Raw genomic sequence first — 129028 nt, forward strand, 5'->3', positions numbered from 1 at the left:
ATGCGGGTCTTATTAGTTTGGCTACTCTTTCTTGGTTGAACCCACTTCTTTCGGTAGGCGCAAAGAGACCACTTGAACTGAAAGACATTCCGCTTCTTGCACAACGAGATCGTTCTAAGACAAATTATAAGATACTAAATGCAAATTGGGAGAAGTTGAAGGCTGAAGATCCTTCAAAGCAGCCTTCTTTAGCTTGGGCAATTCTCAAATCATTCTGGAAGGAGGCTGCTTGTAATGCAGTTTTTGCAGGGGTGAATACTTGTGTTTCTTATGTGGGTCCGTTCATGATTAGCTACTTTGTAGACTACCTAGCAGGAGTGGAGACGTTCCCTCATGAGGGATACATTTTGGCTGGAATATTCTTCACAGCAAAGTTGGTTGAGACCTTAACGACCCGCCAGTGGTATCTTGGGGTCGACATTTTGGGCATGCATGTGAGATCAGCTCTCACTGCAATGGTATATCGCAAGGGACTGAGGCTATCAAGTTCAGCAAGGCAAAGCCACACTAGTGGAGAGATTGTTAATTACATGGCAGTGGATGTTCAGAGAGTAGGAGACTACTCGTGGTATCTTCATGATATATGGATGCTGCCTCTTCAGATCATTCTAGCTCTTGCTATTTTGTATAAAAATGTTGGTATTGCATCTGTGGGAACTTTAGTTGCCACCATTATTTCTATTGTTGCAACCGTCCCATTAGCTAGGGTTCAGGAAGATTATCAAGATAAACTAATGGGTGCCAAGGACGATAGGATGAGAAAGACTTCTGAGTGCCTCAGGAACATGAGGATTCTCAAATTGCAAGCATGGGAGGATAGGTATAGATTAATGCTAGAGGAAATGCGGAATGTGGAATTCAAGTATCTTCGAAAGGCTCTGTACTCTCAAGCTTTCATCACCTTCATTTTCTGGAGCTCCCCTATATTTGTTTCAGCTGTTACTTTTGGCACTTGCATACTATTGGGTGGTCAGCTTACGGCCGGAAGTGTTCTTTCTGCTTTGGCGACTTTTAGGATCCTCCAAGAACCACTTAGGAATTTTCCTGACTTGGTGTCAATGATGGCTCAGACAAAAGTATCCCTTGATCGGATTACTGGATTTCTGCAAGAGGAAGAGTTGCAGGAAGATGCAACCATTGTGCTGCCACGGGACATCACAAATGTGGCAATAGAAATTAAAGATAGTGAATTTTGCTGGGATCCGTCTTCTTCAAGTCCAACATTGGTAGGCATAAAATTAAGGGTAGAAAAGGGCATGCGTGTTGCTGTCTGTGGCGTTGTTGGCTCAGGAAAATCAAGCTTCCTTTCTTGCATCCTTGGTGAGATTCCCAAAATCTCTGGTGAAGTAAGTCAAATTAAAGACGTTTCTCACTGTTTTTTTCTTGGATTTTCAAAATATCCAATTTTGGGTATATGGGGGAAGCTCTAATCAGCATTTTTTGTCATGGTTTTACCTTTTCTATTTGTGTTAGGTTAGAATATGTGGAAACGCTGCTTATGTCTCACAGTCAGCTTGGATTCAATCTGGCACTATAGAAGATAATATCCTTTTCGGTAGCCCAATGGATAAGGCAAAATATAAGGCCGTGATTCATGCTTGTTCTTTGAAAAAGGACTTGGAGCTTTTCTCACATGGAGATCTGACTATTATTGGTGATAGAGGCATCAATCTTAGTGGTGGTCAAAAGCAACGTGTGCAACTTGCCAGGGCACTTTATCAGGACGCTGATATATATTTACTTGATGATCCTTTTAGTGCTGTTGATGCACACACTGGGTCAGAATTATTTAAGGTTATGGTTAGCTGTTGCTTAATCATTTCTACTACTCAATTAGAAGGAAATTGGCTGAATGTGCAATTATTTTACTGCAGGAGTACATACTAACAGCACTAGCAACAAAAACAGTGGTTTTTGTTACTCACCAAGTTGAATTTTTGCCAGCTGCTGACATGATATTGGTAGGTGGTATATTTATTCATGATTATCTAATGCCACTTCTTGTCCTGTCTGATTGTGTGCAAAATGTCCTAGCATTGTTTTGTCAAGTGTATCCTCATTTCGTCGTCCCATCATGGTTTTTTGTACTATGTATCAGTGAAAAAATGAGATGAAAGTTGAGGCTAACAGGTCAGAAAAGGTGATCTTTTATTTATCTGTGCTTGTACTAAAAGCATGGTATATAGTTCTTTCAGCTTCTAAGTCTTAATTGTACTAAAAGCATGGTATATATTCTTTTCTGCTTTGAAAATAACACTGAACTAAATCTCGTGTGTTATAGCTTACAACTGTGTCTGCTAAGTGGTAGTGTGCAAGAAATATCGACAATAATATGTCTTGTCTTACATTTTTAGCCATTTTCTTTCCTGGAGATCATATAGTCAAAGTGTACTTGGCATCTGTAGCCAATGTTACTCATTTTTACTCAAGATGCACACTTCTAATGTATACTACAGTCTAAAGAGACTTACACTTGGGCCTTCCCTTTTACATTCTAAAATGATGAAGAGAAGAAAACTGTCAAACTTGATGGTAAACGTCTTTTTTGGTCAATATTAGGGCACCATCAATTCCCAAATGACTTTTTAGCTTCCTTTCACAGGTCCTGAAGGAAGGTCGTATCTGTCAATGTGGAAAGTATGATGAACTTCTGCAAGCAGGGACTGACTTCAATGCTTTGGTTTCAGCTCATCATGAAGCAATTGAAGCTATGGATTTTCCTTACCAATTTTCTGAAGAGTTGGATAAAGATCCTTCGGCTGCTGGTTCTGCTTTAGTGACTAAAGAATGTGATTCAGTCAAAAAGAGTATTGACAGTCTTGCAAAGGAAGTACAAGAAGGTATCTCAGCTCTTGATAAGAAGGCAATCAAAGAGAAAAAGAAAGCTAAAAGATTGAGAAAAAAGCAGCTAGTTCAGGAAGAGGAACGGGAGAGGGGAAAAGTTAGCATGAAAGTTTATCTGTCATATATGGCGGCTGCTTATAAGGGCTTGTTGATTCCACTTATCATTCTTGCACAGACATTATTTCAGGTGCTTCAAATAGCTAGTAGCTGGTGGATGGCTTGGGCAAATCCACAAACTCCAGGGGACAGTCCTAGGGTGACAAGTGTGGTGCTTATTGTTGTTTATATGGCCCTTGCTTTTGGAAGCTCGTGGTTTATCTTTGTTAGGGCACTCCTGGTTGCTACATTTGGTCTAGAGGCTGCACAGAAATTATTTTTGAAAATGCTGAGAACAGTCTTTAGGTCGCCAATGTCTTTCTTTGACTCCACACCAGCAGGGAGGATATTGAATCGCGTATGTCCAAGTATTGTTATTGCTTAATATTCGTTTTAATGCAATCTTCTGTTTAGTTGGTTTTCCATGATTCTCCTTCCTTGCCTTCTTAATTCCCTATTTTTTGGGTAGAGCAATTTTTCTAAGGGATTCTTATGATTTACCAGGTGTCGATTGATCAAAGTGTGGTTGATCTTGATATTCCTTTCAGACTTGGGGGCTTTGCTTCAACTACAATTCAGCTTATTGGTATTGTTGGTGTCATGACAAAAGTTACCTGGCAAGTTTTACTACTTGTTGTCCCGATGGCGATTGCTTGCCTATGGATGCAGGTAACTGAAGGGACAGACAATTTTTAACCTTTAAACATAAGTTCAGCAAATCATTTGCTTTGGTTATACATCTAAGAACTCTACGATTATCTAGTGATACAATCTCTTGCTCCTATCTCTCTCTCTCATGCACACACACACACACACACACACACACACACACGCGCGCGCGACATATTTTCTTTCTGTCAATGTGCTAGTTCATCCTAAAAGTTTTCTCCCATTAACTAATACAACGTAAAAGTAGAACATCTTTGGCTAAATCTTGGAGGTTCTTTGTCAAGAGGGTTTTTGGTGAGATATTTTTATACTTCTAATATTCATTGTGTAAACTTACATCAATAACATCTTATCCTTGGTTATCAAAACAGGAACATCTAATCCTTCATGTGGAGTGTTTTCTTGAAGAATTCTTGTTTTTGGGTTTGTCATTTTTTGAGTGCTGAACATATTTCATTGAAAAAATATATTTGACCCCGAATAGGAAGCAATATATGTTTGTAAAGGGTGCTAGTTTGCAGGAATTCTACCAACTCCATCTCCGTATACTTTCTCCACTAGCAAGTGAATTTTACTTTCTAGGTTGCCCTTTTAAATTTTATTTCGTTCTCTAAGGATGACTTTGCTGCTTATGAAATTGATCTTGCAACTATCTGTAATATAAGAATATTTTCCTAGTGCCACTATCTAGTTGGGCAGGCGAGGTAAATGAGGATATTTGGTGTGTAATTAGAGTTTTAAGGACTGCTTTTCTAGTTTTACCGCTACTCGAACCATCTGCTAGAGTATTACTGTCAAAAAATATATGTTTGTTCTATTTATTTTCCACTATCAGCCACCAATCCCTTGCAGTAGTTGAAATAATTCATACATGCAAGTTTTGGGCTCACAGTTCTGCGTCATCTAGTTCTCAACTTATTACATTTAAAGATTTTGAGTGTGCTCTATTTTATTCTAGCATAAAAAAGGGGAAGGGTAATATTTATTGTGATAAAATATGTGCAGAAATACTATATGGCTTCATCAAGGGAACTAGTTCGGATTGTTAGCATCCAAAAATCTCCAATCATCCATCTTTTTGCTGAGTCGATTGCTGGAGCTGCAACGATCAGAGGTTTTGGCCAAGAAAAGAGATTTATGAAGAGGAACCTTTATCTCTTGGATTGTTTTGCTCGACCATTCTTCTGCAGTCTTGCAGCAATTGAATGGCTTTGCCTACGCATGGAGTTGCTTTCTACATTTGTCTTTGCTTTCTGCATGGTTTTACTTGTGAGCTTTCCTCAGGGAAGCATAGATCCTAGTAAGTACATTATAGTTATTCCATGTAACGTCCTTGCAAGTACTTTACTATGTAATGAGAATCCTGCTTCAAGTCTTGATCGTTTAATGAACCTTCAAGTTGATAATAGTTTTGATTTTATTGTGCATTAGAACCCCGTAATTATCTACAAGCAATTCATAAACATTGAAAAGAATGTAACTGAGGTCAATCTATTTCAAAATGTGAAAAGAAGAATTTGGGTGGTGTCGCCTTATTCCGACATTAATAATGATTCATGTCATAAGAAGATGTTGGAACTACTTATCAAAAAAGTCGGAACTATTTTGTGAAAAAATATTGCAAGAGGGGCAACTATTTTTGACTTACAGATTAGTAGAATTGACATCATCGTTTTAATCATGTATCTACTCCCATAGGTATGGCAGGCCTTGCTGTGACATATGGCCTAAACTTGAATGCACGCCTGTCACGATGGATACTCAGTTTCTGCAAGCTTGAAAACAAGATTATTTCAATAGAAAGGATTCATCAATACTGCCATATTCCTAGTGAGGCCCCACCAATTATTGAACCTCGTCCCCCATTGTCATGGCCAGAAGAAGGAACCATTGAACTGATTGATTTAAAGGTATGCACGATTTGTATTTCCGTTGTGTTGCATATAGTTTTCTTGATTTTAGGACATCACACTGGCGTTGAAATTCAATAATATAAAACTAACTTATGATATTACTGTGGTCCGAGTTTTTCCTTTTTTTTGGTTGAAATTTTTATCATTAAGCCTTTAATATTATGTAGTTGTATGAACGTATGAGGTTTTGGTAATGACACGCAAACTTCCTTGTTTTAGCGGGAAAGTGAAAATTATATCTCTGTAAGAGCTTTTGTTAGCTCCCTAACCCTGACTTAGCAGTGGTCTTGGTGGCACATTTTGACTGTTTCTACAGGTTTTTGCTCAGTTTCCGCTTCATGTAGTTATGTCCTGAAGCTAACTGTTAGATGTTTTGTAACTCTGCATCTTCTTGATGCTTTTCTAATGCAATTTATTTACTTCATCAAAAAAAGAATATCTTTGTAAGAGCTAAAGCACATAGAATCAGATGATAAGGGGGAGGAATACTGTTGATAGTACTAAGAGAAACAGTCAACGGGAGATAGTGACAGGAAAGGATGTCTTCAAGCTTACATTGAACTGCAAATGTTTCATGTCTTTGCTTTTTCATACTCATTCACCATCTTCAACCTCAGTAAACTGCAACTGTTTCAAATCTGTGTTTTCATATCCATTCACCGTCTTAGCATGCATTTTAGGTAAATAACGGCGGGATGCAGTCAAATGTCATGCCTAGTTCATGAAAGTTTTTAAAAGCTAATACCACTAATGAAATAATGATGCAAAAGTTTGTCAAACACTGTTGGACTCTGGGAATGGACATCGGTGGAGCTCTTGGAAACAACTTGTAATACGCTTACCTTCCACCCTAATATCAGGGAAGGAGAAAGCTAATGACTATTTTGTTCCTCTTAGGTTCGTTATAAGGAGAGTCTTCCAGTTGTGCTTCACGGTGTATCCTGCAAATTTCCTGGAGGAAAGAAAATTGGAATTGTGGGGCGCACGGGTAGTGGCAAATCTACTCTGATTCAGGCCTTATTCAGATTGCTCGAACCAGAAGGTGGCAAAATAATTATAGACAACATTGATATTTCAACTGTTGGCCTTCATGACCTTCGTAGTCGCTTGAGTATAATTCCCCAAGATCCAACATTATTTGAAGGGACAATTCGGGACAACCTTGACCCACTTGATGAACATTCAGATCTAGAAATATGGCAGGTAATATTTGATTTTCTTTTCTCCCTGTTACCTACACATTATTTTAGAGGCTGAGATTTTTTTAATTAGACTGATGTGACGTTTTGAAACAAAGAAATAAAGAGGTTTTAACATTCCAATTTACGAGGAGATTCTCAATCTAATGATTCGCTCGTCATAGACACCGGATCAGCTAGCAGAATTAATGCTCCTACATTATTTTAGCTCTCAAATATTTTACTTCTTAAGCTTTTAGTTGTAGGTTCACAGATTGTTTCGAGTAATATTACCTACTTCTTCCTAATCTTGATGTTTCTCCTGAACTTGACTTTCCGAAACTGGTTCTCTTTTTTTTTGTCTGTATGTAGAAGCTGAAGCCATTAGTGGATCATGTCTACTTTATGACACTGACAGCATTTTGGTATTCTTTTTTCCCTTTAGGCACTAGAGAAATCCCAGCTTGGAGAGATTGTGAGGCAAAAAGATCAAAAGCTTGACACACCAGGTATGTGTTCTGTTAGATTGGACTGAAACATGCAATACTGACAGTGATGGAGCCTCTTACATGATCTTTTTCGGTTTTCTGTTGAGTTCCGATGAAATATTTTGTCAAACTGTTGCCTGGCAGTCTTGGAGAACGGAGAAAATTGGAGTGTGGGCCAGCGACAACTTGTATCTCTTGGGCGGGCTTTACTTAAACAAGCCAGAATTTTGGTGCTTGATGAAGCGACTGCCTCGGTTGACTCAGCAACAGATAACCTCATCCAGAAGATTATTAGGACAGAGTTTAAGAACTGCACTGTTTGTACCATTGCACATCGTATCCCTACAGTTATTGACAGTGATCTTGTTCTGGTCCTCAGTGATGGTGCGTTTTCTATACTTCATTTGTTTTTGGTAGAAATGGGTCATGGGTGTCAAGAAGACTATATAAGAGGAAATTTTGTAGTAGTATTCGTCTTGGTTTGCCTCATCATTAATTATGTTTTTTGTTTATTATGTTGAATTCTCAAATCATCATTACCATATCGTGCCCCCCTCTCTAAAAAGATCTTTCCTGCACTTCCCCCACCCCTCCTCCCTCCAAAAAACAAAAAAAAGAAACCCACAAAAAAGAGGTTTTACAGAGGATGAGTAGTATACCAGAGCCGGGATTTTTTAGCTTATAGGTTCTGGATTATAATTATTTTGTTTATTGGGTTCTTGATAGATTATTTGTACAAATTAAATGAATTTCTTAACACAAATATAGGGTTTGAGCCAAAACTAGTGGGTTCTGCCGAACCCATGCCACCATTGTAGCCCCGCCTCTGAGTAGTATGTGTGCGAGATTGTGCGTATGTTTCTTTTCTTGTTGACCAATTGTCATGAGGTAGTTATATAGTTTTGCCATATCTGGTGTTTTCCCCTTCCCACAGCTGAATACCAAATTTAAAAAGATTGTCAGTTATGTTGAAAGTGTAGTATTCTCTTATCTAGGACCAGGTTTCTGATAAGTAACATGATCTGAATGCCTGTCACGTTGAAATAGCTTGAGCTTGATAAAATTCATTGCCTATGCAGGTCGAGTGGCTGAATTTGATACTCCAGCACGACTCTTAGAGGACAAATCTTCTATGTTTCTCAAGTTAGTGTCAGAGTACTCATCAAGATCAAATGGCATGCCCGATTTTTAGTTTTGGGTAGCAAGCCTGAAGATTTTGATGGGAAAGCGAGAACAGCAGAGCGCCAGAGGAAATGCGAACTGGCTCCCCAACTGCTGCTTCATTGGGCTAGAGAACGATAAATGGGTGAAGGGGTATCTGCAGTACAAACAGCACACGGGAACTACATGTTGAAATTAGTTTCCGAGGTAGAGGCCATGCTCAATTCTTCTGTAGGTATGATGGGAATTCATGCATTGCCTGGCATACTCTGTGTAACATAAAATAAGCTGGGCAGTAGAGGTTGGTAATAAGTAGGAAGAGAAAAATTGTGACGGCAATTTGTATCTGACATGAACCGGATTTCACGAGAAGCAAATTTTGATCTGTTTCTAATCTTGTAGAGGGACTTTTTTTTTTTTTCCCCTCCCATCTTGTAGAGGGACTAACTCAACTTTAGTGCCTACTTTCCTGAAATTGGTCACCTTTCCATATTTATTTGTTTTGCAGTACAGTAAGTGGTTTACCTCTGCACTTTAGGCAGGGACAAATTAGTATATTTTCCTCTCTTTCCTTATTCTAAATCAGTCCATGTAAATTATTTCTATAGACGAGCTTCTATTTTTTAAGGGACTCTTGTTAATTTTGAGCAACCAATCTGGAAGTATCGTTAATCTCTTCACAACATTTATTTGTCTTGCGTTTCATGAAGCATGTCTTAGGCGAGACAACTTGAGGAGAAGGAGATCACACTGTATAAAAAGTTTTAGTTTGAGAAAAGGAGGTAAAAAATGTCCAACATCTGATTCATACACTCAATGGGGTTATGGAGTATGTTTATGAACTTTTAAAGTTGGTGAGCTCAAGACCTCATAATACTCTTCTTTTGTGGGTGATTTCAAGGATACTAAGAAACTTGGCATGCCGTTCCCTGTGCATTACTTGAGTGTAGTGCTTAAAAGAAATGGTCACTCGCCGTAGCTAACTCATGATATGAGGATGTTCAGAGATTACTCTCAAACAATGTGGAAAAAGAGCACAATAGATATTTTAAGGCTTAATATCCATATGGACCCTTAAACTTGACATGTTTTGTAAGATAGGCATATAAACTTATAAGGTGACCAGATAGACACTTAAACTTACTCAAAGTGTATTTTTCAAGTTTTTCAGTTGTTTTGAAAACAAAAACTATATTTTTCAAACACTCACAATTTTCATGGCCAAACAAGCCCTAAATATATCACAAAATATTTTTTTTAAAATGCAAAAATAAGGCAAACGCATATACATGAGACTATAAATGTGCACTTAAACCAATAAATACTCGCTAATCGCAATTTTGCAGCTTTCAATTAACTCGGATTTTTTTTTACACTTGAATAATTAAAAAACAATAACTTTAACCAATAAAAATCCTTAAAAAAAGAACTTTCTTTTTTTTTAAGGATTTTCTTCTCGGCTTTACAGTTTTCTTAATTTGAAATTTCTTTTACACTTGAAATACTGAACTTAGAAATTTCTTAATTTGAAATTTCTTTTTTTAAGGATTTTTATTGGTTAAAGTTATTGTTTTTTAATTATTCAAGTGTAAAAAAAAATCTGAGTTAATTGAAAGTTGCAAAATTGCGATTAGCGAGTATTTATTGGTTTAAGTGCACATTTATAGTCTCATGTATATGCGTTTGCCTTATTTTTGCATTTTAAAAAAAATATTTTGTGATATATTTAGGGCTTGTTTGACCATGAAAATTGTGAGTGTTTGAAAAATATAGTTTTTGTTTTCAAAACAACTGAAAAACTTGAAAAATACACTTTAAGTAAGTTTAAGTGTCTATCTGGTCACCTTATAAGTTTATATGCCTATCTTACAAAACATGCCAAATTTAAGGGTCCATCTAGGTATTAAGCCATATTTTAATTAAACAAACGATTCCTGTATTAGAGCCCGTTTGGATTGGCTTATAGCTTAAAGCTGTTTGCAGCTTATAAGCTGAAAAAAATAAGTTGGGGTAATCCAACTTATTTTTTTTGGCTTATAAGCTGTTTTCAGCTTATAAGCTGCTTTAGATAAACTAAGTTAAATGGGTCCAATTATTTTTTTGAGCTTATTTTAAGCATAAAATGACTTTAAGCTGGCCAGCCAAACACTCAAAAAAGCTGAAAACAGCTTATAAGCCAACTTATAAGCCAATCCAAACGGGCTCTTACTTTCTTTTCTTTGGTATTCAATCTATAGATGCTACGGGACATAAACTTTGCGGGCATATATTCGGCACTGTATTATGCAGGTCTTGCAAATGGAGTACACACTTTCATATTACTTGCAATTCGAAATAGAACCTTCAACAAAAGCATCCTTTTCTAAAGTAATTGCTAAATCGTTTACCATTACTCAGTAATTTCTGTTAATAGCTACATTAGTGGAGTAGTAATATTTTATGAGCGAAGGAACCATAACATCTGTAGATGAATTTCTTCAATTTCACCTAGTGTTTATAGCAAAGGGTAAGTTGCCGATTATTAAGTATGGAGTCTAATAGAAGCAAATCGTAAATGGTCAATCTACATTCGACAAACAATACATACTTCTCCGTCCCAATTGGGCACGAAGTTTAAGTTCAATTCTGTTTTATATGAATTCTTTTTCTTTAATGCTTTTCTAAGAGCTCTGACGGTTCTTCTGGAGATTAGTTGATATGAGAGCAGCTTGGAGAGGTTGTACCTGCAGCTTTGAAGGGAATCCAATGGGTAGTTAGCTAGTTAAATAGGAAGAATGGGAAATACTGTTAAGTCCCACTTTAGTTATAGAATAACTTTCAGGAATTGCACTTTACACCCTGAATTTAAATGCCTATTAGCTATTTCAGTCCAGGTAAGTTAGTTATATTGGGCAGAGCATTAGGCCATCTGTCTTGTCCTTTTCTCCTTTATATTGTACTGTTCCCTTCCATTTTGAGTATGAAAGATATACACTCTTAATTTTGCCCTAGTTTATCTTCTCCTTTTTAGCTGTAGCCTTAGTTATTTGTTCTTAAATTTCTGCCCTTCTATCAGTGGTATCAGAGCACTTCTCTGGCCCTGTGAGTTTCGATGAAAACTGAAACAAATGAGGTGTTAAATATGCTGCAAAAGATGGCACAAGATATGGCCAAATTCAGCAGCAAGCAAGATCCTATGGAAGCTAACCAAGAAATGGCCATTAAAAACCAGGAAAGAGCTCTCAAGGAGCTTGGTGATGTTGTTCAAGGTGGGAGGAGGCCTGAAAGAGATAAACAACTGCCTGTTGTAGAGGAGCTATACTCACCTTCTGATTCTCCACTAAATATGAGTAGTTCTTCAGCTCAAAGGGTAAGATCTTCAACACCTAATCTTAGTACTATTTCTTAGAGTTTAGCTTCACTACCTCAGATTTTTCCCAATCAACCTGTTTCCCACTCCCATGTTTTACATAGCCAAGCTCAAACCAGTCACTATAACACCAATACACAACCCTTATTTCACCAAAACTCTCAACCCTAAACAACACCCCTATCCATACCCATGTCCTAGTTTTCTTCTATGATAAATCTTCTACTTCACAATTTTCACCCTCAATCCCCTTTACACCAAGCAGGAATACAATACCCAACTTCTTCAAACTATCAAAACTATCCTTATCCCACTTACTATAACCAAAATACACAGATCCCTCAACCTATATACCACCATATGCCTTATGTAGCCAATACATCACCCATGCCTCAACAGAATTTACCTCCTTAATACAACCAATACCCCTCTTACCAGCGTAACCACCACACCATCTTACCCTCTCCCACTTTCACCAAATACACCAAGATTGAATTTCCAAAATTTTCTGGCAAGGATCTTAGGACTTGGTTATACAAGGTGGAACAATTTTTCTCTGTTGAAGACATTCCTATACATCAGAGTTTGAGGTTAGTAGCATACACTTTGATGGGGATGCTTTGCAATGGCACCAAGTTTTTATGAGGAACAGGTCACACCTGCCTATTCCATCATCGGAAGAGTATGTATATGCCCTAGCAGACAGATTTGGGGCTGACTATTCAGACCCCATGACTGAACTCATGAATGTTAAGCATACTAGTTCTGTCAAAGAGTACCAAAGAGCTTTTGATAGTGTGATGGCCAGGATTAACTTATCAGTAGACTATGCTATCAACATATTTTTGAACAATTTGAAGCCTTATATTAGTAATGCTGTTAAAACAGGAAATCCTAGTACACTGCCCCAAGCTTATCAATTAGCTAGATTACATGAGTCGAGTTTTGCTACTCAAAGTAAAGCTATGAAAAACAATTTTACAACCCACAACTACTCATCTCCAAAGGCTCATTTTCAGGGGTATAGTAGTGGAACCTCCGGAAACAATACATTCTCCAAAAACACCATATTCAACAAACCAGTGACTGCTAATTTTGATACCTATAAAAGGAGGAGGTTAACTCCAACTGAAATGGATGAGAAAAGAGCTCAAGGGCTATGTTTTACTTGTGATGAAAAGTTTGTACCTGGACACAAATGCAAGGCCAAGAGACACTTGTACTCTATAGAGATTGAAGGAGAGGCACTGTTACTTGAAGAAGAGGATCTGGAAGAAGTGGTAGAAGAGGAGCAAAAACAGGAAGAAAAATCTGTAGCAGCATGTGAAATATCCTTACAAGCTCTTAATGGGGTTAGGGGATATAAGACCTTGAGGATTCAAGGATTTTCTGAGAAAAAGCCTATAACTGTTCTCATTGACTGTGGTTCCACTCACAACTTTATTAATGAACAAGCTGCTCAGAGGATAGGATGTCAATTTCACTCAATTAACCCTCGAGATGTTTCTGTACCTGATGGGAGGGTTATTCAATCTATAAGGGGCAGTAAACAGTTCAAGTGGCTCATGCATGGTACCATGTTCCAGGGTGATTTTTCTAGTGTTGCCAATAAGAAGTTGTGATGTGGTGTTGGGTATCCAATGGCTATGCAAGCTAGGGGATATTCACATGAACTTTGAGAAGCCATTTATGCAGTTCATGTATCAAGGGAAGTCTGTCTCATTACATGGCAGTTATCCTTCCTTCAAAACTGTGGATGCTAAGGCTCTAAACAAGATCTCCATTGACACTGCTCAAATTTTTATGATCAAGGTTTGTACTAAAGAACCTGATGAAACTGAAGGTCAACAGGAGATGGAGGAGAGGCCTATGGAAATACAGATGTTGTTGAGTGACTATCAAGGAGTTTTTCAGGAGCCTAAGCAACTGCCTCCCTCAAGGGGAGTGTTTGATCATTATATTCCCTTGATAGAGGGCAGTTAACCTGTTAACACAAGACCATGCAGGTATTCACCAATTTAGAAAGATGTTATTGAAGAATGCTTCAAGAACTCTTGGATCAAGGGGTGATACAATATAGTTCCAGTTCTTATGCTTCCCCTGTTGTTTTAGTGGGAAAGAAGGTTGGTTCCTGGAGATTATGTGTAGATTACATGGCCCTAAATAAAGTGACTATCAAAGACAAGTTCCCAATCCCTATTATTGAAGAGTTGCTGGAAGAGTTGGGGGGGGGGGGCTCTCAAGTTTACTTCAAAAATAGACCTAAGAGCTGGATATCACCAAATCAGGATGGCACCTTCTGATGTTAAGAAAACAACTTTTAAAACACACTCAGGGCACTATGAGTACTTGGTCATGCCTTTTGGGTTGACTAATGCTCCTTCCAGTTTTCAGGGCCTAATGAACCACATTTTCCAAAAACATTTAAGGAAGTTTATTCTAGTTTTTTTTATGACATATTGGTATTAAGTAAGAGTATTGAGGAGCATGTGCAGCACCTCAATATTACCTTTGACTTGTTAGTTCAGCACCAGCTCTTTGCTAAATAAAGTAAATGTGTGTTTGCAGCAAGGAGGGTAGAATACTTGGGTCACTATATCTCTGTTGAAGGGGTATCTACTGACCCAAAGAAAGTGGAAGCTATCCAGTCATTACCTAAACCAGTTAACCTCAAATAGTTAAGGGGTTTCTTAGGATTGGCTGGATACTATAGGAGATTTATAAGAGGGTATGGTGTTATTAGCAAGCCCCTAACTGACCTACTCAGGAAGGATAGTTTCAAGTGGTCTGATCAAGCTACCATGACCTTTGATGAGCTTAAGAAGTTTTAACTACAACACCAGTGCTTGTACTTCCTGATTTTTCTATTTCATTCATGGTGGAAACGGATGCTTGTAGCATGGGCATTGGGGCAGTATTAATGCAGAAAGGGCGACCTACTGCTTATTTAAGCAAAGGACTATCTCCTAGACATCAAACATTATTAGCATATGACAAAGATCTGCTAGCACTTGTGATGGCTGTTAACAAGTGGAGTCAATATCTGACTTGCAGACCTTTTACAGTGAAAACTGATCAAAAGGCACTCAAGTTTCCTTTGGAGCAGAAGTTACACACTGGTTCCCAACTCAAATGGATAACCAAGCTCATGCAATATGACTTTGTCATTGAGTACAAGAAAGGGAAGGAAAATAAAGTAGCAGATGCACTTTCAAAGCTGCCTTTGGCAGAATTTGCTGCTTTAACCTTATCAACTGTTAAGACTGATCTTTTGAAACTGATAATGCAAATCTGGGCACTATATGAAGAGCTCACTAATATCATCCATGCTCTAAAAGAAGGAGAGGAGATTCAAGGATAATCTTTTGTGCATGACCAGTTGAGAAAAAATGGGAAACTAGTCATAGGTCCTGACAAACAACTCAGAGAGGACATTGTTCAACTTTGGCATGGTTCACCAGTTGGAGGGCATTCTGGTATTGAACCTACATATAGGAGGGTGGCTGCACTATTTTATTGGAAAGGCATGAGAGAGGATGGCAGGATCTTTTTGGTATGATGGGGGTCACTCTTAGTACTTCTACTGCCTACCACCCCCAAAGTGATGGACAAACTGAGGTAGTCAACATGTGTCTTGAAACATACCTCAGATGCTTCTGTTCTGATTCTCAGGCAGATTGGTTCTCATATCTAGCATCAGCTGAGTGGTGGCACAATACCACTTTCCACTCTTCTATCCAAACTACACCTTATGAAGCTCTGTATGGGCAACCTCTACCACTGCATTTGCCTTATGCAGCAGGGGATTCTGGACTTGAGGAGGTGGATAGGAGTCTTTTGACTAGAAAATTTAAGTATCAGTTGCAGAAATATCATTTGCAAAGAGCTCAACAAAGGATGGTTAGACAGGCTAATAAACACAGGTTGGATAGACAATTTCAGGAGGGGGATTGGGTATACCTTAAAATTCAACCCTATAGACAATTGTCCATGTCAGGATCCCATTTTACCAAATTATCTACCTAATACTATGGCCCCTATCAAATTCTTGAAAAGATAGGAGTTGTAGCCTACAAACTTTCTCTTCACCCCAGCTTCTTCTACACCCCACATTTCACGTTTCCTAGCTCAAACCTTGCCATAAAATACCTGAGAACATCAACCACCCACCAGTCCTTGATATTTCAAGCCCCTATTGTCCTCAACCTAAAAAAATCCTAGAAAGGCGCATGATTTAGAAAGGAAATAAGGCAGTACCTCAGATTCTAATTCAATGGGATCAACTATCTGTCGAGCAAGCCACCTGGGAAGATTACAGTGCTATTAAAGTGAGGTTTCCTTCATTTCTTCCTTGAGGTCAAGGAAGGTTTTAACAAGGGGGATCTGATACGAGAGCAGCTTGGAGAGGTTGTACCTGCAGCTTTGAAGGGAATCCAATGGGTAGTTAGTTAGTTAAATCAGAAGCATGGGAAACACTGTTAACTCCCACTTTAGTTTTAGAATAACTTTCAGGAATTGCACTTTACACCCTGAATTTAAATGTCTGTTAGCTATTTCAATCCGGGTAAGTTAGTTATATTGGGCAGAGCATTAGGCCAGCTGTCTTGTCCTTTTCTCCTTTATATTGTACTGTTCCCTTCTATTTTGAGTATGAAAGATAGACACTCTTAATTTTGCCCTAGTTTATCTTCTCCTTTTTAGCTGTAGCCTTAGTTATTTGTTCTTAAATTTCTGGTTTCTTGAGAATTTCCAGGGGTGAATCTTCATCAGAGATCTCCTTCTTGTTCTTGCACAGTGGGATAGTTTTTTCAATACGACAAAATTTGGAATATATTTGTATATGTTGCCACAGTAAACTCTAAGAAACACAAAAAGAAGGTCTAAAAATTTAAGTCTGCTTGTTTTTCTTCATCTAACATATCATGTATATAGGCCACTAAAGTTCAATGAGGCTCTCAACATAGCATTTCCGCCCGTCATCAGAACGGAAGCAACTTTTGAACATATTATTGGTTGGATTATAAGACACCATATCATCCTCATGAACGAGTAGAAGTTCACCATTCTCGAACAACCATTAAGGTGGTGTGGTAGATCGTTCCCTGAACAAGAAAAGTGGGCCTGTAAGTACATTATGCGGACATATACAAACTTATACGAGGATTCTTTCACGCCATACTTATCCATGATCCACACATCCACCCGAGTATAAAAGTAGTTGAAAGAAGCACAAAGGCAGTCCCTTAATTATTACCCATATTCTTGTTTGCATGCTGTGTTTAGGCTCTTCATGTTCAGGCAAATCCAAATCTCCATATGTCTCTCTTGACAGGTTTATATAAAATATATTGCTACAAAATGACTTCTACCCATGTGCTTAGTAGGATGTCCAGTGAAGAGCTCCATTCACCAAAAACGAAGAGTGATTAAGTGCTTTTGGACAATCCATTAATCTTTTCCAATTTCCTAAAACTATAAATGCTTATCATGCATGTATCATTTGGATCAATTATTTCTATCACTTTGTAATCATTTTTAGATTCATCATAGCTGAGTCCATAGAAAATTTTGGGCTGATCTAACATCCTTGGAAACTTTCTGGATTGATCATGAATCTCAATTTAGGTGCCTGAACTTCGAAATGCCTTGACTTTCCTTGTTGATGGATTCCACAAAACTGGTTTTTTATGAGATTGTTTTGAGAAGCAAATACATCTGTTATAGCAACCCCAATTTATAAAGTTACAGTCAAGGGGTGTTATTTTCTGAGCCTGTTCATCATCGGGAGAACATTGATAGGGAAAACCGGGAAGTATCACACACAAGTCCATAATTGAAAACAATTTTGTTCTTTATTGAACCTTTGACATGACCTTCCAGGGCTCGAGACCTCCAAAAACCTCAATTTCGATAAACACTTGAATCGTAAGAGAGTTTTCACAGGGGACCTAATGAGTTTATCAGTGATGATTTCTTGTGGAAGAACTATATGAGAGCTGCTTTTCTTGTCAAGTTGTTCCATGGAATTCGTCAGCTTTTTTTTTTCCCCTCTTAGTTGCAGGGTCTTGTACTTTTTTAGTTGTCATCCAATAATGTCATCGATGAAAAACAAAAAATCCAGTAGTGTCATCGTCCATCCATATATATAGGTGTGAAGACACGAGGAGTCCCAACCTTACTTGAACATGGAAACCCAATGCAATGAGGATTAGAATTTATTTATTACGTAGCTTCTTTTTGGTGTATAGGTGTGTATAACATATTTATTACTCATTTAATAAGCGTTTGGCCATAAAAACCAATTTTTTTACTTTATTTGGAATTTTTGAAGTTGGAGTTGAAGATGGAATTGTGTTTGGTTATATTTTTTGCAAAATAATAGTTGATTGTTTGAATGTACTGAAACTGAAAAAAGTAAAAACACGGTTTTAGGTCAAGTTGTATCTGAAATTGATTGGCTTCGAAGGATTCTCTCTCATGGATTTGACTTTTATTTAAGACTTTTCAGAATACTAGTGATAGCATCCACGATGGCATACCTCCATTAAAAGTTGACTGGCTTCAAGGGAAAGTAGAAGATATTTATCGTGAAAGAAGAGCCCAAAAATGGCCCGAGAATTATGACAAAGAGTAGGCTAAGTACTATATATACTTTATGATCCAAGTCCATGTCCAAAAGAAGAAAGATTGGAATCACATGAAGCCCAAAGGGGGGCCTCACATGGAGCAGCCACATGGGCCCAAGAAAGGTGGCTGAAATCAAGCCTACGATTAGGCCACATAAGGCCCAAAGATGAGCTGAAGATTCATGCCCACAATGGGCAGAAAACTCACGCCTAAGGTGCTAGAAAAGCACACCCAAACTGGGTGTAATTTTGGATCAAGAATTATCACATTCTTTCCTTATTTGTCTTAATTAGTTTTGGAAATTATTTACATGCTTTCCTAGTTTAATCCTAGTTTATTGTTTATTATGTCCATAAAAGTAGAATTCGAATCCCATTCTATTTGGGATAGGTAACCCTTTATATAGGGTGGATTTTGTTATTTTCATTGGACAAATATTATTATTATTATTATTGAGAGTTTCTCTACTTTACACCTTTGTGTGTGGCTACTTTGGATTTATCTTGCAACCTTATAAGAACGATTGTTTTAAGGGATAAGATTAATTCGTACTTGATATCTTTGGTTCTTATTCGTAAATTAAAGAAGGTAATTAGTCTTATACTAGTTATTGTCTCTATTTTCTTCGAAATAGGGGTCTAGATCACCTTTTGATATAAGTTCTCGAATTGACTCTATTAGTATCTTAGTTAGTCTTAATCTGCTAATTTTGAATACTATGACCAATTAGGGTTCTTATCACTTAATCTTGAAATTTGGAGATTTTATTCTTGAATTTCGCCTATCTTTACATTCTTGTCTTTAATCTTCGTATTTTCGTTTCCGCATTATAATTTTGTTTAGTCAAGTAACCCCATTCTTATCAAGTGGTATTAGAGCGGTTCTATCAAGGTTCTGTTCTTGATAATCTTGGGAGTTTCTTAGCAACCAAAAAAAATGATTTTTTTTTAAAATTGTAGTAGCTTAAAGGTAAGCTACATAGCAAAAGAGGGGGGGGGGGGGGGGGGGGGGGGAGAGGAAGCTAAAAAAAATCAATTGCTAGAGAATTAAGTTATTACCAAGAAACTTTGGTTTTGTTGTATCTCTTGGTTTCCAATGTTAAGAAGGAAAACCAAGAATAGGGGAAATATGGAGTTCTTTTTTTTTACACAAATTGGTGTTTTTTCTTGTTTCATCAATCCCAATTCGTCTGGGAGTCGGTAAATTATTTTTCTTTCTAAATCTTACTTCTAAAAGGTTGTTACTAATAAGATTTATATATAAATCTTAAAGGATCCAACCAAAGGTAGTAATTTGAGTGGAAAAGAGCAAGAGAGGGTGAGATCAATAGAGAGAGAAAAAAAAGAGCCAAATTGAGAGATACTTGTTTCTTTGATATTTTCTTGAGATGTCTCAAGCAGGTAAGGAAATTGAAGCTGGAACTCAAAACAACACCAACTTAGCTAAAGTGTCCTATATGATGACCACACGATTGGAGGATATGAATGTCAATGTAGCTGATCTAAGGAGGGAAAATATTTTTCATACAAGGTGTGGGATAAATGGTAGACTTTGCTCTATGATTATTGATAATGCAAGTGGTGCTAATGTCACACCCCAATCTTGATAGGGCATGATGGGCACCTGACCCTTACTTAGAGCCGAGCGAACTCGCTGGTTCTCGTTATACTCATAGTCTCACTGGACTCTTAAATCATAAGATGAAATGCATGATGAAAGCTTCTCAAAAAAATTCTTTATGTCTTTCTCAGATCAAGTAAAATCTGTAATCAGATGAAATCTGTAAAGTAATGCATAATAATACATCGGCTTACATAGCTGCTTACAAGGCTGACGTACTGTATACAGGACTCTGTCTGCAAAAGTCTCTAACGTAGGATATGATATCAAAACCTAAGTTGGGACAGGACCCCAACATACCCATAATGTATATGACTCATCTCATAAGAAAATACTCCGACGCGGCATCACTCCGAACCGAATGGAGTTTACCAATCCAGCAGATAGCCTGGAGCATCCTATAGTCAAACTCCTGGATAACTTTCCTGCAAAGCAATATGGGGCTGTGTGGCATAAGACACAGCGCCCCCAGGCAAAGGGACGTCAGTACGAAGAATGTACCGAGTATGTAAGGCATAATCAATAACATAATGGAAACATGAGAAATAACATAAGATAGAGAAGTCATGGGATGAAAGAGTCATTTATACCTGTAACGACGTTCATCACGTTTACTTACCCTCTTTCTAATGGGAAACTTCCATTTCATACATTTATACATATAGTAGTATCATACCCGATGATAACGTCCAAATCCACTCCTCAAAGAAAAAGTGTACACGGTCGTATGCAATATAATTTACCCAACTATGAGTCGGGGTCAATCCCACAGGGAACAATATACTAGGCGATTAAGAAAGTAAGGAACTTTCACCAACTAAGCTAAAGCCAAACGATAGATAATATTTTGGGTTTTTGGAGAAAATTATAACTAATGCGGAAATGTAAACTAACCTAGAAAGCGAGTAAAATGATCAATGGCCACAAGTTTGGATACAAAGGAAATTACACTCAAGTAATGATCCAATGTATTTCACGATTTTACAACTAAGAACGGGTTTATGTTAATAGATAATGATTTCTAAAATCTCATTGAAAGTCTTCCAACCAAATCAATGAATTTCACTCTAAGCTTTTCCAAGCCTTAGAGTGTGATATTAGGCACAATCAATTTAACCTCAAGTAACTATCCTCTTCCGAGCTCAAGTTATTAGATGGGTTTAATGACCCAAATTCTTGTTAATCAATCTTTCCCAACTTAGATTTCCTCTTCCGAGCTCAATCAAAGTAAATAGGCGAGTCCTAGGGTTAGCTAATCCCTTTGGAAACATTCAAGAACAAAATTAATTAAAGAAACAATAACCCACTTCATTAGGAATAAAAATCATTGAATACATAAGCATAACAAGAGTTTCAATCCAACTTTAACAATGTATACTTCCATAAACAAGGTTCAAGCATAGAAATGAAATACTACATACTTAAATATTCAATACAAAACAAGGAATTGAAGAAAGGTTTAAGAATTATCTCATTAAAGTGCTCCAATCTTCTCCTCCAATGGTGTAGGTGAAACCTTAGCCTCCAAACTTGTATGAAAACTGCCAAAGATGATAAATAATTTTACCAAGTCTTGTTGTTATAGTTGCCTAATTTTTCCAAGTTCAAAAAAATGACAAAATATGCCCCAGATTTCAGTTTTTTGCAGTTCTGCCCGTTTTTGCAAATCTGTCCAATTTGACCTCTTTTTGACTTTATTTTCACTTGGTTTCTTCCGATCACTTCTAAATCACATAAAACCTGTAAAATAGATGTAAATGATATTAAATGCGCTATTTTCTCAATCAAACATAACAAAAATATAAGATTAAAGAAGAGATAAGTTGGTAAAATACCAACTTATCACCCGACCATAGAGGTTTGGTGTCTTGTGTACCCAACCATAATAAGGTTCGGTGTTATACATACCTGGCCCTACCAAGGCTCAGTGTCATCCGTACCCAACTGCAGTGGTGTGCACGCGATAGATATCGTACCTGGCCATATAAGCTCGGTGTTATATAATAGCCATACATACTTTATATATATATATATATATACATAGGTGTGCTTAAGTCACGTCAACATCATCATCATCCTTTTCATTACTAATTATCATCATCGGTATTATCATCATCACTTTGAAGAACTTTCACTGGAGGTATCTCAAAATATCGAAAGTCATGAACATTCTAGCATTTCTAGGAATAGGGCGTTTCGAATATCTTAGATGGCATCCCTAGAAATTATCTTGTCATTGTTGACACCTAATTTTGTCCCGCCTCTCCTCCAAATTACCTATTTACGCTTCTAATATTTGTGAAAAAATTAAAAAATATATTTATATATATATTTTTTTACTATAATTATCAGTTTTTATTAATACCGGCATTGCATTATCCAGCCATCATCTTATTACTGTTTCTACTACCACTATTATTATTATTATTATTATTATTATTATTATTATTATTATTATTATCATTATTATTATTATTATTATTATTATTATTGTTATTATTATTATTATTATTATTATTATTATTATTATTATTATTATTATTATTATTATTATTATTATTCCCAATTTTTATCATTTCGGCATTTTACCGGCTTATGCACACGCATCGCATTTATCTTCGTGTAATTTAATAATAGCATTTATTTATTGTTAAATTTCAAATATATTATCGCCCGACTATTACGGCGTCATTTTATTTTCAGCTAAATATTAATAAACACATACCTTTATTAGGGGGTATTTTTAGCACACTCGGTATATGATTAATTTAAAATGGGTCTCTTATGTAAATTTAGAACACATACCATTTTCAGATCAATTCATAAAATTCAGCCCAAATAATTATCCAACTAGCCCATTATTTTAACCCAATACCCAGCCCAACCTAAACACTATCCGAATTCGCCCGACCCGGCCCAATTCTCGTCCAAAATAAGGGGTTCCCTTCTCATTTTCCCTCTTGGATCCGCCTCCCTTCCTCCCTTTCTCTCTTCTCTCCCTTGCTCTCTCCTTCGTCTCTCATCTCCCCCATGTTGCCTCTGCCACTCCCATTTCCCCTTGTCCCCCCACGCCTCTACCACCTCCACTTCCCTCTGTCCCCGCTCCTCTCAAACGAAAACCCTAGTTCACCCTATAAATAATCGTTTCTAGGTTCGTTTAAAGAAAAGCTTCCAGCCGCACAGATCACCTCTTCCATTTTTCTTTCCTCTTTCAAGAAAGGTCCATGCCTCCATAACAATGGCAGAATCTAACAGGTCCCTATTAGTGCAACGCGTTCTGCTTTCCTTCTATTTTTAAAACGAGAGCTCAGCTTCTTTCTCTCCAACTCAGACTTTGTTACCCCAGTTTCGGATTAAGCCTAATTCACAGCAGCCACGCCTCTCTACTTTGAGCAAAAGGCCGAGCTCTTCTCAGCCATGGCAGATTTGGACATGCCGTTTTTGTGCAACATCTTCCTCTCTCTCATTTCCATTGAGCTGGTCAACACAAATAGCCAAAGTACCTTTCTGAATTTTTCTGAAACGAATCAACTTTAGAAATTCGAATCTGGAATTCAAACGACTATTTCAACTTTGATTTGGAGCCAAAAATCGGGGATTCAAAAACCAAAACCCTAGTCGTTTTGTTACCTATAAAAAGGCCTTAAACCTTCAGCCAAGAAGGAAGGAGATTATCATCAAAAGATAGCCTCACTCTAAAAGAACAGCCAACATATTACTCTATTTTGACTTTTCGGTTTGAAACTTTAGTTACTTTGATCGGGTTCGGGTTTGTTCGAGTTCGAGCATAAATCCGAGACCTCGACGTCCCATTTCACTGCACCCGAAAGGGGTAATTTTCTTTCTTTAAACTTCCTCAACATCTGTTTTGCTTTAATAGTTAGTTTGATAGAAACAATGTGATTTGTTTATGTCTTAAATGATTCTAGTTGATTACTTGCTTATCATAAGTAATAAGTATTTGCTAACAATGTTTAATACAGTGTATGTTGTATTTGTTGATTAAATTCGTTTATTAGTCAATCTTGTTAGTTTGAGTTAGGTTGATATGTGCTAATCGACAATCGTGTTTTAGTTTATTCTTAGGCGTGAGTCTAATTATGTTTATCAACACTCAATCTCTGCGGGTATATGATGCGTTTCCTTGTGTGAGTTAGGATCAGCGTTGGGATGAATGGTCAGCATCATGCTTAGTTTAGCGCCTGTTGGGCCTGTTGATAATCTTAGATCCAGTGCCGATATATTTCTGCTGCGAGTCTAATGAATCAAACCTCTATCATGTTGTTAAATAAGATTAAAACATCATTCCATGTCTAGACTATATTTAGATGTTCCTTTAGATGTTCGATGAGTTCGGGAACTGCTGGTGTATTTTAGCCATTTTGCTGTTGTGTTTTGGGGACGAAACTGCTGCCGCATTTTAGTCATTCTGCTTCTTTATGTCGGTCTATAAAGTGTTGCATTTTAGCCATTTTTCTGCTTCACTTATGGTCATGAACTACTGTAATTACAGCCACTTCAAGAAGATTATCTTTCGGGTCTTATAGTTTGTTAAAATTCAATCCCCGAACATATTTAAACACGAACGAGAGTCGAAACTTTTTAAGAAAAAATATATGGTGTTGGTATGTAAATCATGCTGCTGGACTGTTGGCTGTAACATGAATGTTAATGTATCTCATCGGTTGTTATGATCTTCATGGTTGCTTATTATTTCTTTCTTGACACCGACAAGGATAGTTAATACCCTATACTAATTCTGCCGCTACTGTGTGTATATTTGTGTATGTAGAAGAATGATGCCTGCCCATTATCATTTACCAGGATAGCTACTGAAACTGTTAAGTCATACCAGAATACTTAAAACTATTTACCAGAATAGTTTCTAAAGTCTTCAAGTCTTTAAGGACACAGACATGATATGTCCACTCTTATATGTCTTTGCAACAACTCATTATATGTTTGCCATAGAAAACTGAATAGAAACTATATGCGTATCCATATTCTTATATTTATATCATGTGTTTGTGTTTGTCCACTCTTTAAATTATGTTGAGAATTTGAGTTGACGTGCCTACCTATTTGCTAATCTGATCAATGAGTTGTTGCAAAATGAAGTTTTCTCTTATTTTCTTCTTGACTAGAGATGTTTTATTAATAACAGTTGATTAGATTCAATCTTCACATATTTCTTTCTTTCTAAAAATTCTTAAGTATGGATTTAAGTCAGTTTGTTGGTCCTTTTTAGTTCCAGATGTGAGTTACTCCATTTGTAAGCTTGAACCTTAATTTAATTATGTTTCGGGGTTTTCTAACCTTAAATCACGAGCAATCCTTGTTTATTGGTATGTGTTTCAACGTTTGCTTGCATGTCTCTAGAAATTAGATTTTCTCGCCTCAATTATTGTAATAAGTGATTGTTGAATATTCCTTTCGACATTATAGTTTTGTTGATTAGAATACTAATCCTCCTTTTTTTTTTTTTTTTTTTTTTTTTTATGCATGACCATCGCATACGAGTCCGAGGACTCGCCTTCTTCCGCATTCGGTGTTGGGCTAAAAGCCCAACGATATCTCTTTCGAGTCACTGCCATCAGCCGAATAAAAGATTCCTGGGCCGAAGCCCAACGGCAAGCAAACCGCAGCAGCCTCAAAATGGGCTGAGCCCATCAATTACATTCACCCATCTACTTTATTTCATGCATTTAATTTACAATTACATGACTAACATTTTACTTGTCTTATTTGCTTAGATTAGGTGAACCTTAGCGGAATTAGTCGGGTTGGTTTTAATAAATGGGTAGGAAGGATCAATACTTAATTCCATAGTCCATGTTCTTCTTTTATATTAAATTATCTATAGTGCCTATAATATTTATCTATATTAAAGCAATTGATTTTCAAGGGCGTGCAGCCATGAATTCATATTTTTGAATCATATTTCATTCTTACTATCTTAAAATTTGAAACTTCATTAACACGCAAATATAAACTTAGGTGTATTTTATAAATAACTCTTCAAATTTGAATCAATCACGCCTATTTTTTAGTTGAGTATGGTTAGTAAAAAATAACGAAAGGATAAAGAAAAATTCATTTGCTATTTTTTATATTTTGTTTATACTCCCAAACTGCAAAATCAATTAATATCTCATCATTTGGGTTTGTTTCAAATATTTATTAAAACACTGCACAAATTCGTATTTTTCTTCTACTTATATGCAAATTATCATATTTTTACAATTTTGTTTTTTTTTTAATAGCATCATTATACTTCCATTTAAGGCATTGGCAGCATTTATAAGCTTTATTTTTAAAATAGCATTTTAAAATCTCCATTATGCAAATTATTAGTCTTATTTTAAAATAGCATTAGCATATTTTCATTTAAGGTCTCAACAGCATTTATAAGTCTTGTTTTAAGGGCATTTGAAGTTTTCCTTTATGCAAATCACTGTATTTCTTCAAATTAGTTCAAATAGCATTATCATGTTTTCCTTCAAAATCTTCATAACATTTACAACCTATTTTCTTAAGATTTAAGCATTATATTTAATCTAAATTAATTAACCTAAGTTTGGCCGGACAACCGTAGTTAACGGATTCTAAAGGATGCCTAACCCCTTCCCTTTAGGATAATATAGAGCCCTTACCTGGAATCACATTGGTTAAGCAGACTATCAACGGAGGTTTAGTTTTAACTTTACCTTAGTTAACATCTAGGTGTCCTAATTCACCGTTAAATTAATTAGGTGGCGACTCCTTAAATAAAACAAATAAGAATCACCAATATGTTGTACTCCTAAATTAACCCGGTTAAAAAGGGGTGTAACAGTCATCACAATCGTTATCATTATCCTCACAAGAAGCATTGTCAACAATATCACGAGAATCTCGAGGGTCATGGGCTTACAGCATTTATAGGAATAGGAATAGCGTGAATATCTCGTATAGACGCAAAATGAGGAAAACATGCCTTTAGAAAGAAGGGCTAGCCTTACATACCTCTTTGTCTTCTTAATTACTTAACGTTCACCGTCGAAGCTCGAAAAATATACATTTAGAAGGATTCATACCATGGTTAAGCCTTAAAGATACTATTAAATCCAAACTAGAATAATTCATTTCATCGACTTCCACCATATTACCAAACAACTCTCAAACAACCATAATAACATCCACAATATCATAATCAAGTAATCACATTCCATTAAGCCTTCAAAATTTATCCTTATATTCAACTTATACTAACAACTACACATCAACCCTTTGCACATTTTCATACAACACTTCCTGATCATCGTGATTGCCTTCCATAACAAAATTATACCCATATTATACTAAGAATCATAACTCACGTTAGCTTACTACTCAAAAACATCATAACAGCTACATTTAGATCTCACTTTCTACTTTCTTCTTCTACCCAAGTTGTTCAACGACCAATAATTCCTGATAACATGAAATAAGCATGAAAAATAACCTTAAATTTCATAAGAATGGGATTTGGAGCAAGATATCACCTTGGGTGAAAACCCTAGCTTCAATACTCAAGTTGTTCTTGAAGTCTATTAACCCTAGTAAGACTTCTAACATATGGGTACCTTGATTCTCGCCTCTTGATCTTTGTAATCTCTTGGGTTGGAGTGGAATGTGCTTGGAGAAAGTTTTGGAGCTCTCAAGACTTGTGGAAATGTGAGAAATGAAATAAAAGAATAAAGGCCATCTATTTATACAAAAATAAAAAAAATCTGCCCGATGGACTTATACGGTCCGTATAAGTGGACCGTTTAACACCACCATGAAAATACCCCTTTCTGTAAGGGTCATGTTATACGGGCCCCCCTTATACGGATCGTATAAAGTTATACGGACCGTATAAGTGGTCCGTATAACTCACAGTTATCCGAAACTTTCTCTCGTTGATTCGTTTGACTTTCAATCCTCGTGGAAACTTCTTGGCACTTATTTAACACTTCATTAACCATACAATAGGCCCTATATCAGCCCCTCAAGACATTACCAAATAATATTAGCTCAATCATAGTGAAAACCTTTCCGAATACGACTTACATTTCACTTCCTTTAACGAACTAAATTTCGCATATCCATATGAATTCAAAGTCTTATAGTAGGCGATTTAAGCTATCTAATACTTCCCTTAGTCTTGTAAGGATTTTATAATCACCTTAAGCTCACATTCGCCTACTCACAAGGCAACAAATCCAAAAATTCCGAGGTCTAACAGCTAATGTGGTGAGTTCATACGTGGTGGAGAAGTTAGAACTTACATGCATCAAGCACACTACTCTTTATAAGCGGAAATGGTTGAATGTTTTTGGTGAACTTAAGGTGACAAAGCAATGTATAATTTCTTTCTCCATTGGAAAGTATTCTGATAATGTTCTTTGTGATGTAATTCCAATACAAGATTGTCATATCATGCTTGGACGACCATGGTTGTTTAATAGGAATGCAATTCATGATAGGGGGAATAATATAGTTTTTCTTGAGCTAAATAGAAGAAAACATATACTTGCACCTTTACCTCCAACAGAAGTTTATGAAGATCAGAAACACGTGTTAGCGAAGCAATGAAATTTTTTGAGAAAGAAACGAATGAGAGAAGTAAAGGAGTGCATGTTGACATCTCAAGAGAGGAAAAAGAAGAGGTTGTGTTTAGTGAAGAGAATGAGATGTCAAGTGAGAAAAAAGTGAGAATGAGAGGAAAGAAAAGAGAGATGACCGTGAAATAAAAGTAGGGATGGTCGTGAGAGTGAGAAAGAAAAAGAAAGGAGTTTGAGTGAGATTATTTCTTATTCTAACTCTAATATTCTTACTTCTACTTCTAGTTGTTCTAACTCTCTTGTAGGTACTCATGGAAAATTTTACATTAAAGAATCATCATTGAATGAATTTAATTCTAAGGTGGTCGAAACTACATGTCCCATGGAGCATGTCCAAGGTAAGATTCATGACAAGAATTTCAACAACACAGCTGTGAATCTAACACCAATTCAAAAGAAAAAACGAGGTGATATTATTCCTTTGCTACATAAAACCAAGTACGGTATGTATAATTGGTTTATTCACATTCTTGGTATTTCTAGATCACCTAAGGTCGTTCTGCAGGTAATGAACTACACTCTTATTTCTTATGTTGGTGACTTTATTAATTTTGAGGATGATGCTATTTTGCTATATAATAAGTCATCAACTATGCCCTCTAAGTTCAAGCATAAGAGTTATTTGTTCCCTTTTATAATTGAGCATTACGTTGTTGATTGTGGATTCCCACTTGTTGAAAAGAGGCGTGATGTTTGTGGGAGGAGGCTTGCAAATGAGTTAGACGATTCTTCTTCTCTTATTCTAGTGTTGAATGAATTTTCATGTGATAACTTGTTGAAATATGATTCTTTCTGTGTGATGAGACATAATTCTTCAAGTCTTGGTAATTGTGAGGTTAAAAAGGTTTTTGCTACTAATGATAAGGATATACATGATCATAATGATACTAGTGATCAAATACTCTGTGTTGGACCTGTTCATGACTCCTTGTTTGAGAATTTGAGCAATTACCTAAAATTTAATGCGCTTGAGAATATTATTTGTGAAGACTCCAATAGTGAGCTCGAATTTAATGAAAATTATATTTTGGAATTTAAGGGTTCTTTGATCTTTCTTGAGCTCTTCGGTGCTTATGTGAATAACATGTATGTAGAAGAATATGTGGCAAGTGTAATTGAGGATGCTTGGTTATATCATAAAAGTGTTCACTTTGATGTATGCTTTAGGGATCTTATGTCATCTTTGTCATACCCATTGAGACACTTTATTGATAGAAATAAATCGGAGAGGGGCATATCATTCCCTGTGGCATCTAGACGAGAATTTTGTTTTGCTTATATAAGTCAAAAAGTTTTCTATTGGGATGATGATGTTCACATAGTCTATAAGGGTGTATTTATACATGCTAGGCTTAATTGGGTAAAGTGGACACATGGTCACTATCTTGTTTTGTGCTTACCATTGTTGCTTTTGATTAATGGATATTGTTTACTACTTCATGTCTTCATGATTTTGCAAGATTCAAATTCAAGGACAAATTGTTTTCAAGAAGAGGGGAATGATAGCATCCACGATGGCATACCTCCATTAAAAGTTGACGGGCTTCAAGGGAAAGTCAAGAAAATGTTTATTGCGAAAGAAGAGCCCAAAAATGGCCCGAGAATTATGACAAAGAGTGGCTAAGTACTACATATACTTTATGATCCAAGTCCATGTCCAAAAGAAGGAAGATTGGGATCACATGAAGTCCAAAGAGGGGCCTCACATGGAGCCAAAATGAGCCACATGGGCCCAAGAAAGGTGGCTGAAATCAAGCCTACGATAAGGCCACATAAAGCCCAAAGATGAGCTGAAGATTCATGCCCACAATGGGCAGAAAACTCACGCCCAAGGTGCTGGAAAAGCACACCCAAACTGGGTGTAATTTTGGATCAAGAATTATCATATTCTTTCCTTATTTGTCTTAATTAGTTTTGGAAATTATTTAAATGCTTTCCTAGTTTAATCCTAGTTAGGGTTTATTTGGGATAGGTAACCCTTTATATAAGCTGGATTTTGTTATTTTCATTGGACGAATATTATTATTATTATTGAGAGTTTCTCTACTTTACACCTTTGTGTGTGGCTACTTTGGATTTATCTTGCAACCTTATAAGAACGATTCTTTTAAGAGATAAGATTAATTCGTACTTGGTATCTTTGGTTCTTATTCGTAAATTAAATAAGGTAATTAGTCTTATACTAGTTATTGTCTCTAGTTTCTTCGAAATAGGGGTCTAGATCACCTTTGATATAAGTTCTTGAATTGACTCTATTAGTATCTTAATTAGTCTTAATCCGCTAATTTTGAATACTAAGACCAATTAGGGTTCTTATCACTTAATCTTGAAATTTGGGGATTTTATTCTTGAATTTCGCCTATCTTTACATTCTTATCTTTAATCTTCGTATTTTCGCTTCCGCATTATAATTTTGTTTAGTCAAGTAACCCGATTCTTATCAACTAGTCTCTATAAACGTGTAGTTACACGTTACTCCCACACAATCTCAATCATAGTAAAACAAATATTTGATAACATTATTTGTAATTATACGAATTTATTTTATGAGTTACAAAAATGTTACTATAGTATAAGATTGTATCTACTTTTTACTTCTTCAATATTGATGTTCTCAGTATTTATTTTCTTCTTCGTTTTCCCCATATAGAAAACATGTCATGACTAAAATAATCTAATATTAGAGATTAAGTGACCATATATTTATTTATTGTCATTTACAAATACAAAAGTGCTAAAAATCGTTACTAAACAAATTACATTATAAGTATATCAATCAATTTTAAATATATTTAGTTATTATTTAAAAAATTAAGTTGATCAAAAAAATAAAATATAATAATATTTCTATTAAAAAATCTAGTAATATATAAAAAAAACATACAATCATAAATAAATATATATCAATTCATGAATGCACCCCATGAAAAATAAGTTAACGTAATTAATAAATCACAAGAAATAGATATAGGAAAAAGAAACTCATACCTTATCCTACAAAATGCAGATTATCAAATTTGTAAAATAACTAAACAAACAAAAATTGATTTGTTAGCCAATCGTTAATTTGTAAGTTTCTTATTAGTAGAGAAAAGAAAAGAGTGGTTTTTGTAGTATAAAATCCTATAGTTAGAAAATTGAAGAATTAATTAGCATAAAATATGACTCATAGACGCAGATTCCAAGATATTCACCTCTAACTTGGAGTCTTGAGGTAGATCTTCAAGTTGAATACTCCTATTCACGTATTGAAACTTCAAGCACAACTTCGGATCGGATGTCCAATATCTACTCCAACTCAAATACATTGTCCTTAACAATTGTAAAAATTATCATTTAGGAATATTGATTTAATATTGGGGCTTTTATAAATTAATAATACGCTTTGCACGTTATTTCCTGCCAACTCCAATCATTGCAAAAACTATTCGGTTATTATTTATAATTTCAAACATTTATTTATGAAGTACAAAAATATTATTATAGTATAATATTATATCCACTTAATATTTCTTTGAAAATGATGTTATTGATATATATATTTTTCTTCTTTTCTCCACACAAGAAATATGTTACGACTAAGATAATTCAATATTAGGGATTAAGTGATTGTATATCTATTGATTATCATTTATAAATATAAAAGTGTTGAAATTCGTTACTAAACAAAATTAAAGTATAAGAATATATTTCAATTTTAAGAATATTTAATTATTTATTTAAACAAATTTAAGTTGATCACAAAAGTAAGATACACTATTTAACCTAAAAAAAATAAATTCAAATCCTCTTGTCGCCATGGTAGTTTTCATGAGGAAATATTTATACGAAGAAATAATTTCAACTATTTATTTTTCTTTCAACATAAAATTTTATTATTTTTAATTTAATGATATTTTATTATTAGTTAATAAGGAATTCAAAGTCCTAGATATTGCATATCTTTAAGATTATAATTTTATTCCGTTACTTTAGCTATTGTCTTGAAATTAATACTTTACTTTAGTTTAATGACTCTTATTCTATCTTTTGAGACCAAACATATAAAGTAATCTAAAAATATCTAAGCCTATTAAATTACGGTCTAATATTACCTCATCATTTTCTTTGTTAGACTTAAAATTTCAACGTGCACCTCCGAGGAAAATAAGGACATTCGTTTGATGCTTGCTAATCTGAATGTGATAGCAACTCTTTAACTAATTTGATTCGAAACTGAAGAATTAGTAGTATTTGCTAAACACTATTTTTAACTGTGACATTTTTTATATTTACAAAAATAGTCATAGAAATCTAGTAGAATTAGACTAAAAGGTTATAAAAGTCCATTTTCTTGAAATTAATACTTTAGTTTAATGACTCTTATTCTATCTTTTAAGACCAAACATATAAAGTAATCTAGAAATACCTAAGCCTATCAAATTATGGTCTAATAATTACCTAATCATTTTCTTTGTTAGACTAAACATTTCAACGTGCACCTCCCATGAAATAAGGACATTGGTTTGATGCTTCCTGATCTGAATATGATAGCAACTCTTTAACTAATTTGATTCGAAATCGAAAATTAGAAGTTGTATTTGCTTTAAACTCTATTTTTAACTGTGACATTTTTTATATTTACCGAAATAGTCACAGAAATTTAGTAGAATTAGACTAAAAGAGTATAAAAGTCGTTCAATATTTAAAGAATATTTTGGTCAACCAATAATTTTTTTTTTATAGAAAAAGCGAATAATTCTCATGGCCAAAGTATTCTTAAAATACAATTTGAATTTTGATGAATTAAACATGTACGTCATTGGTACATTAAAGATAAAAGGGAAGGTTGAATAAAAACTCACTAAATATTAAAAAATTTGAACAAATTAAAAACGAGAGTATGAGATAAATCTAAAGGAGGAAGTATTAGAAATGAACTTCACCCAGTTACCGGGATTTTATTATTATGTTCGTCGTACAACTGACATTTAGTTGTGTAATTTTTTTTTTTTTTTTTGTTAAAGTGAACCTAGATTTTTACATTGGGGTCTATAAATTTTGAGTCCACTTATTTGTGAGACAAATAAACAGCTCATACACTAGTATTAGAAATGAGCTTCACCCCGTTACCGAAATTTTATTATTATGTTCTCGTACAACTGACATTTAGTTGTGTAAATTTTTTATTTTTTTTTGTTAAAGTGAACCTAGATTTTTACATTTGGGTCTAAAAATTTTGAATCCACTTATTTGTGAGACAAATAAGCAGCTCATACACTAATATATTGTGTGTTTACGGTTTGGTGAAAAATTGAACCAAACAGACAACCGAACCAAATAGATTAAAAAAATCGATATTTGATTTGGTTTAGTTTTAAATTAAAAAAAAATGATAATATTTGATTTGGTTTTGGTTCTACTAAAAATAACCAAAAAGAAAACTGAACTAAACTGATAAATTATATACACAAATTCTATAAATATTCATTTATATGATAATAGTAGTTTTTCATTAATAATTATAAATATTTTAGACCTTTTAATCATTAATTTGGTTTTAGTCTACTTATTTCACGTGTAACCATTAAGTATAACTTTTTTTAATGAACAAAATTGTTTGTACTTTGAAAGCTTTTTCACTTATTCTTTTGAATCTAAACTGTGTTGCAAGCAGTCCACCTGGTACAATTTTGGAGAAGAATTTGTCGACTATATTCATTATAGTGCTTCCTCCAGATTATGATATTTGACGCTTAGTGATTTTAAATATAGAAGCATATATAAGTTCAAACTAGTGGAATTGGTTTATGACTGTTGTTCTATAGTTGACATACTTGGAACTGTTTGCATGCACATTAGATTCCTTACTGTCCATGGGGATTTTTATTTCCTAAAATTTTGTGGTAGTTTAAGTTTGTCATCTCATTATTATAAATTAGGAGAAGAATTTAACCAAAAAAAAAAAAGTTAGGAGAAGAAATTAACTCTGTGATGTTGGTAAATATGATCTTTTAATCCAACTATAATAGAAGATTCATATACATTCATCTTGTGATTCACTAAAATACTTAAAAACTATAGTCAAAAGATTAAAAAGATGAAAAAAGAAATTAACTCTGTGGTGTTGCTCGCCGTGTTTATATTTACTTTTTATTTTAAGTACTAATATGCTTGTTATTGTTCTCCGCTGGTATCGAGAATTTGTTGTTCTTAATGCTCATTTGGAGTAGTTGTCACATGTCTATGTTGTTTTACTATTATTAATTTACCATTAACTAGTCATAAACCGAAAAATCAAATCAAACTCATAATTTTTATTTTATTTTGTTTCGTTTGATTTTAGAAATTTAAAAACCGATAAAAGTCTGTGATTAAATTTATACCCTGTTTGATTGACGATATAAATTTTAGGAAAAATTACACTATACATATTCGGAGAAAATATATACATGCTTTAGCCCGTATTTTGAGTGTGTTATCCGATTTGCCCATATTTCTGTTTAAACACCTTTTACACGCTATTATACACTTTTATATAAAGATTGATACATTGTATTTAATGCTTTCTTCAGATATAATACTCTATAATATTGTATAAACTGAAAATATGACTACATAACATGTCAGACTTAATATCTATCTTACCAAATGACCTTCTAAGGGTGAATAATTTTAAAAAAGGCTTAATGCATATGCTAACCTCCTAAATTTGTTTTATTTTTATTTTTTATTTTTTATTTTGACGCATCAAGTAAGTTCATTTCCAATGAGGTTCACCGAATTACTGCGATAGAGGTGTACGGTATTTACCGCTACCGTAATTCAGCAAGTAGTGTATAATTTCTCAATAGCTTCTCAGTACACCTTCTTTTCCCCAATTCCCAAACAGCGCCGATAACCATTCCCCTCTTTCTGTGTGAGCTCGAACGAAAGATGCAGGCCATTACCAGAAAATTAGGGCACAAATCATTGAAACCTTCCCCTGTAATTTCATCTTTCAAGTCCCTCTATCCCCTTTCCGATGATCACTGTATGTAATTCTATTGTATTATCTCCACTCTCATTACGCATTTCTAGGGCAACTGATTTTTTTTTTCATTATTTTATTGATTTGTTTGCCGTTTCTGTTATTATTTCAGATTATGGTTATGTTAATCCCCGATTCGCATCTAACATTGCTACTGGAGGTACGGGACCTCTAGTTCGCAAGGGAACTGGTGGAAGATCATCCGTTAGGTAAATTCCACATTTCATTTTTTTTTTTTTTGGTTTTTAATCTTATTTAGTAGCAGTGTATAGATGACCAACCAGAGGCGAATCTAGGATTTCCAGAACATGGGTGCCCACTTAAAAAAAAATGAAATGTAGAGAGTGGGAATTGGTCCCTAATTCAACCAAGAGTACTATTCAGCCTTTTTGGAGTATGGGTGCCAGTAGTTAATATTATATTAATTCTAGAAAATATGTACATAAAATATCTAGTTTTACTGGGAGACCATGGGTTCATGTGACGTGTAATTTACATGTAAATTCGCCCCTGGTACCAGCTAGTTGAGATAATGGTTTGGTCAAATTGGTACATTTACATTAAGGCCGGGTGTTTGCGAGTGTAGGGATAAGATTAAGATTTGATCTCCAGATTTAGAGAACTACTTGTCTGAGAGTTCATATTATTGAGAATTGGAATAAAAATGGGTGCGAATAGAGCAAAATGGAATAGAGAATTTATATAGCTGCCCTAACTAGTTTGGGATTTGAGGGTAGGGTAGTAGTTATTTTAATCTTATTTCATATTAGTGAATAGATGATACCATCTCGTTGAGATAATGGTTTGGTCGAATCAGTACATTTACGTTAAGGTCGGGTATTTGTCAATGTAGAGATAAGTTTAAGATTTGATCTCTAGATTTAGAGAACTCCTTAACCCTCAAGGGTTGGCCTGGTGGTAATTGGCTTGAGCCTTGGGGCGCTCCCTTTCAAGGTCTCAAGTTCGAAACCCACTGGGTGCAAACAATTTCTGAGGGCCATCGGACTGGGGTAAAACCCTGAATTACCCGTGGTGCACTTGCGGGAAACTCCTTGCCGAGGGCCTGTGCACCCCCGGGATTAGTCGGGGCTCAAAGAGACCCGGACACCCGGTGCTTAATAAAAAAAAAAAAGATTTAGAGAACTCCTTGTCTTAGAAGTCAAATCAACTTATTGAGTTTCGGAATAAAATGGGCCTAAATAGAGAAAAATTCAAATAGAGAATGTAGTTGCCCTAACTAGTTTGGGATTAAGGGTAGGGTATTAGTTGTTTTTATCTTCGACTGTTCCACTAAATTTGATATATAGTTTTCGTTTCTTAATACTGTGAGATTCCATTGAACTTTTGTCATTGTTTTGCTCACTGTGTATGATTCAGGATTTCATGTTCTTTTTTCTTATTGGTTGTTCGGGAGCTTCTGGTGCTTTTTTTTGTGAAAGCCTACATGATGAGTTGTAGCTTTTCTTGTTTTTTTTTTTTTTTTTTTGGTGTGCTGTTTCTTTGTTTCTTTTTGATTTGTGCAATTAGAAGTATGTATTGTTGATTTCATATATTTTTGGATCCATTGTTTGTCAGTGGAATCGTTGCTACAGTCTTTGGAGCTACTGGATTTCTTGGGCGTTATCTTGTGCAACAGCTTGGTAACTTTCTATCACCTTTTTCTTTACTTACAATACAGAAACGTTAAACTAAACTGTTAAAGAGTTCTTAAGGTAATGGTGTGTGTTTTCCCTTTTTTGGCTCTCAGCTAAAATGGGCAGTCAAGTATTGGTTCCTTTCCGTGGATCTGAGGATTCTCCTCGTCATCTCAAGTTAATGGGTGACTTAGGACAGGTATGTGAGCAGCTGTGCTCTCCTGATCGAACTTTTTTTTTTTTTTTTTTGTGATCTGTTTAATTATTACTTTCTGATGTCTTTGAGCTTTGTTTTAAGCAAAAGACATGAGTTATGAAAGCGTTTCTCATTTTTATGGGGTTACTGCCTCTCTTTGTTTATCTTGTCTAGATTGTTCCTATGAAATACAACCCCAGGGATGAAAATTCCGTTAAGGCAGTGATGGCAAAAGCTAATGTTGTGATCAATCTCATTGGTATGCCTTCTAGAATTTTTGATCAGTGGTTGACAAAGATATCTTTGCAACTATTTCAATAAAACTTTATGGTTTCCAGGAAGGGAATATGAGACAAGAAATTACAGTTTTGACGAAGTCAACCACCATATGGCTGAACAGCTTGCAATGGTACGGTCTGCTGTTATATTGCGTTTTGCTGTACTTACATTAGTTGAATATACACTGAAGTAAGCTTTGTCTCAATCCTGAAAATGTCAGCCGGTGCATTGTTTGGGTTAATCTGTTTCATTTTTTTTGATAAGTAAAATATAGTCCAACTTGTCATTTTTTTTTCTTACCCCTCCCCCCAAGAACTCCCCTTTTTGCTCCTTTGGTGACTCGAACCCACAACCTTTGGGTTGGAGGTGGAGGGTGCTTATCCTCTGAGCAACCCCTTGTGTCACGTGTCAACTTGTGATTTATAATACTTGAAGACAATCTAAAATTAACACATAAAGTTATTACAATTTATTCCGTGGTTTTCCGAGGGTGGTATCATGTGTTTCTCTTTATAGAACATGTGGTTCTCAGTGCTGTTTGTCTTACCTTGAACTTCGGTTTTACTCGGAGAGCCCTCTTTTCTTCTGTTTGTTGACAATGTTTCTCTCCCCCAACTCTTTTTTGAAATTGTGCATCTAACAGACTCAAAAAGACTAACTTCCTTGTGAATGCGTGTGCAGACTGACAATGTGTTTACCTATCTGCTTTTCTGACTCTAGTTTGTGCACTTTGTGGAAAATGAGCTTTCAACCTAGCCAAGAACATGAATTTTCATTAAGTTACATTAAATTGTGGGGGTGTGGGGGGGGGGGGGGGGAGGGGTGTGATTACATAATCATAGAAGTACTCTGGGGATGATAAGATTAATTGTGATTTGGCCATGAGGATGAAATAACTGATTTTGCTTTCCTCCTTTATGGATGTGCATATTTTAGGCGGTCCACTTTGTGTCTAAGACCAAACCAATGTCCACTTTGTGCCTAAGACTAAGACCAAGACCAGACCAATTATAATAGTTTTGGATTTTAATACCAAAACCAGACCAAGAGTGTTAAAACATGTGGTCTTGGTAAGGTTGATTCGGTTTATAAGTTTTTAGAAAATATATTTCTCTAATAATATTACATCTTATTTGGAAGTGATTTTCGAGCCAAAAAATTAGGGACCAAGAAAACTAAAAGAAATATGTTAACCAAATTACTAAGAACATAATTTTGAATATAAAGATGATTTACTTTATAATGGAAGACGCTTTATAAGTACAACCAAAATATGACAATTAAAAACTGTGTAAGAAACGCACCCAAGGGTGTGACCTAGTGGTCAATGAAGTGGGTTGAGAACTATGAGGTCTCAGGTTCGAATCCTAGCGGAGACAAAAAACACTAGGTGATTTCTTCCCATCTCTCTAAGTCTTGGTGGATAGAGTTACCCAATACATGTGCTGGTGAGAGCTAGCGGGTACCCCGTGGAATTAGCTGAGGTGCGCAGAAGTTGGCTCTGACACGGACACGACGGTTACCATAAAAAAGAGTAAAACAAATTCCTCCAACTATGGAAACATTCAGAACCTAAAGTAAAAATCAGGATGTACTGTCTTAGTGTTTTTTTTTTTTTTTTTGTTCAATTAGATAAACATATTTTCATTCATAAACATGGCCAAAAAACTGGCCGTATATAAGGGGTATACCAAAAGGTAAAGAATCTAAAACTGATTTTCTACAAGCTCCACCCAATCTCTATACAATTGGGAACTCTATGGGTGCACTAAAAGAAAATAAGGGATCGAAGGCAACTCGTTAATTGAGAAAAGCTCGACTCCTTAATTAGCGTTTTCTTTTTTTTGGTGTAAACAGAACTTATGGGGAAAAGTTGGGAATTTGGCAGAGTTAATTGGCAATGTTTATGTTTTTGTTTAGAACAGAATCCCTCTATACTTTTGTTTGTAAAGTTCACAGGTCAGTAGGTTTTTGGTTTTGAGCTTTACTATTTATATAAAATATTACCTTTCTCAAAAAAAAAAAAAAAAAAGGTAATGCCAAAATTTTAAAATTGTGAAGAATAATATTTTTTCAACCAGTACAAGCGTGCCTAGTGGTCAATGAAGTGGGTTGTGTACCATGGCGTCTCAAGTTCAAATCTTGGTGAAAGCAAAACCACTAGGTGTTTTCTTCCGATTTGTCCAAGCATTGGTGGACAGAGTTACTTAGCACCTGGAAGGAGGTAGCAGGTACCCTGTGGAATTAGTCGAGGTGCGTGCAAGCTGGCTTTGACGCCACGATTATTAGAAAAAACATAAATGCTCCATAATTATATCATCTCATGAAGATAATTGTTTGGTATTATCCTTTCATAATTATTTATTATATAACAATGAAACTAAGGACAATTTGTAAGAAATTTATACAAAAAATTTGTTTATCATTTCATTTTCAAGACCAGACCAACTAATTTTAAAAAAATTCCAGTTCAATGGGATTTGGTTGGTTTTTGAAAATGATTTGCCACCCTTTATAATTTTATAAACAGAGCACAAAGATTGTGTCAAAAGGCGCATACACACCTCAGTTCCTTTACAAGTTGTCACCCTTTTACCTGCAATATTTTTGGTTAGAGTAGAGGAGGCGTGAGTAATATCCTATGTACGATGAGGAAGTAAACAAAGGAAAAGAAGAAAATGTAAGGGTTGCATATGCCTTTCAGCCCCTTCAACTTCTAACCCCTTTAAAATAAATCACATTTACTTTGCTTCTGGTTGTACCAAACAACACAAGTATGAAAGATTAAGAGCCTGTTTGGATTGGCTTATTTTAGGTGCTTTTAATCACTTATTTTTAAGCCAAAATAACAAAAATAAGCCAAAATGCGCTCTAAATGCTTTACCTGTAAGTAAACTAACCAGTCCCTTGCCTCACCCCCTTCTTTACCAAGTACCAACCATAGAATAATTTTAATGTACCATTTTAAAAAAATGTTGAATATCATCATCATTTGCAAATCCCAGCATATGTTGTAATCTTACACACCTTAGGGTACAAATTAAAAGGTGTGCTAGTTTTTTCATGGCACCGTAAATGGGCTGGAGAGTGGAGAGTATGGGCTTCTCTTAGAATTATATGTCTGCATCATTCTCTTGCCACCGTTGTGACCAACCAGTGGTAGTGGTGAAATATTTTAGCTTCCATTTTCACATCAAATGGTGTAGGTATTCTATTTGTCTGTCAGCTTTGTTTCTATAGTATGTTGCTTTGAAGTTTGGATCAAAGAAGAATGGTTAAGACATAACATATAGTATGGTTTAAAGTACTGGCAGTGATAAAACAAGAAAATTACTTGAGTATGATTCTGATTGCATTCAATGATCTGCAACATTGACCTTCATCTGCTCTGTCTTTTGAAGTAGTTTGTGACGATTATTTTGTCTACAGGAATATGTACTTTGTATGTCTGCAATGTTTCTTGTTGCATATAATGATCTGCGATACTCATTGAAGTCGTTAAGAACGGTATTTTGTCTGTACTAATATGTAATTCCTATGTTGGCAGATTGCCAAAGAGCACGGTGGTATCATGAGATTTATTCAAGTTTCTTGCTTGGGGGCATCTCCTGCATCCTCATCTAGAATGCTCAGAGCCAAAGCTGCAGGGGAAGAAGCTATTACACGCGAACTTCCTGAGGTGAAACATATTATATTAATCTATTACCCGCACTTTCCATGCTGAAATTATGTTCTTAGACCCCCCCCCCCCCCCCCCCCCCCCCCCCACCACCACCCACACACAGAAAAAAAAAAAGGAAGGAAAAAAGAGAAGCATGTATTTTCCTGGCAGTGTTGTTATAGAGGCTCGGTTGAGGCGCATTTAATTCAGTTAAAGCCTGTCTTTAGGAAGGCAGTCCTAGACAACAGACATAGTTAATAGACTGACACATTAATTGTTGAAAGAACATAGACTTTTTAGTTCTAAGGAATTAAATAATGAAAATAGTATATTAGAACACTAGTTCCAAAAATCACAAACTACATCTTTTCATCTAATAAGAAATTTTAAATGGGATTTTTCTTGAGAGTGGCAAGAGTAGAAATTTAGTTATTATTTCGGCCCAATAGTTATTGTCTCTGTTTGTAGTTATCTTTCTTTGTTCTGTGTCTGTATGTGTGTATACACGTCTTAATTTTTCTTCTCTACAAACTTTTTTCGCCTATGATACTCTGCTCCAAGGGCAAACTTATCATTAATATATGTATATTTTTTTTTTTGAGAACTGGTACAGCAAACTTATCATTAATATTACTTCCTACTTCCCATTTCGACACCATGAGGCGCAGGGGAAAGAAAGGACTCAGAATTGCAGTAAATGATATGAAATAATAGAATGAAATCAGAACTGCAAGGCAATTTCTGTAAAGAAAAAGAATTCCATGAGCAGCATAACTAAGATCACAACAATTACAACAGAAAAAGATTTCAGAAAAAAATTCTAATTGAATTATGGAAAGGATAAGAAATTGTAGATCTCAGAGCAGGAAGGGAAATGGAGAATGAGGAGGAAAATTATTTGGAAGAAGCTCCAGTTGTATACTGGGAAATCTTCCCACCACATATATAAAAGTATCACTGTATCAGAAAAGGAGTTGGAAGATTTTTTTTTTCTTCTGATTATATATGTGCAGGTAAAAAACATTTCCCCTTTTGCTTATCAGACAAAAAAGGAAAATGTCTACTTACCGTTTCTCAAAAAAAAAAAAAAAAAAAAGGGAAAGAAAGAAGGGAAAATGTCATATCCCTTGTTTAGCGGGTGGCAAACTGGCAATGCAATATCCTATGATCCTGCTAAGTTTTATTTATCCTTCTCCTTTCCTGATCTCTTAAGAACCAATTTGATATGAAGTGTAACAAGGTCATACCAAATAAATTCTAGTCTGGCCTAATCTGAAGTATTATCGATTAGCAAAGTAATGTATTACAACAACAACAACAACCCAGTGAAATCCCACACCGTGGGATCTGGGGAGGGTAGAATGTACGCAGACCTGACTCCTACCAAGGTAGGACGGCTGTTTCCGAAAGACTCTCGGCTCAATAGAAAGCATAAAAGAGGTCAGATAAGGCCAAGAAAATTCAAAGCGATATGGAAATGAAAATAACGAAAGCGACTAAGCCACGATGAAGCAGTTTGCAAAGGGGCAGTGGCTATCACAGATAAAATAAGATAACCAAAGTACAGAATAACAGATAGTAGCAGAAATCAAAGCATAAGAACTTATATCGCGATAATGTGACTACTAATATGAAAGGATAAACGATACTATCTACTAGCCTTCTACCTTAATCTGAGTCCTCCATATCCTCCTATCTAAGGTCATGTCCTCGGTAAGCTTTAACTGCGTTGTCCTATCTAATCACCTCTCCCCAATACTTCTTCGGCCTACCCCTACCTCTTCTGAAATCATCCATGGCCAACCTCTCACACCTCCGCATTGGGGCATCTGTGTCTCTCATCTTCACATGTCCAAACCATCTCAGTCTCGCTTCCTGCATCTTGTCTTCCACCAAGGCCACTCCCACCTTGTCCGGGTAGCCTCATTCCTTATCCTGTCACTCCTGGTGTGCCCACACATCCATCTCAACATTCTCATCTCGGCAACTTTCATCTTTTGAACGTGGGAGATCTTAATTAGCGAACACTCCACCCCATACAACATAGTCGGTTTAACCACCACTTTGTAGAACTTGCCCTTAAGTTGTGGTGGCACCTTCTTATCACATAGCACTCCGGAAGCGAGCCTCCATTTCATCTACCCTGCCCCAATACGATGTGTGACATCATCGTTAATCTCCCCACTGCCTTGCATAATAGACCCAAGATACTTGAAATTACTTTTCTTCTGGATGACCTGGGTACCAAGCCTCACTTCCACGCCAGCCTCTTGAGGTGCTTCACTGAACTTGCACTCCAAGTACTCTGTCTTGGTCCTACTCAGCTTGAACCCTTTGGACTCCAGAGTCTGTCGCCAATCCTCCAGCTTAGCGTTAACTCCGCTACGAGTCTCGTCGATTAGGATTATGTCATCCGCGAAAAGCATACACCATGGCATCTCACCTTGAATATGCCGCGTCAATTCATCCATCACCAAGGCAAATAAAAACAGACTAAGAGCTGATCCTTGATGCAACCCCATCACAATTGGGAAGTGCTCTGAGTCTCCTCCTACTGTCCTTACCCTGATCTTGGCTCCCTCATACATGTCCTTGATCACCCTAATGTACGCCACAGGTACACCTTTAGCCTCCAAGCATCTCCATAGGATCTCCCTTGAGACTTTGTCGTAAGCCTTTTCTAGGTCGATGAATACCATGTGTAAGTCCCTCATCCTCTCCCTATACTGCTCCATCAGTCTCCTTACAAGATGGATGGCTTCTGTAGTTGAGCGTTCCGGCATGAATCCAAACTGGTTCTCTGAAATAGATATGCCCCTCCTCACCCTCATCTCCACCACCCTTTCCCACACTTTCATAGTATGGCTTAGCAGCTTGATACCTTTATAGTTGTTGCAACTCTGGATATCGCCCTTGTTCTTGTATAGAGGGATCATTACACTCGACCTCCATTCTTCGTGCATCATTGCCGTCTTAAAGATGACATTAAACATCCTAGTCAGCCACTCCAAACCTGCCGAGCCCGCAATCTTCCAAAACTCTCCAGGAATCTCGTCAGGTCCGGTCGCTCTTCCCTTGCGCATCTTACGAACAACACCCTTAACCTCCTCAACCTTAATACTTCTGCAATACCCAAAATTGTGACGCCTCCCTGTATGTTCTAAATCTCCCAACACAATGTCCCTGTCCCCTTCTTCATTCAAGAGTTTGTGGAAATATGACTGCCATCTCCGTCTAATGTGAGCCTCTTCCACCAATACTTTGCCATGCTCGTCCTTAATGCACTTCACTTGATCCACATCACGTGCCTTCCTCTCCCTCGCCTTGGCTAGCCTGAACAATTTCTTATCCCCGCTTTTTTCCTATAGTTCAGCATAAAGGCGTTCAAAGCTGTCGTTTTTGCCATCGAAACCGCCAACTTCGCCTCCTTCCTCGCCATCTTATAAAGTTCCCTATTCGTCCACTTCTCTACCTCATCCTTGCTTTCTATCAACTTCTCATACGCCACCTTCTTAGCTTCCACCTTCCTTTGCACTTCTCCATTCCACCACCAATTCCCTCGATCGACTACCTGTCGAGACCCCCAGCACTTCCCTAGCTACTACCCTAATGCAACTAGCCGTTCTATCCCACATACTGGTCGCATCCCCACTACTATCCCAAGCCCCCACAGCCTGCAATTTCTCTCCCATCTCCAAGGCACTAGTCATGGTCAAACTCCCCCATCTGATCCTAGGCCGATCACCCACTACCCTCTTCTTTCTCGTCATCTTGATCCCTAAATCCATCACCAAGAGTTTATGTCGGGTTGTAAGGTTGTCGCTCGGGATGACCTTACAGTCTTTGCACAGACCTTTATCATCCTTCCTAAGGAGTAAAAAGTCTATCTGAGTCTTAGCCACCGAACTACGGAAGGTTACCAAGTGCTCCTCCTTCTTTGGGAAACTCGAATTGGCTATCACCAACCCAAAAGCTCTTGCGAAATCCAAAAGTGCGACTTCTCCTCCAATCCTGTCCCCGAAATAGGCCCGATGTGCCCATTGAAATCACCTCCCAAGAATAGCTTCTCAGAAGGCGGTATGCCTCCCACTAACTCGTCCAAATCCTCCCAAAAGCGCCTCTTCTCCTCCTCGCCTAAGCCCGCTTGCGGCGCATACACACTAATGATGTTCAAAGTGAGCCCTTCAACGACCATCTTAATCGACATCATCCTATCAGTGATCCTCCTAACCTCTACCACCTGATCCCTTAATTCACTATCTACTAAAATGCCTACCCCATTCCTATAGTTCGACCTACCAGAGAACCAAAGCTTATACCCGTCTACCTCCTTAGCTTTAGGACCTACCCATTTGGTCTCTTGGACACAAGCTATATTAATCTTCCTTTTCTTAAGAATCTTAACTAACTCTATGGATTTCTCCGTTAACGTCCCAATGTTCCAAGAACCTACTCTCAGCCTAGACGCTCCTCTAACCCACTTACCACTCCTAACCCTCGCCCCCCTCTCCGGACGAGAACATGACCCTAGTCTACCATCAATAACCAAAGCCACGAAAGCTAGTATGAACTCATAAATTATTGAAAGGACTTCAATTAGCAAAATATAACTACAGGTGTATGGGCAAAGAATGGATACAAGCAACCGGAGGTACCAACTCCAGTTGAACCGAACCTGTTCGCCGTCGAAAAACACTGTTCAAGGCCGGAGTTACTGTTCAAGGCCGGAACAGTGACCGTTCAAGGCCGGAACAGTGACCGTACAGTGACCGTTATATGATACAGTAATTAATTTGGTAAATTAAAGGTACAGGAAGACCAATATTGAACAATTCTAGCAAAGTAATGTATTATTGATGTAAAAAGAATAACATAAAGGAAATGCTGTTAACAGATACATCCAAAAGGTAGCAAGGACATCACAAAATGTGGTGTAGGGAACTAATGAAGTCAATTGTGGTGTCCGTCTAACAAATTTTCCGTACCCATATTACACCAAAAACTAAGCAGGGATATAAGATTTAGTTTAAGCTCAGCTACCCTGCCCTTATCTTTAGAAACTCGAGCATCTTTTTTCTTCCAAATCACCCACCATACAGCTGCGGGGATGGAGTTCCATGTTTTGGAAGAAGGTTTGGTCAGTCCTTTTTTATGCCAAGCTAGGAAGAAATCTAAGGTAGCTCTTAGTATGCCACCACCGGATGCCCCAGATATTAAAAAGAAACTCCAGATGTTGGAGGAGATCCTGGAATAGAGGAATAGATGGTGAACATCCTCTTCTTCATTTCAACAAAGAGAGCACCTGTTACATAACTGGTAGTCCCTCTTTTGTAGATTATCAAGTCTGAGGGAGTTGCCATGAGCAGCAACCCATGTGAACATTTCACCTTGTAAGGGGCATAGTTCTCTTCGTAAAAAAAGCGGCATAGTTCTCTGAGATTGTTTTTGAAGGCCATGGAGCCGTGCCTTGGAGTGAAGAATTGATGGTGATGTAGCAAGGTCCCTTTAGGGTGGTGCTTCCATAAGATGCTACCTGGAAATTATGCAAGTGCAGGGGAATTATTGAGAAGAACTTGCAGCTGCATGTAATCCTCCAGCTCTTAATCATTGAGGTTTCTTCTTTAGATGAATGAACCGTCCCTGGTCCAACTTGAAATCACCGCGTGTATGTCGGATCCTCTAAAAGCTATGCATTTTTGGAGGATCCGGCACGGGTGCGGCAATATTTTGGGAGGGTCCGAACAACACATAGAGCACAAAAGAATGAAGTAAACTAGAAGAATGACACAAAGTTTGTGTACAAGATATCTACAGAAGGGTAGGTCATACAACTATATGGTTCAATACAAAAATCATCTATACTCATTGGAATGTCGTAAGTTCTCCAAAAGTTGAAAAAGAAAATAAATCTGTTCTGCTAATATGTACAAAATGTTGGGCTATATGCATACGAGGAATAGCCTCTTTCCTTGTAGTTTCTTTTTGTTACACCCACTAGGTTTCAATTTGTATAGAAGATTCGGTGTTTGGTTTAGTTCTCTACTTTTCGGTATACTTCTTCAGTACGGGATTCTTCTTAAATCAATGGAATTATTTGCTTCATATAAAAAGGTACAAAAAGTTAAAAACGGCTCAACTCCCTTGCACAAACTCCTGTTTATCTCCTTCCATATTGTCACTAGAGTGCTAAAGAAGTTACTTCCCATGCTTTACTTCTGTGTCTATTCCTTCTGAAGTTCGGCCTTGCCAATAAGTCCTTAGCAGTGCCTGAAACCCAACATGTTTCGAGTATATCCCACACCTTGAGCGATAACTGATACGCAACTGGGCCATGTGATATTAGGTATATATCTTTATGTTCATTTACATTAACTTTTTCTGGTTAGATTTGCTTCAGCAAACCACTTAGAAACTGGAAGCTTAATCTGTAGGGATATCTTGTGTTGCTTCGTTAAGTTCGATTTCTTCGAGCTATGATATGCTTACTACAATCTCAAGTGTTATAAATTATGTTCTATGGATAAAGTTGCTGATCTGCTCACTCATCTTCAGGCGACCATAATGCGACCAGCAGTGATGATCGGAACAGAAGATAGAATTCTGAATCCATGGGCATTCTTCGCAAAGAAATATGGTTTTCTCCCTCTAGTCGGAGGTGGTTCAACAAAGTATGTCTCTAAACAATTTATTCTGTCATTTTAGTTGAAAATTAATGGAGCTTGTTCTGCTCATGTTTTTACGAGTGCTTTTGCAGAATTCAACCTGTATACGTTGCTGATGTTGCTGCTGCAATTGTTGCTTCTTTGAAAGACAATGGCACCAGCCTGGGAAAAGTTTATGAACTTGGTGGCCCAGATATTTACACTATGCATGACTTGGTCTGCTCACTTGTCCTCTTTTCTTACTGCTTCTCCCGTTCTTTAGTATCTCGTCCTTTAAGATTAAATTGTTTAATTGTGTTCTGCTGATCATATTTTGCAACAGGCAGAACTCATGTTTGATATGATCCGTGAATGGCCACACTATGTGAATGTTCCTTTACCTATTGCTAAGGCAAGTGTTTATATGGATGGTTTCCCTATGGCTCAATAACAGCTATTCATCGCTATTTATTTTCTCTAACCAAGTTTTGGAACACCTTTGCTTCTGTATTTACTTATATGTGTCCTTGTTCTGTCATTGCTGACAGTTCAGGATAGTATAGGGATCCTTGCAGATGAAACTTGTTTTACGTATTTACATTTTGGAGTTGAATTTTGATTTCAGGCTATTGCATCTCCTCGAGACTTTTTGCTTAACAAAGTACCAGCTCCAATGCCTGTCCCTACGATATTTAATCTGGATGCAATTAAAGCCTTTGCCACGGACAACATTGTGTCAAAAGATGGTTTGCCTCGTCTTATTTAATGTTTGATATTCTGTTGGCCATCTCATACATACACATCCTCAACTTTCAATTTGTGGTTATTTTGCAGCTTTGACTTTTGAAGATCTAGGGCTTGCGCCACACAAGGTGAAGGGATATCCGGTTGAATTTCTTATCCAGTATCGTAAAGGTGGACCAAATTATGGATCAACAGTTAGTGAAAGAATGTCTCCTGAATCTTATCCATGATTTTTTGGTTAAGCATGGACACAGTTTGGATCTTATTTGAAAGATTGGTGCAGGTAGTTGCTTCCATAATTTCCTATGTTACAAGTTCCTTCCTCATCTGAGAAATGTATATTTTAGCTGTCGGTTGTAGACATTTTATTGAGCAATATACTTGGTCACCAGTTAATTTCAGCTTCTTTTACAAGATTTCTGGAGTACAGCCGCGTTCAGCCAGACAAACAGGAAAAATAAATTCGAAGGGAATTTTTCAGCAAATGAATGTTGTGTAATGCTGAGACCTATACTCCTTTTCCGGAGGAGTTGACTATAATTTAGGTGCTTTTTGTGTCATTGTCTCAACGAGACCATTGTATTTTCTGTCAGAGTTTACTTCTCTGTTCTCCCTTTTGTATTTCACCCGAGTAGCAACCAAGAAAAAGTGGAACATGATTGTAGTGTCAGGGGAACAAAGATTATTTCAGTCCGTTCCTTCTAACCAACTTTAATGTTACAGTGCTTCTATTTGGTTCAAATATTTCGTGCAAGTCTCCTAAAATTAAGGAATAAAATGCACATTAATCCATATTTGCTTATAGGACTTATTTTTTTCACCCCTTGACATTGCCAGTGATGTCTTTCTGGTTTACAGCCATTTTTTCAATGGTATTTTGTTATTGCGTCTTATGTGTTTAGCAACTAATGGTTTATATGTGAACGTCAGGTACATAATTTCTACCTTTAGCCTGTAGTCTCAATTTTCATCGGATGGTTGAGTCCTGAAAGAAAGTAGTCATAGTGTGTTAATCAAGTTATCCCAAAGGAGTATATGCTTTTCTTGTAGATGCAGTTAACTACTTTGCAATTCATAATTTGATATAAAATAGTCTGAGTGAGCACTTGCTTCTGCAAATTAGAGACATTTACTACCTCTCCCATTCAGTGAAAAATCTCTTCATGTCACCGGAAGGCGGATTTGAACATGTCAAATTGGAAGGAAGAAATGTGGGTGCATCAATGATCGCACGCCGTGGTGGTTGTTCCAGTGAATCACCTGATTGTTGCTGCATAAACATCTACATTAGCAACAACATTCAGGGGGTCAACAACTCCATCCTGGTTGGTAGCAAGGTGAAGATGGGAGATCCAGGTGTATCCTTTTCCATGAAAGATGTGAAAGTTCATAGAGGGTTTCGACAGGGCAAGAGGGGGCCCAAGAAGATAAAGGGTACACATCTACAATTTTGTTCCATGTTGCTAGTCGCATTTGTTGCATTTTTGTTTATAGTGCCATATGTTTAGCCATGTGATCCATCCTCTTGCTGGTTTGAGGAGTGTCGGGAGGGTCTAGATCTAAGGTGGTTTTGTGGATTTAATTTAAGTTTTTACTTTCTGACTCAGACTATATATTTATTGTATATATACACATTTGATATATACATATCAGATTACGCTAACTCACCAACTCATCACTTGTCGGTCTCTTAGGTGGTACTGAAAATCAATCTACAATAAGGCTATATTTGGTATGAAGGTAATGCTCTCCATAAAAAATGTTTTTCCGGAAAACAAGTGAGTTTCTTACTTATTTTTAGTGTTTGGAAAAGAAGCAAAAAAATATTATCTCAAGAGCATTTATTTGTAATAATTCCATTAAGAAAGCCAGTTTTCTCATTTTTAAGGAATTTGTTTTCGTAGATAAAATATTTTCAAAAACATTTGACCAACCAAACACACCCTAAAAGCTTTTTCAGTTACCATGTGGTTTTGGTTATAATAGGATCTGGTTTCAGTCTCTTTCGTTGCGCTGAAACTTGAAACATGCAGAAGACAGAAGTTGTTTCAATAGAGCTAATAGGTAATGGAATCATCTAGGGGGAAGGAGTACGTGTAATGTGTGCGTTTTGTGATAATAATACGTGGCTCATATTATCAGATGAATCCAAAAATTTCGATACAAGAGAGGGAAAGAAAAGACAAGGGTTGGGTGTGGGGAGGAACAGTGGCTCATGAAAGCACATGTTGCTTTTCAAAAATTACATATTCATACAAGTAGTTCAATCAAATTCAATATTGTAAAGATCTAGTAATAGACAATACTATTTCACAGCCACAAAACTGAAAATCTTACGTATTAAAGTCTGCTTAATGTCGGTAGTGCAGCAAACACGAATATTTTTTAATTCATACATCAAGGGTTCGTTTGGTTGCCGTTAGGACGACATTATTCATGTATTAAAATTAGCATAGATACAAAATTTACTAGCTTTTTAGTTTTGTTGTATAAATTTCAGTACAATAATAACAAGTCCACATAAATAAAATATGTAAAAGTCATGAGTCAAGTTATGCAGAATTATTTTATGTAGGATAAACGATAAAATAGCTAAATCGTACATAAGTAATTCTTATATAATATATTTTTGTATAACTAATCTCTGCATTATTAATATCTATATAACTTTAACCAGCAAACGCCCAACCTCTTTGTTACGTGAGATTGAGACAAGGCCACAAAAAATAAATAAAAAGAAGAAAGGTGACCACTATACTAGTCTTTCTCAATGTCCCCATGACAAGTAGGTGCGTGATTCTTAACGTCCATAAAGGAAAATTGGCCCACATGACTACACACCCATGTGTATAAAGCTCTTCCTAGCTAATTCAATGTCCACAACAACATCCACCCTCCTTTATTACTCCATAACCCCATTATTTGTATGGCCATTAACATAGTGTAATTTAGGACTTAATGTTTATGAGCTATGAAGTTTATTATATGTATACACTCAGTAGTTTTCTGAGCAAATATATAGGATTGATCAAAATTATTAAGTTCTGCTGCACCTTACTTCTAATGTTAGCTCCGCTTCTAATCATTAAATCATACTGTATCAGTCACTCATGTCGATGGACACTAATAAATGCAGCATTTACATGACGCGAAACATAGATATACATGCAAAAATTATTAAAATTTAATAAATGATATTGTATCTGAAGTCATAATTTTATGAGTACAATTAATTTGGTGCTAATATTTTAAAAGTCGAATGCATCAACTTTAAATCCTGAATGCACCTGATAACATGATACATGATGAAGATGAACTATTAAGTTGAAAGTGTGATTTGTTTGACAGTTATTAAGCTGAAAAATATACGACATGTGTCTTCTATATATTCTTTGGTTGATAATTTGATATGCAATTTTCACTTAGATATTACTTAATTATAGTAAATTTATATAATTTGATGTTACATCACGTGCATTAAGTTGTTTTCCGGTTAAAATATCAGCTTTCAAATGTTGTCAAAATAAGGCATTTCAACCTGATTAATTACAGTCGTATTCAATACTTCGTTCCTTGATTAATAACAATATTTTATACTTTATTTTCTTCAAAAGCAGTCAACTTTTGACATTGACCAAGTATTAATTAATAAGCACGTCACTAAACAAGCAATTAATTAAATAATCCTTTGAGGGACATCCGATAAGGTAAAAAAAACAAGGAATTGTGTACAGGAATAATTATCATTGTTTGAGATGTATGTCTGAGCTTATAATATAGGTAATCATATGCCAAAATGCCTAATTCCCCTTTAAGAAATAATAATTGTTTGAGATGTATGTCTGAGCTTATAATATAGGTAATCATATGCCAAAATGCCTAATTCCCCTTTAAGAAATAATAATTGTTTGAGATGTATGTCTGAGTTAATAATTGGGTTAATCATGTGCCAAAATGCCTAATTCTCCTTTAAGAAATAATAATTCGCAGCCGGGACGAGTTTAATTTAATCGGCCCACGGATTTCATACGGACACAGTCCGACCATTCATATAACGCCACGTGTAAAATGAGTAATTAAATCACCAACCAAAATCGTCTTATTGTAAAGCTTATAATTCATTAGAACGATAACTTTGTTTAATTCTTTCTTTTTACAATGGTGACACAACCTCTCAAATCTAAATTATTTTCTTAAACCTAAAACATCTAAGATATTTTGGTGATAAGTAAACTATATTCTTTCTTATTTAGACATTTTAACACATCTTCTTACATGATGTCCAAATCATTTCTTTAGTCAAGCATACAAGAAAATATGAATTTGAGTTGTATAAATATTATTTTGGGTTAAGAGTAAAAAACACACCTCAAGTATCACATTTTTTTTAGTTTGTTATCGGAAGTTGTTCATTTTTCCTACCTAAGCTAACACCAACTAGTTTAAAAAATATACTTCAACTATGAGTTGTTCACTTTTCCTACCTAAACTAACTAGTTTGCAAAACACACCTCAACTATGAATTTTTCATTTTTCCTACCTCCACCCACGACCGGTAGGTCCTGGGTTCGAGTCACACTGGAGGGGAAGTGTGAAAACACTATAAATCCTCCTAAATGGGAGGGAAAAAAAAATTAATTTACAAAACACATCTCAACTGTCAATTGTTCACATTTAACGTCTATTATAGTCGACCATTGTCTCTATTATTTTTGTAGGTACCTATGAAAGAATGTTAAACACCTTTAATTTAGTAGTCCTAGTAATTATTTTTAGGTAGCACCGACAGAGCAATTAACGGCACCTAGTACTTCCATCTTGTTCTTACCACATCATTTTCCTCGAGACTACAATACTTAAATGCCCACAGAAAACCTTTTTTCTAACTTCATTTTCATCTTTCCCTGTAAATTGGTCTTCATCAATTTCCTTCCATTATTCTTGTGTTGTTAAATTTTGCTGCTTCTTTAGGTAAAATTTTCCCTATTATAAATATATATATATATATTTGTGTTTTCCTAAATATTCGCTTCATAATTCAGTTAAGTCCTCAATCTTGATTTTCTCCAGCTGATGACGTGCTAAACCCTCCGCAATTCACTGATTTTCTCTCTCTGATAGTTTATGACTAACCCCTTTTCTTTTATTGGAAAAAATATAGATACCACTATTTTTAGTTTATTGTTGAGATTTTCTAAACCTGGGTTTTAGGGTTGTAGCTAAAATTAGCACTATTTTCATTGATTCTTGAAGTTTTCTGGTTTTTTTTTTTGGGGTGGGGCTTTTTGTGTACTGGGGTTTTAAGGTTGTAGTAAAGATTCAACCTTTACATGGTTAAAAGGTAGAATTTTGTCAATTTTATGTAATGAGGCGCAGGTCTCCAACATCCGAATGTTCAGATGATTCAATGGAGAAAGGGTTAGGCAAAAATCATCATCCTAGGGTATGTTTGTTAGCTTCATTATCAGGTTTGTTTTGGTTCTTATTGTTGTATTTTCATTTTGTGATTCTTGGGGGTAACCATGTTCAAGATTCACCTAGTTTGGATCCAATTTTCCTTAATTCACAATCAAAAATAACCCCTCAATCCAATCCCATTAATCGTGCCACTATTGGTAGTGCAAAAGTTGAAACTCGCGCGAAAAAGGCACAACCACCTGTTATTCAGCCTGTGATTAGGGATAATAGTACTCGACGACGTCGTGATCCTGAGAGTTATTCTTTTATGAGAGCATTGAGAACTGTAGAGAATAAAAGTGATCCGTGTGGTGGAAGGTACATTTATGTGCATGACCTTCCTCCAAGATTCAATGAAGATATGCTTAAGGAATGTAAAACTCTTAGTCCTTGGACCAATATGTGTAAGTTTACCGCGAATGCTGGGCTTGGACCACAAATGGAGAATGCTGATGGAGTTTTCTCTAATACTGGTTGGTATGCAACCAATCAGTTTGCTGTCGATGTCATTTTTGGCAACCGGATGAAACAGTACGAGTGCCTTACGAATGATTCCTCTCTGGCTGCTGCGATTTTTGTGCCATTTTATGCTGGTTTTGATATTGCTAGGTATCTTTGGGGTTATAATACATCTATGAGGGATGCTGCTTCGGTTGATTTACTTGATTGGCTTCAAAAGAGGCCAGAGTGGAACATCATGGGCGGAAAAGATCATTTTCTTGTGGCCGGTAGGATAACATGGGACTTTAGGAGATTAGATTCGGATTGGGGCAACAAGCTTCTTTTATTACCTGCTGCGAGAAATATGTCGATGCTTGTGGTTGAATCAAGCCCATGGAGTGCAAATGATTTTGGCATTCCATATCCGACATATTTCCATCCAGCAAAGGATGATGAAGTGTTCGTTTGGCAGGACCGGATGAGGAAGCTGGAGAGGAAGTGGCTATTTTGTTTTGCTGGTGGGCCACGGCCCGGAAACCCTAAATCAATCAGGGGGCAAATCATTGACCAATGCAAGGAGTCCAAAGTCTGCGAGTTATTGAAGTGTGGTCAATCAGGGGAGAGTAAGTGTCATTCTCCTAGCAGTATCATGAAGATGTTCCAGAGCACGCTTTTCTGCTTGCAGCCTCAAGGTGATTCGTATACGAGAAGGTCAGCTTTTGATGCTATGTTGGCTGGCTGTATACCGGTTTTTTTCCACCCTGCTTCTGCGTACACGCAGTATACATGGCATCTTCCAAAAAACTACTCAAGTTTCTCTGTTTTCATTTCTGAGAATGATGTTCGTAAGAAGAATATAAGCATAGAGGAAAGGTTAAGTCAAATTCCTCCTGAGAAGGTGAAGGAAATGCGGGAAGCTGTTATAAGTATGATTCCAAGGCTGATTTATGCCGATCCTCGCTCTAAACTGGAGACACTCAAAGATGCATTTGATGTATCAGTTCAGGCAATTATAGAGAAAGTTACAAAGCTAAGGAAAGATATCATCGAAGATCGTAAAGATGATAACTTCATTGAGGAGCTCAGTTGGAAATATGCATTGTTGGATGAAGGGCAAACTCAGATTGGAGCTCATGAATGGGATCCATTTTTCGAAAAACCAAAAGATGGAAGTGCAGAATCTGATAATTCATCAGCAGAAGCCGCTAAAAACTCTTGGAAGAATGAACAGGGACAACACTCATGATGTGAACTTTGACATCTATCACCATCGTCACAGCTTAGAATGAGAGAACTACTAGTTACACGTGAAGTTAGCATCCGATATCAAAACCTGTTTTGGTGAAATTTTAAGAACACTGTGCAGAAGAAAAACATACAGTAATACATTATCCTGCTTCTAATATAAATCTGGTTGTTGTCTTTTCCAATTCTATGTTATTTATTAGTCATTTATTAGCAATAAAATCCATGTCAATACTTTTGATCACCGAATGATGTCTACTCAGTTAGGAACTTCTGTCATTTGATTTTGTGTTATTTCAGTCATGCCTCCTATTGTTAATTGGTGCGACAGAGTGCCAGGTTAAATAAAAGCTTCATTTTGGCTTTTGTCCAATCACGTTGGGGTAAAGATATATCGCACACATATTACATAATGTTTGGAGAAGAATTTGGGTGTATAATTTTGTAGTTTGTGTAGTTAGTTCTCAGATTTGTTGGCTATCTTGCAGCTGAAGTTCTGGTTTTCCTAATAGTCTGCTCTGAGCAATGGGTATTATGATGATCCCCATGTAAACGTTTGCTATACTAATAAGTATTATTTCTTCTCCTTCTTGTGCCATACTCTTGTCACTTAACTGCATTGGGGGAAGTGGTTGTTGGACCTTGTTATCCTTGACTAAACATAGAAGGCAAATTTCTTCCTGCCTGATCAGGTGTTGGTATTGAGGAGAAGCTAACACATTTGTTTCTAAAGTTGGTCCATCTCTCAAGGACAGAACTTGTGTATTAGTTAATCAATCTTTTGTGAACTGAATTATATTTTGCTGCAATATGTGATATTACTATTCTTGAAGCAATGCTGAAAGTGCATAACATTGATGTTACTTGTATCTTTGCTACTTCCTAGTGGGAGGTAGCATGCACTTGATGAAGTAATCGAGGTGTGCGCTTATTAAGAAGTGCATAAGATTGAGATTTGTTCCCTTTTAACCAAAAAAAAAAAGATTTGTTCCCATAGTGTCTTTCTTATTTTTAGTTTTTTTTTCCTTCAAATTTTGTGCAATGAAAGTTGATTATATTGATCGTCCTTTCAACATATGATGATGAGTGGTAGAACTAGTTAGGCCTCCAGAGCCTAGTTCAAGTGGCAATGGTTGGAACAGATTTGAGATTTAGGTCATACGTTCGAGATATTTAAGTGGAGAAGGACTGAGAAGAGGTCTAATTGTCGCCGAGTTTCAAAGGCTATGCTTAGTCTTGACGGTCATAAATAAAATAATATAAAATGAATGTTAGAAAGAGTCATCAAATTTGGTCAAGTAGTAGAATCCTCGAATAGTCGAAGGATGACATAGAACATTCGGCGTGTGGGTCCAGAAGCAGCTAATGGTTACCACAAAGTAGCATAAGCAAAATATTCAGTTTATACGACCAAAATGACTAACGTAAGAAACACGAGAGAGGTCTTGCCTATCTGTAATACAATTGCTGGTTCGGTAGCTTACGAGGTAGTTTCTAGGAAAAATTAATGGGAATACCCATGCAATAATAATTATTCCGAAAATAGCTATTTTATAAAATATTACACTTCATTCCTATTTAGGGGAAAATATTGACAAAATACGTAGCAGGTATGTACATAGTATACCATGACAACAACAACATATCCAGTGAATATACCATGAGAATATACAATTCACATGTATCGTGCCTAACAATGTGGCTAAACTATTTTATTTTTCTCGAAGATATACGATGTATAAAATTATATTGTGTGATTTTTTATTGAGCTTTATATAAATAAATAAAGATAAAGTGATTTTCCCACCCACTGGGACCTGGTTAGTCTTGTAGAAGTCCTTAGTTTGTAAGGTTGTCAAATTTAGTTCATGAAATTCACACCGCCCATTTCATTCAAGCTTCGGGGGGTTGGACTGTATATGGCTCAAAATTCGGCGCAACTAAACGTAACCATCCAAAAGCCTGGTACAATTTTGGGCTATCAGTGCTTTTAATATTAGAAAGTTTCTTTTCTTTGACTTGTTATGTGTATATATTTTCTTTCGGTACGTTGCAAACTCTGTTTATTGGAACAAAATACTTTTATCGGTGATTGAATAAATTATAACAGACGCACAAACAAATAAAAACATAATCCTGAGGTAGTCGGGTTGTGTTGTGACTCTTTATTTAATTTAAATCGGTCTAATTAATCTTGACAGAACTAAACTTTGAGCAAGTTGAGCTATCATCAACTTATTAATCAACTTGCTTTAATTCATTCAAATTTAGCAGGAATTCCTAGATTTAGTGGCCGGTAAATCACTAATCAAAGAGCAAATTTTGAAGAGATTCTTCAGTGATCTAGTGGCCCGCCCCGTTCATGATGCTCTATATTTGTTTTAAATTATGGCGTGTCAGGGTCAATATGTCCATATATTTAGCAATATTGAGATTGCGGTTTACCTAAAAACATGTCTAACGCGGTTGCCACTGAAGATTGCTAGTTTAGCTGAGTTAAAACTTATACACACACACAAAAAGTGTAGTAATTCCAGTTATATGACTCCCAAAAGAAAAGAGAAGGTAAAATAAAGAAATGTTTTAAACGTAAGATGTGAATGTACAACTGTATAGTTACATTATGAAAATAGACAAATGGAGGAATGGTTCTGCCTTCAAATTGGGGTATGATCTATTCCTCACCTCAGTGTTGGTCCAGCTCATTTTGATACAATCATTCAACGAGTCCCGATCATGACCAGTAAAATGTTCAACGATTTTTGTTCCACTAGAAATTAAATCAAATAAACCCATTTGACGCTCCTAGCGTTTGCATAGTAAGATACTAATAAAAAAATAATACTTACTCTAGAAGGAAAAAGACATCGACAATTTCCATTTACACTTTTCATCTAGTGATTCTTTTTTTGTGTGTGCAAAATTAGACCCATTCCAACCCATAGCATGTGTAAAATAATGTGGTTTGCTAACTTAAATTGTCATCTAGTCTAGGAGAGATATTCCGCTGCTGGTGTTAGAATTTTAAAAAATGACCTTAACTTAAAAAAGTTCGTTGGGGAGAACTTTTGTTGCCCATTATGCATAAGTTTTAACTTTTACCTATAAGACAGAAATTGTGGTCAATTGAGCAGTTCACTGCCTTGAAATATCATGAACTCCTGTCTTACAGGTAAGAGCCAGAAGTTATGCATGATGGATAATAAAAGCATTGGTTTGTTGTTCATCAGCCATAAGTTGTAGCTCTTGCCTATAAGGCAGATTTTGTGGTCAATTGAGCAGGCTCATTAAACTAGTTTATGTCCACAACTTATGCCCGATAGGCAACAAAAGCTTTGCCCAGCTAATGTTCTGAAACGGAGGCTATTTTTGAAAAAAATAGTTAAGCGGGATCAAAAAATCAAGACCACCCCTTACAAAGGCGGCCATTTGTGAACTTAACCCGATATTCTGTTAGTCTAACGAGTTTGTAAATTTCAAATGATTTTAGCGTTTTTTTCTGAAATTCATTTCTCAATTAACACACCTTATATGATTACCAGTGTGGACAATTTTTTGCCATCGGTTACAATCTTCTCACTAAATATCCTCGCTTAAAAGAAGATTCTAAAACTACATAGGTAAATGTAAAGATCACTAGTTTCCTACTCAAGATTCACTCTGCTCTACCCCCATTCTCCCACGTAAATGGATCTCAATTAATCTTTTCCATTACTCCCTGCGATTTAAAAAGAGTGTTCACTTATCAAATCAAGAAATTAACTTTATTATTCCAGATTTGCCTTATTAAGTGTTAAGTGACCAAATCCAATATATATTTAATTGGGGGTAGTTTTTATCAAATTACCTATTTTTACTTAGGAATTAGTAGAGATTTTCTTAAGGAATGTGCAAATAGCTAAGCGGACATTCAACTATCAAGTCAACCCTCATCCAAAAAATTAAAAAAACAAAACCAATCCCACTTCAAGTATTATTTTTTCCCCAAAAAAATAAAAATAAATAACACCCTAGTATGTGGGCCAAAATATAGAGCCGCCATTTCATTGCAGAGACCAGAGAGACCTACGTGAATTGCAAGGAGCTAAGCGTGGCGTGACTCAATTGAATGCTCCACTGCAGGAACTCAGAAATGGTGAAATATGGCGCCTGAGCATTAATGCAACCATTTGGTCTTTTCTTGTGTAACAAATCATGATTCTATTAAATAAAAGAGACATCCTCAAAATCTTAAACTTGAAATCGTTTTGAGAATGTTTCTTGAAATGTTACACAATATCTCGTGAAAATCGTAGCAAGACCATCAGCTCCCCTTATAATACTGTATCTGGTCTCTCTTCTTCTCTCCTCTCACTTACAAGAACAAATGATACTCGTGAGGAAGAGCTCATAAATTTCACGAGTTTCTCAGACATGTCTCCAACACCCAATTTTGAGTTCTCTTCAACCCCTTCAAATACCCCATTCATTCTTCCAACAAACATGCATTCTTTTCCAAACAACCAGTATACTTTCAATGGAACCCAGTACCAAAATCTCCCTTTTCTGTCTTTCACTATGTATTGTTTCCATACAAGCTCAAGATTTGCAAACCTACATAGTTCAGTTGCACCCACATGGAGAAACTAGACCCCCCTTTAGCTCCAAACTTCAATGGCACCTTTCTTTCCTTGCAAAAACAGTTTCCTCTAGAGAAGAAGACTCGTCTTCTCGCCTTTTGTACTCGTACCATTCTGCCATGGAAGGCTTTGCAGCTCGACTCAACGAAGCTGAGCTCGAGCTTTTAAGGAAATCCAATGATGTTTTATCGATACGTGCAGAGAGGAGGCTTGAAATTCAGACTACTTATTCCTACAAGTTCTTGGGACTAAGTCCGACGGGAGAAGGAGCTTGGTTAAAGTCTGGATTTGGTCGAGGGGCGATCATTGGAGTGTTGGATACTGGAGTTTGGCCCGAAAGTCCAAGTTTTGATGATCATGGAATGCCTCCTATTCCACAGAAATGGAGAGGTATTTGCCAAGAAGGACAAGATTTCAATTCTTCTAGTTGCAATCGCAAGCTTATTGGTGCGAGGTTGTTCAGCAAAGGACATCGTGTGGCCTCAATGACATTGTCACCGGATGCAGTGGAGGAATATGTGTCACCACGGGATTCCCATGGCCATGGTACACATACAGCATCCACTGCTGGAGGAGCTGCAGTTCCAATGGCTGGTGTGCTCGGAAATGGAGCAGGGGAGGCTCGAGGGATGGCCCCCGGGGCCCACATTGCGATATATAAAGTATGCTGGTTCAGTGGTTGTTACAGCTCTGACATACTTGCAGCAATGGATGTAGCCATTAGAGATGGAGTAGACATATTGTCGCTCTCACTTGGTGGCTTCCCCATTCCACTTTATGATGATACTATTGCCATTGGTGGTTTTCGAGCCATGGAGCATGGAATCTCAGTTATATGTGCAGCAGGGAATAATGGCCCGATGCAAAGTTCAGTAGCCAACGGTGCTCCTTGGATCGCCACTATTGGTGCTAGCACACTTGACAGGAGATTTCCAGCATTAGTTCAATTAGGCAATGGTAAGTACCTGTATGGAGAATCCTTGTACCCTGGTAAGCAAGTTCCAAGGTCTCGGAAGAGCCTTGAGATCGTTTATGTCAAGGGTGGGGATAAGGAAAGTGAATTTTGCTTGAGAGGATCGCTTTCACGAGCACAAGTCCAAGGAAAAATGGTTGTATGTGATAGAGGAGTTAACGGAAGGGCAGAAAAAGGCCAGGTTGTGAAGGAGGCAGGTGGTGCTGCCATGATCCTAGCAAATACAGCAATAAATTTGGAGGAAGATTCTGTTGATGTCCATGTCCTTCCTGCAACGTTGATTGGCTTCGATGAATCAGTTCAATTAAGAAACTACCTCAACTCGACAAAAAGGCCAACAGCTCGATTCATATTTGGAGGAACAGTAATAGGAAAGTCAAGAGCACTCGCAGTAGCTCAATTTTCCTCAAGGGGGCCAAGTTATACTGATCCTTCAATTCTCAAACCTGATTTGATTGCTCCAGGGGTAAACATAATTGCCGCTTGGCCACAAAATTTAGGCCCTAGTGGCCTTCCAGAGGATTCACGAAGAGTAAATTTCACTGTTATGTCAGGGACTTCCATGGCTTGTCCTCATGTTAGTGGAATTGCCGCATTGCTCCATTCAGCTCACCCTAAATGGACTCCAGCAGCAATCAGATCCGCATTAGTGACAACTGCAGATACAACCGATCACTTGGGAAAACCGATCACGGATGGAGATGCACCGGCTAAACTTTTTGCAGCTGGAGCTGGACACGTAAATCCAGGAAGAGCAATCGATCCTGGATTGATATATGACATCCGTGTTGATGAATATATCACTCACCTTTGCACTATTGGATACAGAAATTCTGAAGTCTTCAGCATTACTCATAGGAATGTCAGTTGCCATGACATTTTACAGAAGAAAACTGGTTTCAGCCTAAATTACCCCTCAATTTCGGTAATTTTCAGGGAAGGAATGACTAGAAAGATGATCAAAAGGAGAGTGAAAAATGTGGGGAACCCTAACTCTGTTTACTCATTTGACGTTGTGGCACCCGAGGGAGTCAAAGTGAGAGTCAAACCACGTCGTCTGATATTTAAACATGCGAACCAAAGCTTAAGCTACAGAGTTTGGTTCATATCGAGGAAGAGAATCGGGTCTAAAAGGATGAGCTTTGCGGAGGGGCAATTGACATGGGTTAATGTAGGAAACAAGGACAAGAAAGTCAGGAGTCCTATTTCAGTCACATGGGCATCAATGAAGTAAAGGCTATCACCACTCTCACAACAGTAGAACCAAATATACATTGTTTTAGTCCATTAGAGGAATTTCACATCAAATTAGAACTTGATGTTAGAGCAGATACAGCTGAGAGGCAAAGATACACTTAATCTTTCCATAAAGAAGAATTGATTGATAATCATTTGAATGCAACGTGTTTTACCAAGTAGATTTGTCTCCTGAATGTTCAGAAGTATAACTCTGTCCGTTTCAATTTACTTGTCTTGCATTCCCTTTTAGTCTGTTTAAAAGAAAGGGAAAAAGGGTCAAATATAAACCTCTACTTCAGTTTAATGGTTAAATATATACCCTCCGTTAGTCAAAGTAGACAAATATACCCCTTCCGTTAGTCAAAGTAGATAAATATACCCCTTCCGTTAAGAAAGTAAGCAAATATACCCCTCAGTTGACAAAATCCCCAATTCCACCATTAATTACCCGATTTAACTTTAAAAAACTCATGTCCGACCCGCCCCGACCCGTAAATTAAATTATTTCCACCCAAATATGCCCACCACCACTACAACCGACCCAACACAATAACCACCACCACCGCCACCACTGTTTAGCACTCCCCCTTCCCCCTTACCCCCTAAACAGTTCCGACAATAATGGTAAGCTTCTCTACCACTATTTTTCCTTCATTCTCTTTTTTTATCCACCTTGGACCTTAGTTATTGAAAAGTTAAAGAAAAAATGAGAAGAAGTCCTGATGTTTTTCCTGGAAACAAACAAGGAAGTACAAAATAAAAAGATTAAAGAAAAAATAGAAAAAGGTAAAAGAAAGAGAAAGGAGAATATTACAGAAGAATTTCATGCAATTCGGTTTCGTCAATTTGGGGTTGATAGATTCATTCTTCGTTATTGTGACTGGTTTTCTATACATTCTTTTTACACATTCGGTGGTAGCGGTGGTGGTGGAAGTGGTTGTGGTGGTTGTGTTGGGTCGGTTGTAGTGGTGGTGGGTATATTTGGGTAGAAAGAATTTAATTTGTGGGTCGGGGCGGGTTGGGCATGGGTTTTTTTAAGTTAAATCGGGTAATTAATGGTGGAATTGTGAATTTTGTCAACTGAGGGGTATATTTGTTTACTTTCTTAACGGAAGGGGTATATTTAGCTACTTTGACTAACGAAAGGGATATATTTATCTACTTTAACTAACGGAGGGTATATTTAACCATTAAACTAAAGTAGAGGGGTATATTTGACCCTTTTCCCTAAAAGAAATGCCTCTTTTCTAATTTGGCAACTCTTTAATTCCGACATCCCACATGGCATGTTTAAGACCACAAGATTAAATGGTGTTTTGGTAAATTATACATATTTTTAGTTTAAGGCCACAAGATTCAAAAGTCTTCTTTACTTTCTTAAACTCCGTGGTCAATCATACTAAGATAAACAAATTGAAACAGAGGGAGTAATATGTATAAATAGATAAGACAAAGCACAAAGTTTGCGCTGGGACTTGGAACCTATTTGGATGGGCTTATTTTAAGCAGCTTTCAGCTTATAAGCTGCTTTAGATAAGCTAAGTCAAACGGGCCCAATTATTTTTTTGAGCTTATTTTACGCACAAAATGACTTTAAGCTGGCCAACCAAACACTCAAAAAAACTGAAAACAGCTTATAAGTAACTTATAAGCCAATCCAAACGGGCTCTTGGAAGTGAACCATCTATCCATCTATAATAAACCAAAAGAACCATCACAAATGAACAAATATCAGGAGGGAAAGAGAATAAAGAAAGCTATAAAAGGAACTAGAAGTAACATCTAACTGTAAATTGGTGAAATCTTGTCAGCAAGCACTGAAAAGATTTCTCAAGTTTACACCTTTTGAACTAAATTACTCATAAACCAATATGACAGACAAAAATTTCAGGAAATTGGTCAGGCAAAAGAGAAACATACAATCTCAACTTTTAACAAACTGCAAGCCATTTGAATTAGCATACCGCTCCATAAATCTCATGAACCTGTCCCATTCTCGTGGAGTCCGCATAATATACTTAGCTTCAATTCCTGCAGGCTTTCCATTAACAAACTTGGCATTTACATCAACTGACGTAAGAACCCCTTCTTCGTCAATCATGTAGAATCCAGTGATATCTCCAACTTCACCAGATGAATCAAATACGGAGGGCTGATCAAACCTGAATATGGCCATACCATTTGTCCCATCCCTTGATTTGGTTAACTTCACATCTGGTATTGTCTGTTCATCAGTTCCTTGTATGAACTGAATTTTTGGCTGAACCATCATTATACTTAGTCTGGTCATTTTCTGGTTTTGGATATTGGATGTGAAACGTGAATGGGGTAGATATAACCGCTGGCCATTGAATGAAGAGCCTGAACTTTGATGAACCGCCCCTGATGCTAAACCTACAATAGACAACACAAACAACTATTACTGATTTTAACTTTGCTCCCTATTTTACTAGTTAAATTTTCAACAAAAAAATTCTATTATATTGGGAGATCAGGATGGAGACACGGAGACAGGAGAATTGAACCCACACCTATTATGTTCAAAATTCTCACTAGTACCACTAGATTGTACGCTTTGCGTGTCATTGTACTAATTTCCAAGTTAACATTCAGCTGCATTACATTTTATCCCAAAAAAGAAGAAAATTAAATTCTCTTTTAAAAATAAGGAGCCAAGATTTGAAGTTTATGAGTTATTAACTTGCCACCAACACTTAAAATCGTCTTAGTTACTTCGTTCGCAGTGGAATATTTATACATATTTTATGAATTTCCAAATACATATAAAGGGTCTAAGCAAAAACTACCGAGTTCTTTCAAAACGTAACTAATGATCTAGCTCCACCCTTATGCGCAAATAAACAACAACAACAACATACCCAGTGTAACCCCACAAGTTGGGTCTGGGGAGGGTAATGTGTATGCAGATTTTACCCTATCTTGGAAGGTAGAGAAGCGCAAATACCTATCTCACAAATTACTCATAAATCAATTAATTAAAACTAAAAGGACTACTCCTTACGGAACTTAACAAGATACTGATAAACCAATAATTAAAGAAAGAGCTCCATCAAGAAAAAGAAAAAAAAGAGTAAAGGTAGATAAGCACATATAAGTTGAAGGAAACATACCAAGAAGAGAGCGAGGCTGATGATGTGAAGTGTGAGAAAGTGCAGGCGAAAATGCAAGAGATTGAAGAGTAGCCATTACAAAAGTACAGAAAGAGAATGGAGCAGAAGGAACTAAAAACTTAGATGATGTGGTAACAGAGAGTGTTGGTTGTAACAACGACAGCCATTCACTTCTAACATTCTTTTAGATTGGCTTACCCATACAGTTTCATTTTTGAGCCAACCACCATGACATTACACTCCCGCCAACTTTTTCTAAATTGGAGTTGGGCTCAAACTTTTCTCTGGGCCTTTTCTCATAACTATGGGCTGGACTGGACAACCCAATATAAACATACAGGGAGAATGACGTATATATACATAAGAATAGGGTATATTTACAAAATACGACGATACTTTTCAGTTTACAAAACATAACGATAGATTTCTTACAAAACATGTACGAAAATTTTCACTCAAGGCTTAAAATTTTCGCTCAAGATTTTGTGTATGAAAACTGTATGAAATGTGTATATCTCGCTCAAGCCTAAAAAAATTCGCTCAATATTGTGTATGAAAATTGTATGAAATATGTATATCTTACCCAAGGCTTAAAAATTTCACTCAATTTTATATATGAAATATGTATATTTCGCTCAAGGCTTAGAATTATCACATTTTTTGTATATGAAAACGGTATAAAAACAGTGTGAAATATGTATATAATTGTACAAAATTTTGTATAAAGTTCATGTTACGTTTTTGAAAATTTAATACAACTATAACAACATTTTATACAACTTTCATACAATATTCATATAAATTTGATACAATTTTGAATCTCACATTGAAATTCGACTGAAATTTAATATAACTACAACAAATAAAAAGAGATGCAACAGGTTGAAGCCGCATAAACAAGTCAGTTTACAAGGAATCCTTATAGTACTGAAAGTGCTTATGTTAAAGTCCAATATTTGCTATGAGGCGTTTTAGTCGTTTAGAAATTTATATATCAGCAGAAAAGAAAGAACCTTCGGTGTTAAAGAATCTCAATTTTTTGAGTAATTGAATGAAATGGGTCAAGAAGACAATAGATGTTGAAGATTCAATCAATGAATCAGAAAAAGAGCAACTATCGGTAATAATTAAAACATTCTTCTTTGGAAAACTCTATTGCTGCCACTTCCGACATTTGAATTCCAGTTAAAAATTATATTTCCTTCATCTTGCGATTATCTTTGTCAAGGTTCTAACATAGCTGGACATAGGCACCTGTTATATTTCTTAGATCTGAAGCAGAGGTTGAGTAGAAGGGGGAGAAGGGGAAGGGAAGGGTGGCGGCTAGGAAAAGGGCAAAGGAACGGTGGCGCTTGTGAAAAGGTCAAGGGAAGAATGGACTTTTAAATTTTCAGATCTTATATGATTTGTAATTAAGTTACTATGTTTTGTAAATAAGGAAAAATATCCTTATATTTTGTAATATAGTGTGTTAGGTGGTATTATTAGGTGATTTTCCCAAACACATAACGGGTTGTTTGGTACGAAGACAAGTTATGTAGGGATTGTAATACGTTTTTTTTGCTTGGATTGTCCTTCTTTTGGGGTGGTCTTTAATTTTTGCCCTTCGCCTAATATCCCGAGGTTCTGGGTTTGAAACCAAGCTCAATAAAAAAAAAAAAAAAAAACGCAAGGCAGAGGTTTGGATTCACAGGGCAGAATTTTGCCTTCAAAACTCTGTCTTTCCCAAAACTCTACCTTAAGGTAGAGTTTGAAACTCTGCCTGAAGCAAGCAAAATTCTGCCTGCAGGCCTAACTTTGGCCCGAATATGCCTAACTTTGCTACAAAACTCTACCTTGCGAATTTTTTTATTTTTTTTTACTGAGCCGGGGTTCGAACCCCAAATCTCATGGTATTAGGCGAAGGGTAAAAATTAAAGACCACCAATTTGAGGGGCAAAAATTAAAGACCACCCCAAAATAAGGGCATTCCTACGAATTGCCCTTAGTAATACAGGGATAAATTATATAAGGATGGTAATGCTGGTATTATTTTGTATCAAAGTGTTTGGCTCTTTGCATTAAAAATTAGATATACAATGTATTACCTAAGCTTGTGCTTGGTTTAAAGTTGTACAAAATCTTATTTGCAATTTTTTTTTTTTTTTTTGCTAACTAATCTTATTTACAATTATACTTTTGAATTTTGTGGAATGTTCTATTTCATTTAATTGGGTTAAGGGTATGAGGGGTAGTTAGTCATTTTAGTTGTCTTATTCAGGTATAGTTAAACCTTGGATAAGTTATCTTATGGTTTCCAAGGTATAAGATAAAGACAGCCTATGGTGTATAAGTTATCCGTGTATTAAATGTGATTAAGTTGAATTGGGCAACCAAACAATGTATAGGCTGGACTAAATGTTACTCCCTCCATTCCATAATAAGTGGTGTTTTAGGCTTTTCATTTTGTTTCAAAATAAGTGGTGTTTTAGGATTTCAAGAAGAAATTGATCTTATTCTTCCAAACTTACCCTTATTTATAGTCAAGAATCATTAAATAACTTTTTTTTTTTTCTAGAAACTGAATATCAATGAGTTGACATTATACATCACATTGAAAGATGCATGTACAACTGGTGAATGTTCAAATGGTAACTTATTGGCAACGTCAACTTCAACTGCTATACAATGTCAGGCCATATAAGAAGTACAGATTGCTCCAATTGCTATAGATGCAATAGACATTGTTGATATTGTTATGATCGATTACGAAAACGAACGAGATAGCAATGGAAGAAAATGTATAATAAATGATCCATTTGACAAAGAAATTGTGGAAGGTTAATTGTAGTGGGACAAAGATACAATATCTAGTGTGATGAGACACTACGCGACACGAGAGAGATTTCAATTTATAGTCCATAGATCATCTACAACAAGGTATGGTTCCTGCCTGTAATGTGTGTGTGTATATTACTAGTGTATAAATGTATGTATAAAAATGAATCACTAGTGTATATGTCTGTAATCAGTGTGACATTGCGTATGCTGCTTATATATTTCAATTAAACCTGCACATTGTCATTTATATGTTTTAAATAGCTATTGTCTTACATGTATCGGTGAAAGTTGCAAATGAATTTGATTTATTAGAGAATCTATAAATGTGTTCTTGTTAAGGTTCATGACCATAGAGATATAGGCGTGAAAGTGACTTGAATAGGCAAGTAAGAGCTCGAGAGGTTCTTACGATTAATATTAACCCTGTTAATTTGTAAACTAGATAAATCATTTACCCATAGCCCTGGAGTATTTTCTCTTACTGAATTTAATCTTACTTATTTACTTTACTTGTTTATTTTCTAGTGTTGTAATCTTTTTAATTAATAAAAATCACTTTTAAGAAATTGTTTGAATAAATAATTAGCATTAGTTTAATTTAGTAAATGTTAATCACAATTCCCTACGAGTTCGACGCTCTAATATCATCACTATATTACTTGTAAGACGATCGCATATATTTGCATGTGCATTTGAAAGCACCAGCAGTATAATTGACGATAATATTTAATTTTTTTTTGAATAATAAAGGAACAAATAAGACCCTTTTTTCTATAATAATCTACAACAACTTTAGCAAAAACGTAGAACCGACGTTACTTGTGCTGTCAACCGCAACCACCGCGATCACATTACGTAGTTCTTCTTAACTGTCTGAATCATGCAGTTCCTTTCTACTTTGCTTAAGTCCAAAAATTCCATTCACAATCATGCAATTTATGGATGGTATTATTCACTCCTCATTAAGGTTACATTATTATTATTATTATTATTATTATTATTATTAACAGAGAGTCGGTTTCGTCGAGATACAACATATTTGAGGTACCAACACTTCTGACGGATGTGCAATATTTTATATGGTATGTACCCGCATCCATTATTTGTTTTAAATACAAAGCCGTATGTGATCATGTTTATTTTTAGTTCGTTAAGAAAATAATGATTTTTTCCTACAATTAGAAGTAATTTAAATTTAAAATTCTTATTTTACCCTAATTAAAAGTTTGTTCAATCACAAAAATGTTATGATATGCATGTTTAAGATCACAAGTTTTAAAATTTTTTTAGCCGTATAATTATTATATCGTGTTTGAGACCATAATTTTTTTAAAAAAAATACTCTAAACTCTATCTAATTGAATGGGTTCACGTAAATTAGAATGAGGAAGTACATTTTAAACTCATAACATTTATTTATTGTCATCCTATGAATGGGAAGGAAAGAGCAGAATGTTTCAAAAGAGAAGAAAAGAGTTCAAGCTGTGCGAAAGAAACAATCTCACACTGTTTAACAGTTTTTTCTCTTCATTTTCCTTTCCAACGAACGATACATATTACATCATGGAGTAATTAATATCTATAAAATTATTGAAAGTTGTAAATGTACCGTTTGTATAAAGTAATTCCCACTATAAATCATACAGTTCCATTTAAGCATATTTTGCTTTAAGTATAAAATAATTGAATTGTTAGATAAATAAAATAGTAATGGTCATTACAGTGTTAAGATGGTAATGGTGGTAGAGGAAAAAGAAGTATTAGCGATGAAATAGCAACTGGAGGAGAAGATTAAATTGGGCTAGAGCGTTGAGGTGGCATGCCATGTGACGTTTATCTCATTAAAATGGCAGTGCGACATAGAATTAATTATCCACATTCACCTTGGACGGGCCTAAGAGAGGAGTGGTGTATTTGAATCATTAAAGTAATGTCGGAGGTATTTTTGTACGGATAATATAACGGAAGGTTAAACATTCATTTTCGCATAGTAAAGGGAACCTTTTTCCCTATATTTTAAAGGGCACTTAGTAAGTAAATTAATTATGTGAAAAAGTTATACTCCCTCCATCTCAATTTATATTAAGGTGTTTGACTAAGCACGAAATTTAAAAATGAAAGGAAGTTTTTGAAACTTATAGTTCAAAATAAGCCAAAAAATATTTATGTGGCTATAAATACCTTAAACAAGGCTAAAATGTAGGAATGACAATGGGGCAGGACGGGGCAAGACAAACTGTTAACGGACATGATAGTGAAACTTTTAAACGAGTTAGGACAGAGCGGGACCGAGCAAGATCCGTTAATTTTACATTTTTTTTTGCGCTGATTGCCCTTCTTTTGGGGTGATCTTTAAATTTTGCCCCTCATATTTGTGGTCTTTAAATTTTGCCCCCCATATTACTGGTCTTTAATTTTTGCCCTTCGTGTTGCAACCCTGAGCTTTCGCGCAGAAATCATGAGGTTCTGGGTTCGATCCCCCGCTCAAGCATAAATTAAAAAAAAAAATCGCAAGGCAAGGTTTGGGCCGCGTGTATGCCGGACCTTACGCTTGTTAAGGAATAACCAAAGTTATGCCGGACCCGGCATACTCATGCCTTATAGGTAGACTTGGCATAAGTATGCCGGGTCCGACATAACTTTGGTTATTCCTTAACAAGTGTATGCCGGGTCCGACATACTTATGGGCAGACTTTTCGTTAAGCCTTAACTAAAAGTATTTTCCTAGTTATGCCTCATGGGGCAAACTTTTAGTTAAGACATAACTAAAAGCATGCCCCATAAGACATAACTTTTCCTTAAGACATAGACTTTGTTTTATAAGGCAAACTTTTAGTTATGCCTTAAGGAAAATTTCCGCCTTATGGGGCAGACTTTTAGTTAAGGCATAACTAAAAGCATGCCCCTAAGGCGAAACTTTTCCTTAAGGCACAAACTTTGCCTTATAAGACAGAGCTTATAGTTATGCCGGGTCCAGCATAACTTTAGTTATTCCTTAAGGAAAAGTCCTGCCTTATGGGGCAGACTTTTAGTTAAGGCATAACTAAAAGCATGCTCCTAAGGCGGAACTTTTCCTTAAGGTATAAACTTTGCCTTATAAGGCGGAACTTATAGTTATGCCGGGTCCGGCATAACTTTAGTTATTCCTTAAGGAAAAGTTCCGCCTTATGGGGCACGCTTTTAGTTATGTCTTATGGGGCACACTTTTAATTAAGGCATAACTAAAAGTTTACCTTGAAAAGTAAAAAAAAATACATATATATATATATATATATATGCCTCAAGGCAAAGTCTGCCCCCATCGGCAAACATAACTAAAATTCTGCCGGTGGGGGCATAGCGAAATTTAAACTCTGTCTTGCGATTTTTTTTAAAAATCTTTAATTGAGTGGGGGTTCAAACCTGAAACCCATAAATTTTAGCCGAAGGACAAAATTTAAAGATTACAAATATGAGGAGCAAAATTAAAAGACCACCCCAAAAGAAGATTTAAATGGGAGTGGTGGGTTTTGAAGAGGAATAGGCCCAAGCCCACAGAAGTTAATAGGAAACCACAAGCTGACTTCCCGTGTAAACTCCGATGCATCTTTTATCATTATATATTCACTGTTATATAAGTTACTGCCAAAAATTTATTAGGTGCCGTTTGCCAATAAATATAAAAAACAAATTTAATTTTTTTGGAATTCTTGAAGTTGGAGTTGGAGTTGGAGTTGTGTTTGACCATAGTTTTTGAAATTGTAATTTTTGGTGAAATATAGTGTAAAAAAGTGATTTTTTTTTAAAACAAGTTTTTCTTGTTTTTGGTATTCCGGAATATAACTCCGGAGTTGTATTCCGAATATTTATGGCCAAACGCCTAAAAGTAAAAAAAGTGAAAAAAAAATTCGGAAAAAAGTGAATAATTTTTTTGGCCAAACGGCTACTAAATATTTAATGAGTGCATGACATTTCTAAGATTTAGACTTTTCTTAATATTTAGAGAAATTCTAAATTGGATTTTTGAATCAAGCCACTTGCCGTTAGTCGTTAGACGAATAAGTCAATGGACTAATAAAATTCTTACAGCGACTCAAATGGAAAAAGCTAGCTATAGAACTTGTAGAAAATTTTAGTTTCATTACAAGGGTCTTCATTGTCCGAGGAAATGGATTTTACTAAAGTGTTATTTTTCAGATGGTCATATTTTCCTATTTTCCTCAAACATTTGTTATAGAATCGAAGTAAATTTTACATCACTATTTATTGATTCATTAAATTGTTTCTTGCATTGAATATAAAAAACGTAAAAGAAAACCAAATATTCTGTAATTAATGTAAATCTGTATTTAGAAGGAAAATAATTATTCTAGAATATTTCTAGATAAAAAAATAGATACTATCATTAATGTAAATCATAAAGTAGAAGGAAAGTGAATTTTAACAACACTGTGGTTAAATTTGATTATATTATATAAACTCTACTCTATAAGGTTCAACTAAATTTTTTTAATAAAATACTGCAAATAAGAAATAAAGAGGAAAAATAATATATAATTAAGGTGCGGACGGGCAGGACAAGGCAAAATTTTGAAAAAAATGCTAAGTGGGACAAGGACAAGGCAGGGAAAAATCCTAATAGGTGAAGACTTGTCCTGCACGCTATTCCTATTTACCTTCCTGATAAAATAGAAAGTTTAAAGTTAATAATTAATTATTAAATACAAAAAAATGTTATTATTTTGAATTTACTAAAAATGAAAGGGGGTTACATAAATCAAGAGGTAGCAATTTAATCAACCCTAAGATCTTATTCATTGTTTTGACTTTTTAGATTAACAATCTAGTACGTAGTAATTTAATCAATTCTAACATCTTATTGATTGTTTTGACTTTTCAGATTAACAATCTATAATTAAAAAGTGAAACTTAATAAGTTGTTTAATTGTGTGAAAACAGAATCATAGTATTAGTAATTACTTCCTCCGTCTTAATTTACGTGATGTAATTTAATTGGATACGAAATTTAAAAAATAAAGGAAATTTTGAATCTTATTTTATGATTATAAATCATCCCGTTAAATATAAAAAGTAAAATTTAAAATTAAATTATTATCATTTTTTTTGTTTTTGTTTTGAGACCGACTAAAACACAAGCATGAGTTATAGATTGTGAGAGAGTGACTACTTTGATTGACCAAGAAGGATAGAATAAAGGGGGTAGTTTGAATGAAAGTACAGTAGCAGTTAGGTAGTCCGTATGGTATACCTGCAACTTGCTTGCCACAGCATTTAGTGCTGCTGTCCCCAATTAACGCTAACCCCAAACTCTTCTTTTCAATTCTTGATTTTGATTCCTTGCTTTCTCCAACACGTCACGGTTCTTCTTCTTCTTTCTTCTCTATCATCTACAGTTCTTTCTTAGGTCGACGACCATTCAATTTACCCCATCTGTGACCAAATTTAGACTTAGTCTCCTAACCTTTCTTCACTTTTTCCATAAACGCGCATTCCCATTTCTCTTCTACACCCACAATCTATAAAAACATAGACTTTTCCTCACTTCTATTACACACCCTTTTCCTCTTTTTCAAAGAAAGTTAGCAACTTTTCCCCTCAACTTGGGCACGTCTTGACTAAATTACATCACACAAACATAGGTGTTTTGGATAAATCTAAACGGGTCAAAGTTTTCTAGGAAGTTATAACAGCTTTTGTTTTATCAAGTATTGCTGCTACTTGTAGTGAGAAGATAAGATTAGTTTGGGAAGTTGGATATTGTGAAAGGGTAGATTCTTGATATGGAAGGATTCCAAGCAAATACAGATGATGGTGGGATAGCTAAGAGGCTTTGGGTCAAATTCAAGACTGAATCTTTATGTGCTCTTTATACTCCTTTTGTGGTGTGTTTGGCATCTGGGACTTTGGATTCTAAATCATTTCTTCACTGTATCTCTCAAGATGTCTATTTCCTTCAAGCTTTTGCTCATGCGTAAGCACCCCTTTTACCCCCTCACTTTATATGGTTTTAATAGACCAATTATTGAGTTAGGGAATGGATATAGAGAGTTGATTTTGCATATGGTCACTCAACTAATAATATTGTCTTAGAATGTCAGTTGAAAGAGATTCGAATCAAGAAGAAAGGTAATTCTACGAGATAATAACTATTAGTTGAGTGACCATCTAAATAGTTATTATCTTAGACAGTCACTTTCTTTATTGAAGGAAACTGGAATCAAGAAGACAATAACTATTACTTGAGGGACCATCTAAGAAATAAATCCTGGATATAGAGGATACTTAACTTGGTATTGAGGGGAAATTGTAATGGCTGTTGCATATGGTTATAATGGTAAATATGGTGAATTTTATGGAATCTGTTGATTAATTATTTTGTTCTTTTTAACAGATATGAACAAGCAGAGGATTATGCTGATGATGAGGATGATAAGGAAGCTATTCATGATCTGAGAAAGCGTGTCTTACGGAAGCTTAAAGATCAAGATGATCTTGTGCGGGTAAGCTACACCTATGTTAATCTCTGTATTCATATTGAAATTGATAGAACATAATAGGATGATGGTAGCAACTAGTAGATTTAGCAAATGATAATGTTGTTAGGATTAAGGCTCAAGTGGTTATTGTTATATAAATTTAATGGTCTTATTAGAGACTTGTATCGCAGGTTAGTGTAGGGGTGTGAGATCTGGAATTGAGGCGGAAAATGTTTTCGTGGAAATTAAGTGGTTTCTTACTTATTTTTTAGTGTTTGGTTACTAAGCATAAAATATTGTCCTAAAAGCATTTGTGTATAATCTATTCAAACACTATGGAGGTTGGGGCGAGCGAAGGGTGTGTGGGTGGTGGGATGGGGGCGGGGTGTTGGAGCGTGCAAAGGAGACAATCAAACATTTTCCTCAATTTTAAGGAACTTGTTTTCCGGTAGAAAATGTTTTCCAAAAATTTTGACCTGGGAAAATTGGAATACCAAACACACCCATAATTGATTAATTTTTCATATTATAGTTCAGGCTTAACCATTTGAAAGTAAACATTGACTAGGTCTCTTCTTGTATTTTCTACTCAGGCTTGTAATATTGATTGGTAATTTAGAATCATAAATAGAAATAGATTCTTTAGTTGAACTCAAGAGGGCCGTGTTCATTTTTTTTCCTGCGACTCAAGCCTTAGTTGATTAGGTTCAAATTGAGTTTCCTTCTTTTCCATTTTCCCATTGGGGAAAAAGGGAAGGTTGAAATTCCTCCATCCCCCAATCTTATCTCGTCTTGTGCTTTTTGAAAAGGGTAGTTTAATCGAACATGAATTTTGCTGGATAAACTGTTGATCTAATAATTTATCTGTTGGTAAATTTGGGGTACTGCTAGAAGATTTTTTTAGAGTTAGAAGCTCACTCTTTAATATGTCCGTAAGTTATGAAGTGAAATACGACAAAGAGAAGAAAGATGAGAGTCCAGTGGTTTGATGGACTGTTGCACACTTATCTGAACCTTTTCTAAAAGTTCAGAATTTTTTTTCATGGAATGAATAAAGGCCAAAAAGCGTCTGTTCTTGCATTAATAAGTATTTATTGGTAATGTCCATTCTTCAGTTTTAAAGGATATATCATGATGCAGGAATGGGGCTTTGAACTTCCAAAAGTCAGCACTTGTGACAGTGCCACAGTTAGATACACAGACTTTTTGCTGGCCACGGCAGCAGGAAAAGTTGAAGGGGAAAAAGGTCGTGGTAAAATCGTGACTCCTTTTGAGAAGACAAGACTTGCTGCCTATGCACTTAGTGCAATTGCACCCTGTATGAGGCTTTACAGCTATCTTAGTACAGAGATCAAGGCTGTTCTAGTCCCTGAAGAGAGCAATAACATCTATGAGAGATGGATCGACTGTCTATGTTCAGAAAGTTTTGAGGTGTGTTTGATTTTCGAAATATGCATTGTCTTTTAATTGTGTATGGACCTCTTAACCAAATGCCAAGTATTCTACTAGTTGAAATTTGTCTAACTGCTCTCGTGTAATGATTCTGTACTTAGGCATATGCTTCAAGGATTGAGGACTTGCTGGATAAACTAAGTGTTACCTTGACTGGCGAAGAACTTGATGTCGTGGAAAAGCTGTATAACAAAGCTATGAAACTTGAATTGGAATTCATCTCTGTTCAGCCAATTACTCAGTCCACTATAACCCCTATTTCTCGAGTACAAGAGCCAGCAGGAGGCAATCTTACTATGTTTTGTGATTTCGACATGACGTGCAGTGCTGTTGATTCCTCTGCCCTTTTGGCAGATGTTGCTATCATTGCAGCAGCAAAGAGTGATCTGGATGATTGCGAATCCCCATATGCTCGTATATCTGCAGCTGATCTTCGGGCCATTTGGAGCAGTCTTTCCAGCAAGTATATTGAGGAATATGAGCAATGCATAGAAAACATCATACCTAGTGAAACAGGTATGTAGTCTTCGCTTGTTCTTTTGATAGATGCCTCTTTGTAGTCTAATATCACGACAATGAGAAGCCCTAAGACATCTCCAATTTATCGCAGTTGGGAGATTTGATTATGAGGGTCTGTGTAAAGCACTAGTGCAGCTATCTGATTTCGAAAGTAGAGCAAATGATATGGTGGTTCATTCTGGTGTATTAAGAGGGTTGAGTCAGGAAGACGTAAAACGGGCTGGGGAACACCTTGTTTTCCAAAACGGTTGCAAAAAAGCTTTGCAAGAAATTTTGGGAAGTGAAAACCTGCATGCAGATCTTCATGTACTGTCATACTGTTGGTCTGGAGATCTCATCCGATCAGCTTTTTCATCAGGTATGCTTGTTTCAGCTCATTGACTGATCATGTACTTCATTATATTTTCAGATCAGCCATTACGTCATAAAAATCACCAATATGAAAGTTTTGAGGGCTGAAGAGTGGATATCTGAGTTATAAAGATAAGAATTTTAGATGACCCATGCAAGAGATCCCAATGAAGGATAGAGAGTTCACTAGAGAAGATTATGTGTCTCATTGAAGGAGAAAGTTTACGAGTAGAGAATGTTAGGAATTCTCTAAGATTGATAACCAAAAATAGCTAGTGAGTATCTTTGCACTCCATTAACGCATTATCTGGAAAGATATAGATTGCTGCAGAACACAAAGCAAAGGAAACGTCTCCAATGTTTAATAATTAACTGGCTGAATGTGATCAAAGCGGGAAAAAGAGTTTTATACCAACCCAAAAAAATGTAGAAAATGCACACGGGGATTGGTTAGTTGATAATTCATGCCCGGTATTCTAGAGTTTAATCAAATAGTGCAGATGTGAACACTAATGAAATAAAAAAGAACTTGTGGATGGAACTAGGTTGTGTACCAATAGATGCAGGTATTTTTCTTTTGATGAAGTAATGGTATTTCATTGAAAAGCATCAAGAAGATGCATAATTACAAATTACAAAAAACAGAAGTACTGAAGTGCAAAAAAGAGTTTGATGCCCCTTTACAATGTATCGATCTATCAATAGGGAGCTAACAAAACCCAAAAATCGGTCAGTTTAACTTGAGACAGCAAAAAATGGTTAAGTAAACATTTAGCTTTGAGAGAGTGATTTGGAGTTGAAATCCCGTCATAGATTCAGATATTCTTATGCCCCGCTCCTGTGGTCAAAGCAAAAACTATGATATCTGGAATTGTTTTTGTGTTAGATATGGGTTTATTTCTTGAACTTTAAGCTGTTGGCTGATATTCTCTTCCATTAGCAGGGGCCTTGCCAGTGTTAAATGTGCACTCAAATGAGTTACCTTATGAAGGATCTGTTACCACTGGTGACATGATTAAGAAGATGGAATCTCCTATGGACAAGCTTCAAGCTTTTAATGACATCCTGAAGTCCCGTGAGAATAATGGCAAACATACTATAGTTTATGTTGGAGGTTCAGTGGGTGACTTGCTTTGCCTGCTCAATGCAGACGTGGGCATTGTGATTGGTCTAAGTGCTGGCCTCAGGAAACTAGGTGAACAGTTTGGTATTTCTTTTGTTCCATTGTTCTCTGGTTTGGTAACAAAACAGAGAGAACTAGCTGAAGGTCGCTGTTCTGGTTGGACGGGGATGTCTGGCATTCTTTACACCGTGTCCAATTGGGCTGAGATACATGCATTTGTTTTGGGATTATAACAAGCATATAGATAGATTATATCGTCTAACATGTGGCTACTAATCGAACTAATAGATTCCATGTTTCAGTCCTTGGTCATTTTTTCGTCGAGGACTAGTAGGCTGTGTCAAGTTGTACTTTACTGGGTGATTTTTAGTGGCCCAAGGCAATTCTCACTCAAGGCGGTTAGTATTATACTTTGTTTTCTTTGTGCTACTCACCTCTAGTCCGGTGCATCTGCTTCTTGTTTCGAGCAGGCTGATTACTTTCTCAAGCTTTTAGAGTGTGAGAGAAGTATGAGACTCATTGTGGGAATGCTACAGTGAATTTGTTAATGTGTAAATTCTGAATATGAGGTGATTTATTAGGAATCTCATTTTCAGGATATTGTTGCTTCACATATATTTTAGTAAGGCAGCATGGAAATGTCAATTGTTTTTACAGGTTATTTACTTGTAAACTCTTTTTTTTTTTTAAAAGCTATTTACTTGTAAACTGAACTAATTGATTTGAATTATTGTTCACTGTCATACTGAGATTTTTTTGGCTATCTTTTTCCCTTGAGTTATGAACTAATGATGGGAATGTCTTAGTTTATCATTTGTTAAATGTGTATCTCATGCGAGGTTGCCTTATGACTGTTAGCATCTAATCGTTGGATATTTGAGATAATATTTCAAACTTAGGCAGGAGGAATCTAGATTTCCAATATTTGATTCCTGGAGGTAATTACAAAAGATTATTTTCTTCTGGGAACACTAAACCAAATTTTTACATGTTCTCTACAGTGTCTCTTAACTGGTGGAGTAGTATAAGTTAGCAATCAGTGTAAAAAATGTTTAATTATAATGAATGCCTTCGTAGTACTGATCTTAACTACTTTCTTGAATTGATTGTTCCCTACACATATGCTGTCTACTTTATTGAAGTAGTTGGCTATAAATTAAGCCATAACTTTAAAAGGACAGCAAACCGAAAGATTGCTTCGCGCCGTTTGTCAAACAGATTAACAGAAAAAAAAGGGAAAAGCTACCCAAGGAAACATAGCATAAAACCAGAAAAAGCTCCTTATGAGTTATGTCATTGTTTATTTGTCCCTATCAAAATTAATTCTCTTTTGCTTTACTAAATTAGCTAGTAATAATAGTAATAAAATCACTTAGTAGGCTCCATGCCTATTAGCATATTTTTTCTAAAAACAATTCCTAATTTGAATGCACTTCATAAAGTAGATGTTACTTCATATAACAAGCATTAAATAACTTTTTTCACGAAAACTTAAACAAATAGGAGTAATAATTTGTTGTCATTACTAAGATTTGGCACCATTATTCATACTTCATACATTTTTAAAGGAATGGCCTCATTATTAGTTGTCGCGTCAAGCATTTTTTGTTTAAGTCTGACGTAGAATACTTTAAACAAAAAATTAGATGTGTTAACCCCTCCCTTAATCTTAATGAAGGCACTCTCTTGGAAATAAGAGGGAGTAGTATTAAATTTGCACAACGTTTTGACGTTTCTTTTTTCTTTTCCTAATCTTTTTGTAGGGATGTAACACGTTAGTGAGTAAGACTACTTGTCAAGCACGTGCCACATGTGGAGCCACTGTGATTTTGTTTTTGTTTTTCCATCAATCATTCAATTCTTTCTGTTTGGAAAAAGAAAAATAAAAAGCATTTGTGTATGGGTTGTACATTTGGTGCACATAACCCCATGTGGATTATGGATGCCTATTTGCTCCCACTCCCATCTCTCCCACATCAAATCATTGAGAATCCTCTCATTTTCGTATCATTAAATAATTTGTTTTGTCTAAACAGATTAGAAGATTAGATCAGCGAATGTGAATGTCGAATAAGTACGTAAATATATAATTTTTGTAATTATCATGTGCTAATCACTCACTAACTACTACTACTACTCCGTTACAAAATAGAGCAAGTGACAATTAAAAAGACTCGCGACTTGCAAACTACATGTTAGAATCACTAGTCTAAGTGCAGAGACAGATCTAGAATTTGAAGGTGGCGGGTGCCACTATTTTCTTCAATGTACATCTTGTTAGAAATGTATATTTGAGTCGGATCCATCTCTTTTTAATTTATTCGGGTCAAATTAATAGGTTTTTTTTTTATTTGCAAATATGAAAATTACATCTCAAAAATCAAGAAATGAACATAATTAGCATCTTAAATAAGGAATCACACTCATTAACACCCATTAACAACAGAAGTAAAATCAACATTTTCACCAAGGACTTGCATCTCTTATGTATATTAAAAAAAAATGAATTTGCACAAGTAAAATAACATCTTCAATAAGAGAATTACACCAATCAAAATAAGAAAAATAATAGAAAAACTCTTCAACAGGTAAATACACCCCATAAGTAAATGTAGAATTAGATAAACTACAAGTTCTCAAAAATAAATCATAAATTTCATATTTTTTCTAAGCAGTGATTACAAAATTTTCATCACAATTTAACTAGTAAAAGTGATTTAAATTGAAATTATACGTACTCTAATTCATTTCTCATTTTATTATTCAGTATTCCAATTCATTTCTCATGTTATTTATTGCTTATTAAGAGTGTCCTAAGTCAAATCTAGACAAGTAAACATGGACGGAGGGAGTAATAAACAAAAGAAATTATAAAAAAAAAAAATTGAATATTGATCTCAATCCAAAATTCCCATTGAGACCCAAGTTTTTCGATTTAAATACTCACATATTTGAGATTAAGATAAATGTTTAATTTAAGGGATTTTGAAGTTTCTATTTGTGTGTTCTCGCTAGAGATCACAGATAAAATAATAGAAAAGAGGAAAGGTAATATAAATAATAAAAAGATAAATAGAAAATTGGGAGGGCCGAAAAGGGAATTACTGGTACAAAGAAAGTAAACAGCGCAAAGAAAAATAGGAGTCGAAAAATATTCAAGATAGATTCAAACTTGTGTCAGCCAGTCGTGACACCTTTGTCTAATTTGCGATTGGGGGTGGCAGGATCAAATATTTAACCTAATTTAAGCAAAATACAACATAAGTATATAAAAAATTTATTAATCGAGAGGGTGTCATGCCACCTCACCCTAAAGGGCGGATCCACCTCTGTCGAAGTGCAAAGCAAGAAAATATGTATAGCTAAAATAATATTTGTAATGGACTATATATAAAAATAAATTGCAAAGCTTAATAGTTCGTCTATCCATAATAAAGAAATCAGACACAAAATAGATATTATATTTTCGAAAAATGAGATATTTATTCGATCTGCCTTGCGTAAATAATGAAAAGACTTTAGTTGGTCGTTCCATTTGAGGACGCATCTTCTAACGTATGCAGGTTGGAATCCGCGACTTAAGTAGCACAAAAAATAAAAGGTTGAACCAAACTAGTACAAAAAAAAAAAAAAAACATAAGTAGTATTCACGCACGTTCATGCGTGAAAGGACCAAACTGCAAAAATGCAGCTTGACCCTTTCACGCACAAAATTCATGCGTTAAAGGACCAACTTGCAATAATACCATATACTCCTTTCACGCACTAATTTCATGCGTGAAACCATTTTATCCTTTCATGCATTGATGGTTTTGCTCACTGCCGACCAGTGATATCCATAGATGGTACGCATGTATATGGTGCCTACGACATCAAGCTCCTAATTGCAATAGGAATGGATGCCAATGGGTCAATATTTCCTCTTGCTTTCGCAATTGCCGCTAACGAGAGCAACGACACATGGGGGATCTTTTTGACCCATTTGAAAACTCATGTTATTAAGGATCGTACCGGCATATGCGTGTTGTCTGATCGTCATAAAGGCATATTGCACAATATGGCTAATTTACCAGGGTGGCAGCCTCCCTTTGTTTACCATCGCTATTGTTTAAGGCACTTGAAGGCAAATTTGCAATCAACGTTTCACAATGGCACTCTAAACAAATTGATGTGGGGGGCTGCGATGGAGCATCAACAACGAAAATGGGCTGCAAAAATGGATCCGATCAGGGCAGTGAGTGAACCCGCATATATTTGGTTGATAAAGCTCGAAGTTGAAAAATGGACGCTTCATGCTGATGGAGGCAAAAGATGGGGCATGCTCACAACAAACAGCTCAGAATCTTTCAATGGCTTGCTGAAATCAGCTCGAGGACTACCTGTCACCGCAATGGTGAGAATGACTTTCAAGCAGGTTGTGGAGCGATTTGTTGTTAGGACAAGGCAAGCTAGAGCGATATTAGCCGACGGCGGGACATGGATGCCAAAGCCCTTCAAAATTATGGAGCATTATAGAAAAAAATGTGAGCACCACCAAATGACCGAGTATGACCCAATTCGACATGTCTACGAAGTTAGGACGGGTTATCACAACGGTAAGGGTGGCAACGTGCATAACGTTTATGAGGCAACAAGAACGTGCACTTGTGGTAAGTGGCAAACGTATCACATGCCGTGTTCTCATGCTGTCAAGTGCTTCGAGAGAATGAGAAAAACGGTAACAAGTTATGTGGCGGGGGAATACAAGGTCCACAGTTACCTTAGAGCATATTCCGGTCAATTCCACTCACTTGGTAATGAAGCTTATTGGCCAAACGAGCCGTTTTCGATGGTTGCTAACAAGGATTACATCAGAAAATTGGGCATTAACTCACGAAGTCGTAGAGCCAATCAAATGGATGTTAGTGAAAGAACTTATTCTCGCAAGTGCTCTACCTGTAAGCAATATGGCCATGACAAGCGTTCCTGTGGGCAACAAGGCCGTGGTAGTACAAGCACCTCTCGAAGTAATAGAGTCTCTAGAACTTGAAAATTGTATTATTATTGTAATTTATTATTGTATTACTTTGAATTAGTATTGTAATTAGATGGAATGAATTATTTTTAAATTAGTATAAACCTCTCGTATTGAATGAATTATTATTAAATCAAATATTTATATTTGAACATTCAAATATAATAAAACACTTAAATCAAAACCCTATAAATAGACAAGTTTCAAAACTTACTTCGGGGCACCTTAGAACCCCTAAAACGGTTATCCAAACGTTTAGGTGGACTTGATGTAATGAGCCGACATTATTGTACGCAAAAAAAGATATTAAGTTTTATATAAAATATTGATATTTTGGGATTTTGAAACATGACTAATCTTTGCCCAAAGTATGGAAAAAAATGTGATTTGAAAGGTAAGACCAAAAAAAAAACTGTGCTGCTTCACGCATGAAATTAGTGCGTGAAAGGAGTATATGGTATTATTGCAAGTTGATCCTTTAAAACAGTCAAATAATGCTCCATTCACGGACTAAATTCATGCGTGAAAGGCAAAATGGTTTCACGCATGAAATTAGTGCGTGAAAGGAGTATATCCTATTACATTTCATGCGTGCAAGGAGTATATGGTATTATTGCAAGTTGGTCCTTTAACGCATGAATTTTGTGCGTGAAAGGGTCAAGCTGCATTTTTGCAGTTTGGTCCTTTCACGCACGAATTTCGTGCGTGAATACTACTTATGTTTTTTTTTTTTTTTTTTATACTAATTTGGTTCAACTTTTTATTTTTTGTGCTACTTAAGTCGCGGATTCATGCAGGTTGGGCAAATTTAGGCAAAATGATAGAAGTTTTAAAAGATTCAGTTCTCAATATAATTTTGGACACACACACATATATATATATATATATATATATATATATTGACTCCTTAAAAATCCAATAAATTTGGTTTATTACCCATAAATTCAAAATATTTATTGCTAGATAAGGAGAATTAATATATTCCCTGCAAATAATAAAATATTAAAAGTATTCATAGATTCTTCATTCTTGTAAATTTTAACATGTCATTTTAATTCTTAAGAACCTGTCATTAATCATAAAATAGCATGCAAAATTTAAAGAGCGTAAAAGATATAAATATGTGTCAATGTTTTTCAAAGATATATATGTAAAAAAAAGGTATCATATGAAATTGGGAGTATAAAAAATGAGAAAGAAAAAAAGACGGAGTATTAAGGTTTTAACATCAATTCTCTCTCTAATAATTGGGAAAGAAGAAAATTGACAAGGAAGCTGCAGTTTCACATGGCCTCCATACAAATCCTTCACCACTTTCACTACTTGAGAAGCCAAGAAGCATCACATAACAAAGTGACACACCACTCACTATTTTTATAATTAGAAAAAAATAACCTCAAATGCTCCCACATGATTCCATGTGAAATTTTCTGTTTTGGCCTTTGTTTTACTCTATTTTTAAATGAATAGGTACAGTTGGTGCCCTCAGACATAGTCCCCTTCTTTTATCAAATTTCCTCCATTGTGCCTATCTGTTTTATCTACTTTTAGTTTAGTTAACTTTCTATTGATTTGACCACCCTTCAATATCAGGGAAGAGTCATATTGTTAAGATTCAGACAAAAAAAAGGGTCATGTTATTAAGATTCAGATAAAAGAAGAGTTCAAAATGAAGAGTTCAAAACTTTTATGCATATATCTTTCAGTACAAGTATGGTATACGAATAAGTTCCGGCCAGAATGATTGAGAAAGATGATAATTAAAAAAACTTCAACCAGTTAAACCGCTTGCATCACAATAATAGTAAAGTTTCAGTTATGAACATGATTTGATCATCCTATTCATTTATTTGTGTATGAAAAAGGTTGCGAGTCGGTTACAAATTTTTCTGTCGTGTTGATTCTTGATATTACCTCTTCGAATAGAAGTTTCTTGGATCCAGATTAATAATTGAACAGAAAACGAGGGTAAGGCCCTTAACTAGATTTGTTGCATAGCTTTAGAAAAGATAATTTTAGAAAGTTATCTTTTTCTAGTTACATCTTGTGACTACTTTCTGATTTGTTTCAAATCTTCAACACAGTTGAAAAAAAGTTCTAAGTCATGTGCGTGGACAATACTAAAAATAATGCACAATCAGGTCACTTGTAAAGTAATTACAAATAAATTTTTATTTGTAAACATTAATCAGTAACCTCATTAAAATTGTAATGACTTGTTATTACAAGTTAAACGACACTGATAGTAACAAAAACTTTACTCCGTGAATATACATCTAGCTTAGATCCAAAGGAAAAAAAAAATAGTACAATAAGGTTATACTGTTTTTGGGTAGTTATGTTTGTCAACCAGTACAGTCTTGTTAGTCTTTATAATTAAAAAAGGGTAACTCAAACTTTGAGAATAGAGTAGAGTAACCTTCACTCGTAATTAATCTTGAAATCTTTGTCATTCACATGAGTTAACAATACCTTTGTCCTTAAGAAAGCTGCCTTTCCCTAAATTCTCTGACTATGCACCTTTTTGCCCATCGACCATGTAGGTAAATTAAGCCATCTTTTACAAAAAGTTATCCACAAATAGAGAGAGAAGAAAGAACTAATACCTGAAGATAGATTTAGGATTTTTATTTTTGTAAGACATTCACAACACCTTTGTGACAGTATACAAAAACCTAACATAAATATGTAATTTATTTAAAATTGTTCAACTATATACGTGCAGATAGAGTCGCACAAGGTTAAAAATAGTTATATGCAACAATAACAACTATATTTCAATCTCAAGCAAGTTGAGGACGTTATGTGAATCATTACCGTCCATGTCACCATGTTTAAATCCGGTTACAGTCCAATATCATACAAATTTAATTTCTCTAGTATTAAAAGTCCTCTATATTTTTACTGGCCTAAATCTCCTACCAAAAAGAACTTAAACACAATAGAAGGGGAAAACAAAATAAGAACATTTACCCTTACGGTGGTGATGCAAAACTAAGTTGACTATGAGAAGGAGAAAAAGAATTAACTGATGAAAACATGAAGAAGAAGAACACATTCTCTCCATGTTCGTTGTCGGAGTCACCTAAAATAAAGTCCAAATATTTCCCCTGTCAATATATTATTTGCATATATTAACACAGCTGTTTGTTTGCAGAACCCAAGATCTCACGACCTATCTATCCCTTTTTCTTAACTAATCCCCATGTGAGCTTACTATTTTACTAACTCCATTAATATTGTACTATACTTATATAATTGTACTATACTTATATAATATTACTAATACTCTTCTTCTTTTTCTTACCTTCTCTTCTTCCCCTCATATCCCACCTTGTTGGCCCCATCATCTCCCTCACAATCATGATGCAATGCTAGCAAAGAAATTACTAGCAAAAGAGTGTGTAAGCAGAGGAAAAAAATAATGAATTTGCTTACTGTTTTCCTACTGTTCTTGTTCAGCTGTTACGTTGGTTTTGCTAACGGGGTAGTTGGAAAAGTTGAGTTGAGTGATGAAGTGTCTATTCTACTTTCTATTAAAGAAAGCCTCGTTGATCCGTTGGATCAACTCCGCGATTGGACAGTGCCCAAGAATGCAGCTGCAGGGAACATTTCGGTTCCCTGCAGCTGGAAGGGAGTTGAATGCAACTCTGATGGTGCAGTCGAGAAGCTTGATCTATCCCACATGAATCTCACTGGAAAGGTATCTGATGATATCCAAAAGCTGAAGAGTTTGACTTCTCTCAATCTATGCTGCAATGGATTCTCATCACCATTGCCAAGAAGTTTCTCGAATCTCACTGCATTGAAAAACATTGATGTGAGCCAGAACTACTTTGTCTATGGCTTCCCTATTGGTCTTGGAATGTCACCAGGCCTAATGTACTTGAATGCTTCGAGTAATAACTTCTCGGGCTATCTCCCTGAGGATATCGGAAATGCATCATTGCTCGAGACTTTAGATTTTCGAGGGAATTTCTTCGAAGGTTCAATTCCTAAATCTTACAAGAATTTGGGGAAGTTGAAGTTTTTAGGCCTTTCAGGGAATAATTTGACTGGCCACATTCCAGGAGAGCTGGGGGAGCTTTCGTCGCTTGAGACTATAGTTCTGGGATACAATACTTTTGAAGGTGGAATTCCAGCTGAGTTTGGAAATCTGACCAATCTCAAGTATCTTGATTTGGCTATTGGCAATCTTGGAGGTTCAATTCCTGCTGAGCTGGGAAAGCTGAAGCTGCTCAACACGGTTTTCTTGTACAAGAACATTCTAGAAGGCAAGATTCCACCAGAGATTGGCAACATGGCTTCATTGCAGCTGCTTGATCTCTCCGATAACATGCTTACGGGTGAAATCCCAGCTGAAATTTCTGACCTTAAGAATTTGCAGCTTTTGAATTTGATGTCCAATAAATTATCAGGCTCAGTTCCTTCTGGGATTGGAGGTTTGCCTCAGCTGGAAGTGTTTGAGCTATGGAATAACAGCTTATCAGGTCCTTTGCCAAGTGATCTTGGCAGAAATTCACCATTGCAATGGGTGGATATTTCATCCAACTCATTCACTGGCCCTATCCCAGAAGGGTTGTGCACCAAAGGTAACCTCACTAAGCTTATCTTGTTCAACAATGCTTTCTCTGGTCCAATTCCAGCAGGTTTATCAACCTGCACGTCCCTTGTTCGTGTAAGAATGCAAAACAATCTTCTTTCCGGGACAATCCCAGCAGGTTTCGGTAAACTGGAGAAACTCCAAAGGCTGGAACTGGCAAACAATAGTGTAACAGGCCAAATCCCAAGTGATCTTGCTTCTTCTACCTCTCTCTCTTTTATTGATTTCTCTAAGAACCACCTTCAGTCTTCTATTCCTTCATCCATTCTTGCAATTCCAGCTCTTCAAAATTTCATAGCCTCAGATAATAATCTGGTAGGTGAAATCCCGGATCAATTCCAGGATTGCCCTTCTCTTGCTGTTCTGGATCTATCCACCAACCAATTCACTGGAGATCTTCCAGCTAGCATTGCTTCCTGTGAGAAGTTAGTAACTTTGAACCTTCGAGACAACCAATTAACCGGTCCAATTCCAAGAGCAATTTCCATGATGCCCACATTAGCTGTTCTCGATCTATCCAACAATTCTTTAACTGGTGGAATACCTGAGAACTTTGGCAATTCCCCAGCTTTAGAAATGCTGAATGTTTCTCATAACAAACTAGACGGTCCTGTCCCGGCTAATGGCATGTTAAGAACAATCAATCCGGATGATCTTATTGGCAATGATGGTCTCTGTGGTGGCGTACTTCCTCCATGTGCTCACAATGCAGCATACACATCAAAGCAGAAGAGCTTGCACGCGAAGCACATTATTGCAGGATGGCTAACCGGTGTGGCAGCTCTTTTACTTATTGTTACAGCAGGTGTTGGAGCTAGATCTTTATACAAGAGATGGCATGAAAACGGAAGCTGCTTTGAACGAAGGTTTGAGATGAGCAATGGTGAATGGCCATGGAGGTTGATGGCATTCCAGAGGCTGGGATTCACTAGTAATGACATATTGGCTTGCCTTAAAGAGTCAAACGTCATTGGAATGGGAGCAACGGGGGTTGTATACAAAGCTGAAATGCAATGCCAGAATACAGTTGTTGCAGTAAAGAAGCTATGGAAATCTGCAACTGATATTGAGATGGGGGGTAGTGAAGATCTCGTAGGTGAGGTGAATGTTCTTGGAAAATTGAGGCATCGAAATATTGTCAGGCTTCTGGGGTTCCTTCACAACAATAGGGATGCAATGATAATATACGAGTATATGCAGAATGGCAGCCTTGGAGAAGCTTTACATGGTAAACAAGCAGCAGGGAGACTGCTTGTTGATTGGGTCACTCGATATAATATAGCAGTTGGAGTGGCACAAGGCCTTGCTTATCTCCACCATGATTGCCATCCACCAGTTATTCACCGGGATGTCAAGTCAAATAACATACTGCTTGATGCAAATCTAGAGGCAAGAATTGCAGATTTTGGATTGGCAAGAATGATGCTCAAGAAGAATGAAACAGTTTCCATGGTTGCTGGATCTTATGGATACATAGCCCCCGGTAAGTCCTTGATGCACACTTCCCATTAATGTTTACCCTGGATTAATCTTTATTAATATTTGACAATCGTTTACATGGATGATGACTTTGCAGAGTACGGGTACACGTTGAAAGTGGATGAAAAGAGTGATATTTACAGCTATGGAGTTGTTCTCATGGAGCTCCTAACGGGGAAACGTCCTCTAGATCCTGAATTCGGGGAATCTGTTGACATAGTAGAGTGGTTTCGGATGAAGATCCGAGACAATAAATCATTAGAAGAAGCACTAGACCCGAATGTAGGAGCAACACAACATGTTCAAGAAGAAATGTTGTTAGTTTTAAGGATAGCAATTCTATGTATAGCCAAACTCCCTAAGGACAGACCTTCCATGAGGGATGTTTTGACAATGCTCGAAGAGGCAAAGCCTCGGAGAAAAAGCAGTAGCAACAGTGGAGGTAGTCATGTTACTACTAACAAAGATAAGCCAGTATTTAGTACATCACCTGTAAATGGCCTTCTGTAAGAAGTCATGTCCCATTTCCTGTTTGGGTTCATTTTATTTGTAATTGTCATGTAGTATTTGACTTGTATTTAGAAGTTCATACATCGATTCTTGTATCTGTAGAATTTAAGGCAGTACAGGCAGCATTCTTCCTGCTGAAAGTGATGTTTTACTATTTTTGTTTATCAAGTAAGAAAAAGTTATTGATCGAATAATAGAATTTTAACATAGAGATAATTCTCTAATCAAGATTTTGAATTGTATTACTCACCTTAAAAAACCAACTCAAATCAAAAAGAGCTCGTTTTATCAATAAACGTGCTTAAGATATGCAACATAAGAATCCAAGGAAGGTTATTCTTGTCCAGAACTCCCCCCCTCCAAACACACACACACACACACTCTTTTCTTTTTCCTCCCACCAAACTCATTTTCAGAATTTTCTTTCTTCCAACCAGCATGGCAAAATGTGCAGTTCCAGCACACTCCTCCATGGCTAAGCTATAATTTCTTCCCAAAACTTCTGACAATCAAATAATTCAAGTTATATAGACAACAGATCTTGATCCAAGCAATAGTTGCAGAAATACTAATAAGAGAATACAAGAAATTGAAATACAAACATGACACAATGAAAGCTTGTATCAAAACAAACAAAAAAGGTTCCCAGTATGAACCTAGCAAACTTTCCTTTCAACAACATTAGCGTTCATCTGTTTCAGGGTGAGGCAAGCTCATCATCATACTATAGTATAAATGGACACATCCATGCTTCACAAGGGCGGAATGCAACTTTCTCTGAAGATAGCGTAGTGTATGACATATACATGCATCTTCTGAAATCCCGCAAAAGGGCCTCTCCTCCCAGAGAGTGGGGTAAACACCGTGTGGTAAAAAAACTAGAAAAGTGACAAAAAAATAAAGCCAATAAGGTCACGTAGGACCAGTTTGTTACTGAGAAAATTATTTTTACCATCCTCTATAATTTCCCTCTGTACTTCATCCTTCAATGGGAGTCTTCTTTATCTTTTGAAAGTAGATTCTTTATCGGACTTATGTAGGCTTAGTCTTCTGTCTTCCACCATTTCTTTCCATGAAACTAGGAGCTGAAATTTCAACAAGAATTTGGTCAGCATGAAGTTATGTCAGTTTTTATCTGTATGATATATGACTCAACACGTACATGTACCGAGTCCATTGGCATCAGATGTCCTCATGATTCGTAGTCTCTTGACTGAGCTAATAAACATCCTGAAACAAACAACGAAACAAATAAGACGACCATATGAAAAACATGGGTACATTTTGTCAGTTTCCATACAGCAGAATGTTGTGTGTTCTAAAATAAGCCAGAAAGCACAGAATCACTAATTACTAGGAAGCCAAAGCTGAAACAAAATTCAGCCATCCCCAACCGTTTTATTAGAACATAGTAAGTATTTAAATCCCCCATGTTGAGCCAAATTGCCAAAGTCATGTTGCAAACAATCCCCCTATTTGTTTGAGCATCTTCTCCATTCATATTCACTTTGAGAAAACAAAGGTTCAGACATATATCTGTTGATTTTCTCAATGCATTTTATAAACAATAATTAGGTGTATTTTAGTTGCCATTGTGCAGGAGGAGCAAAGTAACAGATGCATGACATACTCCCATGGAACATCACCAACAAGCATCCAGTCTCCATCTTTGTCTTCGTAAGTTAGCACAAATTCAGATGATCCATCTATTAATCTTGAAGACGACGCTGTTTCTGCCATGACACCTAGCTCCTGTGCATTTGATGCTGGTAGCAGACAAAAATTGCTAACGTCAGACACCGTGGAAAATGAACCTTAAATACTAGGATAGAACTCCAAAGAATTGTTTAAAAAAAAAAAAAATATTAAGTAAGGATGACAGATTTATCAGTTCCCCCCGGTCAGGCTCAGAACATATGGAGCTGCAAATATTTCCAACAAAAAGCCATAGTTTTTTACAACCATGAACATTGTTTCCTGCAATACTCATTGTATGATTCATTCAGCTTGTAAAGCAACTAAAATAGTCGATCTCATTATCGTTTATGGGATCTCAGGGGGAATATCTGTGGTAACACTTACCATTTTCAGATTAAAGTGCTAGGGAGAAGAACGACTCACATCTTGCACAAACAGTCGTGCTGGATCTTAAGAACATGTCGTCTAGAGTCCGTGCCAAGTTCACATAGCTGCTATGAGCATTCAGATCTACTTTCCTTCCAATTGTAACTCCATCCATATTGACCTTCACAAATAGGGAAGTCTTGACAAGCCCTTTCTCCTTTGCAAAGCTGTTGATCTTGCTGCTCCCAGCATCAGTGATAGTATTTTTGCTTTTGCATTTCTCGGACGTCCGGGAAAATTCTTCTGTGAGTGGTGATTTTGTCTGGTTAACTAGGGTGTTCATCCTATGAGTTCTTATAGGAGGCCATCCAACAACCTGACTGCATTATTGGATTTCAAGCAAAAGTTAAGTAATAAATAAAGAAAAAGAAAGAGTACTATAAATCTAGAGTATGTTTAAACAGCTTATTATAGTCTACTCACTAAATAAATGCACCATCTATATTTGTTTGTAAGAAAAAAAAAGAATTTCCTCTGATGTAGCACAAATTTCAAATACGGAAGTTAAGTGTGCAATAATAGTGATGCCATAGTTTAGTCATAGGTGGAAGACGATATTTGTTTTCAGGGATGCCAAGTAGCATAACAATCAAAAGGAGCATACATGAAAATAATGTCAGATCCGAGATGAACTTTAAGAGTAAGTGACCCGGAACACATCCTAAGCTCTATAACTAGAATACCATCTGTCGAGACCGTATCTACACCAGACATTTTTCTTACATCACACACACATCATTCGTCGAGTTTTACATAGAAGAGAGGAGTATAAAATTGTCATTCAAATGAACCATATTCATATGAACATAGTGATAATGTAGCATGTCTTTAATTTTTAAGAAGAAAAAAAAAGATCAATTAGAATCCTGAAGTAGCATTTTACATTTCCAGAAGGCCACCCTTTGTCCGCAGTCAATATAGAGTCACACATCTGATTAAAAGATGGATGCTTGTGATGCTCACAGAAGTAATAATGATATAGAATAACACCACATTACGTACCAAATGTATAAACCATAACAAATACTTCGTATATAGTATGCACAATAAGCTTGCTCGAAAGGGATAAAACCTAATACCTCCATCCCCAGACATAGTAGAAGTGCAATTCTTTAAGGAATAACATAACTAAAAAAAGCACCAAAATTATGTAATCACGTCCTTGAATGAACAATTATCCATAAACCTATCTATTGGTTCGATGAAACCATAACTTTTTGAGTCTGAACCTAAGGAATGTTACAGAAAGATGCAACTTTGTGTATTGAGAAGGTAAGGTAATTTTAGGATAAATTAGCACAAAAAGTGTGCTATTACAACTGTACACCAAGATGTAGCTTTTGGCAGGACATCAATGTCAAAATCTTCTACCAGGAAGTTTTATTATGCAGGCTCTAGCCAACCACCAATCGTGAAAAATGAAAATGAGCTCAGTATACCAAAGAACACCCTCTCTTTTCTATGGGAGGATAACCTTTTCTTTTCTCTTTTATATTGAGCGTAGACATTTCTGCCGAGAAACCAATTCATGTTGGCTTGATAAGATTAAAATAATTCATATACTTCCAACACAGGAGGACCCACTGTACTTTGATGTATACCTAATTCTCTCTCGAATTTATCATCCTGGAGATGGAAAACTCTCTCACAACAGCTCATCTTATCCTAGTGTCTAAAATACTATAACAGACTCATTACACAAGAAAAGGTTGAGAAAAAGAGTTTGATCTAAAATGACTTATAATATGAAGAACATTATCTCCACATCAATAGCAGGGGAGCCATATTAATAATAAACAACTTAAGAATAAGAAGCGTATGAATTGTTGTTAGTTGGCATTGCATGCGCAAAAGCCAGAAAGAGATTGTGGATGTTTCCTACTGCATTGCAGTTATGGTATTCCCCATCTTCAACATTCCATAGGTGCTTCCTACGACAGTTCGCCAAGTAGGAGGATGAAAACATTGGATGCTAAGAGAAGAAACAAGTGGAAAACCGTCCCAACATGTATTTTTGGCTACTATTAAGAGAGGAATAGAAGAACATTTAAGGAACTAGAGAAGTTTTTACTAAATGTCAAAATCTCTCTCCTGCTTCGTTTGTTCTTTTGTTTTTTTTTTTCCTTTTTTATGTTTGTTTAAAACATAATTTTTTGGGAGGCCTGCTGCGTACTTGCACAAAACTACTTTTGTCATGACCCACTTGGTTTGGTATGTCAACAGAATTTTCAAAAAGTGAAGCTCCTCTAAATCATGACTTTCTACACATCCAAAATACTGCTTTCGTGAAAACAGGATGGTCGGAATTGTATCATATCATCTAGAAGAGGCTAGGCAGTTTCTATAAAGTAGTAAAGAATACATCCATCATCCATTCACCATTCAATGGAAATGAGAAGGAAACCCAAATCTATGAGAAGAACCTCTGTCCTGCAAAACTCCCAACCTTCTAGCTGGAAGCTTGCCATTGTTTGAATGAAAAACTAAAACAAGAGAACTTCCAGTTACTTTCCATTTCTAATTACCAGACTGTTGCCTTCCTTTTTGAAGAAAATGTTTTTTAAAGGTTCTTACAAAGTAATCTTTGTCTAGCATCTTCAAGAATTCTATTAGTTTAGATTGATTCAAGTTGTTAGAATCATCGATCAACATGACACCGATCGCATTGTTAGTATCATTTCCAATAAAAACCAGAGATGGTGCACCAAAACAAGATACCAGTGTTATTTGTGTGTGCATCCTGTGACATAATAAAAAATCAACTTGACATCTAAGCCCCATTTTCCTTCCACTTAAAATGTGTAGACCCCACTCTCCCGTCAACTCTTTCTCCCAGAACAATGTTTTTTGCTAGTTGATGTCAGATTAAACCTTCAACTTCATGTCACCTCAAACAAGATTCTTCCTTTAGATGAATGGACAGAAATATTTAATTAGTATTGGGTATTTTAGTTTAGTACAATATCTTACCACCAGGAAGAAGTACAGAGAGATATAGAAGTATATAGACAAGATAAATGCTTCATCATAAAAAAGAACTAAAAGAAAACACACTTCATCATAGGCATCCGATTCCTCAAGAACCAAATGTAGAGCAATCAACTGTATCTTGTTAAAATCAAACAAGGTGCATTAAGAAAAGCAAAGTCTTTAAAAAAGGATAAAAATTGACACATAATTACATCAAAGAACCATATTAGAACAATAAAAATTAGAGGGCTAATCCAAAATCTTTGCAAAGCATGAAACTAACACCACCACAATAACAACAACATACCCAGTATAATCTATCCCGCAAGTGGGGTCTGAGGAGGGTAGAGTGTACGCCCTTACCCCTACCTTTGTTTTGTGGGGGTTGTTTTGTGGGGGTAGAGAGACTATTTCCTAAAGACACTCGGCTCAAGTAACGCATATCAAAACAGTTTTAAAATGAAACTAACAGCTGATCATACAATGCAAAATTGATTGCAGAAATAGTCATACCTGACACTAGAACGGGGAGGTGAAATAGAATCAGCACCTCTCTTAGTACCACAAGAAGCATTATTAGCTTTATTAGCTGAAGAAGATGAACAAGAAGATGATGAATTAGAACCCAAACAAGGAACATCTTTAGCCATCAAGAATTTCCCATATTTAGACTTAGGAACAACAACAGCACCACCAAGACTAAGTCCAAGACCCAATTCAAGTTCAGACTCATCAGGATATGAGGATGAAGAAGCTTCAGATGATAACACCATAGTATTCTCTTCTTTTGACACGGTTGAAATTGAACCACCTAAGTCCATTAAACCAAGTGTGCCTTTCATCAAAATTTCAAGTAAATGGGGTTTCTTGATTTTTTTTCAGTTGGGAAAGAAGAAAAGAAAAAGTTTTTTCAAGAAAATGGGGTTTCTAGATTTTCAGTTGGGAAGAAGAAAAGAGAAGATTTTTTCAAGAAAATGGGGTTTCTTGATATTTTTTCAAGAAGAAAAAGAGCAAATGGTAATTGAAGGTTGGTGGGCGTGGGGGTCGGGTGTTTGAGAAGGTAAGAAAGGGGGATGGGGTGGGGGAGAGGTGGGGTACCACATGTCGGGTTTGTGCGCTACAGAAGATGAATACGATGATGATATATCTCCTAATAACGGTCCCCACTAGCAAGTCTGCAATTACAGCTGCTATTTTTGTAGCAGGCAATAACTAACCCACCAGATGTCTTGTTTTTCTAAATTGTACATGGAGACATAAATTATGGGAGGAGAAAATAGAAAAAGGTCCAAATTTGTTTGGTTAAATATATTTTTATCATTACTGTATTCATTAAGGGGTCGTTTGGTTTAAGGTATAAGCTGGATTATCCCAGCACTAATTTTTATACCATGTTTGGTATAAGGTATAAATTAGTGCTGGGATAAATTTATACCTTGTATCAAACATGGTATAAAAATTAGTGCTGGAATAACCCAACTTATACCTTCTTAACCCACTTATACTGGGATTATTTTATACCATCTAAAAGATGGTATAAAATAATCCCAATAGATGGGATAAATTAGTCCCGGGATTATAATCCCGGGACTAATGAGTCCTTGAACCAAACGACCCCTAAGAGTCTTAGCCCCCGTTTAGCCATATGAATTAGAGCCCGTTTGGATTGACTTAGTGGTCGTTTGGTTTGAGGTCAAAATAGTCCCGGGATTACAATCCCGGGACTAATTTATACCATCTGTTGGGATTATTTTATACCATCTGAAAGATGGTATAAAATAATCCCAGTATAAGTGGGTTAAGAAGGTATAAGTTGAGTTATTCCAGCACTAATTTTTATACCACATTTGGTACAAGGTATAAAATAATCCCGGGATAAATCTATACCTTATACCAAACGTGGTATAAAAATTAGTACCGGCATAACCCATGTTATACCTTAAACCAAACGACCCCTTATAGCTTAAAGCTGTTTGCAGCTTATAAGCTGAAAAAAATAAGTTGGGGTAATCCAACTTATTTTTTTTGGCTTATAAGCTGTTTTCAGCTTATAAGCTGCTTTAGATAAACTAAGTTAAATGGGTCCAATTATTTTTTTGAGCTTATTTTAAGCATAAAATGACTTTAAGCTGGCCAGCCAAACACTCAAAAAAGCTGAAAACAGCTTATAAGCCAACTTATAAGCCAATCCAAACGGGCTCTTATTCACTTTATTCAGATTTTTTTTTTTCCAAAATCAGCGTTTGGCCATGAGAAGTTCAAATACAACTTGAAATTATATTCCGGAATACCAAGAACTCAAAAAACTTGTTTTTAAAAAAAAAATACTTTTTTACAACTACATTTCATCAAAAACTACAATTTCAAAAATTATGGTCAAACACAACTCCAACTCCAAAATTCCAAAAAAAAATGATTTTTTTTTATATCTATGGACAAACGGGGCCTTATTCACTAACAATGAAATATTCCTAACAACTAGGCCTCACTAAAAAATACATTTGCTAACAAAAAAAAAATTATTACAATAGTATTGACTATTACAAAAAGTATTTTTGACAACAATATTTAACTTTTTCCATCGGCTATTATTGCAACGACATGCAATAATTTTTTTACTGTTATCAAAAGTACTTTTTGCAACAATAGTCAATACTATGGCAACAAAAAAAAAAGGTTTATTTTTAAATGTTTCGTATTATATGTCAACAATAAAACTAAGTTGTTGTCAAATATTGAATTTTGCCAACAATACTATTTTTATTGACAAAGAGTTGTTGACATTTCTGTACTTTCTTGTAGTATCTTTTAATATTCACTTTCCTGTCGTAATGGGTTGCATCGAGGATCAGCTTTTAGCCCTTTTTTATTTGCTTTGGCGTTGGATGTATTGACGAGTCACATTCAAAAGGAGATGTCATGGTGCATATTATTTGCGAATGATATTGTATTGATCCACAAGACGCAGCGCGAGGTGAACGCCAGGTTGGAGGTTAGGAGACATACCCTGGAGTAGAAAGGTTTTAGGCTGAGTACGACTAAGACAGAGTACGTGAAATGCAAGTTCAGTGCGGTGACGAGTGATGCTGGCGTGGAAGTGAGGCTGAACTCACAAGTCGTCTCAAGGAGAGAGAGTTTTAAGTACCTGGGGCAGTGGCGGAACTAGGATTTTTACTAAGGGGTGTCAAACTATAAAAAAGTAAATATACGACGAAATTAACGGGGTTCAACATATAGTATTTATACATAAAATAGTTTTTTTTTACGTATTTAATTACACAGTGAAATTTTTCTGTGAAGGGGTGTCAATATGCATGTGACTCCGCCACTACCTGGGGGCTATAATCCAAGGTAATGGGAGATTGACGAGGATGTCACACATCGTATTGGAGCAGGGTGGTTGAGATGGATGCTCGCATCTAGTGTTCTGTGTGATAAGAAGTTCCCACCAAGACTTAAAGGTAAGTTTTACTGAGTAGTGGTTAGACCGACGCTATTGTATGCGACGGAGTGTTAGCCAGTCAAGCACTCTCATGTTCAAAAGATGAAATTTGCAGAAATAAGGTTGTTGAGATAGATGTATCGGCTTGCTAGGAGAGATTTGGTCAGAAATTCAGGCCAAGGCTTCCGTGACGGACAAGATGCGGGAGGTGAGACTAAGATGGTTCAGATATGTCCAGAGGAGAGGCACACACGTTCCGATAAGGAGGTGTGAGAGGCTGGTGTTGGAGGGTTGGAAGACAGGTAGAGGTAGACTGAAGAAGTACTGATGGGAGAAGTGATCAGGCAGAATATGACAAGTCTTCAGCTTACCGAGGACATGACCCCAGATTTGAGGGTGTGAAGGTCGAGGATTAGGGTAGAAGACTAGTAATTGGATTAGTATTATTTTACTTTCTTGTAGGATCGGAATTATTAGTCATCTTTTGTATTTTTATTTTAGTATTCGCATATTTCTTATTCTTAGTTTCCATTATTACTTGTTGTCTCTTCTGCTTTAGTTTTCTTGCTATCCTAATGTTGTTTCTGCTTTACTTGAACTGAGGGTCTATCGAAAACATCCTCTGTACCTGCCAAAGTAGGTGAAAGGTTTGCTAACACTCTACCCTCCCTACTCGTGGGATTATACCGGGTATGATTTTGTTGTTGTTGTTGTTGAAACCTTTTAATAAGGAAAAATGGTCAAATTTAATTTTTAAATTATGTAAAATGATATAGATTTGCCCTTGAACATTAAAGAATGAGCTACTATTTTGACTGCAAACATTGTCTTCTTGTCACTCAGAATCTCAAATGACAAGGTTTCTATCCCCGAAGCTCAAATTTTTTCCTTGTACCAAAGGGTTACATTGCTCCTACCCACCCACTCAGTGGCATACGCAGCATTTTTCATAAGCGGTGTCACATTTTAAAGAAAAATAAAAATAAAAAATATTGAAACTTCATATTAAAGAAACAAAATATAAATAAAATGAATTGTATTTTACTACAACTCTTATCAATGAGTTTTAATTTTTTGAAATGTATTCAAAATAATCTCAATAAAAATAATACTAAACACTTTTTTATAGGTGCCAAACGATTACTAAACAACTCATTATTCATTTTCTTTTGCAAATTGTTCTTAATTAATTTCATGGTCGAGAGAGAAAGAGAAAGTGAAAGAAACAAACTGCACAACAACCTAAACTCCACATACTTTAGTTTCACAAATTTTGATAATCAGCAAGGTCTGGACAGCATATCCTTTTCCAAACGAGGCGTCTTTTCAACATATCCCTTTTCTAAACGAGGCGTCTTTGCAACATATCCCTTTTCTAAACGAGGTCGGAACTTTGAACTCGTGACCTCTATGTTCAACTGAGGCAGCTAACCAACTATGTTGTGCAGCTCTTTATGTGAAGCAGTGTCACTTTGTCCAATATATCGCCTTTTTTATCTATGTTTTTTAATTATATATACTTATGTAGTAAAATTTTCTGACGGAGCAGTGTCAGGTGATACCCCTCGGCCTAAGGTAAATTTGACCTTGCAGCCCCCGCACTTGCACTTATATGACACGATAATTAGTAAAATACAATTTCTTATACTACAAGTTTACATGTTTTTATTTATCAGGAATTTATGATAATACTAGTACTCGAATCAAGAAAAGAAAATTAAATTGTTTGACCCTATTAAACTTATTCTTTCCACACTATGGATGGAAACGAATTAGTATTTCAATTGTAGGCGGGCCTATTTTTTTCAAGTATTAAAAATGATTCATTTATTTTTTGAAATAATGGTTTTACCTCTAATGGATCTAGAATCCGAATTTATTAGAGGAGTATGTTTCAATATTGGATTAAACCAATAAGTAAAGAAATTGAGGTTTGATTTTGTCCTGAGCATTCTTGTTATTTGGCGAAAAGCGCAAATGACTCGTGACTCATCGACCAACAAGAATTGTAATAGAGTAGTAGATACTCTTTCATTCTTAATCAAAAGTCTCGCATTCGAGTCTCGCTAGATACGGAGTCGTCTTTGCTAGAGAACGCTTTATTTCTCAATGTGAGACTTCTCGGCGCGAATCTGAATTTAGTCGGACACTAATACGGATACCGAACATTGAATTAAAAAGGAAAAAAAAAACTTACGGCTCATCGAAGACGTCCCCGATAATCTTCCAATGCTGTCCCTAATTCCTCGATACTAATTCCAGTATTTGCCTCCACTATGTTTAACAGGTAATACTACTCTAGATTTTTCATCTTTTGACCTGAAAATTATTGACTAAACTTGTTATCCCAAAATAGTAACGTGGCCTTTTACTTATCCGATCTTTGACTAATTTAATACGAAGGGTCCTTGCTTATGGACCTCACATATTACTCAAAGGTTCATAAGATAATACTAATTTAATTTATTTATACTATTATCAATTAATAAAATTTATAATTATTTGCAAACACTATTTTCAATGACTTCCATCTAATTGTTAAAACTATGTGTGTGTTTTCACATTGTTTGCTTTATGTTGTTTCCATAATAATTCAGCAAAAGACCAACGAGAAAAATAATAAAAATTAAAATAGTTGAAATATTTCAATCGTTGATTAAAAACTTTTACCCGAATTTTAGATTTGGAAAACACTTTGGTAAAGAGTGAACTTAACCTATTCCTATGTGAATTTAAATCAGTCAAGTAAATGAACATTCAATATTGTGTACTTAAAACAAAGGCTATTTATGATGCGTATCCAGACGACCAACAAAGTTACGAAAGTATTTCAAACATGTATGTAAATCACACAATCAAAGTATATAATTTACATGTTAGAAGGTATAGAATAGTGTGATTTACTTATTTTTATTTTTATAAACCCTCAAATATAAAAAAATATAAATTATATAATCCAAAAATATATAATTTATATAACTACTGTAATATGGAGTAATTGTTTTAGAAGTAAATTGCATGAATTTATACACATAGAAGATATTTTATTTCATCTGAATAATGATGAAAAAACCCCCAAAAGCAAAGGCCAGTTCCGGAAAAGAAGCTACAAAACCTAGAGTCGTAAAAGATGGGGCTTCTGGAATGTGTCATATTCATTATGAAGGAAAGAAGAGTTGATTATAACTGGACTATCACCTTTTTAAAATCCCACCATAGAATGTGGTAATTCGGATGTGTTGCTCCTCTCTTAATCAAAAATTTCAATTTCGAGCCATAAATATGAATTTTTTTTTAATAGGGAGCGTTTTCTCCGAATGAACCCTATATATGTGTGAATCTTAATTAGTCGGATTCTAACATAGACGGATACCGAACATCGGATTAAAAAAAAAAATTGATGGAAGAAGAGTTGATGAGGTAGGGACAAAGGTAGAGGAGGACTGGGGACAAAAATGAGTAGGCTTCCAAACGACAAACCGACAAAAAGTGGGCAACCTAATAAACATAGGCTAGTCCCCAAACGCAAAGTACATAGCGTAGGCCTGGGTGGAACGCCACTAAGCTAAGCAACCACTAAAACGAGTCATATAACACATTGATGAAAAGTAAGACCAAAGGTACCAAACGTCCAAACCTGTGGCCTGTGGGTCGAGTCGTATGAGACAGCTCAGTAGAAATGTGTTCATAGGCCCCAGGATTTGTACGGGGGTGTTAAGAAAAGTCGAAAGAAATTAGTGTAATGTTTTTCTTTAAAGATTAAGGTAATTTCTTTTTATAGTAGATTGAGACAAGTATGAATAGTGCGACATGAATAATATGAATATTTATAACTGATTCAAACTGGATGAGGATTAATGAGTAGTAATAGTTATTGTTGTTGTTGTTGTTATGATATTATGACAGTAATTTATAAAGATTTGTGATTTTAACACAAGTTCAATATTCATCATCTAATCACAAAATAAATGAAAGAAAATCTTTAGGGTCGATTTACAATTTGGTAAAAATGGCTAGAGGCTTTGCTTCAAATTTGTTAGGATGATATTAACGTGTTGACTAAGGACAAAGTTATTACATGTTGAATTGTTACAACAATAACATCAGACATTTTCATCGGAGATGGAGACGTTGTTAGTGATCAGGAGTACATTTTTAAACTACTTAACTGACGGCAAGGATGTTTTTAGGCCTAACACAAACCAAACTGTTATCTAATTTCGAATTGAAGAGTCTTTTTTCAAAACACTATAGCTCGTAAAAATCATTTTATTTCTAGTTTGATCTACTCTTTTTAATGTATTCAAAGGAATTGATTATGTAAATTTAGTTGTTCCATGCGTAAAACTCATTCAAACTAAATCATCAAACACTCTGGTTGCCGTGTGGTAAAAAACTACGGGCGTTGAGGAACAAAACTAGCATAGGCTTAACGTGTTTTTTACTTCCATGATGACATTTGTGTTTATTAAAATAACAATAATAATATAATATAATAAAACGACGATCAGAGAAAAAGATGTGTCAAATGTCAGGGGTATGGGGCCATTTGAAGATTATAGAGTACAATCATACTAATAATTAGAAAAGAATCATTATATGTTTTGACTCACTTTCTGAGGAACAGTAACTACTAACAAGAGGAGGAGGTACAATTTGCTTTTTCATCTGGTTGACATGCAGATTACTTTACTTTACTTATATACCCAACTCACTTTCTCGTCATCCGTTGCAATTTCATTAAAAAAAAAATTATGGACCCCATATATATTATTTAAACAATAACTAATATAAAAAAAAAAATTATGGGCCTCATAATTCTAATATATATATATCCGTTCCAATTTAATTAAAAAAAAATTATGAGCCCCATATATATTAAACAACAACTAATATTAAAAAAAATAGTGCAAATTAATAATGTCAAAAAAAAAAATGCACCCCGTATTAAAAAATCAAACAATATTCATGTAATTTCCAAAGTATCTCATTAAGTCAATAATGATAGATTCATTGCCACGTGCGTATTCGTAGCAAACACTAATATAATAAAGTTTTAAATACAGAGCACAAACTTACTACTATTAAGAAGAGTGAGTTCCAACTCACTTTCTCGTCGTCCGTTGCAATTTCATTAAAAAAAAAAAATTGGGCCTCATATATATTATTTAAACAACAACTAATATAAAAAAAAAATGTGGGCCCCATAATTCTAATATATATATATCCGTTCCAATTTAATTAAAAAAAATTGTGGGCCCCATATATATTAAATAACAACTAATATTAAAAAAATAGTGCAAATTAATAATGTCAAAAAAAAAGTGCACCCCGTATTAAAAAATCAAACAATATTCATGTAATTTTCAAAGTATCTCATTAGGTCAATAATGATAGATTCATTGTCACGTGCATATTCGTAGCAAACACTAATATAATAAAGTTTTAAATACGGAGCAAAACTTACTACTATTAAGAAGAGTGAGTTCCAACTCACTTTCTCGTCGTCCGTTGCAATTTCATTAAAAAAATGTGGGCTCCATATATATATATATATATATATATATATATATATATATATATATATATATATCCGTTCCAATTTAATTAAAAAAAATTGTGGGCCCCATATATATTAAACAATAACTAATATTAAAAAAATAGTGCAAATTAATAATGTCAAAAAAAAAAGTGCACCCCGTATTAAAAAATCAAACAATATTCATGTAATTTTCAAAGTATCTCATTAAGTCAATAATGATGGATTCATTGCCACGTGCATATTCGTAGCAAACACTAATATAATAAAGTTTTAAATACGGAGCACAAACTACAATATTATATTAATCGTGTTTTGAACATAGTATCTCATATTGACAAAATCAAGCAATATAAAAAAAAAAAAAGTGACGAGAAAGTGAGTTGGAACTCACTCTTCCTAATAGTAGTAAAATAAACAATGTCAAAAAAAAAAAGTGCAGACTTTGCATTCGTAGCAAACACTAATATAATAAAGTTTTAGATACGGAACACAAATTACAATGTTATATCAATCGTGTTTTGAACATAGTATATATATATATAGTGCAAACTAATATGTCCAAAATGGTGGGCCCCATACTAAACAACACCAAGCAATATAAAAAATAAAAAGAAGAAAAAGAAGAAACTACCCATGCTTCGTCGTCCGTAGTCCCTTCGTAGTCCGTAGTCCCTTAAATAACACCGAGCAATAAAAAAAAAGTGGAACTCACCATCTCCAAACTCATGGAAAAAAAAGTGGACCCTATATTATCAAAATCAAGCAATATAAAAAAAAATAAAAAAAAAGTGAACCCCATATTAAAAGAATATAATGTTAAAAAAAAAAGTGTTGGCTTTGTATTCGTAGAAAACACTAATATAATAAAGTTTTAGATACGGAGCACAAACTACAATGTTATATTAATCGTGTTTTGAACATAGTATATGTATATATATTATATGCATAAAAATAGTACAAACTAATAATGTCCAAAAAAAAAAAAGTGTCCTCCATAAAGGGTGGACCTCATACTAAACAACATCAAACAATATAAAAAATAAAAATAAAAAATTGGAACCCACCATCTCCAAACTCACTATAAAAAAAAGTGGACCCCATATTAACAAAATCAAGCAATATCAAAAAAAAAAAAAAAATGAACCCCATATTAAAAAAAAATGTCAAAAAAAAAGTGCAGACTTTGTATTCGTAATAAACACTAATATACTAAAGTTTTAGATACGGACTACAAACTACAATGTTATATTAATCGTGTTTTGAACATAGTATGTATATATATATATATATATATATATATGCATAAAAATAGTGCAAATTAATAATGTTAAAAAAAAAAGTGCACTCCACATTAAAAAATCAAACAATATTTGTGTAATTTCCAAAGTATCTCATTAAGTCAATTGTAACAGTCCAGGCCACCGCTTGTAGAAATTGTCCACTTTGGGGCCTTCGCCCCTCACGGTTTTAAAACGCGTCTATAAGGGAAAGGTATCCAGGCACTTATAAAGCACTCTTCGTTCTCCTCCCCAACCGATGTGGGATTCGCCTAAACCGATGTGCGATTCGCCTAAGGCAAGTCTTACACTCACCCCCCCCCCCCTTGGGACTCAGCGTCCTCGCTGAGGTTTGCCCCACCACCGGCCCGGCACCGGCTCTGATACCAACTGTAACAGTCCAGGCCACCGCTTGTAGAAATTGTCCGCTTTGGGGCCTTCGCCCCTCACGGTTTTAAAACACGTCTATAAGGGAGAGGTATCCAAGCACTTATAAAGCACTCTTCGTTCTCCTCCCCAACCGATGTGGGATTCGCCTAAACCGATGTGGGATTCGCCTAAGGCAAGTCTTACACTAGTTTGTCACAACCCAAATTTGACACTCAGGCCGTGACCGGGCACCTGACGAGCTTCTACCCATAAGGCGAACTCTCTAAGCAAATCATGCGAAAATTAACGAATAAAATGAAATATACGCAAAGTCTCATCATATAATGAAAAGTGCGGAAGCGAAATACAAATACTGAGTCTTGCCCATAAACCCCATAAAAATGTCTAAGTCATGGAACTACTAGTCTGAATAGAAAAGTACGAGACGAAGCTCGGAATACTACTAAGTCAACTAAAGGAGAAGAGGCCGCCATGATCTAATGGTGGCTCACCTCTACTGAACTGGACTGAACAAAGCTGGAATGAATCAAGGATCGGCTACCTGGTCACCGTTAACCACACCTGCACACATACAACATCAACAAGTGTGAGTCTAAAAGACCCAGTAAGATCATCGACACTCTCAGCTTACCCCTGGGGCAAGTCTTTGAAATCCCTGATAATGCATAAAAGCAATTACACAGTACAAGTATATTAAATATATACAAACACTGAAGTTAAAGCTAAAATCATGAAACACAACCAAGCAGAACATGAAATACTCTAAATCTGAATCTATGCTCACGGGACATAGTACGTATTTATCTATGTCTTAACCCGTTTTCCGGAGAGGGCATTATTTACCCCCATCTTACCCAGACGAGCAATACATGAAATACACTGAATCTGAATGTATGCTCACGGGACATAGTACGTATTTGTCTATGTCTTACCCCGTCTTCCGGAGAGGGCATTATTTACCCCCATCTTACCCGGGTTACTTAAAATTCTAGCATCTATCTCTCACCGAACATCAATGGGTCCTGTGGAAGTATGACCCTCTGAAGATATGATAAGTGGAACATACATCCATTCAATACCACTCCTAAACTTTACATTTATATAAATAGTATCTATTTAAGCGAAATTACGCTAAAGGACTCATACGGTCATTACTTTAGAAACTTGGAAATTATCCAATTTAGATCATGCTTGCCCACTCACACGAACTAAATGGTTTAAATGCATATATACAACACAAACCATATGATTTTTATGAAAAGCAAGTAAACTAAGAGTTTAAGCCTCACTTGCCTTATAACCGGAATGCAAATCTCTCTTGAAACGCCAAATAGGCTTCAAACGATCTCCAATAGCCTCAATCTATTCAATAACATAAATAATGGGTCCAAATTAATCTATGAAAACTGATCTCATAATTTTAGGACACCTCGGGTCCTAAGTCGGTTAATTGTCCTGCTATTAGTCTCCCTTAATCACTGACGTATTCAAAAACTAAGAAAAGAACGTTTCTTGGCAACGTACTGTTACATTCATCTTCATGTACTAACACGCATTATAAAGTCCAAATCTTATAATTCTAATCCCAAAATATGTGCTAGTGCCAAATGAATTCCCTGCAAAGAAAAATTGTAATCCCTTAATAAATATCATTTCAATTCCCAAGGCCTAAGAAACACAATCATGACTCCATAATCAATTTGTCCCTCAAAGATAGGTTCTTGGCATTATTCAGTATGAATTACTTATACTAGTCATCCTATTTCAGTTCATCAAACATAACTAAGGAATGGAATTAAGTACAATACCTGGATACAACAAATGAAATTTCCACTCTTTCCAACTCTCCACGCCACTTTGGCACTTTCTCTCATCCGATATTCCCACGTTTCTCCCGTCATACAAGAAATATTTATATGCCCTCATAACCTTTTTAAGACGTGGACTGCAATTGCAGTTATTCGGCCCGTTACTTTCCTTTTAAAAATAAATCCAAATCCTTGATAATTCGGTCTATCTAGAGTGACAATGGCCCATTAGCCACAAGTTAATTTACTATCTCAGACTTTACATACATACTAATAATATTTTAACAAAATAAGTATAAGCATTTAATGTGAATATATTTCATACTTACCCGCTTCGATGTGAAACTCGTTAAAATTAAATAGACTATAAAGAAGGAAGTAATTCAAAACACCTGAAAAAATATTGGGTTGTTACATTCTCCCTCCCTTAAAATAACGTTCGTCCGCGAACATAAGAAAAGTTCTACCCTTGGTCAAAGATCAACGCATTGGCAAACCTTAACTATCTTAACAAGTCTCTTAGGTCTACAAAAATTTCGGCAGAATTTCCCTTGTAATTAGGACTAATTCTATCTATATACTTGTCTTAAAATAACTAACAACAACAACCGACAATCATAATTTATAAACTAAGATATACTAGGGAGTTCCGGGCGACTCCATACCATCAATCACATGCAAAATGGGGCACCAGGTGACCCCGTACCATCATGCAAAATTGTAAATAAAAATATGTAACTCAAATAAGTCAACACATAAATGCGAATATATAAACGCATTATCTATTAGTTTAATCCTCGTACACATAAAGAGTATACCTGTAACCAATGCACATATACATTGGAGTTTTTTCTCTTGACATGACTTAAGAGAAAAGCTCGGGATATCTATCTCGAATGTCATGCTCTGCCTCCCAAGTAGCTTTCTCACTCGGATGGTTCTTCCATAAGACTTTTACGGAAGGAATACTCTTGGATCTTAGCTGGCGAACCTGCCTGTCCAAAATAGCTATCGGGGCCTCCTCATAGGCTAACTTCTGATCAAGCTGAACTGTCTCATGGTCAATAACCTGAACAATATGGCTCGGGTCTCTAGAGTATTTTCAGAGCATGGAAACATGAAAAACTGAATGAACTCCTGCTAAGGACGGCGGTAAAGCCAATCTATATGCAACAGCTCCTATCCGCTTTAGGATCTCGAAAGGACCAATATATCTCGGGCTTAACTTGCCCTTCTTGCCAAATCTCATGACACCTTTCATGGGCGATACTTTCAACAATACTATATCACCCTTCATGAACTCAAGATCACAGACTCTCTTGTCCGAATAGGATTTTTGCCTGCTTTGAGCTGTCTTGAGCCGGTCTTGGATTACCTTTACCTTGTCCAAAGCTTGTTGAACCATCTCTGGACCCAAAAGCTTCCTCTCCCCTGGTTCGAACCAACCAACTGGAGAATGACACCGCCTACCATACAAAGCCTCATATGGAGCCAAATCGATACTGGACTGGTAGCTGTTATTATAGGCGAACTCTACCAAAGGCAACTGCTCGTCCCAATGACCTCCAAAATCGATAGCACATGCTCTCAACATGTCCTCCAATATCTGAATAACCCGCTCTGACTGACCATCAATCTGCGGATGGAATGCTGTACTGAGCTCAACCTTAGTACCCAAAGCCTTCTGAAAAGACTGCCAAAATTGAGCTGTGAACTGTGACCCTCTGTCAGAAATGATAGAAATGGGCGCGCCATGCAATCGAACTATCTCACGAGTATAGATCTGTGCTAACCACTCTGCTGTGAATGTAGTCTGAAGCGGTATAAAATGTGCGGATTTGGTAAGTCTGTCCACAATCACCCAAACTGAATCATGTCTCCTCAGAGTACGTGGCAAGCCCACTACGAAGTCCATAGTGATTCTCTCCCACTTCCACTCGGGAATAACCAGATTCTGAGCTAACCCTCCAGGTTTTTGATGCTCATACTTAACCTGTTGGCAATTCAAACAACGAGCCACATAATCAGATATGTTCCTCTTCATCCTCATCCACCAGAAATGTTTCTTCAAGTCTTGATACATCTTTGTAGCTCCCGGATGTATGGAATAGCGAGAACTATGAGCTTCTTCCATAATAGTCTGCCTCAGGTCTCCTACATATGGTACACATAACCTTCCATCATGCCATAACACTCCATCGGAGTCAATAGTCACTCTCTTAGTCTGTCCCTGCTCCACTTGCTCTTTGAGCTTAAGCAACCGGCGATCGTCGAACTGATGAGCTTTGACCTGCTCAATCAAAGAAGACCGTGCAACTACGCAAACAAGTATCCCTCCACAAGGTGTGGCATCAAGTCTAACACCACTATTGGCCAACCGCTGAAAATCTATAGCTAAAGGTCGGATTGAGGCTGAAATAGAAGCCAAACTACCCATTCAATTCCTACTCAAAGCATCCGCCACTACATTAGCTTTCCCCGGATGGTACAAAATTGTCATATCATAATCTTTTAGTAACTCAAGCCATCTCCGCTGCCTCAAATTCAAATCTTTCTGCTTAAAGATGTACTGAAGACTCTTGTGATCTATAAATATCTCACATGGCTCGCCATACAAATAATTCCGCCACAATTTCAAGGCAAAAACCACTGCTGCTAGCTCTAATTCATGAGTCGGGTAGTTCTTCTCGTGATTCTTCAGCTGTCTAGAGGCATATGCAATCACCTTGCCTCTCTACATCAGAACACAACCTAAACCCACTCTCGAGGCATCACAATACACTAAATAGCCTCCCTCCTCAGTAGGCAAAGTCAATACTGGACCCCATATTAACAAAATCAAGCAATATTAAAAAAAAAATGAACGGAGCACAAATTACAATGTTATATCAATATATATATATATATATATATATATGCATAAAAATAGTTGATGAGTCGTGAAATTACGCGATATTCGATGCTAATTCCTTAAGTTTTTGTGACTCTTTAAGCACTTTTGTTGTTACTTTTTATGTTTTTATGTTGTTTTGTAGGAAAAGATACCCGGAGAGCATAAAAGAGCAAATGGATCAAAATGGACCAAAATGGAACAAAATAGAGCAAAACAAGCCAAGTAGCTGAAATGAGTGATCGGAAGAAACCAAGTGAAAAGAAAGTCAAAAAAGAGGCCAAACTGGACATTTTTGCAAAACTGTCAAAACTGGACAGTTTTGCAAAAACGGGACAGATTTTCAAAACGGGCAGAATTGCAAAAACAGAAATATGGGGGCAGATTTTGACATTCTTTTAAACTTGGAAGAATTAGAGGAGCTACAAAAGAGAGGCTTAGGGAAAAACATAGACATCTTTGGTCATTTTGCAAGTTTTGGAGGCTAGGGTTTTTCTACAATATTGGAGGAGAAGATTGGAAGCACTTCAATGAGATATTTCTTAATCCTTTCTTCAATTCCTTGTTTTGTATTGCATATCTAAGTGTGTAGTATTTATTCCATTACTTGAATCTTGATTGTGAAACTATTCTTGATTAAAGTTTGGATTGAAACTCTTGTTTTGCTTATGTATTGAATGATTTTTATTGCTATTGAAGTGGGTCTTTGTTGATTTAATTAATCTCATTCTTGAATGTTTCCAAAGGGAGTAGCTAACCCTAGGACTCACCCATTTACTTAGATTGAGCTTGGAAGAGGAAATCTAGGTTGGGAAAGATTAATTAACAAGAATTTGGGTCATTAAACTCATCTAATAACTTGAGCTCGGAAGAGGATAGTTACTTGAGGTTAAATTGATTGTACCTAATATCACACTCTAAGTCTTGGAAAAGCTTAGAGTGAAATTCATTGATTTGGTTGGAAGACTTTCAATGAGATTTTAGATATCATTATCTATCAACACAAATCCGCTCTTAGTTGTAAAATCGTAAAATACGTTGGATCGTTACTTGAGTGTAATCTCCTATTATCCATGCTTGTGGCCATTGATCATTTTACTCGCTTTCTAGGTTAGTTTACATTTCCGCATTAGTTATAATTTTCTCAAACAAAAATCAAAATATTATCTATCGTTTGGCTTTAGCGTAGTTGGTGAAAGTTCCTTACTTTCTTAATCGCCTAGCACATTGTTCCCTGTGGGATCGACCCCGACTCATAGTTGGGTAAATATATTGCATACGACCGTGTACACTTTCTCTTTGAGGAGTGTATTTGGACGTTATCAATAGTGCAAACTAATAATGTCCAAAAGGGTAGGCCCCATACTAAACAACACCAAGCCATGAAGAAACTATATAAAGCATGGGTTTAGACCCATGCTTCGTCGTCTGTTGTCCCTTAAAAAAGTGTGGGAAGAAAAAAAGTGGAAGAAAAAAAGTGGAACTCACCATCTCCAAACTCATGGGAAAAAAAAAAGTGGACCCTATATTATCAAAATCAAGCAATATAAAAAAAAATAAAAAAAAAGTGAACCCCATATTAAAAAAAATATAATGTTAAAAAAAAAAGTGCTGGCTTTGTATTCGTAGCAAACACTAATTTAATAAAGTTTTAAATACGGAGCACAAACTATAATGTTATATTAATCGTGTTCTGAACATAGTATATGTATATATAGTATATGCATAAAAATAGTACAAACCAAGAATGTCCAAAAAAAAAAAAAAAGTGCCCCATAAAGGGTGGACCTCATACTAAACAACATCAAGCAATATAAAAAATAAAATAAAAAATTGAAACCCACCATCTCCAAACTCACTGTAAAAAAAAGTGGACCCCATATTAACAAAATCAAGCAATATCAAAAAAAAAAAAATGAACCCCATATTAAAAAAAATGTCAAAAAAAAATTCAGCCTTTGTATTCGTAGTAAACACTAATATACTAAAGTTTTAGATACGGAGTAAAAACTACAATGTTATATTAATCATGTTTTGAACATAGTATGTGTATATATATATATATATATATATATATATATATATATATATATATATATATATATATATATATATATATATGCATAAAAATAGTGCAAATTAATAATGTCAAAAAAAAGTGCACTCCATATAAAAAAATCAAACAATATTCATGTAATTTCTAAAGTATCTCATTAAGTCAATAACGATGGATTCATTGTCATGTGCGTATCAATCCATTAGTGGGAGCAAATGAAATTGCTTTTCTTCAAAAAGTTAAGTAGTCTAACCATACAGTTTTCTTTCTTTTTTTATATTAGCCTGAAATCTAATCTAGATATTAAACTGTTGTATTTGCAATTCCGCCATGTCATTTATTTGTTATGTTCACTAAAATAAATATACTTAAAATATTTATATTTTAAAATAAGATAGAATTTAATCACTATTCAAAGACAACTACATACACATAGATGCACTATAATCTAAAGTGTTGGGCCCGTGCGCAGCACGGGCATAGGCCGTCTAGTAACTATATAGAAGAGCCACTTGGCCCACCTTTTTCGTCGTCCGTTCCAATAAAAAAAAAGTGTGGCCCCATACTTTTCACTAGGGGTGTTCATGGTTCGGTTTGGGTCGGTTATTGATTAAAACCATAACCAAACCAATTTAGTCGGTTTTTAAATGTCTAAAACCATAACCAAACCAAATAAAATAATAACCACCGGTTTGGTTATTGTCGGTTTGGTTCGGTTTGGTTGAATTTTTCGATTTATAATTAGCAGCCATGAGACTTATCAGTAAAACATTAAAAAGTTGAAAAAGACATGTCTTTTTTTTTTGTTCAAACGATAACTTTTATTTATCGTTTAAGGTGGAACATACGTCATAGAAATATTTTCACTATTAGTGATATTGTCATACTCAAGTTACCCAAAGTTGCTAAACTATTACATACAGAGCTAAAAACTAACTAAGTAGTGGCTGCACCATTTTTGTCATCTTAATACACATACCTAGAAATAAAGTAGAGCATAGGAGCTTTTAGTTGTTGTTACAAACATACATATTAATTAAACATAAAGACTACCTAAAATTAAAATGAAAATATATGAAATAAAAAAACTTTGTGTAATGATCCCAAACTTTGGGACAATACTTGCATTTTGTCCTCAATTCTCCCATTTTATTAAAAACACTTTGTGTAATGATCCCAAACTTGAGATGTTTTTCTATCATTATGTCCAGCGCTAGGGTCTCGACTACAAAGAGTTGTTCTTTTCTGCCTTTTAGGAGGATTACCCACGGAAAAAGTATTAGGGTATTACCATGTGCTTGAGTTGCAGCAAATGCTGATGTTACTGAAGTATTTTCTATAGGAACCTCCAAATCTACAACGTCTGTCCTTTTCATATGAAAAATATTAGAATTTTAGGACCCATTCAGACAAGAAAAAAGAAAGTTATAAATTCGGGAAAAAAAGAAGAAACAACCTAAAATCAAATGGCTGACAAAGAAAGGCTAAAAATTTAAGTTAAAGACATTAGACTCTAATGTGACCTTCTGTTAGTATGTTTACACTTAACACTTAAAGAGTTAAAAGACTTAAAGACATGGGCTTGGACATATTCTTAAAAACATTGGCCTTAAACAATCATGTGAAATAAGTAGACCAAAAATCAAATTAATGATTTAAAGGTATAAAATATTTATAATTATTTATGAAAAGCTAATATTATATATATAAATAATTATAAAATTTATATATATAATTTATCGGTTTGGTTCGGTTATTTTTTAATATAACCATAACCAAACTAAATATTATCGGTTTTTAAAATTTATAACCAAATCAAACCAAACCAAACCAAATGTCAGTTTTTTTATTCGGTTTGGTTAAATTTTCGGTTTGGTTTTGGTTTTAACCAAAACCGTGAACAGCCCTACTTTTCACCAACCAACATTTTAAAAAAAAAAAAGTGTGGGCTCCATACTAAAAACCAACCAATATTAAAAAAAAAAAAAAAAAAAGAGGAAAAAAGCTGGAACCCAAAAAAAAGTGTGGGCTCCATACTAAACACCAACCAATATTAAAAAAAAAAAAAAAAAAAAAAGTGAAATCCACCATCTCCAAACTCACGGAAAAAAAATTTGGACCCCATATTAACAAAATCAAGCAATATTAAAAAAAAAATGAATCTCATATTAAAAAAACAAACAATTTTAAAAAAAAAAAGTACATTCCATATTAAAAAATCAAACAATATTCATGTAAATTCCAAAGTATCTCATTAAATCAATAATGATGGATTCATTGCCACTGCGTATCGACCCATTAGTGCGAGCAAATGAAATTATTGTACGGCAACATACTTAAAATATTTATATATTAAAATAAGATAGAATTTAATTACTTTTCTATTTTTTCCTTACTCTAATAAATGTGAAAAAAGATTAATGTCGTAAAAGAAAAATATTATTAAATGGAGATCAAATAATAAATAAGGTAAATTAGTTAAATTATAATTCTAATTAACATTTCCTTAAAAAAAAACATGCAAAAGACAACATGACAAGTAAAATGAGCTAAACAAAGAATATTCACCAAAAATTAAAAAATAATAGTTCTTCGTTTAAATAGAAAGTCAAATTTCTACTTTGTTTCATTTTAAACATGTAAAATTAATATAATAATTTAAATTAGAATTATCCAAATCAAAATTTGATAAAAATAATAGGTATTGTTTAGGCCCAATCTACATACATTAACAATAAAATATTTTACACCTTTAAATTAATCGAATCAAAATTCAAAGTATCAACTAATGCTTAAATATTGCTATTGTTTTATCTCAAAGAGAGAAAAATAATTTCCTTTTAAATAAGCCTTCTCTTTTTAAAAGTATTAATAAATTTTTGCCAACTTTGTATTCGTAGCAAACACTAATATAATAACATTTTGGATACGGAGCACAAACTACAATGTTATATTAATCATGTTTTAAACATAATATATGTATTACTTTATTTTATTACTATATAGAAGCACGAGTTGGGGTCCTTCTTCGTCGTACGTTGATGGGCCCCATATATAAAAAAAATAAAAAAATAAAAACTTTTGTGCCCCATATTAAACAGGCCCTAAAAAGAATTATAAAAAACAATTGTGGATCACATATATATTAAACAACAACTAATATTTAAAAATAATTGTGGGCCTCATATTAAACACCAACCAGTATTATAAAAAAAAAGTAGAACCCACCACATCCAAACTCACAGGGAAATAAAAGTGGACCCCATATTAACAATATCAAGAAATATTAAAAAAAATAATGTTAAAAAAAAATTATCGGCCCATATTAAACATCAATTAGTATTAAAAAAAGAAAAAAAGTGAAACCACCACATCGGGCCCATATTAAACATCAACCAGTATTAAAAAAAAAAAAAAAGTGAAACCCACCACATTCAAAAACAAAATTGTAAAAAAAAAAAATTGTGGACCCCATATATATTAAACAACTAATATTTAAAAAAAATTATGAGCCCCATATTAAACACCAACCAGTATTAAAAAAAAAATAAAATTGGAACCCATATTAATAAAATCAAGCAATATTAAAAAAAAAAAAAAGTGAATCCCATGTTAAAAAAACGAACAATGTTAAAAAAAAAATGTGGGGCCCATATTAAACACCAACCAGTATTAAAAAAAAAAGTGAAACCCACCAGATTCAAACTCTTGAGAAAAAAAAAGTGGACCCCATATTAACAGAATCAGGCAAAAAAAATTGTGCGCCCCATATATATTAAACAACAACTAATATTAAAAAAAAAAATTACGGGCCCATATTAAACACCAACCAGTATTAAAAAAAAAAAAAAGTGAAACCCACCACATCCAAACTCACGGGAAAAAAAAGTGGACCCCATATTAACAAAATCAAACAATATTAAAAAAAAAGTGAATCTCATATTAAAAAAACAAACAATGTTAACAAAAACTTTTGGGCCCAATATTAAACAGGCCCATAAAAAAATTGTGGACCACATATATTAAATAATAACTAATATTTAAAAAAATTGTGGGCCCCATATTAAACACAAATCAGTATTAAAAAAAATCAAAAGAAGAAAAAAGTGGAACCCACCACATCCAAACTCACGGGAAAAAAAAAGTGGACCCCATATTAACAAAATCAAACAATATTAAAAAAAAGTGAATCCCATATTAAAAAAATAAACAATGTTAAAAAAAATTGTGGGGCCATATTAAACACCAACCAGTATTAAAAAAAAAAAAAAGTGGAACCCACCACATCCAAAAAACAAAATTTTAAAAAATAAAATTGTGGACCTCATATATATTAAACAACAACTAATATTTAAAAAATAATTATGGGCCACATATTAAACACCAACCAGTATTAAAAAAAAAAAAGTGGAATGCACCACATCCAAACTCACGGGAAAAAAAAAGTGGATCCCATATTAACAAAATCAAGCAATATTAAAAAAAAAGTGAATCCCATATTAAAAAAATAATAATGTTAAAAAAAATTGTGGGACCATATTAAACACAAACCAGTATTAAAAAATAAAAATAAATAAAAAAAAAAAGTAGAACCCACCACATCCAAACTCACGGAAAAAAAAGTGGACCCCATATTAATAGAATCAGGCAAAAAAATTATGAGCCCCATATATATTAAACAACAACTAATATTAAAAAAAAATTATGGGCCCCATATTAAACACCAACTAGTATTAAAAAAAAATGTGGAACCCACCACATCCAAACTCACGGGAAAAAAAAAGTGAACCCCATATTAACAAAATCAAGTAATATTAAAAAAAAAAGTGAATCCCATATTAAAAAAATAAACAATGTTAAAAAAAAATTGTGGGCCCCATATGAAACACCAACCCGTATTAAAAAAAAAAGTGGGACCCACCACATCCAAACTCACGGGAACAAAAAAGTGGACGCCATATTAACAGAATCAAGCAATATTAAAAAAAAAAGTGAATCTCATATTAATAAAACAAACAATTTTAAAAAATAAATACTTAGAAAATCAAACAATTAAATCAATAATGATGGACTCATTGCCACATGCGTATCAACCCATTAGTGGGAGCAAATGAAATTATTGTACAGCAACATACTTAAAATACTTATATATTAAAATAAGATAGAATTTAAATACTTTTTCATTTTTTCCTTACTCTAATAAATGTAAAAAGAGATTAATGTCATAAAAAAAAAATTAAATGGAGATCAAATAATTAATAAGCTAAATTAGTGAAATTATAATTCTAATTGACATTTCCTTAAAAAAAACCATGTAAAAAATAACATGACAAGTAAAATGAGTTAAATAAAAAATATTTACTAAAAATTAAAAAATAGAAGTTCTTCATGGCCCATATTAAACACCAACCATTATTAAAAAAAAAAAAAAAAAGTGAAAGCCACCACATCCAAACTCACGGGAAAAAAAAAGTGGACCCCATATTAACATAATCAAGCAATATTAATAAAAAAAATGAATCTCATATTAAAAAAACAAACAATGTTAAAAAAAAGTGCTTAGAAAATCAAACAATTAAATCAATAATGATGGACTCATTGCCACATGCGTATCAACCCATTTGTGAGAGCAAATGAAATTATTGTACAACAACATACTTAAAATACTTATATATTTAAATAAGATAGAATTTAATTACTTTTTCATTTTTTCCTTACTCTAATAAATGTGAAAAGAGATTAATATCAAATGGAGATCAAATAATGCATAGGGTAAATTAGTCAAATTATAATTGTAATTCACGTTTCCTTAAAAAACCATGCAAAAGACAACATGACAAGTAAAATGAGTTAAACCGAGAATATTTACCAAAAATTAAAAAATAGCATTTCTTCGTTTAAATAGAAAGTTAATTTCTACTTTGTTTCGTTTCAAACATGTAAAATTAATTTAATAATTTGAATTAGAATTATCCAAATTAAAATTTGATAAAAAATAATAAGTATTTTACACTTTTAAATTAATCGAATTAAAATTGAAAGTATCAACCGATGCTTAAATATTGCTATTATTTTATCTCAAACAGAGGAAAATAGTTTTCTTTTAAACAAGTCTTCTGTTTTAAAAAGTATTAATAAATTTTTGTAGCAAACACGAATAAAATAAAGTTTTAGATACGGAGCACAAACTGCAATGTTATATTAATCGTATTTTGAACATAGAACATAATATATATATATATATATATATATATATATATTATCATTATCTAAGCAGAACTACATATACATAGATACACTATAATACGAAGTGTTGGGCCCGTGCGCAGCACGGGCATAAGCCATCTAGTTACTATATAGAAGAGCCGGTTTATAGAGGTTAGATCGTCGTCCGTGTTTGGTCCCACTTTTTTATTTAAGGGCAAAAAAATGATATTGTATAATTTATATTACCAACTCTTCAAAAAAGTAGATAGAAATACTTTATTATATTTCTATTTTTCTACTATATAGAAGCATCGGTTACCCATGTTTCATCGTCAGTCACTCTTAAAAAAAAAAAAAGGTGGACCCCATACTTAAAACGCCAAGCAATAGTTTTTTAAAAAAAAAGCAGACCCCACCCTCTCCAAACTCATGAAAAAAAAAAAGTGAAACCCATATTAAAAAAAAAAACAATGTCAAAAAAAAAAAAAACATGCACCCCATATATTAAAAAAATCAAACAATATTCATGTAAATCCCAAAGTATCCCCATCAAGTCAATAATAGTGGATTCATTGCCGCATGCGTATTAACCCATTAGTGGGAGCAAATGAAATTATTGCATAGCAAAAAACATGGACCCCATATTATTACATTTCTTCAAAATATTTAATTGTTGTATTTGCTATTCCGCCATGTCATTTATTTGTTATGTTTACTCAAATAAATATACATAAAATATTTATATTTTAAAATAAGATAGAAATTTAATTACTTTTTTATTTTTATTCTTACTCTAATAAATGTAAAAAGAGACTAATATCAAATGAAGATTAAATAATGAATAAGGTAAATTAGTCAAATTATAATTCTAATTCACGTTTCCTTAAAAAATCATGCAAAAGACAACATGACAAGTAAAATGAGCGAAACCGAGAATATTTAACAAAAATTAAAAATAACATTTCTTCGTTTAAATAGAAAATCAATTTCTACTTTGTTTCGTTTTAAACATGTAAAATTAATTTAATAATTAGAATTAGAATTATCCAAATCAAAATTTGATAAAAATAATAAGTAATATTTTACACCTTTAAATTAATTGAATTAAAATTGAAAATATCAACTGATGCTTAAATATTGCTATTGTTTTATCTCAAAGAGAGAAAAATAGTTTTCTTTTAAACAAGTCTTCTCTTTTAAAAAGGATTAATAAATTTTCGTAGTAAACATGAATACAATAAAATTTTAAATACGAAGCACAAACTACAATGTTATATTAATCGTATTTTGAACATAATATATATATATATATATATATATATATATATATATATATATATATATATATATATATATATATATATTATCACTATCTAAACACAACTACATATACATAGATACATTATAATCCAAAGTGTTTGGGCCGTGCACAGCACGGGCATAGGCCATCTAGTACACTGATATAAATAAGTTTTGACGGATTGTGACAATATACTACTATATCAGTGAGGTACCTCCTCTTTTTCCAGTTTTCTTTGACGAAATCGACTTATTTAACTACGGAGTACTTTTATTGGAAGTGCTTTTGCAGAAAAATATTTCGTGTTTGGTTAAATTATTTGAGAAATGCTTTTATTAGTAATTTGTATTTAATTAATATTTTCAAAAAAAAAAAAACTTTTTAAGTGTCAAATTACGAACAAAAAAATTAGGCAAAAGTCATAAATTGATCCTTAAACTATATCCCAAAAGTCATTTTCACACTTAAAATTTAGTGGTGACCTATTACACACCTAATATATCAAAAAGTGTTATTAATTATCCCTCCGGACACTCAAACCCAAGCGGGTGTGTGCCGACTTTTTTGTGTGCGTGAGCAGTTATTTATTACGCATTAAACTAAAAAAAAAAGGAAAAATCATTTAAATCTGAATCCCTCCACTTAAACGGTCATATTACCATTACCCACACATCAAATATACCCAATCCATCAAATATTAAGAACCCTAATTTTTGTCTCCCAAATTCGCGAAATCTGCCCCAATTTGAAGCAAAGGTAATTTTTGTCTCCATTTTTTATTAGTTCCTCTCCAACTAATTTTCCCTTTTGTTTTCCATTGTAAAACTTCTTATTCTACATTGTAAAGCTTCTTGTTCTCCTGTAGGATCTGTTTTTATCGATTTGTTAATGTATGTTTTTTTCATTTTTTTGTATTAGTTCCTGTGTTTTTCTGTTGTTTTTTCTGTGTGTGACTAGCTTCGTTTATGCCTTTGGATTTCGGGTAATGAAGGTTCCATAATGGCTAGATTTGGCTTCTCTAAAATTTGTAAGGAGGAAGATGATCATGAGCTTTCTGAAGTGCGATGCAATCATGGGTTTTTATTGCCTTTGATGACCTCTTGGACCCCAAGGAACCCGGGTAGAAGATATTGGAGTTGTCTATACTATGGTGTAAGTGATTTTTCATCAAGAATTTAACTTTTCTAGTTGGAAGTTTTATGCCTTTTACCTATATTTGATTGATTGTAGGGTGCTAGATCATGTGATTTTTATCGCTGGAAAGATGATGAGATTGATCCAAGATCCAAATTTGTGATTCCTAAACTAGTGAGAAGAATTGGTGAACTTGAAGCATCATTTGAAGCTTCCGCAAAAGTTGATGACAAGCCTACTATGTCTACAAAATCTGTAGAAAACAAAATTGATATGCAAAGCATAGAGATTGAAATGGATAATTTTGGAGAACAAATTAAGAAGATGAAAGAAAAGGAGAAGAAGTGGAAGAGCAAGCTGGCCAAGTCCAACAAAAGGAAGACAATACTTTGGATTGCCTTGTTGTGTATTGGCATTTTAGTTTTAAGTTTTGTGTTTCAAAGCATGTACTTAAGAGGTTATTATATGAAGTTGCCATAAGAGGTTAGTGTACTTGTTAAGTCTTTATTAGAACTTGTTGGTGGTATTTGTAATGTTAATTAGAACTTCTTGGGGCTAGTGGTAATGTTTATTAGAACTTCTTGGCGGTATTGTTAATGTTAATTAGAACTTCTTGGGCTATTGGTAATGTTTATTAGAACTTCTTGGTGGTATTGTTAATGTTTGGTTTAGTTTGATTTTTGAAACCCTTAATTTTTTGTATTGCCAAGTATGTATCAAAATTCGGAAAGTGAAAATTAAAGAAATTCGGAAATAAAACATAAATAAATTACAAGCTGACAAAAATTTCATACATAAACTTTAAAAGTGACAAACATGGAGATCTAATCTAACACTATGATCTCCCTCTTTTTCTTAACACTGAAGACTACATGGTTCCTACCTTGACAGGCTTGGAAACACAACACATTCCCTGCCCTCAATCCGTTAGCATCAATAAATTGTTTCCATCCTTGAGATAGGCGCGTATATGCACCAACTTTGTACTTCATATGGTACGCGTGATGGTTGTAGAGAACAACAGTTTCGTGGTCAAAATTTGGAAGAAATTTCAAAACGTTATTAGGAAGGATCTGCAAAAAATACATGTTAGTACTAAAACTAAAACAATTGAAAATAAAAAATGATCTCGTCATTATGAAATTAACACGTATGAAGTCATCATTTTCAACGTACGATCTCGTTAACGTTTTCTCGAAGTATGTCAATATTTTGGACTGAAGACTCGTTTAGAATGAAGGGTATAATGAATGAGAGTTTGAGTGAAAGAGTTTTGAGTGAAAGTTGGAGAATGAATAATTAGTTGTGAGTGAATTAGGTATAATGGCTAGACCTATTTATAATGTGTTATTCATTTAGTGTCCCTAACTGCTTACTAAGCAGTCACTAATATTCAATACCCGTTAATACACTACCATTCAATTCCAGTCAATACCATTCAATACACAAATGCCAATATGTTCAAAGTTAGACCACCACAACCACTCACTACACTACCATTCAATACTAGTCAGTACACATATGCCAATACGTTCAAAGTGTTGACCATTCATTTTCATTCACAAAAAGATAGTTAATCAGATATGCCAATTCAGTACAAAACAGTAAAAAACTTAAATGTAATCACAGCTGCCCTACCTATGCCAATTCAGTACAAAACACTAAAAAAGTTAAATGCAGTCACAACTGCCCTACCTATGCCAATTCAGTACAAAACACTAAGGCTAGCTAAATGCAGTCACAGCTACCCAAAAACAGTCTTAAGCAGTCTCAGCTGCCAAGGACAAGCCAAAATCCTAACCAAAAACCTTCAAAGTTAATTTTTACAATGCAGTCAAAGTTGAAATAGTAACACCAACAGAATGCAGTCATAGTGGAGTAGTGGAACTTTCTTGGCTCGATTGTGTAGCTTTGGACATGTTCCCCCTCATTTCTCCAAGTTGCCTTGAGGTCATAGCCTCTTTTCCCTTCCATTTCATACCGCATGTTGCCTTATGTCCAAGAACACCAGTTACCACTGCTAAAGACTTAACAGTTCTAAACCTTTCACTTGGCAGCCCAGGCTACATAAATGAAATAAGGCTAGTTAATGATATTTGTAAGTAACTAAGAGTTAATAGAAAATGATAGCCGAGTGATAAACAACTTACATTAATGACTGTTTGCCCTCTTTGTGTATGCAGCACCCTCATTCCAACCATACTTGGCCTGCTAATACCAACATTCTACAAAACAAAATAAAGCATTAGAAGCTATTAATTTATAACTTATTATTGAATTATAAAGTAGATTTACCTTTTTTGAACCTTTTGGCCTACCCCTTCCTCTGCTAGTTGGAGCAGCTGCACTACTTGAATTTGGGATAGCAGCAGCAGTTATAGGATGTGGGACAGTAGCAGCAACATTACTTGAATTTGAGCCAACAGCTGCATTACTTGAATTTGGGCCAGCAGCTGCGTTACTTGAATTTGGGCCAGTAGTATTAGGCTCTCTAAAACATCTCCTTTTGTTGTGACCCTTGGTATGACGTTTGCTGCATGTCATCTCAATTCCCTTCTTGGATAATTTTCCTGCTTTCTTATTTTCTGCAGTTTCTTTCCTCCTTACTTTCTTAGGTCTGCCAAGCAACTTCCTTACTTCAGGTGGTATAACAAAAGGATTTGTTGATTCTGGCCACATCTTCATATTCAGAACTGGCTGAATGAAGTGGTTGTATATCTTCATGTATGTTTCTCTTTTATACCAATGAGAAATGTAGTCCACTAGGTTAAGCTTCCTATGGTGAAGAGCTGCTATTGCATGAGGACATGGTATGCTCTTCAACATCCATGCTCTATATGTATAAGTTTGCCTAGGCAGATCCACAATATGCCTATACTGTCCATGAAGCACCTCATACCCTTTATCAGAATTCCATTCAATACTACACTTCATGGATTTCTTTGTGTTGTCTCCTAGTAACGTCATTACCATTGGAGAAACATTACATATCCAATTGTTACAAAACTCCCTCATTTGTCCTACTCTCTTTATCATTTTCACCCTTTATCTCCTCAAGCATTGTAATTATACTTTTGTGTGTTGCAGCCAATATCCAAGAGTTAAAACACTCAGCCATGTTATTATCTACACTATCAACTTGTGTGGTATATTTGAAGTAAAGCTTAATCCATCTTTCTGGATTGTAGTACATCAACTTACCAAGACAAGCCTCTCCTAATGTTTTCATGTAGTCAAGGTTATCGTGCAACTCAACCTCAAATGTGGACCTTGCACACCTCCAAAAACTCTTCTCTCAAGACCTCTGTATTGGACCAATTTGCCAACACATGCCTAGCACACATCCTATGCTCAACATTTGGCTGCTGCTCCTTTATGGCACCTTCAAGACCCTATGAATAATAAAAAAGCTGGTTGTTATTAAACAAAAAATAAATAGTAAGAAACAATTATGAATATGATGTAATTAAACACTTCATATTACCTTTTGCATATCTGTTATAACTGCCATGTCTATCCCATCTCCCAGCTGGAGATCTTCCTTTAGAATTTTAATAAACCATGTCCAATTATGCTTATTTTCAACCTCAACTACTGCCCAAACAAGTGGCAGCATCTGATTGTTTCCATCTTTACAAACAGCAACAAGCAGCTGACCTTTTAAAATTCCCTTTAAAAAAGAACCATCCAAACCAATACATTTCCTACATCCTGCCAAGTATGACTTCTTCATTGCATCAAAACATATGTAGAAGCCTACAAATTTTCTTCCTTTAATTGTCTCTTCACTAAGCCTCACTACACATATACTACCTGGATTAGACCTTAGCAACTCATCTTTGTAATCTAAAATTCTGCCAAACTCCTTCATATGGTCACCCATCATCTCTGAAAACACCTTGTTTTTGCTCTCCTACATACAGTCCTCCCAACATAAAGATCCAACTCCTTTTTAATAAGTTGTTGGAACTAAAAAATTCTAATGCTTGGTTGTTCCTTTATCCTCTCATTATAGTGACTGGCTAAAAATTTAGAGTTGCAAATTTTGTTTCTATTTGTAGGGTCACATTTGTGAATTGGATTGTAGTTCTTCACCACAAAATTGTAAGTCCTAGTGTCAAAACTGGCAAATAAAAGCCAAGGACAACCCTTTACACACCTAACCCTTACCCTTAAGGTTCATTAACATACTTTTCAATAGCAACATGTTCAGCAACTGCATACTTAGTAACAGCAGCCCTAAAATCATGAACTCACTCAAACTGTAGACCTGTTTCCCATGTAACCTTCTTGCAAGTTTTATCAAACACAATTCCTGTTTTTACCTTCCTTCTTGTTGCTTTTTGTCTTTGTTCAACCACTTCTCCATCATTATCAGTGCAGTCATCTAGATCAATCTCAAAGCTAGCAGCTTCATCAGAAGGGTAATATGGCTCATCTCCAGCCAACTTGCCTTCTAAACCATCTCTAGTACCACCTTCTGAGTCATCAAACCCCACATCTGCCCCTTTTCTTCCTGTTCCTAACTTAACATGTGCAGGAACATGAGGTCTTTCGCCCCTCTTCCTTCTTTTCTTCTTTCTATCTTTCTTTTCCTCTCTAAAAGCCCTTAGCTCCTTATCTATATCACTCCCACTAACTTCTACTCCTTCTTCTTGAACAAATCCTTCTAGATCTGATCCTAATTCATCCCTATCACACTCATCATTATCAATTCCAGTTCTGTTTTGTGAAGAATCAGCAGTGGTAGGCAGTACAATGGCAGGACTTGGATAATTAGGGGCTGTAGTAGGACTAGTTGGAATGGGGGAATGGATTGGAGGAGTAGTAGGTTGTTGGGGTGGAGTTGTATTTTCTTAGATAAAAGGAGAAGTGGGAGGATTATTAGTTTGGACAGCCTCATCAAAAGCTGCATTTTGCATATCTCCCACATGAGATGTTCCCTCACTACCCCCTTTTTCAAAAGATACTCCACTCCCCCCCCCCCCCCCCCCCCCCCCTCCCTCCACACATGGGTTGTATATTCTAATTAGAGTGGGATCAATTGAGGCTCTTCAACCATGTGGCATACAAATGCCTCCAAAATATCCACATGCCCCAAACATGCTGCAATTCCCATTGTATCCCTATCTGATGTTATTGGTATCAAGGGTAAGCTTTTAGGCAATCTAGCATAAAGTAAGCATCTCCCGGGGTCATAGCCTAAATCTCTCACACAATCCATCAATTCAAAGTAGGAAAATTTATCTATGTTCATATTATAAATATCAGTAACCTCTCCCCCAACATATCTTTCTTTACCCTTACCCTTTAAAAGTCCACCATGGTAAAATCTCAAAGTAATCAGTTCAAAAGACATTTTACAACCTGAAAATTGTACAGTTCGATTTAAGAAGTAAAGTCACACACAACTACTTATTACAACATATTGGACATATTTAAGCATGAAACACAGTAGAATTGAAGAAGAAAAAAACGTCTAAAAAAACCTAGTTCAAGTCGCAATAAACAGTACTAACATTATACCACTTTTATAAACACAATACTACTTTTTTAAAACATATTCAAGCATTTACCATGACATTTACACAGTATAATCCATAAAAAAACTAAACAAGTAAAAAACCCTAGATGTAGTCGATTTACACAAAATAAAGTGAGAGAACAGGCTAACCTTTTAACAAAAAAGCTTTACCTAGTCGTGAAATAGCTTCACGAAAATCACCAAAAACACCAGTGCAACCCTTAAATAAGACTTAAATCAAAAACCCTAACTTCGATTATAGGTGTAATAGAGAGATGAACTCAACAAACACAAGAAAATCCAACAATTATTGACCAGATCGTGTTGAATCTCATCAGAAGTTGAAGGATTACATATGGATCAATTGGTACGTAGGGTTTTTTTTTAACGGGTGGGTGAAAGAAAGAGTAAATTGGGTGGGGTAAATGAAATGGAGGGGTGAAACGAATCGGGTTTGGGTTTAATGGATCGGGTTGACATAAATTAATTCATTTAATTAGTGGCAACACAGTAGGGCGAGTGACTATCACGTTTTTATTAAAACTTGGGTTTGCATGTCCGGAGGGGTAATTAATAACACTTTTTTATATATTAGGTGTGTGATAGGTCACCACTAAAGTTTAAGTGTGAAAATGGCATTTGGGGTATAATTTAAGGGTCAATTTATGACTTTTGCCAAAAAATTACTACGACTAATTAATTTAGTAAATATAATTTTCAATTTTGCTAATCTTATCCTATGAAAATAAAAAACACTTATTTTTAAAAGTAATCTATTTTTTTCGGCTTCTTTTACTATTTAAAATCATTTGCTTCTTCATCAAAAATTTGATCAAACACTTCCATTCTCCAAATATATATATATCCTAAGAAGAAAATCCTCTTTTAACATTTCAGAAACCTGGTTAAACAAGAAAAATTTTAATATGTGTCTCACACAACTGACATTAGTTGTGTGAGCCTCCTTTTAGTGAGATAAAAAAGTGAATCTAAAATATGTGGACCCAAAAATGTAAGATGTGAGTCCATTTTTTTGTCTTGCAAAAGAAAAAAAGCCACACACAACTAAGACACATAGTAAAACTTTTCGTAAAACAATCTATAACACTGTTTAACCATCCTACTACAAGTTGTCAGATGAAACTCTACTTGAGTTGGCTTCCTCAATAGTAGACATGACTAGGGGTGGCAAATGGCCATTTGGGTTGAAGTTGGCTAATCAAGATGGGCTGAATAGATAGATGGGCTAATGTCCAACCCTGCCCAAGAAGTATTTGAGCTAGAATGGGCTAAATAATGGGTCGTAACCCAAACCGCCCAAGTTGACTCAATTCTTTTCTATATTCATAACTTTTAAACAAATCAAAAATCAATATTTTTTAAAAACAAATTATAAATTTATTTTTTCAAGCTATACTCAAATTTTGACACAATGCATCCTCAAATTTTCATACACAAAATTTTGACTGATTTTTTAAGCATTGAGCAAAAAAGAAAATTACTTTTAAAAAAAACATAAAAAAATAATTAAAAAAATGAAAAATGAAGATTCTTATATTTTGTAGTGTTATGTTTTGTAAATAAGAAAAAGTATCGCTATGTTTTGTAATAAAGAGTCTTAAATAGGTAGTTTATGTCATTTTCCCAATAATGAATGGGTCAATTTGGGCTAAAGTAATGGGCTGCTTTGGGTTACCTTGGATAAATGGGTTAAGTTGGGCTAGCCCAAACTTAGCCCATCATAATTGTATGTCATGCCCAAACCCATCAAAATCTGGGCGAGTTGGTCGGGTCAATTGGGCCTGGGCCAAAATTGCCACCCCTAGACATGACTCATCAATTTGGCCTCGGTATAGGTTTCTTGTTAGTTCCATTTTATTTTCGTTTAACTTTTCATGCATTAAGGGGTCGTTTGGTGGTTGGTTAGAGTTATATAGGTATTAGTAATGCAGAAATTAATTATGTATGATTTAATTATGCAGGATTAATTATTCATGTAATCATCTCACACTAATGAGAAAATACATAAAGTCACCCCTAAACGCACCGAAAACTCACGTTAGCAATTATACTTTATGGGTAATTCTTTACCCCCCTAAATAGCTTATACCTGAATTATGTTCAACCTTACTTTACCCAGACCAGTTGAGAGTTGAGCGTTGTTTCACCACTTACT

General features: G+C 35.3%; 8 protein-coding genes across 10 annotated transcripts in view; 6 read left to right on the forward strand and 2 right to left on the reverse strand.

The window, feature by feature from the left end:
* The window catches only part of LOC132610372 (ABC transporter C family member 5), a 10308-nt gene extending 1304 nt beyond the window's left edge, over window positions 1-9004 (forward strand). The window contains exons 2-12 of the mRNA XM_060324675.1: window positions 1-1346; window positions 1474-1794; window positions 1875-1961; window positions 2603-3298; window positions 3445-3609; window positions 4615-4909; window positions 5308-5519; window positions 6420-6725; window positions 7146-7209; window positions 7333-7572; window positions 8268-9004. The exon at window positions 1-1346 is cut by the window's left edge and continues 944 nt beyond it. Coding sequence (XP_060180658.1) covers window positions 1-1346; window positions 1474-1794; window positions 1875-1961; window positions 2603-3298; window positions 3445-3609; window positions 4615-4909; window positions 5308-5519; window positions 6420-6725; window positions 7146-7209; window positions 7333-7572; window positions 8268-8380 — 3845 coding nt within the window. The 3' untranslated portion in view covers window positions 8381-9004. The remainder of the gene's footprint in view (window positions 1347-1473; window positions 1795-1874; window positions 1962-2602; window positions 3299-3444; window positions 3610-4614; window positions 4910-5307; window positions 5520-6419; window positions 6726-7145; window positions 7210-7332; window positions 7573-8267) is intronic.
* Window positions 9005-35388: 26384 nt separating this feature from the next.
* On the forward strand, window positions 35389-49528 carry LOC132610378 (NADH dehydrogenase [ubiquinone] 1 alpha subcomplex subunit 9, mitochondrial). 3 transcript variants are annotated; one of them, XR_009571130.1, is made up of 13 exons: window positions 35390-35584; window positions 35694-35790; window positions 37157-37221; window positions 37329-37414; window positions 37586-37670; window positions 37750-37820; window positions 41238-41369; window positions 47904-48019; window positions 48106-48229; window positions 48336-48404; window positions 48618-48738; window positions 48827-49019; window positions 49129-49528. XR_009571130.1 is itself a non-coding variant. In XM_060324680.1 (12 exons), the coding sequence occupies exons 1-12, from the start codon at window positions 35488-35490 to the stop codon at window positions 48964-48966; spliced, it is 1203 nt and encodes a 400-aa protein (XP_060180663.1). In that variant the 5' UTR covers window positions 35389-35487; the 3' UTR covers window positions 48967-49528. The 3 variants fall into 3 exon arrangements, 1 of the variants encoding a protein (XP_060180663.1); XR_009571131.1 differs by having other exon boundaries at window positions 49152-49528; XM_060324680.1 differs by having other exon boundaries at window positions 35389-35584; window positions 48827-49528.
* A 4009-nt stretch (window positions 49529-53537) lies between these two features.
* LOC132610380 (xyloglucan galactosyltransferase MUR3) lies at window positions 53538-56123 on the forward strand. Its single transcript, XM_060324682.1, has one exon. The coding sequence runs from the start codon at window positions 54102-54104 to the stop codon at window positions 55878-55880; it is 1779 nt and encodes a 592-aa protein (XP_060180665.1). The 5' UTR covers window positions 53538-54101; the 3' UTR covers window positions 55881-56123.
* Window positions 56124-59918: 3795 nt separating this feature from the next.
* Window positions 59919-62889, forward strand: LOC132610842 (subtilisin-like protease SBT1.2). The gene has a single exon (XM_060325251.1). The coding sequence runs from the start codon at window positions 60396-60398 to the stop codon at window positions 62703-62705; it is 2310 nt and encodes a 769-aa protein (XP_060181234.1). The 5' UTR covers window positions 59919-60395; the 3' UTR covers window positions 62706-62889.
* A 1581-nt stretch (window positions 62890-64470) lies between these two features.
* LOC132610698 (photosystem II reaction center Psb28 protein) lies at window positions 64471-66048 on the reverse strand. Its single transcript, XM_060325053.1, has 2 exons — window positions 65842-66048; window positions 64471-65104 (listed from the first exon to the last, which is right to left on the reverse strand). Exons 1-2 carry the CDS (start codon window positions 65915-65917, stop codon window positions 64635-64637), a joined length of 546 nt encoding a protein of 181 aa, XP_060181036.1. The 5' UTR covers window positions 65918-66048; the 3' UTR covers window positions 64471-64634.
* Window positions 66049-73951: 7903 nt separating this feature from the next.
* Window positions 73952-79325, forward strand: LOC132610381 (bifunctional TH2 protein, mitochondrial-like). The gene is made up of 6 exons (XM_060324683.1): window positions 73952-74632; window positions 75053-75161; window positions 76278-76568; window positions 76691-77105; window positions 77200-77466; window positions 78403-79325. Exons 1-6 carry the CDS (start codon window positions 74442-74444, stop codon window positions 78813-78815), a joined length of 1686 nt encoding a protein of 561 aa, XP_060180666.1. The 5' UTR covers window positions 73952-74441; the 3' UTR covers window positions 78816-79325.
* Window positions 79326-86404: 7079 nt separating this feature from the next.
* On the forward strand, window positions 86405-90328 carry LOC132610387 (MDIS1-interacting receptor like kinase 1). The gene is made up of 2 exons (XM_060324686.1): window positions 86405-89682; window positions 89776-90328. The coding sequence occupies exons 1-2, from the start codon at window positions 87021-87023 to the stop codon at window positions 90186-90188; spliced, it is 3075 nt and encodes a 1024-aa protein (XP_060180669.1). The 5' UTR covers window positions 86405-87020; the 3' UTR covers window positions 90189-90328.
* Window positions 90329-90791: 463 nt separating this feature from the next.
* Window positions 90792-96303, reverse strand: LOC132610388 (auxin-responsive protein IAA13-like). The gene is made up of 5 exons (XM_060324687.1): window positions 95796-96303; window positions 92310-92632; window positions 91819-91954; window positions 91351-91418; window positions 90792-91273 (listed from the first exon to the last, which is right to left on the reverse strand). Exons 1-5 carry the CDS (start codon window positions 96122-96124, stop codon window positions 91221-91223), a joined length of 909 nt encoding a protein of 302 aa, XP_060180670.1. The 5' UTR covers window positions 96125-96303; the 3' UTR covers window positions 90792-91220.
* Between the last annotated feature and the right edge of the window lie 32725 nt (window positions 96304-129028).

This window comes from Lycium barbarum, chromosome 9, assembly GCF_019175385.1.
Source record: "Lycium barbarum isolate Lr01 chromosome 9, ASM1917538v2, whole genome shotgun sequence".
NCBI classification, from domain to species: Eukaryota; Viridiplantae; Streptophyta; class Magnoliopsida; order Solanales; family Solanaceae; genus Lycium; species Lycium barbarum.

Excerpts from the sequence above, each read along its gene's own strand:
- LOC132610378 (XM_060324680.1), top strand. The coding sequence starts at position 35,488 with ATGCAGGCCATTACCAGAAAATTAGGGCACAAATCATTGAAACCTTCC. Across the intron at positions 35,791-37,156 it reads GGTGGAAGATCATCCGTTAG|TGGAATCGTTGCTACAGTCT; the intron begins GTAAATTCCACA and ends ATTGTTTGTCAG. Across the intron at positions 37,222-37,328 it reads TTATCTTGTGCAACAGCTTG|CTAAAATGGGCAGTCAAGTA; the intron begins GTAACTTTCTAT and ends TTTGGCTCTCAG.
- LOC132610380 (XM_060324682.1), top strand. The coding sequence starts at position 54,102 with ATGAGGCGCAGGTCTCCAACATCCGAATGTTCAGATGATTCAATGGAG.
- LOC132610842 (XM_060325251.1), top strand. The coding sequence starts at position 60,396 with ATGGAACCCAGTACCAAAATCTCCCTTTTCTGTCTTTCACTATGTATT.
- LOC132610698 (XM_060325053.1), bottom strand. The coding sequence starts at position 65,917 with ATGGCTACTCTTCAATCTCTTGCATTTTCGCCTGCACTTTCTCACACT. Across the intron at positions 65,105-65,841 it reads TCAGCCTCGCTCTCTTCTTG|GTTTAGCATCAGGGGCGGTT; the intron begins GTATGTTTCCTT and ends TGTCTATTGTAG.
- LOC132610381 (XM_060324683.1), top strand. The coding sequence starts at position 74,442 with ATGGAAGGATTCCAAGCAAATACAGATGATGGTGGGATAGCTAAGAGG. Across the intron at positions 77,106-77,199 it reads CATCATACCTAGTGAAACAG|TTGGGAGATTTGATTATGAG; the intron begins GTATGTAGTCTT and ends AATTTATCGCAG. Across the intron at positions 77,467-78,402 it reads CCGATCAGCTTTTTCATCAG|GGGCCTTGCCAGTGTTAAAT; the intron begins GTATGCTTGTTT and ends TTCCATTAGCAG.
- LOC132610387 (XM_060324686.1), top strand. The coding sequence starts at position 87,021 with ATGAATTTGCTTACTGTTTTCCTACTGTTCTTGTTCAGCTGTTACGTT. Across the intron at positions 89,683-89,775 it reads TTATGGATACATAGCCCCCG|AGTACGGGTACACGTTGAAA; the intron begins GTAAGTCCTTGA and ends ATGACTTTGCAG.
- LOC132610388 (XM_060324687.1), bottom strand. The coding sequence starts at position 96,124 with ATGAAAGGCACACTTGGTTTAATGGACTTAGGTGGTTCAATTTCAACC. Across the intron at positions 92,633-95,795 it reads CCTCCCCGTTCTAGTGTCAG|TCAGGTTGTTGGATGGCCTC; the intron begins GTATGACTATTT and ends CCAATAATGCAG. Across the intron at positions 91,419-91,818 it reads GTTGGTGATGTTCCATGGGA|GATGTTTATTAGCTCAGTCA; the intron begins GTATGTCATGCA and ends TGTTTGTTTCAG.